Below are 144,179 nucleotides of genomic sequence, written 5' to 3' on the forward strand. Positions count from 1 at the left end.
TCGACTGTACCTTTCATTTTCTGCCTCCGTGTAACATCGGTTGAACTGAGATGCATTCATTCTGTCAAACTGTTTCTATCACCTATAGGTTGTCTTTCTGTCGCCTCTACTCTCAGAATGAAACTTTCAACGCTGTTCTTTTATATGAATTGTCTAATACCTTGATCTTACCTGATCAATATCCGTAAACCAAAGTATACCACAAACCAATAAACATTTGAGTAGCTAAGTAGATGAGCAAGCGAATATCAAATAATTTGTTTTGGGAAACTAATAGCTTTTTCCTATCATGTTTGTATTGCTTAAAATCAGTAGATTTTTTTAGTAAGATTGACATGCTTTGAAATCCTACTTTACTCAAGAATAAACGGTCATTGAGCACAGCTTGACTCTAGAAACTGAAAGAGAACTAAATGCATATTTACTGATTCATTAGACTGCAACTATTAAAGAAACCTCAAAAAGAAACCACTATACGTTTTGAACTTTTCTACATACTTCTTCGTGTGCCGAAAGAAATATTTATGTTTATGTATCTATATATTTCTCAAAGTTTGTGTCTGGATATGTGTGTAGTTCCAGGAATGGCTATTAAATACTTGCGTTCGGATGAATATAAACTCGGAACGAATCCATCAGCCAGTTTAATATCTAAGCGCTCTACCACTGAGCTACATCAGGCATCTTGATCTATGAAGTTATCATATTCCCTATACTGTATGCACACATTAATCATTTTAGCAGTGCGTCCACGCGTCACAATACCTTGCTGAGAAATGTTTTTTTTTTGTAATGGTCTATTACTATATTTGGACTCGAGGCCAATTTTTGTCTCTCTGTGTTAATGTTATCTCTGTAGAAAAAGCCACGACATTCTCTTTCTGTTCGGTCAGACAAAGACAGTACGATCTCATTTTTACATTTGTATTGGTTTTGAAAGGTACCAGTATCGTCGTATTCAAAGTTTTGATGGATAGCTTTTGGTGGACAGTAACCTTTTTTTTTATACACAAACGCTTCTATGCAAGAATTGTTATTATTAGTTCAACATATTCAGGATTTATATTTTGTTTTCTCAATTCATATTAAATGTATCATTACCAAATCATCTTTTATTGTAAGCGTAGCAAAACCGACTTAATTTAGCTAATTATTTGATATTTACATCTAATCTCTTTTATAGCTATTTTCATTTTTTTTAAATTTATTTGGCCTCTACAAAACATTTTCTTCATGATAAAAATTTGAAAGTTGCACTTGTTAGACAAATTTTGAAAACCTTTACAGTTGTTTTTATTTTCTCTTAAATAATTTCAACTACAACAAACACTTTTCTCAGGATATGTAGTATATGAAAGTTAGAATGGCAAATGTTGATATATGTTACATGAAAATCAATTTTCTGACCAAAGATTTTTTTATTACCCGGGCAATGCTGTGTAGCACAGCTAGTATTGCACTAATGAATAAAATACTAAGGTGATTTTACCACATTTCGTTATGAAGCATGCATAGAATACAGCTTACAGTTTTTTTGATGACCACCTTTTTTTAAATATTAGAAATTGCTAGAGCTATCAGCTTGTTTCACTTATGAATCCTTATTTATCAATTGTTGCAGGTAGACTATCAGTTTACCAACCAATCAAAAATTGTTCTCTAATGCACACAGGCAGCCGGTAAACTACTGCTGCAATCCTATGATGGTTCCACCTTATCTGATGAGACTTTAGAACAAACAACTCCTGACCATGACATAGTAGAGTGACAGAGTGCTTTACAAAGGTTTGAGACTCACCTAAACACCAACCAACCTATTCTCGCTTAAGAACCATTTTTAAATGGCACTACAGCAGTATCTTGCCAGTTATTCACCTGACATGATATCATGGTCACGGTAACCAAAAACTCATTGAATGCATAGTTATTATATGTACTATTATAGAGCAATGTTTAGAGTTACAAATAATTTACTAAAACATTCAATCTCGTGCATACTTCTCAATGAAAATATATTTCAATAGATAATGTTTTTTTATTGAAAAAAAATTGAAATGCTAATAAACCACACAATATAGCATTACTTGTAGTACCATCAAAAGCTCCTTTGGTTGTCTGTATGCTGTAGACATATCCGGCTATCTTTGTCTCTGTGAAGCTGCTGACCTCACTTTGGTAGCCAATGCTCTGCTGCTTTCACTTCACTCTCACCGGTGTGCTCTTTATGTCTTTTTTATGCTTTGTGTTGCTTTTTATAGTTTTCTTGAGTTTAATCTGATCAGTTACTGGACGCTTATGTTTGTACGTGGCTGATTTCAAAACCTCCCTAGATTACTTGTAAAATGTGTGACTTGAAGTGTCATATAAGATGTTGGATTAAATGGCTTGTTATGTCAGAAAACCATAGTCAGTAACTAGTTCAATTGTTATAGTCAACTTGACTGAGTGCATTGACTGACTACAATCTGTCAAGCGCTAGTCAAGTGGATTTATGTCACTGAGTGATATTGTCGTAGCTTGTTTAGAAATGGTAGATAAGGGCGTCAAAATTTGTCATAAAAATTGTCAAGGATGACACGCTTTTTGTTAGTGATGATAATATGCCTTTATCTAGCTTTATCTTGACCTGTAGCTAGATTCATTTACTATTTCTCTCGTTCCCTGTTTCTTTCACTCTCAAACTTTAACTCTATAAATGTTGCTTGTCAATTGACTTGCTTTTTGAACTTACATTCGTAACCTACCAGTATTTTAAGACTTGTGAGCTCATCCTGTAAGCCTTGGTTTAGGCTATGACAGCGTAGTGATGGTATGGAGTCTTGGTTACATGACAATGCTTTTTCCTAATCTGTTTCTTTAACAGTTTCTATTTCAGCCTGTCTTCTATAAAGTGAGCTAACAAGATGGTGATTGGGTCTTTTTTCTGCTTGTCTTTGGTGAACTCAGAGTCTTAAAGCTTGGTGGTTGGCTGCTTTGTGAGCAACACCTTTTTATATTGCATATAATATATTAGCAAGGCTTCTACACAACAGCACTATGATTAAAGTAGGATAGTTACCAAAAGAAATTACTAGGACTTGTGTTATAATAAACACAGGTTGATAAAGAGAACTTACTAGGACATGTGTTATAATAAACACAGGTTAATAAAGAAAACTTACTAGGACTTGTGTTATAATAAACACAGGTTAATAAAGAGAACTTACTAGGACTTGTGTTATAATAAACACAGGTTAATAAAGAAAATTATTATTTGATGAAGCAGAATAGTAAAACCTAGTAAAAGAGGTCAAAATTCCTAATACATTTATTTGAATGTATTTTAGTTTCCAAAACACCAATAACTTATCTAAGAATTTAATGGCTTCACTAATTTTTAATGAGCAAGATGTAAATATAAGTTTGCCATCATACCCATTTAACATGATTTGCTGATATAGCATTCTGCCAGCAAAGTTTGTCAGTGATAATCGAAATTGAAACAAGGATTTGAATGAGAATGTTTAAATTTCAGAGGATCCTAAAGAGGAATATTATGTGGAGTTAGCAATAAAGGTAAACTACTGTGTTTTTCATTATCACTGATTTTTATGTTTCAACAGTCTTTTAATGTTTCTGTTGAAATTATAATGTGGATAAAATACTAGGTAATCTTTGCTGTTGACTTGCTTTAGTTAGAACATGTTATTTTGGAAAATATTGCAACATTTATACATTAAAACGTTTAATAGATATTTGTAATAACTATCATATAAGAGGTAGGATGTTAAAAATATTTTAAAATGGTCGATAATAATCTGAACTGCAAGAAAGGTTGCAGTCTTCTATGATGTGGCTTTGCTGTCATAAGATTCTTATTGCGTAATAACTATATACTTGTACTCTGATGTTTTATTAGCTTCTGGTCAGTAGACTCTGAATGATTCTTCAAATATGGATTAGAAACCTCAATTATTGTTCATAGACTGACTGATCAGCCCTTAATCAATATATTTTTGGTGAGCTATTAAGTTTTAAGACAAGACTTTCAACAAAGCAACTCTTTCAAGTTGTTTCATCTGAAGTTCAAAGAATAGATGAAAATTGTTGCTACTATTTCTGCATAAGAGTCCCATCACTAAAAAACAATATTTTCATCATAGCAATATATGCTAGAAACAAAATAACTGCGTTGTGGATTCTTTTTTATTACCTAACCAAATAATGTGCATGTTATTTTATTAACTATATACTTTCCCATATTAACTTGGAATAACCTTTCTGTGCTATACTTCAGTCTTGTTTGGGGTTTAAATTAATTCTGGTTAGTAGTCTTCTCAGCATCTACAAGGTGCCTTTTTTTAAAGTAGATTTTCTACCTATGTTTATATAGAGACATTTAAACTGACATGCTTCGTACCATTTTTGTTTATACAAATAAAGACTTTGCTCTTTAGTCACTTGGTCGTTCAATTTAATGATAAATTTCACAAAATAAATGTTAGATATTCTTCTTTTGATTAGACCACTGACTTGTTTTGACACACATTCTGCTTTTCTTTTCGAAACTATGCATATCATGAGAAGGAAATTGTTAAATGAGAACGATAGCCTAGAACATCTACCTGTTTACAGAAATTTCTAAAATCAAAATCAAACAGTTTATAAAATCTTTTTAATAACTTCTAGTTTTTTGCAAAAGATCTAAACACAGTATGAACCACAATTTACTCAGTGCCCCTCATTGGTCAATTCACTGTAAAAACTTTCAATGTGGGAATATAAATGTTTCATTTTTTGTAATATTTTAATACTATGTTTAAATGCTCATAGACGCTTTCTATTAGAATTCTATCCAACGATTGTCATTTATTAGAATATCTTTCGACTTATGTTTAAAACATTAAAACCAGTAATGCAAGTCCAGTATACAGCTTCATCGTACAAAATGGTAATGTTTTCTGCGGAGTAGCAATAAGAAAGATCACGCTAGTATATTTAATACAAATACAATTTTTCTTTCAGCGAAGCCTAATTCAAATAGATGCATTGCTAGGCCTTTGTAGTTAGTTAACATTAATAATAAAAAAGGGAAGGTTTCGAATGGTGCCAAAGACCAAAGTGAGCAATGCCAGAAGTGAACAGGTAACGACTCAGATATGTTTATATTGTAAACTAATGTTAAAACACCAAATCATGAAAAGTGCTAAAACAGACTATTACTGTTTGGATTGTGATGTCTTAAGAATCACATGTTATATACTATTGTGGTAAGAATACCAACTAGGGTATTCTAGAAACTAGGAAGGCACGAAGCTACAACAAAGGTTATGCTAATATTTCTCCAGCATACAGCAACTCATCAGATATCTCAATAGAACTTAGTCAAATGAGTTGTGGCTTGTGAGCTTCTTTCTTATTCACCAGGATGAACTGTGTTGGTGCAGAGTCTTCGGAAAGTACTCCATGCTCTCTGAGCATAACCTCTGTTTACGTATGCGTACAAAAACACATTTAAAATGCCGTACACTGACTGAAGGATATCTCTGAGAAGGTCTATTATGTAGGAATACAAAGCAAGCTTCTTCTTGTCTTTTGTAGTTAGAAGAACAACTACTGAGACTAGCCCGGTAGAGATTGTCGAATAAAACAGTAAACTTGTTACTTTAACATATCGAGAAGCATTTATTACCAATTGATCATCTTCTTTTAAGTTGCTTCTTGCTTTCATCCGCTGCAGTTCTTTCGATAATTTGATCAGCAACACACTGGTGCAAAGTACAGTTGAAATGATAATACCAAAGACGATGAACATAGAACCTCTGCTTGAATAGGAGCGCGTATTACCTTGGAAACTGACCAGGCAGTTTTTTACAATTGCAGTAGCTACTCCAAAAGCTAAGCTTGAAATCAGAGCAGCCAACGATATTTTAGAAACATTTTTTATGATGATGGAAGTTGAGTACTGGAATGGCTTGCATACTGCATAGAATCTGTCTACGCAAGCCAGCAATATTTGTAAATACCGAAACATAACAGCTCCTTGGCTCAGACTTTCAACTACGCTAGCAAGTATTGTTTCTCCTGTCTCAAGAGCGAGCACAGTGAACATAACATACGAAAAGCTGTAGATAATGTCAGCCACTCCGAAGTAAACAAGAATCCAGAAAAAAATTATATCTACACACTTCCGACCGCCCAATCAGAAAGAAGATGTGTGCCGCATTTACAACAATGGATATGACGTTCAGAGAGATTAAACCGACAGATATCCCTAAATGTCGACTGTACCTTTCATTTTCTGCCTCCGTGTAACATCGGTTGAACTGAGATGCATTCATTCTGTCAAACTGTTTCTATCACCCATAGGTTGTCTCTCTGTCGCCTCTACTCTCAGAATGAAACTTTCAACGCTGTTCCTTTATATGAATTGTCTAATACCTTATCTTACCTGATCAATATCCGTAAACCCAAGTATACCACAAACCAATAAACACTTGAGTAGTTAAGTAGTTGAACAAGCAATGATCAAATAGTTTGTTTCAGGAAACTAATAGTTTTTTTAGTATCATGTTTGGTATTGCTTAACATCAGATAGATTTTACCCAGTAAAAGACTGCTATCGAAACGCTTTGAAATCCTACTTTACTCAAGAATAAACAGTCATTGGGCAGAACTTGTCTCTAGAAACTGAAAAAGAACTAAATGCATATATATTAATTTATACAACTGCAATTATTAGAGAAACCTCAGACACCATACGTTTTGAACTTGTGTATGTATTCCTTCATATGCCGAGAGGCATATCTATGTTTATGTATCTATATATTTCTCAAAGTTTGTGTGTGGATATGTGTTTAGTTCCAGCAATGGCTATTAAAATCCTGCGTTGTGATGAATTTAAAATCACAAAGAATCCATCTGCGAGTTTAATATCCAAGCGCTCTACCACTGAGCTACATAAAGCATTCTGATTTATGAAGTTACTATATTCCTTATACCGTATGCACACGTTAATTACTTTAACATTGCATCCACGCGCCACGATAACGGCCTATTACCATATTTGGAATCAAGGCCAATTTTTCTATCGTGGACAATTATATTTTCTCCGTAGAAAAAGCCACGACATTCTCTTTCTGTTTGGTCAGACAAAGACAGTACGATCTGATTTTACCATGACCAAACACGAGCAAAGCGAGTGTGTTTGAGAGATTTATGATAAATGCATATGAGCACACAACTCCTGAAAAGTATCCACCAACAGCCATACCCAAACCCTTGTAAAGGGTAATCCCATCAAAAAATTTAACCATTTGGTTCATGATCTCAGAAACCATGGTTAAGTCGAGTGCATGAGATTTGGAGTTATCTATATTAGCAGAAGGCAAAAACTCTCACAGTTATTTTGCAAAAAAAAATCGATTCTAGCTTAATTACAGCAGATTTTATGGTCAATTAACTGAATGAAACTTTACCATTATTGCGAAAACATAGTTCTGAGAAAACTGGTGTTGAAGTTTGAGAAACGAAAACCAATGCACAATTTTGTTTCCATTTCAAAACGTCATAGCAAACAATATCAAGAAGTTGTGATATTTAACTAGATTTTGGCATTTATATCCAAAAGATTATGCTGAATTTAAAAATCTATACAGATTTTAGCTGGTTGTCATAGAAATAGCTGTATATCTATAACAAAATGTATTTCTTAACTTTGCAGATATTAAAATTGGCTTGGCAGTACCGCGATATTGGGCACAGCCATAGTATCATCAACAAAATCTTTAGAAAATAATAACAGTAGCATATTGCACACCATCGGTCACTATATACTTCGATCTTGTAAATTCAAATAATTATTCTTATAATTAAATCTTATAATAATCTTATAAGATTCGTTAGGAAAATATCATCGTCATTCAATTTACTTTCACTGCTTTTGACATCAGTTGGAATACCAAATTACTCATTATAAGTGTCCAAAATGTCAGAAATACCTTTAAAATCGGCAATAAAGAAACGATTACTTTTATCGGACACCACTTTTCAGTATTTCCTGTTCAGCAAAGCAACGGCTTTAAAGGGTTTTTCCGAAGGTTAAAGACTTCTATTGGCTAAACTGACTTTAGATTCAGAAAGATTACTCTTTGGTCCAGTTGCACGTGTTACAAAAGTCATTGCCAATATTATAAATTCAGTTAGTGCAGCTTCTAAGTCGGATAACTCAACTTCGTGGTTTGCGACTCAACCATGGTATCTGTGACCGCGACTCATTTTTCTTTAGAGTCGTTTAAGTATAATAACGATACGAAACACCTATCCACCTATTTAAATATGTTACCAAGTCATTGCAAATTGTTGACAATATCCTAAAACTTACCCATCTGATCAGATGATACCTAACCAGAAAGATTTATTTGACCTAAAGTTGCCATTAAAACCTGACAAGCCTTTTTGATCAAAATTAAGACCGGCCAACAAAACGCCCATAAAGCCGTGCGACAGATAGTAGAAAAAACGTGCACATTTTACCAGTCTATGGCATTGTCCAATTGCCGAAGGTTTCTGTAATAAACGTAGACCGTTTGTTTTACCTTCAGTAAATCGTAACAATATGACATTGCAATATTGATTTACAGGTACGAAAATGTGGTACACAGTTTATCAGCCTATGTTTTTTTGTCCAATTACCAAAGGTTTCATTAAACTATCTAGAACATTAGCCCAAATTCTGCACCTCTTATGTACATGTACAAGCTAGGGCCGAACTACAGTGCCCCTTTATAACAAGAACCTTTCTTCATTTTGCTCAAGTGTGCAGAAAACTTCCAGACACACGTGAATGCTAATGCTTGCTTTCTGTTACAGATCGCTGTCAAAACCATTCTAAGATCAGCATAACCAGCTTTCAAATTGTGTATATTACACAGCAGCTTGCCATTTTACTTCTGATATTGCATTTCTCCTATTTTAGGGGAGAGATATAAACATATAATCTTTTCCTTTCATTATTGCTGTTTGTTGGACATAATAACACCCAGTACATTACAGCTACCATTGCAGCTACCATTGCAGTTCTCATATTGCACTGCAGTGCCATTTGACTGTTAATATTGCATTTCTCAACCAGCAGTACCATTTCTTTTTTCCAATATCACTTTGGTCGTGGGCTGTATGACCTGGGAATTTCTAGTTTACATTAATGGTTATAAAGCATTCATAGGCAGAGCCCTTAAATGTTTGGCCAGACTGAAGCACCAAAGATCATTGTTAGCATGTCTAGTCTCTTAGCATAAGCTTAGAAGACATAGCACTGTTAATTTCAGAATATTTTACTTTACCTTCTAGATTTGATGTCATATTGTAAAGACTCATTCAGTTAGAGTTGAGTTTTAAAGGTTGACTTGCAACAAAATTCACATTACAGTTATTTGATATCAAAAGATTCACCATGTCTTACTCTGTTGTGTTGCAGGTGAAAAATATGTGGGAATGTGATTACAAGCTCTTAAAAGCTCAAAAACGAACACAAAATCGCAGCCACATGAGACCGCCATAGTTTGGATTCTCTTTCTAAAACGGCTAAAATGTGACGTAGTTGTGGTAAATAGTTTCTGTTTACACTTTCTTGCAACCTTATTCGTCGAAATATTTTCACAAATATACTTCACGCATTCAATAAAACTATGTCTATTGTTCTTACGCGTCTATTTATATCGTATTGTAATGCTGTCACTTTTAGCAGTGATATCCTATAACTTACCGTAAAAATTCGTTCAATTTTTTAACCTTAGCTCGAAGGAGTACATATCATTGTCTGATAATCATGACAAGCCTGTTGGTCACCTGTGATAATCAAAAAGGGCTGCAAAAACTATTTGTGAAGTATTGGGTCACATGATTAGATTACGACTTGCCGATTAGATCAAGCCGAAACAAAACTGTAAAGTAGCGAGCATCTATATTTGATACGGGGTCTTCGGTAAAACCCGAAGTGTTTGTCATAAACTAGTACTACGATTAGCTTTATATTGAGCCTTTTATTGGTCATTCAATTCATGTGAGAACATCACATGACAAGACAATAACCAAACTGTAATGACTACGTCAGAGAAATAAACATCTTCCAATCTACGGTGGCTTTTCGTTTTTGAGCTTTTAAGAGTTTGTAATCACATTTCCACATACTTGGCACCTACAACACAACCGAGTAAGACATGGTGAATCTTTTGATACCAAATAACTGTAATGTGAATTTTGTTGCAAATCAACCTCTAACTTAAAGGATTAATCTAAATATTTTGCTTTGGAAAACTTGATAGCATAATATAAAGCACTTTTTTACGCGGAGTGAAATAAGTTTTATTATCGTTTTTTGTTTTAAAACAATTGAACAAAATACAATTTCGGTTTGAATTTAATGTTATTTTAAACCAGGTGGAAAGAAAATAATGATGTGGAATTTGATAGTTTTTATAGTATATAATGCAATTTTATACAAATATATACTCACACATGTGACAGCTTCGATTGACAAATCCAATATCAGAAGTTATTAACCTCATAGGCCAAAGTTTTACAGAGTTTAATTATTGTGAATCTTTACCACCCTCAATGACTTGACAAGCACTAGAGAATCATGAGAAAGTTGAGAAAAGAAAAAACTTGCAACTAATTAAATGTTTATTAGAAATTGTAACAAGTTTGATCAGAGCTGTGGCTGTTTCCATCTTTAAGCAACTGCTGTTACTGATTGATGTTTGAGATCAACCCGCTATCTTAGAGTCAAGCCTCAAGGCGTGATTTATGATACAGCGAGATGTATTTGTGTTAAAGATAAGAATAGCAAACGAGGCAGTCAATAGTTAACCCGTTTTTTATACAAAAATGTATGAGTAAATATAATAACAGAGTGAGAAATAAAAGCTTTAGATTCTTTAAAAAAAAATTAGGATAAATGGCGTGTAATGTTTGGTATGGCTCAAGTTCGAGACAAATGTTTTCTTATTCATCTATTGATATAGCCTTTATATTAGCTGAGTCATGGTAAGTGCAACTAAAGAGATTGGTGAGGGTAAGTTTGATATCACTAATGATTCTAAAAAGAGTTAATGTAGTTGATATAATAATATCTGACCTGATAAAGAGGTCAGGGATTTCAAACTGTTCAGATCCCTGAAGTTTTTTTAGGTACGTTGACCATATATAGCCTATGCACAGTTCTTCTACACTTCATGATCAGTATGTACGGTTAATGTAAGCCAATGTTTAATTGAACGTTTAAGTAAAATATGACCACCTGACATAGCTAATAAGAATAGCCGGAAACCTGAAAACAATCAAGATACGTGAAGACTTGTAAAAGATAAAGCAAAAATTATGGAATGTCGGATCTAAATTGTGAAACATAATCTCCTTCCGAATCGATCTCATTAAACCTCTTGTTTGTTTCATTTAACTTTTAGTGTCAGCATAGTTAACCATATTAAATATTCAAAAACTCGTTAAATTTTATTGTACTCGAGTGCAGAAATGACTTTTATAGTTTGCTCGAGAAAATTATAGTCTGTATTTTAAACACATTTTTTAAGCAGCATTTAATTAAGAACTGCTGGCTTGTTTATTGTCAAATCTTGAGAACATTGAATGACAGTAATATATAAAAAAGTAATCCTTTTGTAACAGCCTACGTTTACATAGACAATAAGCCAACAGGTATGAAATTTTATCTAGCTACAGATGACTTGGAAGTTGATGGTTTTTGTTATTTAAAAAAGAAGCAGTATAAGCAGTACCATACTCAGTGCTAGCCAGTCAGCCTTAGATAAATCTATGCTTTTAATTGCTGATAAGAATCGCATTCTACTCAATACAATAATGGTGTTTTAGTAAATAACAAAGGAGTTAGCTTCCCTATTACAGAAACCAAGTGTTGACGAGTAGTTATTGAAAATAATTTAGGTTTGGGGTTTGAGACATTTGGACTAAATAATACCTAAATGTAATAGCAGACACTTTTTAATGAGACAGCAGAAGGTTTTAGGTCTCAGGGCTGATGGTTTGAAAACATTATATTATCTAGTATCTTGTTTTTACTGTTGCTTGGTGCACATGCTTGGCACACATTTTATCATCTACATGCAATGAAAACTAGAGCAGATTCAACATAGTGCATCAAAAATAGGCACCAGGAATAAAAGACTAGCTTCGCTTTTACTCCCACTGTTGAACGATTTTATTTTTGGTGCTTGTGCAAATCACCGTGGATGTATTACGGTAGTATAGTACTCCAAATAGCTGCTTAATCAGGAAATTGTTTTAATAATCTCAGAAGGCTTTATTGCGGAGCAGGCATATGCTCTGTTTACCACCTTGAGATAATTCCCACTCAAAAAAGATCAATTTGAGTTTTCCAGTTTTTTAGGAGATTTTTAACGATGGCAACATCTATACATAATTAAGTGAGTGAGCACAATCCATTCAATACTGTTAACCATATAGATGCTCTGTGATACGTTTGAATAAGAAAATAACATAAATTCTACCTTTGCTTATACTTTAACAACAACCTAGTTACCGTTAATTTAAATTTTATTACAAATTTTATATTTTAGGATAAAAAAGTTCCAAGCTACGATACAGGCTTGATCAACTGACTTCAGGAGAGAAAGAAAGCAACGCTAAAATATTTTTGTAACGACGCTTGTACCTGAGCTTTTAGCCATATAGGTTGGTAGCTGTGGTATTTAAGTGTAATTCTGTTCTAGTAGACTTTGATTAAGCTAACCTTTGTCTAGTTTTAACTATTAAGACGTGTAAACAGTCAAACTGTGTCTTGCATTTATTATAAATAGTTCACTAATAAGACTCTTATCATTTTCTCTAGTTTAGCCTTAATTATTACATAGGCCTGTGTGTAGACAAAGCAGCCTCTTATTCAAAATTATTATTTTGAAGTTTACTACAAAACTGTGTATTACATTTATACTGCAAGTTTATGGTATACTGAGAAACCCTTATGAAAACATGTATAATATATTTCTATTTTTCTATGTAAATAAAATGCATTTATTTACATAACTTTGGTTGAAACATTGGTATGTATGCATTGTGATGTTATAACTGATCATTAAATTGTCACCCATTTTAGTACAGATGTGAATTGAAAAGCTATATTACTCTGTGAAACTGATGCGTAGAAACAAGCTAGGCAAGAATATGACATAAGCTGATGTTGTTCCATAAAATATTCTATTGAGTACTCATGAAACTGATGAGTTGGGTTTAGGCCCATTGTTAAAATTGTTCAATTTATTGATTAGAACTGAGAGTGCTTTTAGCAGTATCGAAAGCCTCTAAAGTGAGCACACTTTCTATTGTTTTGGCTAGTGTTAAACATATGTTACCAAAGCTGGCCGCAGGGAGTCCTGTATAATTCAAAAAGCGTGCTCTCGGAAGTTCATTGAGTAGTTATGCATAGGTTTGTTAGGCAGTTATGTATATACTCTGTTGAGATCAGGTGTGTTACAATCCTTTCTTCTGGCATGTTGGTGCTACTAAAACAGCAACAAACTCAGAAAAGCAAATTCTGGATGAGTCTGTGCCTATGTATTGAAGATGAATGAGAAAAAAATTATGCCAGAGAGAGCCTCATAAATTTGCAGTCAACTTCTTGAGTATCTATTTTAGAATATGGGCATCAATTTGTTTAATGTTGAAAGTACAAATTTGTTGGGTGGTGGTTAATAACCTATCCAAGTTGCCAGTTGGGAAGCAATTGAGCTGTTGCATGTCAGCATCAGCATCGACTAAAGGTTGTAAAGAAATATTTTCAGATTTTTGTATGTCAGCAAAATTGTGCCACAGACAATGTGAGCAACTTTGTTTTGGCGAAATTTGTAAAATTTTGTTTATAGCGGGACATTAACCATGAGAACAACTCACTGGTTCTTTTACCTAATAATATAGTCAAGTAATGTGAATCAATGGTACTGTGAAGTTGATGGTTGAAAAGTGCATTTTTCAGGAGGGCTACTGAAAATAAGTTTATCTGGCTGTGGATAACACTCCAGTTTTGTGGGCTCGCTACCCCATCACAGTATTTACATAGTATAATTCTGTTCCCTTTGTTGCATTTAGTAGTGAGTAATTTTCTGCATAAGCAGTACAATGTATAATATGCTGGGTTATAGAGTTCATTTGGGAATTTAGTTTCATATTAAACACTACCATGACAGTAAGGCTAATTCAGAGAAGGTAAAGATGAGACGGCAAAAGTTTTTGCTTAGAACAGCTTAGAAAACATGTTACTAGGTAATGAGGTGAGGTAATTGAGTGTTAGCTTTTATGGGGTCAGAAGGTCAAACAATTTTTAGAGAATCAGGGTTGATACCGGGATACTGAACTTTCCTGAGAGTGTAATAAACAGGGAATTTAGTACCACTCCACCCCTTCCTCTCTTAGTAGAAGGTCCTAGTCCTATTTGATAGTAACGCAGGTGATGCCTTATGATGTTTGCAAGGTGTCATACTAGAGTTCCCAGAGACAAGAAAGGATCTTCAGACTAATCTGCAGTTTTTTGCTAAACTTGGTTTTTATAAAGAGTAGCAAGGTTGTTGGCTAGAACTTTTGTTTATCTGTTCAATTTTTATCAGATTATGTAGTGGCATCAAATATGGCATTTGAAGGTTTTATGTGCATTTGTTGTGTTTCATTGTGATGCTTTTTGCTTTTTGTTTGTTAGCGGCCTTTAAATCTAGTCAGACCAATAGTAGTCAATCGTTAATACATTTATTGTAACTAGTCAGCTTTTAATTATTAGTTTTGGTAAGCCAGTTTTGCCCAATCTCAATGTTTGATAAACAGAGCATGACCACTGGCTGTCAGATCATACATTATAATGAATAAGGAAATGTCATATTCACTATTTTTCCATGACAAACATGATGTGCGAGTTTACGGCAATCCATAAGCCATGAGCAAAATGTGAACCGCAAAAATCCACAAATGCAAGAAATTTTAATACTTGCCAGTTTTCATCAAATGCTTCATGCTTGTTAATGATGAAAACAACTTTTTTGGATAATATGCAAAAAAATTCTCCGCAAAATTTTCCAATTTAACCCTTCCACTGCCAACCAAATACGAATTTGGCTATCAGCCTGTGCCAGCCATTTTACCGAAAATTGCTGATACTGCTTCATGATATGTATACAATATTTTTCAATTTCGAACTCTATCTAGAACATTTTTGTTACATATTCTATTTTGCCAACATTTTAACCAATATTGCTATGCAAAAAATTAAATGTATCTATACTTTGTGAGATGATAAAGCTATGTGAAGCTATGATCGTTGCGAAGCTAAAACGATCCTCCACAATGTTCCTTACTCTTTCAAAACTAGCACTTTCACCACTATCAGAGACAGTGCTGTTATTTTAATTATCTGTAGAATCACAATAATCTGAATTTGAATTGGCTATAATGTCATCAACATAACTAATTACCTTATTTTAGACTCGCACGCGGTACTTAACAAAACATACACAAAAAGTGTTCGTTTTTAGGTTGGAAATTCTCAAACAAAAATTTTAAATTGCTTCGTTTTAGGTTAATTTTATAGAGAAAGCTTTGGACAACACTGTCAATTTCATAAAAGTCCTAAAGACTGTCGGTTATGCTGTAAACGAATAATAAAATTAAGTTACAATGCAATTGCTGGGAAAGTCTCAAAAATGCGTCTACAGCACTCGACCCTAGAAAACGCATAAATGCCTCTTTGGCAGCAAAAGGGTTAAAGCTGCTTAATTTAGTAATTTTATTTTAATTTGAGCATTTACAGTAGTTTAGAATGCTCTAATGTTCCTAATGCTACTAAGACACAGACAGCTACTAAGACTGTGTGGCAAGACACAGTTTTGCCACTTACTGACCTTGTTAACAATGCGCATCCCCATTGAAACACCGCTCGCATTAGCTCAGCATTCACAAACTTACAAATTATGCATGTCATGGAGACATAGATGAGAAATATGAATAAAGCTGTTGTTATGTAGTAGTAATTATCCTTCACTGAAACTAATGAAGGTAGTTGCTGCTTAGCTGCTGTTGACTATGCATTTATAATCAACTTACTTTGTGTGACAGTTATTTGTCTTTATTTTAATAGCATAGCACTCACACTTTATTATCATCACTCATATTAATGTCCTTTGATCAATATAATAATAGAGTCTTTGCTATAACCTCCCAGCATTGTGTTGAGATATCAACCGTTTATCTTGAACAGGTGCACAGAGTTGTCTTCCCATGTAGGGACTGCCAGCTCATATCTCCCTCTAATACTTATTTGCCCTGTTGAGCCTGTTAGATTATCATTGCTAATCTCTTTCAGCATCTCACCTGTAAACAAATAGTCAGCTGATAATAATATAGTGTAGACAGGACACCTCAGAGTTATAAGTTATGCACATAGGTTACCTAATAATGGTCTACCATTAATGTGTATTATAGTATTATTGCTCATAATTTGTTAGTTTGGCAAAGTATGAGCAATAATAAGTCAATGTGTTACCGACTCTATTTATCAATATTTCTTATGCGGTTTCCTACCCGGCTCTATGTTACGAGGGAAAATTATATATATGTATATAGGGAGTACTTTTGCTAGGAAAGCAGAATAGTTGCAGTTTTACGACTAATGGATTTTTCTTCGGAGTAAAACAAACGAAAAGCCATACTTAATTTCATTACAATTTATGCAGCATTTTTTGCAATCTTTTGCAATACATGTATAGATCGCGGCTGAGTAAAGGCCAGCAAAAATCCTTGACAGTATGATGCTACATTATTGGTCAGCTCTCTTTAGTACTTTTATATCTGTTCTTTTAGTTTTTCACGTTTCTCTTTGACCATAAATCAAAATAATAACTCACTCCTTTCTGCATTTAGTGAAAGCCAGGTAGAGCGTATCATTAAAATTGTAAAGTGTATTGTGAAAAAGTGTATTTGTCAGGGAGGCCACTGAGAAGAAGTTTTGTTGGCTGTGCATTACACTCAAGTTAGGGTTGGTCTGCTAGAGCTAGAGCAGTATTTGCAAGGTATGTTTCTGCACGTGACAATACATTTACCTGTGAGTTGTTACGGTGTATGGTTAAATGGTATGATTCGCTGGTTTACAGGGTTCATTTGATAATTTAGTCTGATGAGGAGTACTACCACGATAATAAGGCTAGGTCAGAAAAATTAGCGCTGAGGCAAGGAAAAAAGAGGTTTTATACAAGCTTAGAGCATTTCTATACCAGGTCAAGTGTTAAAGATGTTGAGTGATTGCTTTTATGTCAAGAAATCCAATTTTGATAGTTTCAGAAGAATAGGTTTGACATCAAGCTACTGAGCAGTCCTTAGAGTGGGGTAAGTCATGATTTTTATACTACACCCTCTTTTCCATTCTTAGTAGAAGATGAAGTTAGTAATGCAAGTGCCCCATTTGATAGCAATGCATGTAATCTGTTAGGAAACTTCCAAAGTGTCATACAGAAGTTGCTAGCGACAAGAAGGAACCTTCAGAAAAGCTGCAAAGTTTCTGCTAGATCAGGTTTTTTCATAAAAGTAGAAAAGTTGCTTGTTAGAATACTTTTATGTGCAATAATTTTTATACTCGGTGTACTGGCAGAGCTAATTGCAACATCTGAAGGCTTAAACTGCACTTTTAGCCTTTAATTATAATCTTCCTTGCTTCGTTATATTTTAACTGTTTTAAAATCTACACTATTCACACCAATTATAGTTGTGATTATTAGTAGTAAATCACTGCATCACTTTTATTGTAATTAGCCTTAAACTATAAGTTTTGACACACTGTTCTGGCTAAATTTCCAAATTTTTAGTCAGTACAGCATGACCATTGGCATTCAGACCATGCACCATGGTAAAGAAGATATCACATTAGGAAAATAAACCAAGGTAGCTGTTATGTAATAGTTATGTATCATTAGTCATCATTTACTGAAGCTAGTGAATTTAGTTGCTGCTTAGCTGTTGTTGACTATACATCGACAATCCACTTACTTTTTATTTGAATAATAACATAACATTCACACTTTATAATCATCACTCATAATAATATCCTTAGATTAACATACAATGTAGTCTTGTTATAACCTTCAATCATTGTGATGAGTTATCAATGATTAATCTTGAAAAGGCGCACGGAGTTGCCTCCCCATGTAGATATGGCCAGCTCATCTCTTCCTCTAATACTTATTTGCCCTGTTGAGTCTGGTAGATTATCATTACTAATCTCTCTCAGTATCTCACCTGTAAACAGATACTCAGCTGATAATAATATGGTGTAGACAAGATACCTTACAGTTATAGTAATTGTTATACACATAAGAAACCTAATCATGGTCTACAATGATGTGTACCAGTATGTAAACATTGTATGTATTCTGTATATTCTATAACAAGCTAACCTTGAGGAGAAATGATGTAGATGACTTTTCTATTAATAGTAGTGACATAAATAAATCCATCAGCATCAGAGGTGACGCTATAGGCTTCGTTCAGTCCTCCACGAGTCCAGATGGTAACCATGGTTACCATGCTGGTGACCAGCTGCAGCTGGTCTTTCTCTATTTTACATCTAATAAGTGCGGATTGGCATCTGCTCACTACTAGAAGCTGCCCATCTGGTAGAAAGTGCAAATCAGTTGGCGACACGGCAGGAGTCAGAAGTGTTGTATTGCTGGTGGAGAGGTTGTAGAGTACTAACTTATCTTTAACTGGTTCAAAGGCAGCAATGTAGTCTTTACTAACAGCAATGAAAAAAGCAATATTTCCTAAATAGTTGAAAGAAAACAACTTCTCTCTCAGGCTCATATCAGACAGGCACTGGTAAACTGTTCTTTCATCTCCTTTGCGACTCAAGACATAAGTACTATTATTACAGACTTGAACAGATGTAACGTGAAAAGTAATTGAAGACTCAATAATTTCTGTAGATTTTTTATTCAGAACTCTGATTCCATCAATGCATGCTAAATACAGCTCATCACTCTCTTTATAAGCAGCTGAGTAACAACCTGCACTAGTGCTGTGTTCAGACAGGAATGTTAGTGACGTGGGAGTTACAGCTAACTTTGGTAGCTGGAATGGTTGTTCAACTGTAAAAGGCAACATCAGTATGTAGCGCAATATGTCATTGCTATGAACAAATTTAAAAAAAACAAGATTTTTTAGAAACAAGGTACAAATGCACAAACAATGGCAATAAAGATACATCTATTAAGCTACTACATACAGAATACACTCCTGCAATGTAAATAATCCGTTCCAGGATTGTTTACGCTATAGGGATTTTGAGTTATGCAAACAATATAGTACATGTCAATAGCCTAATCAAACCCAGCTCACTCCCTTGGCCCCTTCCAACACGAGAAACCAAAATTTTTAATTTAATGACTGTACAGTAAATTATTGGCTGTACAGTAACCGCAGTATAATGGGTTTGCATCGGCAATTTTTTGTTGTTAATTTTCACTTGATTTGGGGTTCACGATTGCAACAATTTTACGACAAGTTAAGGGGAGTGCACAACTTTAGTGTCAATTTAAATTGACGTTTGGCTAGGCAGCAAGGACAATAATAGAATAATAAAAAAATCTAGGTTTAAAATAAAATAAAACAAAATAAACATTCACTATCATAAGACCCGTGTCTGTCTGTTCTCCCATTTTCCCAAACAAAGGGTCGGAGATAAGGATAGAAAATTGATTTCAATGAGACAATGTGACATTCAGAATTGTAGTCCAAAACCCTAACACTTGTATCAAATGACCACCAATTAGACAAAAATGATGTTTTAAAGGTTGACTTGCAACAAAATTCCCATTACAGTTATTTGATATTTGATAGTCATCTGGATTACTAGGTTTATTTTTTCCTGCGCTAAAGTGCAGTAATCTCTTGCCACTTCTCTGTTCAGCTTACATGGATTTAGTACTTTGTGTTTTAAAAAATATTCACTAAAAATTAATATGAATAAAAACTAAAATACCTAAATCTCTCTCATACTCTTGCCCCATGAGATATTTTTGTAAGCATCATAGTGATAGCAGTCGGCTGTTTTTTATGTTCCGTTATGTTTTGTAAAGCGCGGAGTACAAAGGACTTGTTGCACTCTTCATCAGGACTTGTCAGTGTCTAAGACTTTCAAACTTGCTTAACGAAATTTTTGCTCAAGTTTCTCTTGTAATAACAAGGGAAGATGCTATTAATAGAAAGTGACAATTAGATATGAGTTTATTGGTTTCTATTCTACAGATTTTCGCTTTTGAGTGAGGCCGCTTTTTACAACCAAAATTATTTTGGTTGTAAAAATGAAATATTTGATAAAAAATTGCATCACATGTTGGACAATTCCTGCTGCTGTCATTATAAATAGTGTAGAGACTCTACTAATGATGCAGTCTAGTCAGAAACTGCTGCTTGAGTTTAACTATCTATGGAAGTCATTTAGTCAAGAACTCTTATTGGTTGACATTTCTTAAAAAGAACTTTTATTGGTTGTCATTTCTTAAGGGAAAATCACTAGATGCTTTGTCTTCGCTGTCGTGCCCATAGAATGAAGGGAAATTTTGTAAAAAAAAACCTAAGCAAATCATGTCTGTTATACCTAAAGTATCAGCCAATCGTTTTTGCTTTTGTAGAATGTCTGAGCTTTGCAAGTCTCTCAACAAAGTCAAACCGTCTGAGCAATATCTGACAAAATGTGTCTCAATTATTCGTCAAGCTATAGGATGACGACTTTCTTGCCCACTTTTCCTTATAGAGTTATGTATGAGAACTATATTTTTGGAATAAATTTGATTTTTAGACTAAACTCGGTCTACATTGCTCACTAATAATGTTACCCTCAAACTCATACACACATGCCGATAGTTATATTCTAAATCGGTCTAGTTACAGCAATTTATTTGACATATTTACTGCTGAAATGTATTTTTTAGTTTGAAGAATGCATATTGTTTAAGTATCAGTTTGTTACATTCCTGGCTCATCTTGTACCTTTACTACACTGTGAGGACACCTGTGAAAACAGAAGTTTTGGTCAGAGAATGCACCAATTCACTGATATTCATTCACCAATTCGGCTACTCAACTCCAGCATCAATAAATGATTAGAATCAGTTAAGACGGACAGAGTAGTGTTTCACATGACACTCATCTATTCATCACAAGTGAGTGCCGTAAGTCCTCATGCTCAAGCCGCGCGGTTTGTGCTCAAAAACAGATGACTCACGAAGGAAAAAATAATCCTCCAACAAGCCACCTGTGGTATCTAGCCGCCCTTACCAACAAGCCGCATATGCCCACAGACCACGGCTAACGACTGATGTTTTGTCGTCCTTGACCCCTTTGGGAGCGAGAGTGTTGAGACGGGTTTCGCTATACCCCGTCCTCTTGAATAAAAACAGGCTACATCAGTACATGTAAAAAGAATTTTTTTTTATTTCCAAGTTCGAATTAAAATCCCTGAACCCTTGCATCAAGAACTTACTTGCCATGTCTCAGCTAGATTTTTATTGCGCTGTTAGAGGGCTTATATGCTACACTGTAGGTTTTTCCTGAAGGTTTAGCATTAGTGGACATGGTTGTATCAAGTTAATGAGTTCAGGCTTGCTGCTGCTAACGATGTGAAATAACTGAACATAACTGAACGCCTGTGGCTTGCTGCAATTTGTTAGTTGTGGTGAGTTTTGCACTCAGTTTGGTCCATAGTTTCTGCTTCGATGTCAGCACGCTCCCAACTACTTGTCTCTCACTCATGTGTCATGAATTCATCTCAACATAGAGCGATAAATTCTTTTTTAGTCTAAAGTATTCCATAAACATAACCTTGAAAATAGACGAGTGGTCGCTGAAAACCCCATACATAAAAGTGTATCATGAATGCGATTCTATGCTTATAGCGTGGAAGCTGAGCAGAGATCGCATTTATCGAGAAGCCGCCTTGAGCCCCACGTAAGTTTTAAAAGTTTGGCCTTTAGCCATGGTCTATGACCTTGAACCAGAAGCCGAAGTCGCTTGAGCATGAGGACTTACGGTAATTATAGTGGTTAGAAACACCATTTATTGATATTCACTACCCAGGAAGTATTTTAACTTATGGTGGCTGTGAGCTGATTTTCGTTATGTAAATAATGTTAAGGAAACTGCCTGTTTTCTTTACCATCCACAAACAGTCAAATAATAACACTGCATTTTAAATGGCAAGTATATTTATATTTAATAAATTAAATATATATACACATGCATGACAATCAAGTATCATATATGCGGAGAGCATGTGCGTTTCGACTCTGTCTTTCGAACGCTATCTTCTATATTTTATATGTTTAGTCGTAGCTCGAGCTCCACCTCTTTCCTTTGTGCTTTCATACAGGCGTCCCCTCGGTCTCGTCTCTCGGTAGCAAGAGCTTCCGAGCTCTTGGCCGGGTCTGTCTCTGTCCCTCGCCGCCTCAGTCCTGCAACCGTGGTGGCCAAAAAGTTTATTGCTACGGCCCTGATCACTACACTCTGCCATTGCAATAAGTAATCAGTTAACAATGGCTCCAGTTTAACAGAAATATCAGTGCAGATATTAAGGTCTGTACTGTTTCTGATTGGACAGTTTTGATCAGCTGACTTCAAAAGATGCTACTAAAATGTTTTTGAATAATTGAGTGATGAGAATAGGCGAAGTGGATGTCTGCTGGTAAACTAAACTTTGAAGCTTAGGATCTAGTTTTTATCAATCTTCAGTTACCATAAAACCTGTATTTGAAAGTAATGGCACTCTATTTTCAACCCTTTTTGTATAGTGGCATTTTATTAGAGGTGGCGTTCAAATACAGGGTGGCACTGTATTTTTTTACTAGTTCGGCAGAATTTTGAGAAGATAATTTTTACTCTCGTGTAGGCAAAGTGATACTGATGTCACCTATACTTTTCACTTTTTCAACAGAGCAAAGTCTAGCTGGTCTAAGATACAAGGATCCCTGCGCAGACAGAGGTCACAATCCATTGCAGAGTGAACGTCCAGAACTTGTGCCCAATGGGACTTATAGAAGCACAACCAGATAGACCTCAATTAGCTACTAGCTTTCAACAGCCTGATCCGCTGCCTGAACCCCACAACCCAAGTCCTGGCCCTAAAGTCTGAGAGCGATTTAAGTCTTTACACCTGTATGGAGGAACCTCCGACAGAGATCCAGCCACCTGAACGAAAGGGCCTGGCTGCAGTGCTGGTGACTCGGATAAAGACAGTGACAGGAGCGCCGGAGCACATGCTAGAGCTGTACCAGGCAGCTCAAGAGAACTGCTCCAACCCCACGCAGACTAGGAAGCTGGCAGGTCTGCTGTTGCTATACCGTTCCGCGTTCAGCACCGGCGAAAGTGAAGTAGGACGGACCATGGTCACAGAGCATTCCATGTGCGCCAGGACCCAGTCAATACGACAACCCCTCATCGTCTGGGACCGAAGAAGGAGGCAGAGGCGGAGCCGCAAGTGAAGGAGCTGCTGGAGAAATGATTGATAGAGCTGGCTGGAGGGGCCTGTTTTTCACTGTCATGCTGGCCCGGAAGAAAGCTGGGGAGGGTCGGTTCTGCGTCAATTACCGCCAACTCAAGGCGATCACCAAGCAGGACGCGTACCCCCTTTATTGGACCGACGACACCCTGGATGCGCTTTCAGGCAGCATGCTCAGCTTGTTGACACTCTCTCTATGCTCATCACTGAGTTCCCTAATGTGTGCACTCGCCGTAGCATACTCACACACCACTTTTACAGTTGTCCCAAGCGTAAGGGGGCCTTCATACGCTTTCACCAGCAGTTTATCTCTCAAGCGTTTGTCATTTACCCCTTCCACTAAGGCATTGCATGTGAGGTTATCCGTCAGATCAACTAGGTTACACAGTCTAGCCTGCATGCAAAGCTTTGTTTCAAATTCCTCAGTTGGAATTCCATCTTGTTTCATACACAACAATCTGTGTCGAGCTATGAGGGTTTCATCTTGTGGTTTGCAAGGATTGTCAAATTCCTCAATCACTTGCGCATAATCAACCTTATCAGTTCTCTCCGAGTTAAAAATTTCTTAAATGTCATTACCTCTAGGGCCAATTACCTTAAAACAAAATTGCTGTCTTTCGGAATTTGGCTGCACCAGTTTTACCGATCGCAATCAAAAACTGTTCAAACTCCCTCTTGAGCCTCTTCTAACCCTCTCCCAAGCTGCCGTCCCTTAAGGGCTGTGGAGCCAAAAACTGCTCTTATCACTTCAGTCCTATCCCCGGAGCTCGCTAAAACCTGTATTCTGACACTATGTATGATGGTACGCCAAACCCACCTATGATATCGGATTAGATGTGAATATAGATAGTGTTCAACGACTAGGAAAATGCCATGGACGAACAGGCAGGCATCCGGGTAAGTTTTGATTGGATGTGCTGTCAGAAGGCACCTATTGTTATTGCTCTCTTAACACTACTTACCTGTATTGTGTTTAAATACGCAGCAAAGATTCTAAAGAAGCTGAGCCGAAGACAGTCAAGAAGATGCTCCGTGACAAAGCATTTCTATCCATTTTTGGCATTACTAAGGAAAGAGTAGAAACTATTAGAAAAGCTTTAGCAGAAACAGGCGAGTCTAAACTTTGCATTAGGCTTCAGTGAGTCAGACATAACTCACATCCAATTTTCTAGTGACTGTAGTGAGTTATTTAGTCTCAAGCAGTGCTCGGCTGTGCAACGCTTGCCTTCAGACATTGCAGTTACCACTTTATTACACACATTTTATAAAAAGAAATTAAATAAATCTAGTATTAAATCGTCTTTCAAATTATCTGGTAAAATATAGTGTGCACTTCATATAAAGAAATTATACAGTGAAACTCATAACCCAAACTTCACGGGACCGAGAGAAAGTGTTCGAGTTATCAGAGCGTTCATGTTATGAGAACACTGTCACAAGGGCATGTATTTATTATACAAACAGACGAACATATACAAACTATATATAAATCAAAAGCATAGATTGTTTGTTGCAAGTTAAGGGGCTTCTTATGTAATGTTTGAACAATTTTTATCAGAAAGTATAAATATTTTCCTATTACTTGAAATTTGTTTGTTTGTTTTAGGTGATGTGACTGCCAGGTGGTTTTCAGATTAAAATGGGCAAAACTTGATCGCGGTTGAAACGCTCACAAAAAATACATCTTTTTCTTTTGAGCGTTTTAACAAAAACCAATTTTGCCAATTTTTCTTTAAGTTTATCCGAAGGTTACCTCGCTTCTCTTTGCTTACGAAGGGATATTCCAAAGCGGATGTTTGGTAAAATTTGATTTTTTGCAAACCTTTAGAAAAGCCATTAACGAAAATATTTTGCCGATAGTTGTAATAATGACACCTAAGAACTACTAAAAGTTGATGTTCATCTCTATGGCTTGGAATGAAATGATATTCTAAAACGATAACAACCGTCTTGGTAGCCGTTGGGCACAAAACTGTTCGAGTTAACGAATTTAAGGTCGAGTTATCTAAAGCAACTTATCATTGTGTGGGAACGGACCAAACAAATCCCTTCGAGTTAACCATGTGTTCGAGCTAGCCGAGGGCGAGTTATCCGAGTTTCACTGTATTAGTATTTGCTATTGTTTCATGCTTTGGATGTCAGATGAAACAGTTTTGAAAGTGTTGCATCATGTTGATTCACATATTTTGAAGGACATCCTTTACAAGATGGAAGAGGAAAACAGGAATATACCTCATAAGATCACAGAAAAAGAAAGAAGTTCTGTCATTGCTCATCTACGCTCCTTCAAAGGCCGCACATCGCACTACTCTTGAGAAGCATCTCGTCGACTTTATGTTTTTCAAGAACTCAACGTATTCAAAATGAATGATCTGTTCAAGACAGCTAATCCAAGCATCACCCTTGGCTATGAAACGTATCATAATATCTTTAATTATAATTTTAACATCTCATTTGTACACCCTCAAAAAGATACTTGCTCTCAGTGTGATGAACTAGTTCTTATAATACAGCATGCTGAACTACAAGCAGCAAGTTCTATATGAGATTGAGCATACAAAGTATATGAAATAACATGACAAAATGAAGCTGCAGCATGACTTAAACGAGTGACGTGCAGAAATGTTTGATACCAAAAAGAAAAAGTTAGCAATAAGCCATATATATATTTACATACACACATATATATATTTAAATCTATATACAATGTATATACATAAATATTTACACTAGCCAAATTCAATGCATTGGACGGGTGTTGAAAACAGGCAATGTGCCATTAGCTTGGCACATTGCCAATGGCTAAGTTGAGTTGGCTAGTATCTATATATATATCTATAGTATATATATATAGGATCTATATTATAGTTGAGTTTTAAGTTGAGTTGGCTAGTATCTATATTGCTAAACTTACTAATAAGAGTCGTGAGAGCAAGTTTTAGTGATGTTGTGCACAATGCAGAATTGCTATGTGTATTTCAACTCAGATAATAATTCATATTGTCCTATGAATCCATTGCATCTTACGTGGCTCGATGGGTTAGCGTATTGCCTAGTGAATGAGAAGTTGCGAGATCCAATCTTCTGCAATACAGAGTTTACACCGCTAAATACCAATCGCTATAACTAGACAGACCAAACTGCAGAATATTTGAGATTTCTAAATATACTGGGTGAGCTTCCCGACGTTGCCTGGGTATTACAAATCAGCTTGCAAACAATGAAAATGAATGAGAGCTGCCTGCCACTTGCTACTAGCCTAGCACATTGTCAATGGAAAATTTGAGTAAACTTACTAATGAAAGGTATTTGTCTCCAAAACGTGACTTTAAGCAATCACCCTGCGTAGTACGCAAAGCCGTTGGGTATTTACTTCCATATAGCAACATATATCAGCTAGCGAGTAAATCAACCTCTGCGGCCTAATTTGGACTGGTGAAAAGGAGGGTCTGAGATCAAATCTTCATCGGTACGGATTTTTTATTCCAAGATTTTAATAGCTATAGCTGGAGGGACACACATACCAACACTGAAAAATATGTATATACATATTTACACATGTTTTTACATATATGTACTTGGTTATATACGTAAGTATATATAATGTATTTACATAATTATGTATATATATATACTTAGATATATGCATTTTATACATACATATAAGTGTGTATACATAATACATATATTTACATATATACTATAAGATGTATATACATGGTATGTTTATGATATGTAATATATATATAATATACTGACATGTATATATTATATATAAATATATATATATATATAGGCAGTATGTACACAGACTGTGTGGTATATATAAAGTAGTTACTCAGTATGCACCTGTATATACACAGTTTACAAGCAATATAGAAATGCTGTATATACATGGTATGTTTTCGGTATATACGCGGTATCTACGTGGTATATACATGACACATACACAGTGTTTAAGCAGTGCATACGCTGTATACATGCGGTATATACGAGGTATACAAAGGGAATATACCCAGTATGTATAAGGTAAATTGTACAATATACATACAGCATATATACAATAAAATTTAGATAACTCAAACATCACGGGACCGAGTGAAAGTGTTCGAGTTATCGCAGGACTGTCACAAGTGCAAATATGTATCAGTAGATACATGTACATATATAGACTATATATGAATCAAAAGCATAGATTGCTTGTTGCAAGTTAAAAGGCCTCTCATGTAATGTTTTAAAATATCTTATCAGAAAGTATAGATATTTTTTTATCACTTGAGATGTGTTTGCTGTTTTAGGTGATGTGACTGCCAGGACGTTCTCAGGTTAAAATTGGCAGAGCTTGATCGCGGTTAAAACACTCAGAAAAACATCTTTTTCTCCTGACCGTTTTAACCAAGATCTATATTGCCGATTTTACTTCAAGTTTATCCTAAGGTTATTACGGTTTTCCTTGCTTTCGAAGGGCCATCGCAAAGCGGATGTTTGGGAAAATTTGAGTTTTTGCAAACCTTTAGAAAAGTCGTTAACGAAAAGATTTTGCCGATGATGGTAATAACAACGCCTAAGAACTACTATAAGTTGATGTTTCTCTCTATGGCTTGGAATAAAGTGATATTCAAAAGGGATAACATCTGTCTTGGTAGCCGTTGGGCAAAGAAAAGGTTTGAGTTAATGATGTTAAGTTCGAGTTTTCCAAAGCACTAACCAAACAAATCCGTTCGAATTAACTATGTGTTCGAGCTATGCGAGGGCGAGTAATCCGAATTTGACTGCATTTTGGTTTTTAAAAACACCAATGACTTATCTAATAGTGTAATATATACATACCATGCGTACATGGCATACAGTACATACGCTGTATATATGCGCCATATACAAGGTATTCAAACGGTATCTACTCAATATAATACGATATAATTATGTACGATGTACATACAGTATATATTTTTTTTAAAACACCAACAACTTATCTAAGAATTTAATGGCTTCACTAACTTTTGATGAGCAAGATGTAAATATAAGTTTGCCATCATACCTATTTAACATGATTTGCTGATATAGCAATCTGCCAGCAAAGTTTGTCAGTGATAATCGAAATTGAAACAAGGATTTGAATGAGAATGCTTTAATTTCAGTGGGACCCAAAGAGGTATATTATCTGAGGTAAGGGAGGATAGCGGTAAAAGCAAGCTACTGTGTTTTTATTATCGCTGATTTTTATCTTTCAACACTCTCCTAATGTTTCTGTTGAAATTATAATGTGTATATAACATTAGGTAATCTTTGATGTTGACCCGCTTTAGTTAGAACATGTTGCTTTGTAAAATATTGCAACATTTAAACAGCAAAAAGTTTAATAGATATTTTTATTAACCATCAATCATATAAGAGGTAGGATATCACATGAATTGTACAGAGTGAAGGAACTTGCATCTTTCACACATTTTGCTACATAAGAAGTCTTCCACTTGAATGCAAAACAAATGTGTTTTCCATGACTGATAATAAACTTAATATTTTTAGCAAATATTTGAAGATGGTCGATAATAATCTGAACTGCAAGAAAGGTTGCAGCCTTTTATGACGTGGCTTTGCTGTCATAAGATTCTTATTGCGTAATAACTACAGTCAAACATGGATAACTCGCCCACGGATAGCTCGAACACATGGTTAATTCGAACGGTTTCTTTGGTCCGTTCCCACGTAATGATAAATTGCTATATATAACTCGAACTTAACACTGTTAATTCGAACTGTTTTTTTCCCAATGGCTACCGAAACGGTTGTTATCGCTTTAGAAAATCACTTTATTCAAAGCCATAGAGGTAAACCTCATCTTTTCGTAATTCATAAGCGTCGTTATTACCACAATCGGCAAAATATTTTTGTCAACGACTTTTCTAAAGGTTTGGTGAAATTTGATTTATACTGCCATACGATGAATAGCACGGACTAGCCGGGTCACGCGCGCAAGGATTTTCGCCACGCACATACAAAACAAAAACAGCATGTTGTTTTTGTTTTGTATGTGCGTGGCGAAAATCCTTGAGTGCGTGACCCGGCTAGCCCGCGATGAATAGTTTTCCGACGTTGATTCCGTGTTGAATCAACGTCGGAATGTTGAATGTTTAAAACGTGTTAAAAATTGTTGTAATTAAACGTATACGTTGTCTTAGCTAAAAAAACTATTCATCGTTTGACCTAAACACAGAATACATGTGTACATTTAATAAGTATCTATTAAAAAAGCGTGAGTGATATACAATGTACCGTTAAACCTCGTAAAACTTTTAATTGAACTGCCTTGGAGTGTTGCTCTTAACGAATCTCAGGTAAAGTAAGGTAATCTTTGCATAAACTTCAAGAAAATTTGGCAAAATTGATCGTGTGTAAAACGCTCAAAAGAAAAAGATGTCTTTTCTTTTGAGCATTTCAACAGCGATCAAGTTTTGCCAATGTCAATCTAAAAAACGTCCTGGCAATAACATCACCTCAAACAACAAACCAATCTCAAGTGATAGAAAAATCTCTATACTTTTTGATAAAAACGTTTTAAACTTTACATTAGAAGCATTTAATTTGAAATAAGCCATTTGTGCTTTTGATTTATATTATAGTTTGTATATGTACATGTATCTACTAATAAATAAGTAAATACATGGACTTGTGACAGTGCTCTGATAACTTGAACGCTCTGATAATTCGAACACTTTTGCTCGGTCCCTTGAAGTTCGAGTTATCCATGTTTGACTGTATATACTTGTACTTGGATGTTTTATTAGCTTTTGGTCAGTAGACTCTGAATGATTCTTCAAATATGGATTTGAAACTTCACTTATTACTCATAGACTGGCTAATTAGAACTGAATCAATAGTTTTTTTGTAACCTATTAAGTTTTAAGACAAGACTTTCAACAGATCAACTCTTTCAAGTTGTTTCATCTGAAGTTCAAAGAATAGATGAAAAGTTTTGAAACTATTTCTGCATAAGAGTCCAATCGTTAAAATGTTTCCATTATAGCAATATATGCTAAAAAATGAAATAACTGCTTTGTGGCTTCTTTTTTATTACCTAACCAAATAATGTACACGTTCATGTTATTGTATTTACTATATGTACTTTCCCATTTTACTTTGGAATAACCTTTCTATGCCATACTTCAGTCTTGTTTATGGTTTAAATTAAATCTGGTTGGTAGTCTTCTCAGCATCTACAAGGTGCCTTTTTTAAAAGTAGATTTTCTACCTATGTTTATATACAGACATTTAAACTGACATGCTTCGTACTATTTTTGTTTATACAAATAAAGACTTTGCTCTTTAGTCACTTGGTCGTTCAATTTAATGATAAATTTCACAAAATAAATGTTATATATTCTTCTTTTGATTAGACCACTGATTTGTTTTGACACACATTCTGCTTTTCTTTTTGAAACTATGCATATCATGAGAAGGAAATTGTTACATGAGAATGATAGCCTAGAACGTCTACCTGTTTACAGAAATTTCTAAAATCAAAACCAAACAGTTGATAAAATATTTTTAATAAATTCTAGTGTTTTGCAAAAGATTTAAACACAGTATGAACCACAATTTACTCAGTGCCACTCATTGGTCAATTCACTGTGAAAACTTTCAATGTGGGAATATAAATGTTTCATTTTTTGTAATATTTTAATACTATGTTTAAATGCTCATAGAGGCTTTTTATTAGAATTCTATCCAACGATTGTCATTTATTAGAATATCTTTAGACTTAGATTTGAAACATTAAAATCAGTAATGCAAGTTAAGTATACAGCTTTATCGTACAAAATGGTAATGTTTTCTGCGGAGTAGCAATGAGAAAGATCACACTAGTATATTTAATACAACTACATATTTGCTTTCAGCGAAGCCTAATTCAAATACATGTAGATGCATTGCTAGGCCTTTGTAGTTAGTTAACATTAATAATAAAAAAGGGAAGGTTTCGAATGGTGCCAAAGACCAAAGTGAGCAATGCCAGAAGTGAACAGGTAATGACTCAGATATGTTTATATTGTAAACTAATGTTAAAACACCAAATCATGAAAAGTGCTAAAACAGACTATTACTTTTTGCATTGTGATGTCTTAAGAATCATATGTTGTATACTATTGTGGTAAGAATACCAACTAGAGTATTCCAGAAACTAGGGAGGCACGAAGCTACAACAAAGGTTATGCTAATATTTCTCCAGCATACAGCAACTCATCAGATATCTCGATAGAACTTAGTCAAATGAGTTGTGGCTTGTGAGCTTCTTTCTTATTCACCAGGATGAACTGTGTTGGTGCAGAGTCTTCGGAAAGTACTCCATGCTCTCTGAGCATAACCTCTGTTTACGTATGCGTACAAAAACACATTTAAAATGCCGTACACTGACTGAAGGATATCTCTGAGAAGGTCTATTATGTAGGAATACAAAACAAGCTTCTTCTTGTCTTTTGTACTTGGAAAAACAATTACTGAGACTAGCGCGGTAGAGATTGTCGAATAGAACAGTAAACTTGTTTCTCTAACATATCGAGAAGCATTTATTACTAATTGATCATCTTCTTTTAAGTTGCTTCTCGCTTTCATCCGCTGCAGTTCTTTCGAGACTTTGATCAGCAACACACTGGTGCAAAGTACAGTTGAAATGATAATACCAAAGACGATGAACATAGAACCTTTGCTTGAATCGGAGCGCGTATTACCTTGGAAACTGACCAGGCAGTTTTTTACAATTGCAGTAGCTACTCCAAAAGCTAAGCTTGAAATCAGAGCAACCAACGATATTTTAGAAACATTTGTTACGATGATGGAAGTTGAGTACTGGAATGGCTTGCATACTGCATAGAATCTGTCTACACAAGCCAGCAATATTTGTAAATACCAAAACATAACAGCTCCTTGGCTCAGACTTTCAACTACGCTAGCAAGTATTGTTTCTCCTGTCTCAAGAGCGAGCACAGTGAACATAACATACGAAAAGCTGTAGATAATGTCAGCCACTCCGAAGTAAACAAGAATCCAGAAAAAGTTATATCTACGCACTTCCGGCAGCCCGATCAGAAAGAAGATGTGTGCCGCATTTACAACAATGGATATGACGTTCAGAGAGATTAAACCGACAGATATTCCTATATGTCGACTGTACCTTTCATTTTCTGCCTCCGTGTAACATCGGTTGAACTGAGATGCATTCATTCTGTCAAACTGTTTCTATCACCTATAGGCTGTCTCTCTGTCGCCTCTACTCTCAGAATGAAACTTTCAATGCTGTTCTTTTATATGAATTGTCTAATACCTTATCTTACCTGATCAATATCCGTAAACCCAAGTATACCAAAAACCAATAAACATTTGAGTAGCTAAGTAGATGAGCAGGCGAATATCAAATAATTTGTTTTGGGAAACTAATAGCTTTTTCCTATCATGTTTGTATTGCTTAAAATCAGTAGATTTTTCCAGTAAGATTGACATGCTTTGAAATCCTACTTTACTCAAGAATAAACGGTCATTGAGCACAGCTTGACTCTAGAAACTGAAAGAGAACTAAATGCATATATATTGATTTATACGACTGCAACTGGTAAAGAAACCTCAAAAAGAAACCACTATACGTTTTGAACTTTTCTACGTACTTTTTCGTGTGCCGAGAGAAATATTTATGTTTATGTATCTATATATTTCTCAAATTTTGTGTCTGGATATGTGTGTAGTTCCAAGAATGGCTATTAAATACTTGCGTTCTGATGAATATAAACTCGGAATGAATCCATTGGTCAGTTTAATATCTAAGCGCTCTACCACTGAGCTACATCAGGCATCTTGATCTATGAAGTTATCATATTCCCTATACCGTATGCAAACGTTAATCATTTTAGCAGTGCGTCCACGCGTCACAATACCTTGCTGAGAAATGTTCTTTTGTAATGGTCTATTACTATATTTGGAATCAAGGCCAATTTTTGTCTCTCTGTGTTATATTAATGTTATCTCTGTAGAAAAAGCCACGACATTCTCTTTCTGTTCGGTCAGACAAAGACAGTACGATCTCATTTTTACATTTGTACCGGTCTTGAAAGGTACCAATATCGTCGTATTCAAAGTTTTGATGGATAGCTTTTGGTGGACAGTAACCTTTTTTTATACACAGACGCTTCTATGCAAGAATTGTTATTATTAGTTCAACATATTCAGGATTTATATTTTGTTTTCTCAATTCATTTTAAATGTATCACTACCAAATCATCTTTTATTGTAAGCGTAGCAAAACCGACTTAATTTAGCTATTACTTGCTTATTATTTGATATTTACATCTAATCTCTTTTATAGCTATTTTCATTTTTTTAAATTTATTTGGCCTCTACAAAACATTTTCTTCCTGGTAAAAATTTGAAAGTTGCACTTGTTAGACAAATTTTGAAAGCCTTTACAGTTGTTTTTATTTTCTCTTAAATAATTTCAACTACACCAAACACTTTTCTCTGGATATGTAGTATATGAAAGTTAGAATGGCAAATGTTGATATATGTTACATGAAAATCAATTTTCTGACCAAAGATTTTTTATTACCCGGGCAATGCTGTGTAGCACAGCTAGTATTGCACTAATGAATAAAATACTAAGGTGATTTTACCACATTTCCTTATGAAGCATGCATAAAATACAGCTTACAGTTTTTTTGATGGCCACCTTTTTTTAAATATTAGAAATTGCTAGAGCTATCAGCTTGTTTCATTTATGATTCCTTATTTATCAATTGTTGCAGGTAGACTATCAGTTTACCAACCAATTAAAAATTCTCTGATGCACACAGGCAGTGGGTAAACTACTGCTGTATTCCTATCATGGTTCCACCTTATCTGATGAGACTTGTGTTTGTACGCAGCTGATTTCAAAACCTCCCCAGATTACTTGTAAAATGTGTGCTTCCAGAAATCTTAATCTTATGACCTGATGTTTGGATCTTTGTAAATGCGCTTGCAAAATAGTTAGTCTAACAAGTAGCTTTAGTAATATAGCCATAACTCAAAATCTATGAGTACTAGCATCAATTAAATGTTTTGCTAAAACTCTTCAGCTTTTGGTGTTGATCACTATATAAATATAGCTCATGCTTTTAGGAAAAAACTTTTTCATGTATTTTTCATTGCACTATTTTACAAGTTTTCTTTACAAATACACTGTCTATGTGTGAGAATGATCCGGTATCATACAGTTTTTTGGTTTACACAATATCATTTACTTTAAACCCATGTTCAAGGTAACAGTCAAAATATTGAGTAAATTGCATTAAATATTTTTCTATTATTGGGGTGAATGATAGTTCTAAGTAGAACAACTGCTGCAACATTTAATAAGCTCTGAATTTATGTGTGATATCCAAAAGTGTTGTTCCCTTTTGTACTTAGTTTCCAAAAGATGCGTTTTTAGAGCTTTTTAGTCTACTCAGTCGACAGCGTTTACAAGGGTGTTCATCACCTTATATCTCCAACCTGCATGCTACGTGGTCCTTTGATTCTTGAGCTAAATATTATGACCTGGTTATATGTCAATAGACTTGAAGTGTCATATAAGATGTTGGATTAAATGGCTTGTTATGTCAGAAAACCATAGTCAGTAACTAGTTTAATTGTTATAGTCAACTTGACTGAGTGCATTGACTGACTACAATCTGTCAAGAGCTAGTCAAGTGGATTTATGTCACTGAGTGATATTGTCGTAGCTTGTTTAGAGATGGTAGATAGGGGCGTCAAAATTCGTCATAAAAATTGTTAAGAACGACACGCTTTTTGTTAGTGATGATAATATGCCTTTATCTAGCTTTATCTTGACCTGTAGCTAGATTCATTTACTATTTCTCTCGTTCCCTGTTTCTTTCACTCTCAAACTCTAACTCTACAAATGTTGCTTGTCAATTGACTTGCTTTTTGAACTTACATTCGTAACCTACCAGTATTTTAAGACTTGTGAGCTCATCTCGTAAGCCTTGGTAGGCTATGACAGTGTAATGATGGTATGGAGTCTTAATTATATGACAATGCTCTTTCCTAAACTGTTTCTTGAACAGTTTCTATTTCAGCCTGTCTTCTATATAGTGAGCTAACAAAATGGTGATTGGGTCTCTTTTCTGTTTGTCTTTGGTGCACTCAGTGTCTTATAGCTTGGTGGTTAGCTGCTTTGTGAACAACACTTTCTTATATTGCATATAATATATTAACAAGGCTTCTACACAACAGCACTATGATCACAGTAGGATAGTTGTCAGGAAAACTTACTAGGACTTGTGTTATACTAAACACAGGTTAATAAAGAAAACTTACTAGGACTTGTGTTATAATAAACACAGGTTAATAAGGAAAACTTACTAGGACTTGTGTTATAATAAACACAGGTTAATAAAGAAAACTTACTAGGACTTGTGTTATCATAAACACAGGTTAATAAATAAAACTTACTAGGACTTGTGTTATAATAAACACAAGTTAATAAATAAAACTTACTAGGACTTATGTTATACTAAACGCAGGTTAATAAATAAAACTTACTAGGATTTGTGTTATAATAAACACAGGTTAATAAATAAAACTTACTAGGACTTGTGTTATAATAAACACAGGTTAATAAATAAAACTTACTAGGACTTGTGTTATACTAAACGCAGGTTAATACATAAAACTTACTAGGACTTGTGTTATACTAAACACAGGTTAATAAAGAAAACTTACTAGGACTTGTGTTATACTAAACACAGGTTAATAAAGAAAACTTACTAGGACTTGTGTTATAATAATCACAGGTTAATAAAGAAAATTATTATTTGATGAAGCAGAATAGTAAAACCTAGTGAAAGAGGTCGAAATTCCTAATACATGTATTTGACTGTATTTTAGTTTTCAAAAACACCAATAACTTATCTAAGAATTTAATGGCTTCACTAGTTTTTGATGAGCAAGATGTAAATATAAGTTTGCCATCATACCCATTTAACATGATTTGCTGATATAGCACTCCGCCAGCAAAGTTTGTCAGTGATAATCGAAATTGAAACAATGATTTGAATGAGAATGTTTTAATTTTAGAGGAACCTAAAGAGGAATATTATGTGGAGTTAGTAATAAAGGTAAACTACTGTGTTTTTCATTATAACTGATTTTTATGTTTCAACAGTCTCTTAATGTTTCTTTTGAAATTATAATGTGGATAAAATATTAGGTAATCTTTGATGTTGACTTGCTATAGTTAGAACATGTTATTTTTGTAAAATATTGCAACATTTAAACTGTAAAGCGTTTAATAGATATTTGTAATAACTATCATATAAGAGGTAGGATGTTGAAAATATTTGAAGATGGTCGATAATAATCTGAACTGCAAGAAAGGTTGCAGTCTTCTATGATGTGGCTTTGCTGTCATAAGATTCTTATTGCGTAATAACTATATACTTGTACTTTGATGTTTTATTAGCTTCTGGTCAGTAGACTCTGAGTGACTTTTCAAATATGGATTTGAAACTTCACTTATTACTCATAGACTGACTGATCAGAACTTAATCAATATATTTTTGGTGAGCTATTAAGTTTTAAGACAAGACTTTCAACAGAGCAACTCTTTCAAGTTGTTTCATCTGAAGTTCAAAGAATAGATGAAAATTTTTGCTACTATTTCTGCATAAAAGTCCAATCACTAAAAACAATATTTTCATCATAGCAATATATGCTAAAAACAAAATAACTGCGTTGTGGATTCTTTTTTATTACCTAACCAAATAATGTACATGTTATTCTATTTACTATACCTTCCTATATTAACTTGGAATAACCTTTCTATGCCATACTTCAGTCTTGTTTGTGGTTTATATTAAATCTGGTTGGTAGTCTTCTCAGCATCTACAAGGTGCCTTTTTTAAAAGTAGATTTTCTACCTATGTTTATATAGAGACATTTAAACTGACATGCTTCGTACTCTTTTTGTTTATACAAATAATAACTTTGCTCTTTAGTCACTTGGTCGTTCAATTTAATGATAAATTTCACAAAATAAATGTTATATATTCTTCTTTTGATTAGACCACTGATTTGTTTTGACACACATTCTGCTTTTCTTTTTGAAACTATGCATATCATGAGAAGGAAATTGTTACATGAGAATGATAGCCTAGAACATCTACCTATTTACAGAAATTTTTAAAATCAAAACCAAACAGTTTATAAAAATCTTTTTAATAAATTCTAGATTTTGCAAAAGATTTAAACACAGTATGAACCACAATTTACTCAGTGCCACTCATTGGTCAATTCACTGTGAAAACTTTCAATGTGGGAATATAAATGTTTCATTTTTTGTAATATTTTAATACTATATTTAAATGCTCATAGACGCTTTCTATTAGAATTCTATTCAATTATTGTCATTTATTAGAATATCTTTAGACTTATGTTTAAAACATTAAAATCAGTAATGCAAGTTCAGTATACAGCTTTATCGTACAAAATGGTAATGTTTTCCGCGGAGTAGCAATAAAAAAGATCACACTAGTTTATTTAATACAAATACACCTTTGCTTTCAGTGAAGCCTAATTCAAATAGATGCATTACTAGGCCTTTGTAGTTAGTTAACATTAATGATAAAAAAGGGAAAGTTTCGAATGGTGCCAAAGACCAAAGTGAGCAATGCCAGAAGTGAACAGGTAACGACTCAGATATGATTATATTGTAAACTAATGTTAAAACACCAAATGATGAAAAGTGCTAAAACAGATTATTACTGTTTGCGTTGTGATGTCTTAAAAATCTCATGTTATATACTATTGTGGTAAAAATACCATTTAAAGTATTCCAGAAACTAGGAAAGCGTGAAGCTACAACAAAGGTTATGCTAATGTTTCTCCAGCATACAGCAACTCATCAGATATTTCGGTAGAACTTAGTCAAATGAGATGTGGCTTGTGAGCTTCTTTCTTATTCACCAGGATGAACTGTGTTGGTGCAGAGTCTTTGGAACGTACTCCACACTCTCTGAGCATAACCTCTGTTTACGTATGCGTACAAAAATACATTTAAAATGCCATATACTGACTGAAGGATATCTCTGAGAAGGTCAATTATGTAGGAATACAAAGCGAGCTTCTTCTTGTCTTTTGTACTTGGAAGAACAATTACTGAGACTAGTGCGGTAGAGATTGTTGAATAGAACAGTAAACTTGTTATTTTAACATATCGAGAAGCATTTATTACCAATTGATCATCTTCTTTTAAGTTGCTTCTCGCTTTCATCTGCTGCAGTTCTTTCGATACTTTGACCAGCAACACACTGGTGCAAAGTACAGTTGAAATGATAATACCAAAGACGATGAACATAGAACCTTTGCTTGAATCGTCGGAGCGCGTATTACCTTGGAAACTGACCAGGCAGTTTTTTACCATTGCAGTAGCTACTCCAAAAGCTAAGCTTGAAATCAGAGCAACCAACGATATTTTAGAAACATTTGTTACGATGATTGAAGTTGAGTACTAGAATGGCTTGCATACTGCATAGAATCTGCCTACGCAAGCCAGCAGTATTTGTAAATACCGAAACATAACAGCTCCTTGGCTCAGACTTTCAACCACGCTAGCAAGTATTGTTTCTCCTGTCTCAAGAGCGAGCACAGTGAACATAACATACGAAAAGCTGTAGATAATGTCAGCCCCTCCGAAGTAAACAAGAATCCGGAAAAAATTATATCTACGCACTTCGGGCAGCCCGATCAGAAAGAAGATGTGTGCCGCATTTACAACAATGGATATGATGTTCAGAGAGATTAAACCGACAGATATCCCTATATATCGACTGTACCTTTCATTTTCTGCCTCCGTGTAACATCGGTTGAACTGAGATGCATTCATTCTGTCAAACTGTTTCTATCACCTATAGGTTGTCTCTCTGTCATCTCTACTCTCAGAATGAAACTTTCAACGCTGTTCTTTTATATGAATTGTCTAATACCTTGATCTTACCTGATCAGTATCCGTAAACCAAAGTATACCACAAACCAATAAACATTTGAGTAGCTAAGTAGATGAGCAAGCGAATATCAAATAATTTGTTTTGGGAAACTAATAGATTTTTCCTATCATGTTTGTATTGCTTAAAATCAGTAGATTTTTCCAGTAAGATTAACATGCTTTGAAATCCTACTTTACTCAAGAATAAACGGTCATTGGGCACAACTTGACTCTATAAACTGAAAGAGAACTAAATGCATGTATATTGATTTATACGACTGCAACTATTAAAGAAATCTCAGAAACCACTATATGTTTGGAACTTTTCTACGTACTCCTTCGTGTGCTGAGAGAAATATTTATGTTTATGTATATATATATTTATCAAAGTTTGTGTCGGGATATGTGTGTAGTTGCAGCAATGGCTATTAAATACTTGCGTTCTGATGAATATAAACTCGGAACGAATTCATTGGCCAGTTTAATATCTAAGCGCTCTACCACTGAGCTACATCAGGCATCTTGATCTATGAAGTTATCATATTCCCCATACCGTATCCACAAGTTAATCATTTTAGCATTGCGTCCACGTGTCCCAATGCCTTGTTGAGAAATGTCTTCTTTGTTATGGTCTATTACTATATTTGGATACAAGGCCAATTTTTGTCCCGCGGACAATTATGTTATCTCTGTAGAAAAAGCCATGACATTCTCTTTCTGTTCGGTCGGACAAAGACAGTACGATCTCAATTTTACATTTATATCAATTTTGAAAGGTACCAGTACCGTCGTATTCAAAGTTTTGATAAATAGCTTCTGTTGGACAGTAACCTTTTTTTGAATACAGACACTTCTATGCAAGAATTGTTATTAGTTCAAAGTAGTATGTAGAGAGCAGATCTACACAAAAAAGTGACAGATCCAGCGGGGGGATAGAAAAAGGGTGTTGCGAATTAAATTGGCTAGGGGTGTAGATTGAATTGCGTGGAGTTGAATGAGATGTTGGGGTTTGGGGGGAAATTGTGGTGTAGAGTAGGGGGTTGAATTCGAGGGGGTATGGATCCGCTCCTGGCGTAATCGGCGGATTATCTGTGGATGAGTCATCCGATTAGTGGGGGATGAGTCATCCGATTAAACGTGGATTATCGCGGGATTAGTCGGGGGAATCGTTGCGGATTAGTCGGCCGAATCGTCGCGGATTATCGGTGAATTAGTGGGGGTTGAATATCTGGGACATCGAGGGCTGGTTGGTTTTCCGGAGTGGATCTCGCGGATTATCGAGGAGAGCGAGAGATTACCGGATGAGTGAGGGGGTTAATATCTGGGACACCGAGGGGTTGATTTTCTGGAGATTGTTATATATTTGAAACATTGAATATATATGAGAAAGTGTTTATGTACAAAGTTATTTTTTGAAGATTTGATGTTTTTGTAATGTTGAAGCTCTTGAATGGTTAAGAATTTTAAGGAATTTATTTTCGGTTTTTTTTGTATATATGTAAGATTGAAATTTGTTGGAGAAATTAATATGTTGAATGAAAGATCAGTTTTATTACAAAATTATTCACTTTAAAAGATATATTTATATGTATTATTCATTATTTCCATCATCATTTTGTTTCAATAAAAATAAAATGGTTTATGTTTAACTTGAAATATATGAAAATGTTCAAGTAGATAGGTCACAATAAAGATAATATAGTATAAATGAAACATTGAATATATATATAAGAAAATGTTCATGTACAATCTTTAAAACGAAGTTTGTATCGAGTTGTTCATCAATCACTCATCGTCATCGGAAATATTTATGATAGCAGGATCCTTTTTGCATTGTGCCGAACTCTCGTAAAATCTGCTTGCTTCTTCATGTCCCATGACTACTACATCGTAGTATTCGCGAGTATTGTGAGATGTTACTAGTCCCTTGTATATAATGATACCCGGATAATTTTCTTTCAACGAAAGGGCATATCTCGAAGGCATCGTTAAAGTTCCTTGAACTTCCTCTCCATCAACTTTGGTTGAAAATGTTACAGTTGGTACCACATTCACCTTGCCTTCAGCATCTTTGTATTCACTTGTTCCAACATTGTGATAGTAGAAAATAGATGGTGCTTTGAACTCCTTGAGATGACGAGTCTCGAAAAGTTGTATAAGTTTTTCAAGTCTCTTCGTTCTCAGATTGGCTAGAGTGCGTTTCATGTCCAAGGGAGTTGAGGTTCCTTCTGTTACTCGTCTTAAGTCATGGTAACTTCCCTGTCCATTACTCTTAGGTTTTAATCCAAGATATACCATAATACTTGGATAAGACAGCGATTCATCTAGAAATCGTTTTGGAGCAAATACAGCAGTAGATTTACTAATCCCATTTTCCACATAGTTGAAGTGAATGATACAGCACGCTCCATGGATCGAATGAGCTTCTTCCGTTTTTGTCACCTCCATAATCAATCCTACTGAAAGGTCTGTCATTTTCTGCAGTGATTTTGCTTCCATTAAAGTATCCTTACTTAATGTTCTTAACTTGTCTGCCACATCTTTTGCCCTTTGCTCCAAATTCGTTTCGATTTGGTTGGATTTCTTCTTCTTCGTTGGAGGAGTCGTGTTAGAAAGAGTTACAGGTGAAATTTTCTTTTTCGACATCTTCACTGAACTATTCGATCCAGGTTTTATCACTCCAGATTGAGTATTATCCTCGATAGTTGTGTAGTGTGTTAATTCTCTGAGATTGAATGAAGAACTGATATCGTTTTAGTAAAATTCTGCTGGTTATATACAATTCTCCTCATCAAATGATTAATGAGTTTTGATAAATTTAGCTGCATCATCCATAATATCAGAAGACTTTTCGCGAAATTGAAAAACGCGAAATTCAATTTCACGAAAAGTTGACTATATAATATATATAATGTGTAATTTCGCGAAATCCAATTTCGCGAAATTCACTTTCGCGAAATTCAATTTCGCGAAAGTTGACTATATAATATATATGTGTAATTTCGCGAAATTGGATTTCGCGAAATTCACTTTCGCGAAAGTTGACTATATAATATATATAATGTGTAATTTCGTGAAATCCAATTTCGCGAAATTCACTTTCGCGAAATTCAATTTCGCGAAAGTTGACTATATAATATATAATGTGTAATTTCGCGAAATCCACTTTCGTAAAATTCAATTTCGCGAAAGTTGACTATATAATATATATAATGTGTAATTTCGCGAAATCCAATTTCGCGAAATTCACTTTCGCGAAATTCAATTTCGCGAAATTTGACTATATAATATATATATAATGTGTAATTTCGCGAAATCCAATTTCGCGAAATTCACTTTCGCGAAATTCAATTTTCGCGAAAGTTGAGTGAGACAAGATGGATTAGAAGTGATTTATAGCTTTTGTCCGGGTTCCACCTCCTTGAACTTGACTAGTATAAATACAGCCAAGTTTGATGGGCTCACCATTATCGAGACTTTTTTTTCCTGGAGTTATTATACATGAAATTCTCAGAACTTCGAACTATTTCTATACCTAACTGGATTATATATCTCACAAAAGTTTGGATTAATTCTACAATTTGGATATCTACGTATAATCTTCTCTCAGAACTTTGGATTATATTTCTCCGAACTAACTGGATTATATATCTCACAAAAGTTTGGATTAATTCTACAATTTGGATATCTACGTATAATCTTCTCTCAGAACTTTGGATTATCTCTGTTTCACTGGATTATATTTCTCCGAACTAACTGGATTATATATCTCACAAAAGTTTGGATTAATTCTACAATTTGGATATCTATGTATAATCTTCTCTCAGAACTTTGGATTATCTCTGTTTCACCGGATTATATATCTCCGAAATTTGAATACAACAAGGAAATGTATCCGGCATCTTCCCATTCAGAAGGAGACTGGAGCAAATCTGATGAGGTAAGTTGATTTACAATAATTGGTGGAAAAATTTTTTTAATGAATGAATAAATGTAGAGAGAATAGTAAAATGAGATTTTTAATTTTTGGCAGCTGGAAATCTTCCTCAAAGATGTTCAAGCTTTCACGAGAGCATAATTTAATTTCATCGGAAAATTCTACTCCTTCCACTTCAATTGATAATAGAGAAAGAAGCAGAAGTAGGGAAAGAAGTGCATCATCCGTTTCAGCTAATAAATATATCTGCTTAGAATGTTCGACTTCATTTAACAAAAAATCAATCCTCAAAAGACATGTTAAACACATTCATCTCCAATCGAATGAAAGTTCAGAATCATTTACAACATCAACTAATGATTCTTCGGAACAATATCACAAATATGATGATGATGATGATGCCTCGATTATTATACAAGTTTCCAATCCCCCTTTCATTTTCGAAAAAGTAAAGAATGTTTCTCATCATTCTTCATTTCGTTCTGCTTCAACTCAAATTGGAAGAGGAGATCCTAGTCGATCTAAGATAACAGTAACTCCTATTACTCGAAATCTTGCTGATGATGAATCCGATGAATCAGATGTATCAGAAGAAGAAAATACAAATGAAATCGAAGAAAATAGATATTTATCTGATCAACCTACAAAACAAATCGAAAGAAACGAAAATGAAGTAGACACTGATGATGACAATTTAGTTGGTATTAATGATAGAGTCGAGCCCATCGTTCCTATCGAAAATGAAAGAGAACAAGTTAATCAGGATATCATTCCTGTTAATGATGATGAGGCATGGGATGAGTTAATAAGAAGATATTGGAATGCTATGAAAACAAAAAGACGACGAGGAAGAGTTGTTGAAACGTTAAACGTAAATTTATGGAATAGAAATATTCCTCAAGCAGAACTTCCAACTCCAAACCATTCGGAAAGAATATGGAACGAGATGTTGACAACTTGGAATGGGTTACAAACAAGAGCTAAGTTAAATTGTAGTGTGGGATGCATTCTTGAACATAAAGCTTCAGGAGAATTAAGATATTTTCATGCTTCATCGAATAATGCTACAATTTTCAAAAAAGCAAAACTGATTACAACAAGACAGGAACTACAGAATTTCTTTGAAGAATTGACAAGACAAGATCTTGCTGCTATAGCGATTCGAGAACGCCCGAATACAGCTTGGAAATTGAATGTAATTACCAATATTTCATTCTATTTCTATAAATTGATTGGAATGGGGCAAATAGGAGTGGCTTCAGATCTTCCGACTCACATTCTTAACAATCGACATGTAATCACTATGAGCTGCACTCCTTACACAGACAATCTCTGTTTCTTCAGATGTTTAGCATTGAAGGAGATGTGTGAGTGTTCAAAGCGATGTAGTTACACCAGACAAAGACCAAAACAGCAACTTGTGAAGATGCTATTTCAAAAGTACTCGAAACACATTTCTTCTTCTTCCTCATCCTCCAAAGATCTGATGAAGAATTTTCCTGGAATTGAGTTAGGAGACTTAATTTCTCTTGAGAAATGTTTTGACATCCGTATAACCGTATTATCTCTGAATGCTGATGAAACCTCAACAGTCATCTGGACATCGACCCAAAAAGAGGGAAAGGAAACCTTCCTCGATTTGCAGAACTCTCATTTCAGTTTCATCAAGGATGTTAATGCTTATACTAAAGGGTTTAGTTGTCCTTCCTGTGAAGTGAGCTTTACAAAACGAGGAAATTTCAAGAGACATAAATGTAGTCAAGAAACAGTAACAAACTTCATCTTCGAAGGAGGAAAGTTTAAGGCAACACCTACAATTTTCGAACAACTGAAACGAGAGATAGGAATATCCGTGGCTGAGGAAGATACTTATTATCCTTTTTTAATCACCTATGATATCGAGTGTTATCTTCCAAAATCCGACCTTCCACCAAATTCCAATTCGGTTACATTCACATCGAGACACGAATTGATGAGTATATCAGTTTGTTCAAATGTACCCGGATTTAAGGATCCAAAGTGTTTTGTAAGTGAGGGAGATACTGATTCTTGTATATCTTTTTTTGTTCAGTATATTTCCCAAATTGCTGATGAAGCCCAGGATATCCTTGAAGAAAAACTTTACTACATTAGACAGTTGATGAAGGCAAAAGCTGAAAAGCAAGGAAAAGTTGAAGAAAGATTTAAATCCTGCAAATTTTCCAATCCTCGAGTATACCATTCAAGAGAGGGATTTCGTCATTTATTTGAACGTTTTGACAAATTCATCTCATTTATTCCGATTCTAGGATTTAATTCACAAAACTACGACCTGAATGTGATGAAAGGACCTCTACTTCAATGTCTTCAAGACACAGAAGATGAAGATTTTGATTTTGTAGTGAAAAGAACAAACAAGATGAGCTGTATTCAATCAAGAAGATTCAAATTCTTGGATATTTCCAACTTCATTGCTCCAGGATTTTCCTATGCAAAGTATCTCAAAGCTTTCAAATGCTCTCAACAAAAAGGATTCTATCCTTATGAATATATGGATGATCTTGAGAAGTTGAAACAACCGTTTCTACCACCTAAAGAATGCTTTTACAGTTCTTTGAGAGATGAACATATTTCGGATGCTGATTATGAAATCTGTTTAAACATTTGGAAACAAGAGAAGATGAAAACGTTAAAAGATTTTCTAGTATGGTACAACAATCTCGATGTAGTACCATTTGTTGAAGCTGTAGAAAAACAAAAAGAAGTTTACAGAACCATGGGAATCGATATGTTGAAAGACGCCATTTCACTTCCTGGATTGGCAGTAAAATGGATGTTGAAACTTTCAGATTCACCTCCTCATCCTATGAGTTCTCATCATCAGACAATCTCATCACATCATTTCAAAACTTGTCAACCTGTCTGTCTGATCAAGGAAAACGATAAAGATATTTACTTTACCATCAAGGACAATATCGTAGGTGGACTTAGCATTATTTTTCACAGACTTCATGAGTCGAAGAAAACACTGATTCGAGAAAGAAAGTTTGGAAAGGAATCCAAACTTTGTGAACTTATTCTAGGAGTTGATGCAAATGCATTATATTTGTGGAGTATGATGCAAGAAATGCCTACTGGAAACCCTAGAATAAGGCGATTCGAAAATGGATTTGCATACACTCATCCTCGAAAAAATAGCTAGGCTGCTCATGGATGGTTACAATTTTTGACTTGGAAGGACAATATTCAAATCTTACATGAAAACAATGATAAAGAATTTAGAATTGGACAACATAATCTTCCTGTTGATGGATATTGTGAAGAATCGAATACAGTGTTTCAATTTCATGGATGTTTCTGGCATGGACATAACTGTAACAAGACCAAAGGAATAAGTATACATCCATATAAGAATCGACCCATGAGTGAAGTTCTGGAGGAAACGATAAAGAAGGAAGAATATGTTAAAGAACTTGGATATCGTTTAGTAAGAATCTGGGAGTGTGAATGGGACAAGATGATTGAGGATAACACCGAGATTAAGAACTTTATTAGTATCTTCAACGAAGAGTTTTATCCTTCCAATTCCTTTGCCACCGAGGATGAGATTATTCAGCAGATTATAAAAGGGGAGATATATGGATTCATTGAATGCGATATATCTGTTCCTGAAAACTTATACGAAAAGTTTTCAGAAATGAGTCCCATTTTCAAGAATACATCTTTGAATAGAAATCATCTTAGTGAAAGTATGAAAGAATTTGCTGAAAAGGAAGGAATGCTACCTCAAGAACAACGAACTTTGGTGGGGAGTATGTTTGGACAAAAAATTTTACTACTCACCACTTTAGCAAAATGGTATCTTAATCATGGGTTGATTATAACCAAAATATATCAACTCATAGAATACACCCCTAGAAGAGTTTTCCAGTCATTTGGAGAATCTGTCTCAAATGCTAGAAGAGCTGGTGATAAAGATCCTGACCAAGAGTTGATAGCCACAACCAATAAACTCATTGGAAATTCATCGTATGGGAAAACAATCACTGAGAAATTAAATCATCGAAATGTCAAGTATATTCAAGGAGATTATGAAGCATCCTTGAGAATACGATCACACAGATTTGAATCTTTGGAGGAAATCGATGATAGCTTCTATGAGTTGACTCAACACAAGTCTTCGGTTAGTAGTATATATTTATTATCTTATTGATATAATTGAATCATAATGAAAAATTTACTTGGACTAATATATGTAAAGGAATCTAATAAGACTGTATATATATTTATTCAGATGAAGATGGATATACCTGTACATATCGGATTCTCCATATTACAACTGGCTAAACTTCGGATGTTGGAGTTCTACTATGACTTCATGGATAGGTAAGTAATCTCATTTGTATCTTCTAGAAAAAATATGTATAATGGTAAACATTTGAATGATAAATTTTTGAAATGAGAGTATTATAATACTAAGATAACAAGAATTAAGGATTGAAATTTTTTTATTTTAGATACTTCGACAGAAAGGACTTCCAGTATGTGGCGATGGATACAGATAGTGCCTACATGGCTCTTTCAGCACCTATGGATAATATTGTTAGAAAAGAGATCGCTGATATATACTACAAAGAATATGGAAAATGGTTTCCTAGGATGTATTGCGATCGACACTCGGATGAATTCCAACTCTGTAAATCTGATCCTACAAAGTTGTGGAAATTACAAAATTGTTGCAAAGAAGTATATCAATATGATATAAGGACTCCTGGTTTATTCAAAGTAGAATTTTCAGGTCATGGAATAGTAGCCTTAAATTCTAAGACTTACTTTTGCTGGAATGATGAAACTCATTCTACAAAGCATAGCAGTAAAGGATTAAGTAAAACTACAAATAGTTTTACAAAAGACACTTTTTTAAAAGTAATACAATCAAGATTTTCTAAGGAAGGGATAAACAAAGGCTTTGTAAAAAAAGACAATAGAGTGTTCTCATACACTCAACTTAGAACCGGATTAACATATTTTTATTCAAAAAGAAGAGTATGTAACGATGGAGTGAGCACAGAATATATTTTAGCATAATTTTTAGAAGTGATTTTGTTGCTAAGTATATATGATAGTAGAGTTTTGCTCCTCGATGTATTATTACTGATAAAATTTTATTTTCTTCATTGACTCTTCTTTTCGTATATACAATATCAATAATATATAACTAAGCTCATATAAATTCAATATACTATCCAATGTAAAATCATTTCGAATGTAGACTTTCTCATAGTAACATGGCTCAAAACATTCTGATTAAAGATTTTGTTCCATTCGAGGTTGCAGAAATAATCCCGGATAACATCTTGGTTCAACTTGACGAAAATGAACAAATTCGTACACATCTCACCGAGGAATGTTTATACTACATTCTAGGAACAGCTGCTTTTAGAAAAGTTGTGTCATTGAAAAGATTAAAGTCCAACTGTGTCTGCAGTGCGTTGGAATGCAGGGAATGTTTGGAATCAACAATATGTGTAAAAGAAATATCGATAACACCCTCAGATTTGAAGATGATCTTTGAATGGGTTGATCTTGAAGCTACCATTCGAGAAGGTAAAATTGGAAAAGAGGTTGATTTAGAATGGATTAACAGATTTATCGCGATCGACTTTAAAACGATGGAAGAAAAGATTTTTGAAACCGTGCTTTGGAATAGAATTCAGCACTACATGACTCATCCTACACAACGTGATGAAACGAAACAACTGCTCTTCAGAAGACTCCTTCATATAGCACAATTTCCATTAATCGGAGAAAGACTGGAAGAGGAAATCGAGCATGAAATTGATGATGTAATTATAGATGAAAAAACTGTTGGATGAAAATAAAAAAAAGATTCGGAATGTTATTAAGTCTACTCCTCTAGAATTCTCTACCATTCTTCAATTTAGCTCTGACGGTGAAGGAACCAAAAACGAAGAAAACAGAAACAATGTCGGTTATATTTCTAGAGGAGTTTATTCCAGCTCATCTTAAGGATGGACAATTATCAAGAGTGGTTGTAAAGAAAAACACAAAAAAATTCATCAGAAGAGTTACTGAAGAAACTTTTTACTATGTTATCGGATTCTATATCTATAAACGCTTCGTAACATATTTAGAAAGTCAGTGTAGATGCTTCGAGGGAGCTCGAGGATGTCAACATTGTATTAGAATAATGCAAGTACGATATGGAAATGAAGGATTGACTCGACAAGAACTTCATGAGACTTTTGCCGAACTCGATATTGGAACGTGTTTGGAATCTGCTCAAATCGGACCAAGGAGTGACAAAGTCCAACTATCATTATTATCCTCACTTGATTGGAACACACCTTCAAACATAATATTAACCGAATCAAGACTTTATCCATATTTGAGAGGAGAAGCCAATGATCAACAAGTTACAAATCATTACTTCAGTGAACTCCTACATATCAATGGGAAGAATTGATAAACATCACAGTTAGACTTTGCATAATTCTTTATATTTATTCACTTCATATCCAAGAAGGATTGAGTCATCAAACAGAATTGAATAACTTTTTTGTATAGTATTTCAAGATAATTTTGAAGAATGAACTATATATATTATATCGACATACTTTTTATTCATTTTCTTTGCCTACTTCAGTTAAGAGAGTAGTATTTTAAAAAGACACTATGACTATAATGAATTTGCACATTATAATATTTCTCATTTTACGGTTTACGGGAATAATAAATGGAAATCAAAGAATTCAATATGTTACCGATGCGAATAACTGCTTAAGCAGAACACTCAATGAATTTGAAGTTTCATTACTACTTCCATTCGAAGAAACTACTTTATATCACAAGAATAATGAAACATGCGGAAGAATATTTCCATCAGACTACTTTCATTGTGGTTATCCATTACCAGGCAATCACAGATTTGCGTGTAAAGAACTACTAAATGAAGATGAAACAGATGGAGAAAACCTATACCTTAATCCTATAGTGTCAGCTTCATCGGAGCAAGTTCTAACATATTCTGAATGTGAATATTCAGTTCAAAATTCCACAATCGATATTCTAATTGATTTCAAATTATTCTACAGAGGAGAATTATGTGGATATAACTCTACTCTTTCAATGTTGCAATGTCCTCCAGGATCGAATTTTCAAGATATTGACTTTATCTGTAATCTTCAGCCTATTTCAAATTCTACTACACCTAAAGATACCTTCATTTATGATAATATTGGAAATAATGAAGGGTTAGATTTGTTACTTCCTGTTCAGTTTCTCAATTCTTTGGGAAAATCAACTCTTATTTTAGTTCTTCGATGTGACACAGAAATTGATGAAAGATGTATTCCAAAACTTTCCTTTTTAAAACGAATGACAGAATGATTTTGAATTTTTTGTAACATTTATAGTTTATATTTTATAATAAAAACTTATCTCTCATTCAACCAAATATATAACATTCTCCGGAAAATCAACCCCTCGGTGTCCCAGATATTAACCCCCTCACTCATCCGGTAATCTCTCGCTCTCCTCGATAATCCGCGAGATCCACTCCGGAAAACCCACCAGCCCTCGATGTCCCAGATATTCACCCCCACTAATCCACCGATAATCCGCGACGATTCGGCCGACTAATCCGCAACGATTCCCCCGACTAATCCCGCGATAATCCACGTTTAATCGGATGACTCATCCCCCACTAATCGGATGACTCATCCACAGATAATCCGCCGATTACGCCAGGAGCGGATCCATACCCCCTCGAATTCAACCCCCTACTCTACACCACAATTTTCCCCCAAACCCCAACATCTCATTCAACTCCACGCAATTCAATCTACACCCCTAGCCAATTTAATTCGCAACCCCCTTTTTCTATCCCCCCGCTGGATCCGTCACTTTTTTGTGTAGATCTGCTCTCTACATACTACTAATAGCACTGCCTGTCTTTACTAACAAGGATAGACCAGCACTGCCTGTCTTTACTGACAAGGATAGACCAGCACTGTCTCTCTTTACTAACAAGGATAATAGACTAGCACTGCCTGTCTTTACTAACAAGGATAGACCAGCACTGCCTGTGTTTACCAACAACGATAGACCAGTACTGCTTGTCTTTACTAACAAAGATAGACCAGTACTGTCTCTCTTTACTAACAAGGATAGACTAGCACTGCCTGTCTTTGCTAACAAGGATAGACAAGCACTGCCTGTCTTTACAAACAAGGATAGACTAGCACTGCCTGTCTTTGCTAACAAAGATAGACCAGTACTGCCTGTCTTTACTAACAAGGAAAGACCAGCACTGCCTCTCTTTACTAACAAGGATAAACCAGTACTGCCTGTCTTTACTAACAAGGATAGACCAGCACTGTATCTCTTTACTTACAAGGATAGACTAGCACTGCCTGTCTTTGCTAACAAGGATAGACTAGCACTTCCTGTCTTAACTAACAAGGATAGACTAGCACTGCGTGTCTTTACTAACAAGGATGGACCAGCACTGCCTGTCTTTACTAACAAGGATAGACCAACACTGTCTCTCTTTACTAACAAGGATAGACTAGCACTGCCTGTCTTTGCTAACAAAGATAGACCAGTACTGCCTGTCTTTACTAACAAGGAAAGACCAGCACTGCCTCTCTTTACTAACAAGGATAAACCAGTACTGCCTGTCTTTACTAACAAGGATAGACCAGCACTGTATCTCTTTACTTACAAGGATAGACTAGCACTGCCTGTCTTTGCTAACAAGGATAGACTAGCACTGCCTGTCTTTACTAACAAAGATAGACCAGCACTGCCTGTCTTTACTAACAAGGATAGACTAGCACCGCCTCTCTTTACTAACAAGGATAGACCAGCACTGTCTCTCTTCACTAACAAGGATAGACCAACACTGTCTCTCTTTACTAACAAGGATAGACTAGCACTGCCTGTCTTTGCTAACAAGGATAGACTAGCACTGCCTGTCTTTACTAACAAGGATAGACTAGCACTGCCTGTCTTTGCTAACAAAGATAGACTAGCACTGCCTGTCTTTGCTAACAAGGATAGACTAGCACTGCCTGTCTTTACTAACAAGGATAGACTAGCACTGCCTGTCTTTACCAACAAGGATAGACCAGTACTGCCTGTCTTTACTAACAAGGATAGACTAGCACCGCCTCTCTTTACTAACAAGGATAGACCAGCACTGTCTCTCTTTACTAACAAGGATAGACCAGCACTGCTTGTCTTTACTAACAAGGATAGACTAGCACTGTCTTTCTTTACTAACAAGGATAGACCAGTACTGCATGTCTTTACTAACAAGGATAGACCAGCACTGCCTGTCTTTACTAACAAGGATAGACCAGCACTGCCTGTCTTTACTAACAAGGATAGACCAGCACTGTCTCCTTTTACTAACAAGGATAGACCAGCATTTGTTTGTCTCTAGCGTCAAGTACTCATCACCGTTCACCTTGCTTTAACATCAATGATACACCATGGTTCACCTGTCTCTAATGTCATGGTAAAATACCAAGCAAGACTTTATACCGTTATTAACTGAATGCCCAGCATTGCCAAAGTGTTGAAAAGTCTGCGCAGAAAGTTTATTGTCATTTAGCATAAAAATAAATTTATTTTAATTTTATGTTAAATAAAAACAAATTTTTAATGCATATATTTAACTACCTCATCAATAAAATATTTACCATTTTAACTTGTAAACTTTATATCATGAAAAAAGTGTTTTGTGCAATTCAAGTAAATAAGGAAAAATGAAAACAGGTGTAAAGGTTTTCAAACTTTTTCAAACAACTGCAACTTTTGAATTTTCCATCGTAAACGCAGTATTTTTTTAAATAACTTATGAAAAAAATTAAGTAGCTGTAATTTGAAAAGTGTTTAAATTTAAATGTGACATAATTAGCAAGTAATGGCGAAAAAGTTAGGTTTGCTATGATTACAATGAAAAATTATTTGGTATACCACTAAATGATTTTAATTTGTTTTAGTGTTGGCATCGTAAAGCAAAAAATTCTCTGTAGAGTAGTATAGAAACCTACAACAATCATCTAATCCAAACAGACCTTGGTAAAAATTATCAAAAGCTTTTATACATTCTGGACATATTTAAAATTAGTATCAAAGCAATATGTTAATCTTAGTAGCTATGATTTCCTACAGTAAATTCAGTGTTCTTAGTGGCTATGACCCGCAAGAAAATGTACTATTACAATGTACTATCAGCAGTACGGGCCATAGGGTGTCTGTACCTTCAAGGCAGAAGTATTACTTAAAAGCTGAATTTAACTTAAAGGATTTTAGCTTACTGAAAGCATAATTAAAGCTAAGTTTTAGTATGTATTTTATTGAACTAAAATTCAAGTTATCTGTTTTCGAATTCACTTTTACTATAACATACAATGATTAACGCTGGACTGAGAGAGAGCATCGTATTTTTTTCAGGTGTTGTAAGAGAGGTTTACACAAATAGCATATTTACATCACTGTTATTCAAACCAAATCAGCACACTGACTACTGAATTTGAATTTTGGAAAGTTTTTTGTTGATGTCATAAGGCGTAAAAGTGTTGGAATGCATAGAGGAAAAACATTGTGTGTGACACCGTGAGGTGAATAAATTGTGCAACAGGGGAGCCGTAACGCAAGACTCTTTTAGTTATTTCCGATTATCCTCACCTTACTCCCCCATAAACCAGACATGAACGTCATGACAAAAATTTCATCAATTGAACCTAAAAAACTAAATTCTGAGTTAAACATACAATTCTAAGGAACTTACCAAAATACATAGTGTTATTGAGGATATTATAATAAATATACATATAAGGTCAGATCACATTTAAATTGTTTGGCTGTGTAAGTTCAGCATGATTTTATTTGTGAGTAGCAATTTTGGAGTTCACTGAAATCTTCTTGGTGATTTACACTAAAATGAGATTTTTAACAAAAATGCTATGATGAATTTGTACGCAACTCTGAAAATAATGAAAGCGAGTTTTTCTCCGCTTCTGTAGATATTAGTGGATACGACGCAATAAAGAGGCAGCTTGTTTTAATACATTGTGAAAGAAAGTTTCGTTTTTCTTGCGAACAAATACCATTTTTGAAACGACATCATAAACCTGATGCCGCATTTAGAAACTTACTAAATACAAAATGATAATAAGGCGATTGTAACAAATATTCAGATAAATATTCAGATGAAATAGAGTCTAAACTCGTTTCATTTGCAAGTTAAGCAAAGTTTTATTTCGCTACTAGTCATTGTTGATTTGACCAACATCTCATAGTTGAATTCTATGGATATTAGAATTTAAAACAAAGTGTGACGAGCTTGTACATATCGCAAGAAAATATTGAACGAGAGTTGTCCCCCTTAGGGTTATTAATTAATATGGGACAATGAAGAAGCAGCGGGTTCACATTGCAAAAAAACAACTGTTTTGCTTCTCTTACAGACAAATACAATTTTTGAAACAGTATCATAAGCCAGGTTCTACATTTTTTAATATGATTAGCAGTTGTAAAATAGAGCTTGGACAATTTATCCCCATTTGCTTTACTATATTTTTTTATTTCATGTCATGATTTACCCAACCATTTACCACTCACTTCACCACTGATACCATTTGTTTAAAACAAAGAACCATCATACCTCTCAGCTCTTTGACACTAGTGTGTATCTGCAACATAATTTTGGCAATTACAATGTTAAACAGAACTGCCATGTCATTTTGTAACGTTTTCAGAAAGATGTTAGCAACAGTATCGATGTTCGTCCAATTGAGACCATTACTGGGATTATCTGGAAATGAATCGCTTGCAAGTGGTATCATTCATTTTCATTTAGCAACTTTCTGGCTTGCAGCCTATAAAAATAAATTTTTTGAATGAGGTAACCTATTTCTGAAGATCTACTTGCTATATAAAATAGTATATGAAACATTTCGTTCCTCAAGTAAAGAACATTAAAGAGAAAACAATTACAAAATACTCATACTTTTCTGAATCAACTAGAATAGGAATAGAAGCCTTGATCAAAATCAATTATTAAAACTGCTTCAGTGGCAGAAATCTCTGACCCACACAAACACCAAGCAGCCACTACATTGAAAAAGATAGAGGTAGAGTAGTTTGTAAGAGTAAGTAATATTTGAATGCCCATAAACCAGTTGCATCCCAATGTATCCTCACTAACAATCCAACCATGCATTACAGTGTGGATATTACTCAGCTTTATAGAAGTTACCAAAGTCTTCCTACAGCAAGTGAATCCGCCATAAAGTAGGCGCTCGTAAAACATAAACAACCGTTTCAGGAACGTTTACGTTATAGGGAATTTACGTTAAAAGAACAGGAAAACAAATGTACATTGCTTAAATGGTTCTAAGATCTTCCAAACTCACCTTTTGCTAATACAAAAAAAACTTGAAGTGACTATTTTAAATTGTGAGCTGCATCGTAACTGTAGGATTATTGGTTTGCATTGACATCTTTTTTTTATGATCAATCTCAATGGTTTTATAGACCGTGATTGCAGGAATTTTACAACAAGTTGATCAGACTGCACATTTTCAATGTTCAATTACAACAAAAATTTGTTTATTTTTTCTAAACAGCAAAGTTTATTCCACCAAGTAAATTTAATAACAAAATTTTGTATGTCTACAATAGGGCGAAGCAACAAAATCTTTTTACAATAAAAAGCGGTTCTATATGTTCATCATCTATCTGCATCTTTGGGGGGTCAAGCTTAAGATAAACTATAACTTTTATCTTATATATAATAGATATAACGCTACAATCTCGTCGTTTTATCTTCCACAAGTGCACTTGACACTTTACGCTGTATGGAATTTTTTTATGTAGTAAAAGCTTCACATAAATTTTTCAAGTCATTTGGAATTTGCATTATTTTGTCAGAGTTAGTTGAAGGTTTTTTGTGAATGCAGTATTCCACTGTAGTTACTATGGTCACAAGAGATGGGTTAAGGAATCAGTACTTCAAAAACGGTTTGGCCAAAATGGATAAAAAAGAAAGTGTGTGAGCTGCAAGTAAAGTATAAGCAAACACTGTCTCAGTTTTATGTTGTGTTGAGTTGAGTGTTTCTTTATGTCATTATGAAAATATGTGTAGAAGTACCTGCCAAGAGTTTCATGGTCAAGCACATGTCTAGGTATATCAGTTGGAAGAGAGCTGAAGCTGATTCTATCGAGCGTGCAGATAGTTAAAGTAACAGTTCATAGTTTGACGATATTATCGCTGAAGGGTAAACCTATATTTGCAAGCCTTCGTATAAGGAAAATATAATTACAAATACCTCAAACTTTTTGGATCAAATAGGATATGAATAAAAGCCTTGCTTAAAATTTAATATGAAATTTGGCTGAGTGCAAAAATTTTCTCACCTATAGCAACACCGAGCAGCCATTACGTCAAAATGGATAGAGGTTGAGTACTTGGTAGGGGCCTGTAGTATTTGAATACCAAATAACCAGTTGCATTACAAAGCATTCTTACTAGCAATCAAACCATGGATTACAGTGTACATATTACTCAGTTTCCTTGAAGTTACCAAAGTCTATCTACAGCTAGTGAACCAGCCATGTCTTGTTTTACTGCAAGGTCTTGGTTGGTTGAAGATTGTTGTGAATGCATTATCCAACTGTATTCACTATGGCCCCAAGGAGTGGGTTAAGGAATCAGTGCTTCCAAAATAACTTGACTAAAATATGAACTTGGAAAAATTAAAAACTGCAAGTAAACTATATGTAAAAACTGTCACAGTTTTTGGTCGTGTTTAACTGAGTATCTCTGTATGTCATGATGGAATTAGTAGATCAGAAATAATGGACTATTTTAGGTGGAACATAGGTTGTGACACTTGAAGGTTTAGCATGTATTTGTAGCGTTTCATTATGATACCATTTGCTTTGTTATACACTAGCTGTTTTCACATCTAATTAAATCAATAGTTGTAGTTAGTGGTAGCCAATCGTTGTATAGCTTTTATTGTAATTTGTGAACCTTCAATTATACATCATTTTGGTTTTATCTACAAATTTTTGATCAGTCTAGGATACCTACTGGCTTTCAGACTATGCACCATGGTACAGAATATGTCATATTAAAAGTATTAACCAAGGTACATGTTATGTAATAGTTATGTAATAGTAACCACTCTTTACTGAAACTAGTCAAGGTTGTTGCTGCTTAGCTGCTGTTGACTATACATTTATAATCAACTTACTCTTTATTTGAATAATAACATAACATTCACACTTGTTAATAATACATCATATTAAAATCATTTGATCAATATAATAATATAGTTCTGTTATAGCATCCCAACATTGTGCTGAGTTATCAATGGTTGATCTTAAACAAGCGCACCGAGTTGTCTTTCCATGTAGGTACTACCAGCTCATCTTTTATTCTAATACTTATTTGCCCTGTTGAGTCTAGTAGATTATCATTATTAATCTCCTTCAGTCTCTCACCTGTAAACAGATACTCAGCTGATAAGAACATGATAAAAGCTAAACACCTTAAAGTTATGGTAAGTTATACATATAAGAGACCTAATCATAATCTACCAATTATATGTACTAGTATGTAGACATTTTACGTATTCTGTATATTCTGTAAGAAGCTAACCTTGAGGAGAGAAGATGTAGATGACTTTTATTTTATAAGTAGTGACATAAATCAATCCATCAAAATCAGAGGTAGAACTATAGGCTTCCTCCAGTCCTCCACAAGTCCAAATGGTGATCAGCTGGTCATTTTATATTTTACATCTAATAAGAGTCGCTTGGCTTTTCCTCACTACTAGTAGCTGTCCATCTGGTAGAAAGTGCATATTAATTGGTGACATGGCGGGAGTCAGAGATGTTGAACTCTTGGTGCAGAATTTGTAGAGTAAAAACTTATGTTTAACTGGTTCAGAGACAGCAATGTAGTCTTTACTAATTTTTCTAGACTGAGATTTTTTCCTCCAGTCAGCTTGGAAGACTTTACAACCTGAGTTCTATATATTTGAAGTTATGATTTTTTGCGGTCAGACTTTTATGCATTTCTTAAAAATATAGACTTGCGTAACAATAAATATGATACAAATGCACAAATAAAATGTCAAATGTACAAATACGTATGATACAAATGAATATTTTGAGAGAAATGACCTATTTAGTCAGGGAGACTGTGGTTCAATATGATTATCCCGTGAGATCCGAAGGATTAAAGCATGCCACCTATTTAGATACCTTCTGTAGGTCCCAAAGAGCAAGAAAAGTTTTGGTGGCAAATTCTGAGGGGTGTAAGAGGCGGCCATCTTGGTTTTTCAAAATGGCCGTCATTTGAATATGTTTTTTGCCTTTAACTCAAGTACGGGACAAATTATGTCATTTCTAAAATAGTAATCATGATAAATGAGAGAATTGATTCTTTAAAAAAATGATGATGATTATGATGATTATGATGATGATGGTGGTGGTAATGATAATGACTGCATATATTGTTTTATTTTTCAGAACTGATTGGTCTACCACAGTATAACATGGCTAACTTCGAACCCCCTTCTGCAAAAGTGCCGAGGCAAGATACTGATTTTCACCTCTGCTTCATATGCCAAAAAGACACATCGGAACGCCTAGTTGAGAAACCTTCTACCCATGGCAAAGTTTTGGAATGCATCAGAGAGCTGGCAACCTACGGCGATGGAAATTTTCCTAAAATCAACAGGAGAGTAGGTGACGCTTCTGTAGAATCCATAGCCTCACAAGGTGCAACTTGGCATAGAAGCTGCCAACAGGACACTTGTCATTCATCAAGGCGTAAAAGGGCAAAAATACGATATGAACAGTTATTAGCACAGAGACAACAATCTCACTCTGCACCAATTCCTTTGCCTGCTGCCACCAATTTTACACGGTCTCAGTCGAAACCATATGACAGTGATGTCTGCTTCTTTTGTGAGAAAGAAGGTTCTTATCGCCATCCACTATCTAAAGTACAGACTGATGCTGCTGGATGGCATCTTCATTCAGCCATTGAAATGAGTAACAATGACAACTTCCGTGTGAAGCTCAGCACTGCTATAAACCCCAAAGATGCACATGCTATTGATATTCGATATCACAACAAGTGTTGGACCACTCATGTAATCAATGTTCTCCGCTGTAAATCATCTAAAACACCAACAGACAATGTAGCAAATGAAATTGCAGCTGACATTGAATTTATAAGTCTGGTGGAAGAGACTCTACTTGATGGCGAAATTCTCACAATGTCTAATCTACACCAAGCGTATGTGGATATTCGGTAGGCGAATTACGTCAAGAAGCCAGAATGTGTCCGGAAAAAGGTCAAAGATCTTATTGAAAATGAGATTCCCGGTGTAGAGTTTCATACACCAAAGAGAAAGAATGAATCTGCCCTTGTAAGTTTGAAAGATACCAGAGATGTAGCAGTACAGATTGTGTCTGAATCACAGAAGGCCAATATTGCAGCTGACATGAAGACACTCTTTGAAGCTTCCATTATCCTGAGAAAAGCTGTTACAAAAGCAAAACCGTGGAACTTCAGTGGATCACTGACTGATACAACTGACGAGAATGTGCCACCAGAGTTGTGTACATTCTTACGATGGATTCTGCAGGGACACAAGTCAAATCTCAAGACTGACATACCCGAGGGGAAAAGAGCAGTTGTGAATAGACATGCCAAGAGCCTTGCGCAGGGTATAGTATCTTTCCATCTCTCAGATCGTCAAGTAAAGCGTACATCTGATAGAGCACGACATTACTATGAAATGCCAGTTGAGTTGGGTATTGGTGTATCCATACGACAAGCAATAAGAGGTAAAAAGGTGATCAACCTGCTACATAGTTTTGGTGTTTCAGTGGCTTATGAGCGGCTCCAGAAGCTAGAAACTCAAATAGCTAATGCTGCTCTTCAGAGAATGCAAGACAATGATGGGGTCTACCATTGAACTTAAAACCCCTGGAATGGCAAGAGGTCATTCGAGAGTACGGAAATCCGGTCGACGCCATTATCAGTTAATGTTCAAGTTAATTTCATTGTGTTCAATGTGAGAAAGAAATCTAATTTCAGATTTAACAGCTATAGAAGGTCACGAATACACCGCTCAATCAAAGGAACAGACTACTGAGATTGCTACTAATAATTTATGTATGAGAGATAAGGGTGTAGGTGCACAGTGCTATTGCTATTCCATGAACTGCAAAAACCGCAAGAATGGACTTTTAAAGGAAAAGGCATGACATTTCACAAGTGAGTCACTTCTACTACTAGTTCTGTTACTATTGCTCAAGTTTTTTGACTACTAATAGTTGTGCTACTACTAGTTAGTACTGCCACTAGTTAGCTCTACTACACTAGTCACTGGGTGAGTGAAAGTCGATCAGTGTCACTACTGAGTGTACGAGTTTGACTGTATTTTGTCGGTGATTAGATAAATTTATAAGCTAGTAAGCGAAATGTTCTTCCTTCAGAACGAAGGTTTTTATTATTTAAATTTTGAATTTTTTTTATATTAATATTTTGGAACTACAACCCATTAGGTTATTTCTAAATATTTATATTTGAAGGAAGTGTTTGTCGTGCTTATAATATTATTTATTGTTGTACCTGGATCTAGCTAGCAGTAAGGAGATAAGAGTAACAATACTATTGTTATTACTACTGTTGCTAACTAGCTACTACAGTTTCATTTTAATTTTTAGATTTCCAAACAAAGCAACTGAGAACTCTCGTTATTTACAATGGTATCGCAACCGCAGAAGAGTGATTAAGCCTGATCCTTGAGCACTTATCTACAACGAACATTTCAATGATTCATGTTTTAACAGCAGGTTAAAACGTTCGACTGAAGCCATTTAAAAGTAATATTTTTCAATGTTGAATGATACTTTTCAATGATTAAATTTACAACCATATTGTCAAGCACAGTGCTGCAAGGTTGCTCAACTTAAAGTAGCTATTATCTAAAAAAAATTTAGAAACCTCAAACAGCACCCAAAACAGTGACAGCTGCCACAGCAAGTGCCTATGAATATGTCTGCAGCTTAGCAGTTGTGTGATCTGTTCTCTGTGATTCTTCATCTTCGTTTCTGGGATTTAATGTCCAACGCATAAGTTATGCTGTCCTTTTTATCAAATGTTAACTGTGTAAATGTTTTTTTTCATTTCCTAGTTGTTGTAATAAAACTACATAATACTCCTGCAAATCAAAAATTCCAAATTGATAGCAATAACTTGCAATTTAGAACACAAAACATCTTTTTGGAACAAAAAAAAAGTCAAAAAAATCGATTTAAATAAAAAAAAATCAAATAAAACAATAGAAATCAATTTTTTTGATTTAAAAAAAATCATCGATTTTTAACAACCCTGCCTACAACACAACAGGGTAAGACATGGTGTATCTTTTCATATCAAATAACGGTAATGTGAATTTTGTTGCAAGTCAACTATTAAGCTTTATGCCTAAGATGGGTGTGAATGACTTCCAGTGAAAATTGCTACATTTTCATTTTACATAGCGATATGGTAGCATTTTGAGCTGTTTTATTTTCATTTATTTTATTACTTGTATGGTTGTTTATTAAGGGTACTATGTTTATGTGAATAAGACATTCATTTTTGTTGATTTTATGTAATTGTTATAATTGATGCTTTTGTTTAGGGGGTTGGAATAATAATCCTACTGTTACTCAGTTTAAGGCTACCCTCGCAAACTTATCATCAAATGTGGTGCAGAATCAGATGCTAGTAAGACAGGTAATGTTACTGCTCAAAACGAGATTCTCATCACACAGGCTACTCCAGAAGTTGATCAGTTTGTGGAACTCAATGATTTCAGATGTCAAATTTCTGTTATAGGTAACAGTATGGTCTATATAGCTGGCTACATTGTGCAAAAGCTAACTTAAGGGCTGTCCTGACATTGGCCGTCAGTGGCTGGTTACCACTAAGTCAACTATCCAGTACCGACATCTCTATACTCTACTCAAGCTACAAAACAATGGAAGATTGGTGTGTCCATCAGACGATGTCATCAGGATCCTGCTAGTTGCAGATCAATACTTTCGTATTCATACAAAGCCAGATCCACTCCATTGTGTGGTGTATTTTATCAGTAGTGTAAGGTCTAGTGATGTGTTATGCTTTGGGAAACACCTTGTGGATACGGCAGATGGCATATCCAACCACTGCGTCATTGATGAAAAACTTTATTTAGTCGTTTTATGATCTCCGACAGCATCATTATGCTAAAATCCTGCACTCAAACTGCAAGGTGCATCTTTGTGGCATACAATACTAAAGTAGTACTTTTTAAAGGCCAGTAACAATGTAATCACTGTAATATTCATCTGCAGCTGTTGTTGTGCTGTTATTCCTAATCTAATTTAGTTCTAAGAAACTGATGCGCCTTTGCTCAATATCCACTTCTATACAAATCTCCTTTTACACAGTTTCTGTAACGTGTATGTATAAGTTTAATCATCTGATTACACTAATTCCTGCATTTCCTTGTTTGCATTATTTTGATTATTCTCTATTACAACGGTTTTTAATTTCCGTTTAGTTGTTGCAGTAGTTCATTCCATCTTTTACAGATACTGTATTATACATATCATACATTCATAAGCTATTATCACTTAAATCTTGAAAACAGTTTCTGTTTTGGCAGCATACCAATGTGTTGTTTTTATCGAAATACTTCATGTGTTAAGTTTTTCCATATGCATTTATGCATATGTAATATAAATTTTAATATAATGGAACAGTTGTTATTTGCCTGAATATATCATTTGCTGGGTTTATGCATTTGTAATACAACAGTTTGTATGAGTAACATGGTCCGCGAAAACCTATTATACATCTACTTATCATTTGATATATCCTACTCCATATGTTATAAATAGGTTTTCTTCTATCAGGGCACTCTAAACGTTGTGTAGGAGTAGCTTTCATTAACACCCAGCTGGAAAATAACTATTCAACATGTACATTTCTGTCATTTTTCACCGTTTGTTTACAAACGGAACTAGCATTCGATTAGCTCTCCAATATGGCGCATACGTTTACGTATTATTATCAACGTAAAAGTCACGTGATTGCCATTCCAGGGGTTTTAAGTTCAATGGGGTCTACATTCCTGCAAATGTTGTTCCTGGTCGGCAAATATTCTTTGCAGTAGATAATGTTGATTTTGCAGAGGATACACCAAATGGAAAGCGTACTCTTTATGGCACAGTTATGGCAATTTATCAGAGGCGTTTTTCAGATGACATAATACCAACGCTAGAACTTGCAGGGAAAGCCCAAATGAAGACAATCAAAGAAATTCCTCCCACTAGCTCTGAGCTTCTTCCATGTCAGATGCCAAAATCTTCCAAACCGAAGAGCCCAGTTTACCCCACATTTGCTCTAAACCAACAGAAACCATTCGGTTGCAACAAGCATGATCTGGCGTGGCTGCTGGGAGAAACTCTTTCAAACCAAGGACAATCTACAGAACAGGAAGTGCAATCTGATGCTGAACATGCTGAACAAGTTAACTCAGAATCCAATGATCAAATTCTCACTTGGGCAGCATACAACTCTCTCATAGGCAGGCCAAGGCCACTCACATGTGTGAATACACCACCAATAATAGCTGCACCAGCTCATGAATGGCCAACACTGCTTACGATACTGAAACAAGCCCAGGGAATCTCTGCCAAAGTCGTTGGACCACAACGTAAAACAGTGGTTACACTTGAAATGGGTTTGTACAAACCTGCTAAGCAGCTTCAAATGGCTCGGAATGACTGCAGTCACTTAATTCTCCGTCCTGGATAACTTCATACTGTAATGGCACAGCTCCGAACTATCGGATCATACATGGACAACAGTGGCCTAGATTTATGTTGGATTGAAGCAGAGTTGTATGGTTCAGCCACTGTGAAGCAGATTCTTGAGGGCAGACATGTGAAAAGAGGTATTACGTAACATTTAACAACCCTTCAAGCTTTGTTCACACTATACGTAGAGGTATTCTTCAAAGACAAACCTGGTCTGATTGACAAATACGCTGAAATGGTGCGCCTCCTCAACTAGGCATGTGCAGATGATGATTCCAAAGAGATTCAGAGAGCAAATGCAAATATGGTGCAAGTAATTGAGTCCCTGGGCATCTTGGAAGAGATGAGTGACTTTGATGATGATTTCTGCAAGAGACCACTAGCACAAGCATTCCGTAGATACATGCAGATGGTATTAGGTATGATGGTTTATATCAGGGCAGTACGTACTGGCAACTGGATACTTTACCTTGAGGCAACAGAAGCCTTTGTGAAATATTACTTTGCGCTTGATAAGCTAAACTATGCCTGTCTTATTCCTTTGCATCTAGCAGATATGAAGTCGGTAGCTCAGTCAGACCTTAAAATATACGCGGGAGTTCATGGATGGCAATTGGGTGGTCAACAAGAATGCCGTACCCTTCTGTGCGATTGGCCCGGATCACGCACTGGAACAGGTAAACAGGTCAATGAAAGTGTCTGGAGGTCTCATTGGAATCACCTTGAATGAATATGCCCAAACAAAATTCTTCCTAGTTGCACCCGAACTCGCTCGAATAGCAGAGGAAGCAGAGACAATCGCCGGCATATCCCCATTCAAGGCCGAGAAGCAAAAGCTGAGCATCAAGAGCAGAATTTTGATGACCTCACGGAAAGCATCAAAAATTTCACAAATCCGTTTGCAGATGACTGTGATCAAGTGATCAACTTGGTTGCAAAAGCAGTTATGTCTGACAAAATACAAGAAGACATCAACAGAAGCACGCAGGTTGGAGCAGAACAATTCGCCCCATTTGTTCAAGAGAGGATCACAACAGGACAGGTAAATCTGTGGGCTCCAATGAAGAAGCAGAAAATGCAAATGTGGTCATTAGCTGGAATGAAAGTGAAACTGAGAAATGGTGATCAGGTTGTAGAATTGAAAGAAGACAGGGCACTCTTTGCTCGCTTGTTGATTGTCTCGAAATCAAGAGATATCAACCTTAAAGATGCAGTTGGAACCTATGAATTTTCAGTTGTGCCAAAGGCCTTGTTTGCCGCGGATGGTTCCCTGTTTTACACCACGTCCAAGAGCGATTTGATGTCCATCCTTGAAGGATTGCCAGGAGACAATTCAATGCCTGATGAAATGGATGACAGGCCTGCTGCCAATACCGCTTCTAAATGTGTTGCAATCGTCGGCGGAATGGCTGATGTCCAATCACTAGATAAACCAGAATGGGTAAAAACATGCCAAGATTTAGCTACTCATTTCATTGAACGTCACTTGGAAAAATACAGCAGCTATGACGTAGTTCATCTTGTGTTTGATCATTATGATATTGGTCAATCACTGAAGACAGCAACACGTGAAAAGCGACAAGTCAGTGCCAAGACTACCAAATCCATACCATATCACATCACAGACACAACATCAGTTGCTAAGACAAGCATGCAGAGTCTGCTAGCCCATGTGAAAACCAAAAAATGAATTAACTGCATATCTAGCCAACAAGATACTTCAACATGCTGAAACAAATGGCAAGTGCCTTGTAGTTGCTTGGCGTGAGCAAGCAAAAGCCACGCACAGAGAAGTTGAAGGTCTCTCAAGCTTACAAGAAGAAGCAGACACTAAGCTAATTCTGCATTGTGTTAGTGCTACAGAAAATGGTGCCACATCAATCAGGGTTCATTCGCCAGATACAGACGTTCTCGTTCTAGCCATCAGATGCTATCCAAAATTCTGTAAAGACACATGTTTGCTAACAGGAGTCAAAGAAAAGCGTAGAGTAATACCCCTTGCCCCTATCTACAATACCTTGGGTGAAAAGAAGGCTGCATGTCTCCCTGGCTTTCATGCACTGTCAGGGGCAGACGTCACTGGACAATTTGCTGGTAAGGGAAAGCGAACATTTTGGAAAATCCTGAAAGAACTTGACTCGGATGATGTCAAAGTGGATGCACTTGCACAGCTTGGTGTTGCAGAAAGACCATCTGAGGCAATCATTGATGCCATTGAATCATTTATTTGCCAGCTGTATTTGCCCCACACAGAATTGACCAATCTAGCAGATGTACGGTGGTGGCTTTTCAAGAAGAAGCAGGCGCGATCTGAGGGTCTGCCTCCAACTAAAGCTGCACTTTTGCCAGCTATCATGCAAGCCCACTACCAGGCTATGATTCGGTACAATGACATCATCCCAAACCCAGAGTTACCACGCCCTGAGCATTATGGCTGGGATTTAGTTGACAACAAATTCAAGCCAGTGACGACATCTTTCCCTCCTGCTCCAGATGCCATAATCCATTTAGTAAAATGTGAGTGTAACCAGTCCTACTGTGCCAACAACATGTGCAAATGCAGAAAGAATGGACTAAGCTGTACAGGACTTTGTGGGTGTTCCATTGATTCAGACGAATGCGAGAATGCAGAAAGTATGACCTTAACAGATGATGAAGACAGTGATAATGAACTATAATGCATTATGCTTGTAAGAAACTGTTGTGTCAGGTGCCATTGAGCATTCCACTTTAGCAGAAATTATGTCTAAATACCCCATAATGTTCAGCATTTTAAAGGTTTATGGTATCAAAGTACTTGGCTGTATGGTGCATAAGTTACGTCGAGAGAAGTTGAATAATTTTCACAGTTAACGCATGCTCATGCCATTGGCGGCTATTTTGAAAAAAAAAAACTACACTATTAACTCCTATTTGGAGGTTTTTTGAAAATATACCAATTGCATGATAGATGGTGACACCTCTGAAAAACAGGATGGCTGCTAGCCTTGTTTACCTTAGCAATGTCATACCATGTTTTTTGGACTGCTTGGTGTTGTAAAAATTGGTATTGCCACCAAAATTGCCTTCATAACATGTTCACAATTCGAGTTACACATGAAAATGTATTCAAATGGCGACCATTTTGAAAAACAAGATGTCTGCCAGCCTTCCCTTTTACCCTAGCAATGTCAATCCATGTTTTTTGGACTCCTTGGTGTTGCAAACATTGGCATTGCCACTATTATTAGCCTCATAGCATGTTCACAACCTGAGTTATATGTGAAAAATCGTATTCAAATGGCGGCCATTTTGAAAAACCAAGATGGCCGCCCTCTTACACCCCTCAGAATTTGCCACCAAAACTTTTCTTGCTCTTTGGGACCAACTGGAGGTATCTAAATAGGTGGCATGCTTTAATCATTCGGATCTCACGGGATAATCATATTGAACCACAGTCCCCCTGACTAATTATTCAGATTTTATTTGCTGTATAAAACAGTTCTTTCCTTAAGTAAAGAGCATTGAAGAGAAGATAGTTCTCTTGTATTCCTCATGTCTTCTTCTACCAACAGGTCAGTGCTGGATGACTATTTTTGTGAATGTGCTATTCCATTGAGTCACTATGGCCATAAGACTGGGATAAGGAATCAATGCTTCCAAAACAATTATCAAAAAAATGAAAAAAAAGAAAGTGTGAAAACTGTAAACAAAACAAAAAAAAGCTATTTTTAATTTGGATTGTGTTTAACTGATTATTTTTGTACGACATGATGGAGTTAGTAGAACAGAAATCATGCACTATTTTAGGTGTAGCATATGTTGTGACATTTGATGGTTTAAAAATGCATTTGTAGTGTTTCATTGTGAGGCCCTTTGCTTGTTATAGATTAGCTATTTTTACATCTATTCAGGCCAGTAGTTTTGGCTACTACTGGTCAATCATCATATTGGTTTTATTGCAATTAGCGAGCATTGAGTTATACATTTTTATACACGTTAATGGCTTACTCTACTAAGTTTTAATAGCACGGCATGACCACTGGCTTTCAGACCATGCAATACTGTAAAGGTGATGTCATATTAAGAATATGGATCAATGTAGATGTTATGTAATAGTTATGTATTAGTAATCACCCTTTACTGAAGCTAGCGAAAGTAGTTGCTGCTCAGCTGCTGTTGACTATACATTTATAATCAACTCACTTTTTGTTTAAGTAATAACATAAGATTCACACTTTAGAATAATCACTCATATTAATATCCTTTGATTAATATACTAATATAGTTCTACTATACCCTCCCAATATTGTGTTAAGTTATCAATGGTTAATCTTGAACAGGCGCACAGATTTGTCTTCCCATGTAGGTACTGCCAGTTCATCTCTTCCTCTTATACTTATTTGTCCACAGAAGTCTGGTAGATTATCATTCCTAATCTCCTTCAGTCTCTCACCTGTAAACAGATACTCAGCTGATGATAATATTGCATAGGCAAGACACCTTAGAGTTATAGTAAGTTATACATGTTAGAGACCTAGTCATGGTCTATAATGATGTGTACTAGTATGTAGACATTATATGGATCTGTATATTTTATAGAAGCTAACCTTGAGGAGAGATGATGTAGATGACTTTTCTTTCATAAGTAGTGACATAAATAAATCCATCAACATCTGATGTGATTCTACGGGCTCCTTCCAGTCCTCCACAAGTCCAGATGGTGATCAGCTGGTCATTCTCTATTTTACATCTAATAAGAGTAGCTTGCCTTTTGCTCACTACCAGTAGCTGTCCATCTGGTAGAAAGTACACATTCGTTGGTAGCACGTCAGGAGTCAGAAGTGTTGTACTCCTGGTGGTGAAATTGTAGAGTACTAACTTCTCTTCAACTGGTTCAGAGGCAACAATATAGTCTTTGCTAACAGAAATGTAAGAAGCAGTATTACCTAAATAGTTAAAAGAAAACAACTTCTCTCTCTGGCTCACATCAGACAGGCATTGGTAAACCGTTTTCTCATCTCCATTCCAGCCCAAAACATAAGGACTGTTATTACAGACCTGAACAGATGTAACACTAAAAGAGATTGAAGACTTAATAATTTCTGTAGATTTTTTATTCAGAACTCTGATCCCATCTTCGCATCCTAAATAAAGTACACCGTTTCCTTTATAAGCAGCAGAGTAACACTCATCACTAGTGCTGTGTTCAGACAGGAAAGTTAGTGATGTTGGGGCTGAAGCTAACTTTGGTTGCTGGAATGGGTGTTTACCTATAAAAGTCAACACTAGTATTTAATGTAACATATGTCATTGCTATGAACAAAAGATGTATCAAACTCACACAGTAACATATCTAAAAATGTGTTTTGTTCACATAGGTTAAAGGCGAAGGCTAAACTTTCAATATAACCTTTTTATTTTGCCAATATTTTCTTTACAAAAAGTCTAAAGATAGCGCAAGATTTAACAGCCTTTTGTTAATCTTTTTATTTTTATATTACACTTATTGATATGAAAACTAAAGTTTTAAAGTTACAAATGCACAAATATTGGCTGCAAAGATACATTTATAACCCTGAACAGCTACTCATAGAATATTCTAGTTATAGTAGACTCTCCTGCAATGTAAATAATCTGTTCCAGAAATGTTTACGCTATACAAATTTTGAGTTATACGAACAATATAATACACACAAATAGCCTAATCCATTTGAAGATCATTTCCAACTCACTCCTTTGGCTCTTCTAACTTACCTAATCTAACTTTTAAATTCAATGACTGTACAGTAATGAGACTACGTAACATTCAGAATTGCAGGCCAACGTTCTAACAGATGTATCAAAAAGCCACGTATTAGACCAAAACGATATTTTAAGGTTACCTATGGGACTTTTCTTATTCAAATCCAATTTGTTAACTTGCAGCTATATAAAAATATTTTTTTACGAAGCAAAAAACTGTACATTAATATTTTATGTTAAGTAAAATTTACATTGTAGGTAGTTTATATTATAGGATTGTCTACTGAATACTTCAAGTATTGTATATGCCAGGTTTAATTATTACCCTTGAGTAGTTGCATGGATTGACAGTGAATGTACAGTAAGTAATACTGTTAAATTTTATTAATCATTGCAGTATATAAAACTTACTTTAAAAGTTTTGATGGTTTTTATATCTGTACAAGTCCAATATTAACCCTTTGAACCTTGGCAGTTTTTATCAATGCGTCTCAGTAACCCTGGGCAATCTGTCCAACCATCTGAAGTTGTTAAACTTTTATTAAATATATTTAAATGTGCTCATAATACAATGATATTTGATAAAGCACTAGTAAAAAAAAGTTGGGCACACAACAGCAAATGCCATCAAACAGAAAAAACAGTAGTTCACCATTATTCGGCCTAAAACTATAAAAGTTCGCGCGATTTTACGAAACTTGTAGAAACATTTACAGCAGCATAATGTTCCTTGAGCACATGTTTATCATCATTTAATGACTCAAAATATACTGGAGAATTATAATTAGTATCATAAAATTCATTATTTGCATCAAAATCATTTATGACCTACCAACAAACGACTGGCATCGATTTTTTTTCGCAATATTGTACTAATAAAATTTGCTAATAAACTGAAGGAAGTAGGTAAAGATATTTGAAAACTATTACAAATAGAAGATAAACTTCTGGTATAACATCTTATGCAAAAACAATCTGATTGGTTTACGCTGTTACATAGAAACAGCTTTTGTAAACGAAGCCATGTGAATGCTGGAAAACTGGCCATTAGGGACTCTGACACACCATACGCAAAGCCGGAAAATTGGCCGTCAAGGTTCAAAGGATTAAATGTGAGCACATCTGCCATATTATATTACACTGTCTATTAAAATACTACTCTATTTATGTGCAATTTACTTTCTACATATTTTTTCAACGGTCAAGGTCACTATAAAACAGTCTTTTATAATGAGTTAACCTAGGTGGAATATTGAAAGCTTTGAAAGGGCGCTATTTATACTTGTAGCTGAATCTTCCTAAGACATCATCACTCACTCCTTAGTTGTCTATAAGTAGTTATTATTATTTACTTGGTGATAATATTTACAATGTTATGACTTAATAAATACTATATCACACCATAACCAAACTTGTTAAGGTTCAATGGCTATTCTGGCTCGATAACCAATCAGAGGCAACTCCAACACTCAGCAAATCTGGTTATTCTTTCCCACAAACAATCGTGTATTCCACTTGTCGTTACACCTGACCATGTTTACTGTGTAGGTTTAAGATAGTGACTAATAGTGACATCTCATTGGTTAATCTATGACAAAACCTTCAACATCACTGTAATTTTTTATAAGTTGTCAATGATGATTCAAGTTCAGATTTTCCATCAAAAAGTAACTAATTACAGTCAAACATGAATAACTCGTCCACGGATAGCTCGAACACATGGTTAATTCGAACGGTTTCTTTGGTCCGTTCCCATGTAATGATAAATTGCTATAGATAACTCGAACTCAACACTGTTAATTCGAACTGTTTTTTTGCCCAACGGCTACCGAAACGGTTGTTATCGCTTTAGAAAATCACTTTATTCAAAGCCATAGAGGTAAACCTCATCTTTTCGTAATTCATAAGCGTTGTTATTACCACCATCGGCAAAATAATTTTGTCAACGACTTTTCTAAAGGTTTGGTCAAATTTGATTTATACTGCTATACGATGAATAGCACAGGCTTGCCGGGTCACGCGCGCAAGGATTTTCGCTACGCACATACAAAACAAAAACAGCATGTTGTTTTGTGTGTGCGTGGCAAAAATCCTTGAGTGCGTGACCCGGCTAGCCCGTGACGAATAGTTTTCCGACATTGATTCCGTGTTGAATCAACGTCGGAATGTTGAATGTTTAAAACGTCTTAAAAATTGTTGTAATTAAACGTATACGTTGTCTTAGCTAAAAAACTATTCATCGTTTGACCTAAACACAGAATACGTGTGTACATTCAATAAGTATCCATTCAAAAAGCGTGAGTGATATACAATGTACCGTAAAACCTCGTAAAACTTTTAATTGAACTGCCTCGGAGCCCCCTCGGAGTGTTGCTCTTAACGAATCCCAGGTGAAGTAAGGTAATCTTGGCATAAACTTCAAGAAAAATCGGCAAAATTGATCGTGGGTAAAACGCCCAAAAGAAAAAGATGTCTTTTCTTTTGAGCATTTCAACAATGATCAAGTTTTGCGAATGTCAATCTAAAAAACGTCCTGGCAATAACATCACCTCAAACAACAAACCAATCTCAAGTGATAGAAATATCTCTATACTTTTTGATAAAAACGTTTTAAACTTTACATTAGAAGCATTTAATTTGAAACAAGCCATTTGTGCTTTTGATTTATATTATAGTTTGCATATGTACATGTATCTACTAATAAATAAGTAAATACATGGACTTGTGACAGTGCTCTGATAACTTGAACGCTCTGATAATTCGAACACTTTTGCTCGATCCCGTGAAGTTCGAGTTATCCATGTTTGACTGTACATGTATTATACTCACCAGTGTGTATAAGGGCTGGAGTTCTTGTAAGTGAATCATGATAGTCAATCATTACACCTGTGTTATTCACCAGCTCATCTGTCATCTGCTGCCTCTGCTCCACCTTCTCAATCACATGACTCTCTCTCAACCACTTTCTCACTTCTGTACATGACTCCTCCAATTTCTCCTTCTTAGCCATCAACGCTGTGTTGTATGACTCTACTTGATCTGTCAGCTCTCTCTGGTACTCATAGATCTGCTCTTTTAGTTTCTCACATTCCTCTTTAATCATTTCAATCTGAAATCAAAGCATAATCTAAAAGATTTAGGACTATGTTGTACTTGTGATACATTTTAATGAATGCTGTTTATCAGAGCTAACAGATTTGGATTGATAAACTCATATATTTAATCCGGATCTTTCGCCATATACTAGATTACTGGAAAACACCAGTTCAAATCACTCTGCAACAAATTGGTATAAGCGTAAATGCCAAGAGCTGATGATGTTTCGCTTGTATGATAAAAATTAACTCTGTACAATTAGTTGAAATTACACCATATTAAACTACCTGCTCATCACGGACTCTTTCTATCATATGTATTCTCTTAGCACACTCAACCTCTTCTTCATCTAGAACATTCCATATATGTTTGTCAGCTTTACAAATCTCTGTTAACTTTGCACTAGCTGACTCGAGTAGGTTGTTGAAGTGAGTAGTTATCTCCTCTTTCAAGCTGTTCAAAGAACTGAAAGCGTGATTTTTCACTGCATCTGTAAACGGAAGACATAGTAACTAACGTATTTTATACTAAATCACTGGTAATTCATAAACAAAAATATTGTGCATAGCAACATTGGTTAGTTAAAGTATTATACTAGGAGTTGCAAAAAGAGCCAAAAATCTGTTTTTGTGTGATACTTTATCGAAGACCACAAAACTTTGGTTTCTTTACACACCAATTAATAGGACAAATCTCTTAATGCCGGATTTGCATGTTCAAATGCTTCCACACATTTCTCCCAGATTAGTGCAGAGTAGGTAATGCCATGCTCTATTTAATCCTACTCTTCTGAGTCAAAGTGTCTGACCTGATTGTCTATTTAATTTAGAGCTGCACAACGGTTATAAAACTTAATCACGATTAATAACTGGTCTGAACCAATTATTCTTCGATTAATCTTAGAATTGATCTAGCAAAAACCTGCATATTTAAAAACAAAAAGTATACAGCTACATATAAAGTAAATATTTAAGACATTAATTGTTAACATGAGCACCTTTCAAGTACAATGTACATATGTTACAATGTAATATAAATATGAGTATGCAAATAGTCTATGAAAGTCTTGGTGGTTCATATTTGGATTAGCCACAGCTGTCGGCAGTAACTAGATAAATTCATTATCTTCAACAATGTTCATGGGCCTGGCATTCATAGCAATCACATCTTGCAATACCATTAATGATCTCATTTGCCTGTGTTGGGTAGCAGGTCTAGTAAATCAATTTTAAGGGTTAGTTGCTGTGGCTTGTCTGCAACAGCTGATGATGATTTTTGAGTGGTAGGATGAGAATTATTTAAATGATACTTTAATGATAATGTGCAGTACTGGTAGTCAAATTATTTCTGGCATATATTGCACTTAAGTTTCTTGTTGATGCTTCAACAACATATCAAAATGCGCTACCTAGTATGGAAGACATTTTTTTTTTGTATTTATGTTCGAACAAAGTGTCAAACATATAATGGTAACATTCTAAAACTAAAATATGATTGCGTTTTTTCGAAAAATGAAAATATATGTATAATTGACCTAAAAAAGTTTTCAACTATGAACAGAAAATAGACTGTAAGATATTTAGTAATACCGAAATCGCTTTTGTTGCTATTACCTGGAAACAGGCCCAACAAGTAACCACATGGCCGCTTGCAACTAGATGGGCGATGCGTGTGTCATTGTATTCTATAAACAACTTTTATGTTAATTACTCACTTAGTGTCTTCAAAGTTAAGTGCAACATAATTGTGGTTGTATGTAATTGGTACGAAAGTGTTGCTTGCCATTATATTTATTTGCTAGTAATTTAAATGGTAGTAACCTGCTATGTTAAAGGTTGACTTGCAACAAAATTCACATTACAGTTATTTGGTATCATAAGATTCACCATGTTTTACTCTGTTGTGTTGTAGGTGCAAAATATATGGGAATGTGATTACAAGCTCTTAAAAGCTCAAAAACGAACAGTTAATCGCAGCCACACGAGACCGCCGTAGTTTGGATTCGCTTTCCAAAACGGCTCAAATGGGACGTAGTGGTTACAGGATGGTTTCTGTTTACACTTTCATGCAACCTCATTCCTCGAAATATTTTCACAAATATACTTCACGCATTCAATAAAACCATGTCTATTTTTCTTACGCGTCTGTTTATCGTCATTGTAATGCTGTCACTTTTAGCACTGATATTTTATAACTTATCGTAAAAAAATCGTTAAACTTTCTAACCTTAGCTCGAAGGAGTACATATCATTGTCTGATAATCATGATGAGCCTGTTGGTTACCTGGGATAATCGAAAAGTGCTGCAAAAATTATTTTTCATTTTTATTTAAATCAGATTACGACTTGACAATTGAATAATGCCGAAACAAAACTGTAAAGTAGCAAGCATCTATATTTGATACAGGGTCTTTGGTAAAACCCAAAGTGTTTGTCATAAACTAGTGCTACGATAAGTTTTACATTGAGCTTTTTTGGCCTTTCAATTCCTGTGAGAACATCACGTGACAAGACGATAACCAAACAGAAATGACTATGTCAGAGAAATAAACAGATTCTAATCTACAGCGGCTTTTCGTTTTTGAGCTTTTAAGAGCTTGTAATCACATTTCCACATACTTGGCACCTACAACACAACAGAGTAAAACATGATGAATCTTTTGATACCAAATAACTGTAACGCGAATTTTGTTGCAAGTCAACCTGTAAGGTTATATACTAAGCAATACAAAGGAACCGCATCATGATCATCACCTCGGTAGCATTTTGTTTGAAGATTAATCGGCTCAACTCGGTTAATCGTGTATTTGTATTTATTGCGTTATTCGTTTAATTAACACGATCATTGTGCAGGTCTAATTTAATTTCCCAGAGCCTGTCTGGAGAATTCTTACTCTCATTCTTTGTGTCTTATGACTAGTAATAATAAAGGTACAGAGTTACTTTGACTACATAATAACAACTGTAACAACATTGACACTGTTAATGCTGTTGTCTGATCCTGTCACCAGCAGGAAAGGTAACAACTTGGGAGAGGTACATGCACATTTGTATAGATAATAATGTCGATAAGAGAAAAAATGCCTGCCCAAAATACCTACAAATCTGTTTCTCGCAATCATGATCTTTAGGTTAGTAGTGAATTTGCGGCTCATCGTCAGAAGAGTGTCGTTGTGCAAAACCGATTGGAAGGGAATTTAAGAAATGTATTTTCGTCCTACCCATTTTACTATTATTTTAATAAAATTCTATTTTCTGTGTAGTTAGAACTTTAGTAATACTTGCTGTGCATTCGTAAATATCTACATATATACATGTACATACGTTCCCGAAAGATGCCTACCCTGAAAACTCTGTTCATTTCTGTCACAGTTTATACAGGCCATGTGGTTGCATTTGTCACAAACCTCAAGCACCTCTCTGCCATGTTGTTGACACAGGACCTTCTTATATGTCCCAGGATGCAACTGATATACAGAGATTGGTATGGTTTGATGCTGATTGCCAACAAGAGACTTGTGAGTCTAAAATCAAAAATATATAAAGTAAAGTAACGTGTTGCATTGTGAGGCACATAATCAGTTGTATTTATAATATAGATCTTTAATAACGTATTTTCTATATTATTGTTGGTCAATTTACAACAGGTTAAAAATAACAGTTTAAGTATTAACAATAATGCAGTTGTCTTAAATATATCACCTAACAACCAAAAACATCATCGAACTATGTATATACTACATATAACCCTGAAAGTTAACCTAGAATATGCAAATCAATGAGAATTTCAAACAAAAGCATTAGAGTCATTGAAAAGCATGAAAAGTTACCAATGTGGCCACCAATACAAACCTACCTGTGCAAACCAATACAAACCTACCTGCTCATGAGTGTCACACATCATCAGTGAACATTCAGTACAATAAAAAACAGCAAGTTTCCCATCACAGTTGTGACAGCCACAGTTCAGTGGTGCAGATGATGCAACATCTTGAGTAGTCAGTTTTGCCGAGGGTAACTCATCAATTGTATCCATATCATACTCAGTTCTAAATCATAAAATGAAAACAAAAGTTCTCTTTACTACATTACCTCACTATACTAATAACAGAAATATTACTGCCGTAATAACATAAATATGTCACTGCCGTAGGAAGAGAGAGAGTAGGAAAGAGAGGTGGAGAGAAAGAGAGGGAGAGAGAAAGGGAAAAAAGAGGGAGAATAGTAGGGGAGAGAAAGGAGAAGAGAGAGGGCATGAGAGAGAAAGAGAGAGAGAGAGAGAGAGAAAAAAGAGAGAGAGGAGAGAGAAAGAGGGAGAAAGAAAAAGTAAGAGAGGGAAAGAGAGAGAAAGGAGAAGAGAAAGAGAAAAGGAGAAAGAGGGGCGGGTGGGGGGAAAGAGGGAGACAGAAAAAAGGAGAGAGACGTTCAGGACTTTAGTCTTAACTCATGCGTATTTGATAGCAGCATGCATTTTCTTTTAGATGCAAGTATTATATGGATTAAAAATTCTGTTCAACTTTCCTATTAGATGTCATTTCCAAAACTCTGTTTTTGTATGACATAAACCCTATGTAAATATTTGACTATCACCAAACTGATTAGTGAACATTGTGTAAAGAATTCATTAGAGTATTCTAAAACCGACTAAACTTGCTGATGCATGAGACAATAGCCTCATGGTACTTCAATTATGGTTGACTAACTCAATCAGACAGAAGTAATACCAAATGCTTTATAAGGGAATATTCAAGGTTGCAACAACTTGTGATAGCTAGATATCAGTTACAGTGCACCCTCGAGATACGATGTTGATCCGTTCCAAGGCTGGCATCGTATGGCGAAAAATCGTATGTCCGGGTATAGAAACCATTGTAATTATACAATGAAAAAAATGGTAAAATCGTCCAAAATTTTATAAAAATGCTGTACATATAGAAAATTAGTAACAAAATAGTATGTTAACTTTAGTAACTATAATTACCTATGGTAGCTGCATTGTATTCAGTGCACCTAGTGATTATAATCTGCAATACTGTAAAATTGTAATCTGTGTACCAAATTCAGATTGTACGGTAAGAAGTTCATACCTTCAAAAGGTACGCATAACATAAACTTTGAATTCATTTCAAATAAAATTAGCTTGCCAAACTCACCCTTAAAAAATTAAGTTTTAGTATGTATCTTGAGCTATTTTAATGAATTTCAACTATTTATCGCAAAATTTTATCCTTCATAAGTTTCTGTCTTCACTTTCATTATAAAATTTAGCGTGTCTGGTTTAAACCTTTTTCAACCAGAATTCAATGAGAAAGGCCGAGCGATGCAGTTATCAAAAGCGGCCTCTCACACACCTGACCATTTAATGGTTACCGAAAAGAAAAATTTTATTTACTATTATTCAGGACGTACATACCTTTGGAGTAACATGACTTTAGCTAGTACATGGAGTGAATATAGCAGAGAGGAAGCAAAAACATATCAATGCTATTATGTTGCTGTACACTTGAAAATTAATTTAATAAGTGATGAAATGGATTTTTTAGCAGACTAAAGAAAGTTGTCTAGTCCTGTCCAATTTTTCTTCTCGTTTAAAAGAAAAAAATGCTGGTGCAATGCAGAAAACTGCTAGCTAGCTAATGCTTGTAAAAGGATCCGGAGAAGGGGCTACAGGAGTTTTTCTTGTATAAAATGTGCACAAGAATCAATGTAACCATAAGTTTGTACGTATTTATACCCTAGAGGACTTTAACAAGTTTCAGAAAGTAATGCGAATGCGTCAACTGTCTTGAGTAGCTAGTTATAGGAGTTACATACATACGATGAATTGTATTCACGTAGGAGATAACAAGCCCACCTGCAAAGTCATGGTTAAACAAGAAAAGAAAACATACAATCAAAAGGAAACAAATAAAATATGAAAAAAATAACACACAAGAGATAAATAATATATATTGTACATGCATTGTTTTAATGTACCAGTCCACATTAGTAAATTGAACACTTGAAATATTTCTGCCAATGTGGGGTTTTCTGTATCTTCTACTTTCACGCCTTTACTAAATAGTTGCTCTTTTTGAATGCTGATCGCGTGCATGGCCTTCAAATCTTCAGTCGTAAGCTCCTTCTTGTGCTTGCTTTAATGGAGTTCTTGTTTTAATAATAATAATTGCAAATGCTGATTGTCAAAGAATATGATTCCTTGACAATGTGAATATTACGAGTGCCTTCTTCTTACGACATCCAACTTTGTTGACATAGAAATCATTTTTCCTTCGTTTTGTAACGTTTGTATCGGTCCCAGATTACATAAGTAACGAATTAAATGTAGATACTTGTAGTTATATACGTATGCTGACTTAAAAGTTCATAGTAAAATATATTATAACGCTACAAATGAATATTTGCTCTCGCTTGTGTATTTTACACAAATTTTTCCATGCTGAATGCTGACATGAGAAAAGTCGATAATCGTGTCTCTTCTAAACGTTCTGAAAATGTTTTCGCCAAACTATATTTCGGTGTCTTTTTTTATTTCGACGTGCGTTATGAGCACACCGACCGCCAAATTTTAACTCGGGCAAAACTTTTCTCAAAATCGTATGGTGAAATAAAATTTGCATAGCGAGGTGAAGATCTCACAATGTTAGACTTTGTAAAGTGAAAAAATCGTATATCAGGGTAATCGTATCTCGAGGGTGCACTGTATAAATAAAAAGGGTGAAGCGATAAATAGTTTGTTTGTAATTGTAAACACAAGCGTGTCATTGTCATTTTTGTCTCCTGTATAATTATTTATTTTCTTAGACGGTAAAACTTGATAACATTGTTACGTAAGCATGTGTTTCTATTCTTCTACATTCAGTGTAGAAGAATAGAAACACATGCTATAAAAATAAGAAAAATAATTCTCTTTCCATTTTTCTCCATCTCAAAGCTAGTCGGCTCGACTAAGATTGCACCATGGTTTTGATATTATTGCAGCTCACCATAATGCTGTTAGCTGTCATCTGCCAAGAGCTGAAGTTGATGTTATTATATGTTCGTTTGACTATGATTTAACATCTCAGTCTAGGCCGCTTTGCTTCTGTTTTCCATTATGGTGCTGTGAGTATAGCAAATGTCTGTAAGTTAATGTTGCTTCATCTTATGCACATGGCCTAGCTATCTGTGACTTTCTTTAATTAGCATGTCAGTCATTGCAGGCAAATTTGTGCATCAAATAATTAATTCATATTTGATCTTTTCATAGCGCTTGATTCCCATAATGTCCCTCAGCTGTCTCATCATGTATTTATGCATTCGATATCTTGTGCATATTTAACTTGTGTTTGCTAATGTACTAGTTTATTGCAGTATTATATAATGTGAAGTAGTTAGTGGTGCAGTAAATGGTTACCTATCGCAAAACTTGTGGAGATAAAACACCACTCCCATTTACTAGAAATGTTTTTAGGACTTTGAACATAACTCAATTTAAATCAATTCTTAACACAAAATGTTAACAACAATTCAATCCCAACTCTTTTGCATCATAGGTTATGTAAAATCGAATCAATTCGCAATTTACTGCAAAACACCGCAATTGAAGTTTTGGTTAAAACTTTCCCCCTTCTCTCTTTTTCTGTTCTCACTTCTTCTTTGGAGAAGGGGAAAAAAGAGAATGGGGATAGGAGAGGGTGGCAAATAAAGCCCTGATGGCTCATGATTTGTGTGCAACAATTCATAGCTTTTATAGTTTTAATCTATGGTGGTTATCAGATATTATCACAGAATTGCTTTAGTTTACTGGATTATGTATCCAAGAAGGTTTTTATGTGAAAATAAATGTGATTTTGTCACCTTCTCATTAGCTCCATTGTTAATAACAGTGCAGTCAAGCATGAGATACAATACAATGACGTTACGTCATGCTATTTAAGTCTGACAAGGCAACTGATGGGAATAGCTATTATTGGCCAATCTAGGTTTATATATCTATGGCATGCACATATACATGTCAATGTTGGGGAGAACAATGGAAATCTGCAATGTGTCTTACAGCTACATGTAAAATCTAGTAAAATCAAAAATCAAGTGTAAAATCTAGTAAATATTCAAGATTCATGTGTCTAGATTCATGCATTCGTTCATACCCGTCTATTTTTGCAGTTTACGATCGCGCACTTCTGCCGCTGAGCCCCGCCTCGGCTGACCAGTCTTTACCCGCCGAGCAGTTGACAATCGCGCTCTTGCAATTGCCTCGCAATCAATCGCTTCACACTCGCAATCAATCACATTGCAATCAATCGGCTTGCACCCGCCTCGCAATCGCCTTGATCCCGCGCGATCGCCTTGCACTCTCCTCAAAATCAATCGCCTCGCAATCGCACTCGCCTTGCAATCACCTCCCACTCTCCTCGCAATCAATCGCCTCGCACTCAATTGCCTCGCACTCGCCTCGCAATCAATCGCTTCGCACTTGCCTTGCAATCAATCACCTCGCACTCGCCTTGCAATCAATCACCTCGCACTCGCCTTGCAGTCAATCACCTTGCACTCGCAACCAATCGTCTTGCACTCGCAATCAATCGCCTAGCACTCAATCGCTTTGCAATAAATCGCCTCGCACTCGCCAACTCATTCATCCCGAAAACCACGCCTGGAGACTCACGCTGTACTCGGGGCGAAAAAGGTCTCCCACGCATCCCCGAGTGACGCCACGGCCCCAAGCCTAGCTGAGGTAAAAGCCTAGCCAGTAAAAAAGTCTTCGCACAGAAAATTGATTTGTATTTAACATATAACAACATTTGCCATTCTAACTTTCAAACTACCTGCTACTAACTAGCTTTCAAAAATCTTGATATTTAAATTTTGCATTCTGATGGATTGAACTCATGACGAATGCATCGACAAGTTTTTTATCCGAATGCTCTACCACTGAGCTAGAACGGAATAGTGATCAGCTATGTTTTTATGTACCGCATACACCATGCGAATGCTAATTATTTTAGCCTTGCGTCCACGAGTTACGATGCTCCTGTTCTGAAACATTTTGGGACCTAAGTATATGCGAGGCAATGCTTCTTCGTCTTTTTTCGTTAAAACTAATAATTCACCTCGAACTTGAAATTTGGCGATTTCTGGACTGATTATATACAGTGGAGCCTCCATTATCAAATGCTTCGGTTCTGGAACGCTTCAGTTTTTGACAAAAAATTTTGAGATTTGTTCGTCTCAGATCTCGAACATAATTTCGGTTCTCGTTCCAAACATGCGCATTGGAATCGGAACAGCTCCGGAAACAGCATGGAAACATTTGTGAACAAACGAAGAAGCAATTTACGCATCATAAATTCTTTACAAAAAGGGAGAAACCATTTGGGATGAGGTCTCTCCTACCGAAGAGACTTGCTAAGGAGATAACCCCTCCAGTCGAATTACCATAAATTGTTTTGAAGGAGGATTCTCCTTCAAAGTTGTGAAGTAATTGTGCCATTGCTGTTTATATTTTCTTTTTCCTACAATTTTTGATGTAACTGATCTGTTGTGTTTGTTTGCTGTTTCATTATCAACCTCTGCAATTTTTGTTATTGTATCTTAACCTTTAATGTTTTTGATGTCTTAGGATCAGAACATATGAAATGTTTACTTTTGTTTTCTTTTTCCAGCATCATAAACAGAAAACATTTTATTAAAATTAAACACGATCTGTATCTACCCACTTCTATTTATGGTATGCCGTACACAGAACAGCTTATGGTGTAAGATGTAAAATACTTTACCGAAGTTGTTTTTCGCCTTGGAACAGATTAAAATTTATCTCCCTTTATTCTAATGGGAAAAGTTGTTTCGCATCTCGAACAACTCGGTTTTCTAACAACCCTCTGGAACGGATTATGTTCGAGAACCAAGGTTTCACTGCACGTTATTAAAAGATATACGTCGCTGAAAGTTATGAAATTTTAAATTTACAGTGGTTTGAAGAGCATCACTGTAGTTTTATTTATTTTTAATTTAGTTGTCCTGCACAAAACATTTTCCTCATGATATGAAGTTTGAAAGTTACAGTTGTTTGTTTAGTGCAGCAATTGATGTTAGTATGATATAATTGTAGAGAATATAGTGAGACCACAGTATATAGCACAAAGTCTCACCAGCAGAAGTCAATACATATACTGCATACAGTGCGTTTAATCCTCACTGCTGTACATCAGGATTACTATGTATAAGAATATTATCATAATAATCCTTTACCATGTTTTTTATTTGTAAAATAAATATATAATAACCAGGTCTATTAGCCATGTAGCTTTAATAATTTAAAATAATGTTTTACTTACAGACATGATCTGCATATGATATTGCTATGTTCTGAGTAGTCTCCTTCTAAACATGTTTTACAAAAGACATGATGACACGGGAGTTCTTTAGGATCAGTCATAGAATTGAACTGTTGGTAACAATATCCACATCTGTAGTCCTCACTCAGTTGAAAATCAACCATCTTGTTGATACTCTGCACCTAATGATGTACTCACAGGTTAATGGTGTACTAGCAGCACAACAGTTAAGCAGTGCGTGCTGTTGGTACTTTACTTTCGTTAGACTAGCGTAATTGTTTGCTAAATATATAGCAATCAGAAACCAAGACTGTTAATTAATAATAAATCAATCATTAATCAATAATTTGCAACATAGAACCTTCAAAATATTAAGCATGTCTGGTCTTTGACTGAAAAATCGTCTTATCAAATAAATTTTTGCTTTAGGGCATCTACAGAGCCTGTTATTCAAGAGAAACTGACGGGTAGGCATGGTTTAAAATTTAAATGCTTGCATTTAAAATTTGTATCTAAGCCTTAATTCTTAGAGGTTTACTTGCAACAAAATTCACATTACAGTTATTTGGTATCAAAAGATTCACCATGCCTTACTCTGCTGTGTTGTAGATGCAAAATATGTGGAAATGGGATTACAAGCTCTTAAAAGCTGAATAACGAACAGTTACTCGCCGCCATCACAAAACCGCCGTAAATTAGAATCTCTTTCCAAAACAGCTCAAATGAGACGTAGATGAACGAGATGACTTATGTTTGCACTTTCATGCAACTTCATTCGTCGAAATATTTTCACAAGTATACTTCACGCATTCAATAAAACCATGTCTATTGTTCTTACGCATCTGTTTCATCGTCATTGTAATGCTGTCACTTTCAGCACTGATATTTAAACTATCTATAACTGCTAAAGAAAGAGATTGAGAGAAAGGCTTCGTTAGACACATTCTTAAGACGCGAAAACATCATCACACTGCCAAAGTTTACAAAGTAAAATCTCAAAACACTGCAGGTTTGATATTTACGCTAATGAAATTATTAACATGTTACAAAAGCTCAATATAAGCTCAAAACCAAGTCAAGGGGCAGGTAACTATTATCCGACCAGACTTTGAGGACAAAAAAAAATGAGAACTAGTACATAAAGCTAGCCAAAAGGCAAAGATAAAAAGACAAAAGAGAACTAGATAGAGGCAAACTATCATCACTAAAAACAAGCAAGTCATATTTAACAATTTTCACAAACAATTTCAACATCCCTATTTTTTATCAACAAATGAACTGCAACAATAAACATTAAGGCAATCAGTTAAGTGAACTATAACAATCAGACAAGCTAGTTACTCCGGGTATGTGACACAACCCAGTCAACATCTTGTATGACCATTTAAACCATAACTGCCACGAACAACTTTTATCGTATTTACTAGGTAAATCAGACATGCTGATTCCGATTTTGTAATCAAAATAAAGATTAGGCCACTAACTTTCAGAGTAATAAAGGATTTTTTATAGCGTTTTAATATCGGTCTCGAAAACAACACGATCGGCATAACAAGCTCCGCCCATAAATACTTGACGTAACCTAGCTTTTTAGGAACAGAAGTTACGTAGAGATGTTTAGACCGATTTAGAATAATAGAGAGGGGTGTTTTAAAATCTATTAATATCTAAATCCAGCTTTAAAAATAATATCAGTCTTTTCTGAAAGGTAGATAAGCTATTTAGCATTGCATATTTAAAAAGCGCGATAACAACGCTAGCTCGTGATAAAACCACGTTTTTTGAGCTCATTTTTCTCGGCGTCCAGCCCATTTAAACGTCATGTAACAAGCTGCGAGCAATTTTAAATAGTTTATATCCCTTTCATAAAAAACTGAAATTATTTTACAGGCTGGATTTAGATAATAATGGGTTTTAAGACACCCATCGCTATTATTCTAAATCAGACTAAACTTTCCTAACTTCCGTTTCTGAAAAAGCTAGGTTTCGTCACATATTTATGGGCGGAGCTTGTAATGCCGATTGTGTTGTTTTCGAAACGGATATTGAAACGCTTTAAAAAAGCCTAAATGACTTTGAAGGTTAGTGGACTAATCTTTAATTGGAGTACAAAATCGGAATCAGCGTGTCTGATTTACCTAGTAAATACAATAAAAGTTGTTCGTGACAGTTATGGTTTAAGTTTATTGAAACATCACTAGACTGTGTTATTCAGCTCAAGAGCCAGATGACAATGTAGGATAAAGGTTGGAGATTTGTTTTCTATAGCAGTTGATTCATTATAAACTTTTTTAAAGACTTTCCATCAAGGTCTTTGACTGCTAGTGTTAACAACATTATGTAAACATGCTAAAACTGTACAAAATCAATCTTTTGGCATTTAAAGCAATGTAAAACTACCCACTCCTCAATCCATTAGCTCAATCAAATTTATCAGTGTGAGTAGATCTCACTTGTATCAATGATATACAGCCCCCCAAGGATAGCCGAAGGCTCTCATATGGGCGGGGTTTAATGATGGAGCTCTGTTGGGATGAACCCGAACACACAAATATGCTGAATAAAGTCTCTTGTAAATTTACAAATATTATGAACTGTAGTGGTTATTTTACTTATCTGTTGAATCCATTTTGTTGTCAAATAATTATAGTATTCCAATATTGTCACCATTATGATCAGTCAGTTGATATTCGCAAGCATTCATGATATTAATAGTCACAATCGTAAAATAGCCCAAATTAGGTTTTGTATTTAGATTTTGAGTATAAAAACTACACTCCACAGCTTTGCCTGCTGTCCCATCTTATTGGCCAGGTAACATAATGTGAAAACGATAAAAGACTTTGTCATGTTCTATTAGGGGTGGCTACATATTAATCAAAAACTAGGAAAAAAAGGCCGTTGTTCGGGTAATTTCGGGTAAATTATATTCAACTTTAAGCATATATTACGACCTGTACCAATTTTAAATTTACTAAAAGTAGGTAATTTGAAATGTTTCATTTTGCATGGATCCATTATTTTTGTTAGGTATCACCCCTACATTGTAGAAATTCAAGGTTTGCTATTATGAACCGCGGGTCTACTGACTGAATGATCTTATGCAACGATAACAGCGAGTCGTGTTTTCCAAAACCTAACAAGGCAACGCAACCGCCCCGCGAGAGTTGTGTTTGCTCCGAAACCCAGGCTAGCACAATCCTAACTGAGCTCCATCATTAAACCCCCCCATATGATAGCCATCGGCTATCCTTGGGGGCTGCATATCATTGCTTGTATCTTCCTAACGCAAATTCGAACATGGTGCTAATAAAATACAGGTAGTAAATTGTAATCATGATCTACCAGTCAATGCATAACAATTTTTATTTGAATTCTGAGGAATTAAATCTTTCAAAATTGTTTCTCTCCTAATAACACAAATGACCGGTGATACTACATGACATATGATGTGATAGTTACAGAATTCTTTCTCATGTTATTACTATTACTACTTGTTTCTAAAAACTGTTGTATTATGGGATTTGTTAGGCTCAGGCTATATTGGTGTCTGAGCTCAAGGCAGTACAGGTGGTCTTGGTAATTACGGTGAGTGCATAAAGCTGGATAAAGCTAGTGGGTAAAGCTAGTAGATTAGCAAGTGTAAGGCAGTATGGGGAGGATATAAGGAAGTGTAACGAAAGACGGAGGCTCTTCTTCATCTTCACATCAGTACATGTGAGTACATTGATTTATACAACATGGCGCAGTTGACAAAACTCTGATTTTTTTTCTTTGTGCGTTATCGTTAGCAATAATTTTTCTGGTTACGGGGTCAAGTTTAAACGGTTGATTAGACCCTTTCACGGGCGTGCAGGTGAGGTGACGTGAGGTAAGGTGGTGTTGTGAGGTGTTGTAGCGGTTAAGCATCGGTGTTGGTGAGGTGTAAATATTTATTACGTGTGCGGAGGTGAGAATTACATTAAAGTTATACGAGTGAGGTAGAGTAAATTTGTGGGGAGAGATATATTGTGTTGTGTAGGGATGGAGAGTGGTTTTCCGAAGCTGGTGTTCGGTGAGCACGGTGATGGGTTGTGGGAGAGATTTATAGAGGAAATGAATTTGTGTATTGAGAGTGCTGTCGAGAGGAGAGGTTATGTAAATGATGAAGATGGCAATAGAGTACATATTATGAAAAGTAGATCTAGGTTAGTGCCACTCTTGAGAGCTATTGGGCACAGTGGTAGAGAAGTATTGAGGGGTGCAGGATTTAATGTAGATGGTGTAAATTCTACTTATGAAGGGGCAGTGGAGGTTTTGCAGGATTATTATGGTAGACAAGAGAGTATGTTCGTAAAGGGGCATAAGTTTCTGACGGCTAAGCAGGCACTTGGAGAAAGTGATAGAGAATATTTACAATGAGTAAAGAGTTTGAGCAGATATGCAGAGGTGGCTAACAATAATGATAGGGTAAGGTTTGCCCTTATAGTGGCCGTTAACGGGTTGAGAGATAGAGAAGTAAGCAGAGATTTGTTGAAAAACGCCAATCTGACTTGGGAGTTGTTACATGAGGCATTGAGGGCTCGTGAGATGGCAAATCATTTTGACAGGTTCATGAGAGCAGGTAGTAGATGTAGCGATTTAAAAAGTGAGATAAAAAAAGAGGTAGCAAGGGTATCAGAGTGCGACAGTAGTGCACAGTACTGGAGTAATGGTAGAGATAGAAGCTACGATTCACTGAGTAGATCTTCCCCTAGAGGTAGTCGTAGTACAAGGTATTATGGTAATGAGGAGCATGATACTAGCAGGTATGGGACAAGAGGCTGGGAGTATAACAAGGACAGTTACAGTAGGAAGTATAGAGATAATAGCAGGGAGAGGCATGTCTCTAGATATAGAGCAAGCAGTAGAGAAGGCAGTGAAGATAGAGTATGCTACAATTGCAAGCATAGGGGCCATGAGATGAGGAGTTGTCCCTCCATTAAATGTTTTTCTTGTGGACGGCGAGGACATGTATCCCGTTATTGTAGGGATAAGGGAGGAGATGCAGGTTATGACAGACGAGGTAGCAGCAGGAGGTCAGGAGGTGGTCGGGATAATAGCTATGAGCGATATGGTAGCAGGGAAAGTAGTAGGGAGAGGTACAAGGGCCGAGAAAGTCCTCGCGAGATGAGAGACAAGTCTAGTAGGTATAGGGACAAAAGTATGGATAGGTTTGAGGGGAGGAGTATAAGGAGAGGGGCGAGACGAGCCGGTATGATGAAGGGTACCGGGATAATAGTAAGGGCAGAAGTGTTAGATTCTCTGGTTATAGAGATAAATATGGTGAAGATCAATGACTAGGCCAGGGAATTGTGCAGTATTTAGAAGTTAATGGAGTAAATGTAGAGTTTACATTTGATACTGGGGCTGAGGTGTCTATGGTAACCGAGGCAACAGCCAATAAGTTGAACCTACGGTTAAAGAAACCGTCGACAGTTTTAGAAACTGCTGATGGTAGTGAGTTAAAAGTGGTTGGAAGTGTAATAGTTCATTTGGAAAGTAAAGACAGGCATATGGATGCTGAAGTTCATGTGGTGAAAGGATTGAGAACGAACTTCTTGAGCATAACTGAGTTGAGGCAGCTTAAATTATTTGCTGTTGTAAATGTGTTATGCGAAAGTAAGTTTGAGGCTGTTAAGGAATGTAGAAGTATTAAGCCAGTTAAACCGTTTTCGTCGAGAACCATTATTGCTGGGTCAAGTTATGTTTCAGATGATGTCGAGTTGCAAAACCTAACAAATAAGTCTGAAAGAGAGAGCGAAGTTAAGAAAGGTCACACAGGTCAAGATTGGTGGACTTGTAAAACCAAGGGAGTGAAGAGTAGCGAATACGTAGGAATTGGTAGTCAACGGGGACAGCCCAAGGCATCAGAGATGTGCAAGTGTCTATGGGGTGTGATAGAGGACACAGTTACAATGAGGTAAGGGACGGTGCTGAGAAATTAGCTGAACCAGTGTCTGTAATGAAAAAAGGTTTGCTCTTTTTTAGCCGAGGTATCTAGCAATGGAATGTTAGACAGAGAAGGTCATGAGAAAAAGGTAGCAGAGATTGAAAGAAAGGAAAGGGAGGTGCGGAGGAAGTCGAAGGAGAAATTGGCTATGCTGAAAGCCAAACGGGAGACAGCAGTCATGGAGTTGGAAAATTTCAAGGCATTCAGGGTAGTGGTGCAGAAGTTAGCCAAGGTTCAGAGGAGAATTGCTGGTAGCAGACCTGCACTGGTTGCAGGTGAGGTCGAGCTAGATAGGTCTGGGCCTATGCCAACTCCCAGCTCTGTGGTGCCATCCCCTGTGCAGCCGGTTACGGCCCAGGTGAAGACCTCCCACAGGAAGCCTATCGAGCCTGTCTCTTACTGGGGAGAGCGAGGTAAAGACGGAAGAGATGGAGATGAGGTTGAGGAGTCATTACTGACCCAACCAAAAGACTCAGGGCTAGTCAGGGTTGGTGGAAGTAGTGTTGGAGATGTTGGTGGAAGTAGTGTTGGTAGTGAAAGTGGTCACGGTAAAAGTATTGGTAGCGGCGGAGGTCAGGGTGATGGAAAAGCCAGTGCAGACTGGCAATGGAGCTGGCAGTAGCGAGAAGAGTACCTAAGACGGTGGCACAGGGTCAGACAAGCCAGAGGCATAGCCTATGGAGACTGCCCTAACGGAGCCAGGTAACGAGAAACACAAATGAGGTAAGTTACTATGTCTGCTTGTTGGTAGTGATGGAGTGGCCCAAAACAAAAAGAAAAAAAGAAAGGGCATGTTGTATTATGGGATTTGTTAGGCTCAGGCTATATTGGTGTCTGAGCTCAAGGCAGTACAGGTGGTCTTGGTAATTACGGCGAGTGCATAAAGCTGGATAAAGCTAGTGGGTAAAGCAAGTGGATTAGCTAGTGTAAGGCAGTATGGGAGAGGATATAAGGAAGTGTAACGAAAGACAGAGGCTCTCCTTCATTTTCACATCAGTACATGTGAGTACATTGATTTATACAACAAAAACTTATTAGCAAACAGTCTATAAGCGTACATAAAAAATCTTTAAATACAATTTTATTGGTCAAAGCTCGAAAATGCAACCTGTAATATGCGGTCGGTTTGCTTCGTTCGAGAATGTTGAAAGCTTCTTGATTTCCGAGCTCGCGATAAAATAAGTTTTTATTCAACCTATATAGAAGCTGTTGAAAATTTCCAGCGTGTCAAGTCTGAAGTCCTCAGTCTCGACACGTTTTTTCGTGTCAGTCTTCGGAGAGCAATAACACTTACCGAAAACTTAGGCTGATAAGTTATTATCTACTAGACAGTCATTCCGAAATATTCTGAATGACAATGCATAAGCTGTAACGAGGAAGAAGATAGTCCGAGATTGGGTTTATATTTTGATAACACCGAGACTTTCTAGACTATTCTTCCGTAATAATCCGAACAATCAGGGAAACGACACGCTAGATTGTAAGTCGCGGAGCCGTTTAGTGCGAGGCTGCACAACCAGCGGAAGTCTTAAAGGGAGCGCGTAAATTTCCAAACAAACAAACCACGCTTACTATTTTATATAAAATATAACGGTGGACACAAATTACAAAAAAAACTTAATTTTAGCGTTTACTGTTTGTAATCTTTCAATTGGTCATTATATGAATTGGCTCGTTTGTTCTCATACTAACACAAACGTTTCCGGTTTTGGTCGCAAGACCTTTTTCTACACGGAACTAGAACTTTGCAAACGTGCGTACTTTTATGGCTGACAGTTTTACTGATTGCCAAACTGAAAATAATATGTATATTTGTTAGTTGAAATAAGACACGCCAATATCACAAAAAACTAAGATATGTGCATGCTGTAAATACTACACCTATAATACACGAGCAACTAAGGTAAATATCTGGGACAATTGCAGTCAGACAAAACAAATGCAAGAGTTGTCCAATCACTACTACTAAATTGTGACAATCTGGCCACATCAAATTAACAAAGAAGTAGTCGTATTAAAGTATTCAAATGTATTTTTAGGAAATAAAGAATGAAATGACAAACAAATTGTCAGTTACTAGATCTCATTAACATCATGCAGAAATGGAACACCATACTTCAAAAGTTATCGATAGATATTTTGTGAAGCAAACATACCTGCTTACAAAGAAACATGTACAATGAGGGAACAACTCTAGAGGCTATCACAAATAGTTATACAACTTTACATTGGATTATCAACTATTCACAATGAAAAATAACATTTAAGTATTTTACTCCACATAATTCAGAGTTATCTAAATTATGGCTTATAAAGAAAAAAAATAGAAAATAGACCTGCATGATATCTTTTGTATTTATGACAAAAACGTCTAAAATAGCGCATGGAAAGACGCATGAAACAGAAGTCTCCCATAAAACACAAGTTGTATTCATATAATAGCTAACATGGTAGGCTGGGTAGTCTTTAGCAAAATATTCTTACAATGCTGCTAGTTTGTGTTATAATCAGAATAGTAAGATTATTTGCAGGATTATTTTGCAAGCCTTTCTAAAAACATTCCAACATCAGGTCCTAAGCTTACAATTTGTGAAAAGTACTGTTGTGGAAGTCAGGTTCTGCATACAAGTTGTCTTATACCAAAAGAGTAATAGCTCTCATGCACAACTGTAATAGTTGCAAGCAAAGCGACTGGTGAATAATGGCTCTTTATTTACACAAGCTCTATAAGCATAAAAAGATAGAACAATTAGATACAATTCAATACAATCAAGTGTAATGCTGAAATGAGTTTACAAATAATAAATACTCCCAACAGTTACATATGTAAATGTAAGAATGTTAAAATAATATATATGCATACACAAAGCTGCCCAGAAATAAGTTAATGCTACCACGCTGTTCTTAATGATTCGTAGTTCTTCTTCGTAATTTTCAGTCCTTCATTTTGTCATCCGTAGTCTGTATCACTTGCTCTGTGCTCTTTGTTCTCCTCACCAGGGTATCTTCTCTTGTTGCATATCCTTACCCATTCTGCTTAACACTAGAGCACCTTTGCTTATATAGCAAGGACTGGGGGTTAATCCATAGGCTTTCTGTGCAAGCTGACCTTTTGGCTAATCCGAGAATAGTTCAACACTTATGATAAGTAGAAAAAGCTTAGCTCAGTGAATCCATCGCAATACGCAATTTAAAAAGTTTTTGGTAAGAATGTTAAAATCAGTCACATACAAGCCTGAGCACCTAATAGCAGATGAGATTAGCCTCAAGAAAACTATAAAAGAAACATACAATTGTGGAGAAGAGAACAATGGAGCAAGTTTGTGAGAGTAAAACTCAGGCAGCAGAGCAGCAGGTACCAGGAGAGCAACAAGACAGATTCAAACACAGAGAAGTCTACATCACACAGACAACCAAATCAGTTGTTGATGGGACTACAAGCTAATGCTAATGTTTGTTATACAGTGCACCTTCAGGATACGATGTTGATCTGTTCCAGACTTGGCATCATATGGTGAAAAATTTGTATGTAGGGATATAGAGACCATTGTAATTATACAATGCAAACAACCCCTGGTAAAAATTGTCAAAAATTTATAAAAAGTGTACATATCAAAAATTAGTAACAAAATAGTGTGTTAACTTTAGTAATTATAGTTACCTACAATAACTGTGTTGTGTTTAGTGTATTTTAATGGTTATGATCTCCAGTAGAATGCAACATTATAATGTGTGCACCAAATGCAGTGCGTACGGCAAAGAGTTCTTACCTTGGAAACTTACCTTCAAAGTTTATGTACAACATAAAGTTTATGTACAACATAAACTTTGAGGAGCAAAGCTCCTCCTTGTGCTTGCTTTAATGGAGTTCTTATTTTTGACAATAATTGTAATTGTTGATTGGTTGCGAGTATATTCCTTGGCAATATTTACAATACGGGCGCCTTTTCCCTATTTATTTATGACCTCCAACTTTGTTGAAGACAAAATCATTTTTCCTTCGTTTTTAAACGTTTGTATTGGTCTTAGATTCCATAGCTAACGAATTAAATATAAATACTTGTAGTTATATACGTATGCTGAATAAAAGTTTATAGTAAAACAGAGTATAACGCTAAAAATGAATATTTGCTCTTGCTTATGTACTTTTCACAAAAGTTCCCCGTAGAATGCTGATTTGATAAAAGTCAGTCATCGTGTCTCTTCTAAATTTTGTGAAAATGTTTTCGGCGAACGGCATTTCGGCGTCTCGGTTATTTCAACATACGTAATAAGCACACCGACTGTCAAATTTGAACTCGGCCGAAAATTTTCTTGAATTCGTATGGTGAAATAAAAGTCGCATGATGAGGTGAAAACCTCACTCCATGTTCAACCTCATTAAGGTCAAAAATTTGTACATCAGTATCCTAGGTAATCCTAAGAGTGCACTGTATTAGGGTTTCACGTTCCCTTCAATAAAAACCTCGATATCAATTAGAAAAAATGTCTTCATTCATAAGTACACAAAAATATAAAATGTTATTAAACTATTTGTGATTCTAAATGCAGTTCAAAATTGGTCCATATAAATCCTTAACTAAATGAATTATTTGTTATAGTGTCTACGATGTCAAGTGAATAACTGACAAGATACTGCAGTAGTTTTAGTTGAAATGATTATTGAAAGAAATGGCTGGTGTTTGGGTGCATCGGAAACCTCAGTAAATAGCTTTCACTTACACTATGTTATGGTGAGGAGTTGTTGTTCTAAATTCTTATCAGATAAGTTGGAACTAAGATGGGATTACATTGGTTGTCTATCCGCTGCCTTTATGCATCAGATACAAATCCCTTTATTGGTAGGTAAACTACAGTAGTTAAACTAGTAAACAGTAGGTAAACTAGTAGTCCCCCCACTGCCTGCAGGTATTGATAAAATCTCTTCATTCATTGGTAAACCAGTAGTTCACCTGCTGTCTGTATGTCTTTAATCTAAATCTTTTTATTGTTTGGTAAACTAGTAGTCCTCGTGTAGCAGTGCATGAATAACGATTATTAGCTAGAGAAAGCTGATAAGCATAAATGAATTAATGAATTTAAATTTTAGTAAATTTTATCACATTTAGAAAAAATGGCTGCCGATTTAAAAAAACACAGTGAGCTGCTTTTTATTTAAACCTTTCGTATTGAAAGGTGGTGAATTCACTTCAATAAAATAATTATTTGTTTAATATTCATTATGAAAGTTACATAAGTATTTATCTTGACATGTGAAGGAGTATCTAAATTTCTAACATATGGTGCCTGAAGTTTCGTTAATCAGTTCTCCTTTACATAGTTTAGTTTTATTGTGTATTACTATTATTAAACAGTCCTTTTTTGCTTTTTTTTATTTTTTTAAAATCACTGATCTACAAAAATATAAGGAACTGGTAATAGCAGTAGTTAAAAGCAATGCTTTTTCTAAAGCTAAACCAAGAAGTCGTTGTAATGCACCAGCAAACATATTTATTTATATTTATTTACATTTATTTATATTAAAATATTGATTTATTATTAATAATATTGTTAATTTTGTTTCCCAATTTAGCAAATAAATCCTAGCATCTAGCACTACTTAGAATCAATTAAGACAGAGGGAGTGGTATTTCACAAGCAACTCATCTATTCATCACAGGTGAGTAATTAGGGGAGAGAAACAGCATTTATTGATATTCCTGGCCCAGAAAGTTTTTTGACCTAAAGTGGCTGCGAGCTAATTCTTTGTTAAGTGAATAAGTAATCATTTGACAAGTGGCAGCTGGGCTCAAAATAACAGGTCAGGTGCTGCATTCTGCACCGTTTCTGATTAGACCAAGTTTTAATTAAAATCTATGTATGAAATTTGTCATAGGTAAAAATGGCAACTTATAGACAACACAGTAACTATTCGCTAACATTCCTGGTTGACCAGATTGTTGAAATGACTCGGTTAAACCTTAAAAATATTAATAATATTGTTGAGACAAATATATAAGATTAGATATACAGATATAAATGTATGTTCCAAAGTAAATTAATCGTGTATTGTGTTAACGTAAATACAGTGTTGTAATTAACAGTTGATCGCTAAAAAATCATTTCTATTGGTTCTGTAAATTCACAGACTCAATGAATTATGATTTGATGGATTTTGAATAAAATTTTGAGCTTTGATTATATGACTAAAATAAATTCAACAAATATTTTTTGTGGGAACCTACTACTAAAAAATTGCTGAGTGAATAATAATGATGGCTAAAAATAAAAGGGAATGTCTTAAACCTAACATTTAAACCTTTATTTGTCAGCTTTCATAGCTTTTAATATACAGTGAATCCTCGACATACAACATTGATTTGTTACAGATTTGGCTTCAAAAGGTGAAAATGCTGTATAAAGAGGTATAGAAACCAATAGTAATGGTCTAATCCAGACACACTTGGTAGAACAACAAAATTTTATATACATACTGTACATATTACAAATTAGTAACATAATAGTATATTAACCTTAGTAACTATAGTTACCTACAGTAACTCTAGAGTATTTAGTGTATTTAGTTGTTCTGATCTGCAATAAAATGTAATATATCGGTGTACTATGTGCAGTACATATTGTAATATTTCTTACTTTCGAAACAGATATACATGTATAATTTAATTGTTGAATTTAACTTAAATAACATGGACATAAAACTAAGTTTTATTATTAATTTTATTGAACAAAATTTTAATCATGCCATCGTCTAAATGTTACCGCCTATTTGTTTCTGATTTAATTTTCATTATAAGTTACAAAAAATAACGCTGAACTGAAAGGAAGAGCAAGCATCACATCTCTTTCAGGCATTGTTTAAGAGGTTTAGGCAAATACCATATTGGCATTTTTGTTGTTCCAATGTAATCAGCCCACTGACTGCTAATATTGAATTTCAAAATATTTTTGTTGATATCTGTATATGGTGTTGATGAAAAAATGTGTGTGAAATCGTAACATGAAAATACTGTATAACAGGGAAATTATAGCCCTGGAGTCTTTTAATAGTCTCTAATTAGCCTTACTCAGCCTCAACCAGTGATGAGTGTCATGACAGAAATTGTAAAAATTGCACTTAAAACTAAACTCTGAGTTAAGTATACAATTCTAAGGGACCTACCAAGTACATAGTATTAATAAGGATACTGTAATGAATATACAGATATGGCCAGATAATGTCCAAATTCTTTGTCTTTGCAAGTTCCTTATGATTTATTTTTGAGTAGCCATTTTTGATTTCAGTGACACCTTCTGAGTGACTTCTAAGAAAATAAGAATTTAAATGGAAATTCTTTGATCAACTCGTACACAACCATGAATATAATGAGTGTGAGTATTCTTCCTCCTTCGTAGCTGTTGGTGGATATGACTCACTAAAGAGGCAGCTTGTTCTATTAGAACTATTGTTCTAAAAATGAACAGCTTTGTTTCTCTTGCAAGCAAATAACATTTTTAAAATGGTGTTATAAACCTAATCCTGCATTTAGAGACTTACTAAATACATGATATTAATATAGATCTTATACAAAATAATTAGATGAGTTTTGATAGTGTCTAAGCTTGTTCCCTTCGCAAGTTAAGCGTCATTTTATTTTGCTGGAAACCATTGTTGATTTGACCGACATCACTTGGCTGACTCCCATGGATATGAAAATTTAAAAAAAAGTGTGATATACTTGTGCACATAACAAACAAATATTGAAAGAGTGTTGTTCCCCTTAGGGTTATTAATCAATACAGTACAATGGGGAGTCAGCTGACCCTGTTAGCATTGTAAAAGACAATCCATTTTGCTTCTCTTACAAGCAACTACAATTTTTGAAACGTCATCATAAACCAGGTTTTACATTTGTTAAAGGTTGACTTGCAACAAAATTCACATTACAGTTATTTGGTATCAAAAGATTCACCATGTCTTGCTCTGTTGTGTTATAGGTGCAAAATATGTGGAAATGTGATTTCGAGCTCTTAAAAGCTAAAAAGCAAACAGTTAATCGCCGCCATCACGAAAACGCCCTAAGTTGGAATCAATTTATTTCTCTGACGTACTCAAACAATTTGGTTATTGTTTCACATGTGATGTTATCACGTGAATTGAATAACCAATTAAAAGCTCAATATAAAACTTCTCATAGCACTAGTTTATGACAAACACTTCGAGTTTTACCTAGCCTGTCTTGATAAACTGTTGTTTTTGCGGAGTTGTCCCCCCATCGAGCAGGCGAGCAACACAACAGCTTGTCACAAGACGTACTGCACCTGATGCATCAGCTGCACTGAAAGGGAATTGTTCTCTTCCGTCTATGCGGCTTGGCTGCAATGTTATGGCGATTGCTCCACTGGTAATCGTAACGGATTTCACGCCAAAATTTATTTAATAAAAAAAAATTACAACGTTTAACTAAAGATCAGTTTCTGTTGTAAATGTTAGTAAAATTTAAAAATAAAATAAATTGAAAATAAAATCCATAAGAACAAATAAAACTGACTGATACAAGAATAGAAATAAAACTGACTGAGCGCACAAATAATGAAATGTTTAGTCGCTGTTGTTGCCTAAGTTCTCAAGTTCTACTAAAGTTTACCGCAGAGACTGGTCACTAGTTAAACGTTGAAATCTTATTTTTTCTACATAGATTTTTGTGCCAAATTCGTTATGATTACCAAAGGAGCGACCGCCATAACATCGCAGCCACGCCGCATAGACGGAAGAGAACAACTCCCTTTCAGTGCAGCTGATGCATCAGGTGCAGAACGTCTTGTGACAAGCTGTTGTGTTGCTCGCCCGCGCTACGGGGGGACAACTCTGCAAAAACAACAGTTTGTCAATATAGGCTAGGTTTGGCGGCTAAAGAACACGGGTTAACCAGGTCACGCACTCAAGGAATTTCGCCATGTACATACAAAACAAAAACAACGTTGTTTAACTTGTTTTTGTTTTGTATGTGCGTGGCGAAAATCCTTGAGTGCGTGACCCGGCTAGCCCGTGCTAAAGAACTTAAGAGCGTTTTCAATAAGTACTCTAAAGGCTACCGGTAGTTCCCATCAGAAAAGTCGCATGAGCAAGCAAAACAATTTGCTCGCTCAAGGGGGAGGAACAACTCCGAAAAACAACAGTTTGCCAAGACAGGCTGACTAAAGCGGTAAAAGAGACATTTATGATGGCAGAGAAAAACTACCATATCGTATATACTGCATGCCTAGAGCGTCCGACATTTCTGATGGGAACTACCGCTCGATGGGGGAAACACTGTGATATGTGCTTTGCAAGGCAAATGAGTCTTGTTTTATTATTGCTAGAACACAGTAAAGATGCAAAAAGATGCACATCCAGGTGCTATGCGTGAGGGAGCACAACTGTTTTATTGACATACATGTAAGCAAGCGACTCCAATGTACTATTGAAACAAGAGTAGACAACTATATTGTACAAACACTGCAAAAACTACAGTTTGTCAAGACAGGCTACGCTTTAGTCAGTTTAGTGTGTTCCCTAGGACACTTATATTTCGCTAGTATTTAGTTTCGTGAGTAGCATACAGAGCAAAATTTTACTGCAACATAATTTCGCAGCTCTGATGAGTGCGAAAATATAGTGATGTGAAAATAAATGCAGGTGGAACAAACATAATTAGATTCCTCAGGTTCAGTTCACTGCAGGCCTGTATTCACTGGTTGCAAGATGGGGTGACTAATGTTAGGTGACAATTTATGAACACCTGGGGTGTTGAGGGGCTGGTGTAAGCCCCCATAAGGTTTTTTATGTAGGGCCTCAGCCATGCCTATCGTGTGAAGTTTTAAAAAATTTTATCGGAAAGTATCAACATTTTTCTATTTTTGAGATTTGTTTTGTTTTAGGTGATGTGACTGACGAGACGTTTTTAAATTAAAATAGGTAACACTTGACCGCAGTTAAAACGCTCAGAAAAAATACATCTTTTTCTTTTGAGCGTTCTAACAAAGATCAATTTTGCCGATTTTATTTTAAGTTCATACGGAGGTTTCTACGCTTTCGATGGGACATGGCCAAGAGGATGTTTGGTAAAACTTTATATTTTGCAAACTTTTATAAAGGTCGTTAACAAGAGTATTTTGCCACTGATGATGATAATAATGACGCTTGAAGGTTGATTTGCAACAAAGTTCACATTACAGTTATTTGGTATCAAAATATTCACCATGTCTTACTCTGTTGTGTTGTAAATGCCAAATATGTGGAAATGTGATTACAAGCTCTTAAAAACTCAAAAACGAAAAGCCGCCATAGATTGGAATCTCTTTGTTTCGATGACGCAACCACGAAATTTGGTTATCGTCTTGTCACGTATGTTCTCACGTGAATTGAAAAGCCAATACAGAGCTCAATATAAAACTTATCGTAGTACTAGTTTATGGCAAACACTTCGGGTTTCACCGAAGACCCCGTATCAAACATAGATGCTCGCTACTTTACAGTTTTGTTTCGGCATTATTCAATTGTCAAGTCGTAATCTGATCATGTGACCCAATACTTCGCAAATACTTTTTTCCAGCACTTTTTGATTATCACAGGTGACCAACAGGCTCGTCATAATTATCAGACAATGATATGTACTCCTTCGAGCTAAGGTTAAAAAGTTTAACGATTTTTTATGGTAAGTTATAAGATATCAGTGATAAAAGTGACAGCATTACAATGACAATAAAATAGACGCGTAAGAACAATAGACATAGTTCTATTGAGTGCGTGAAGTATAATTGTGAAAATATTTCGACGAATAAGGTTGTAAGAAAGTGTAAACAGAAACCATCTCTCACAACTACATCACATTTGAGCTGTTTTGGAAAGGAAATCCAAACTACGGCGGTCTCGTGTGGCTGCAATTTTCTGTTCGTTTTTGAGCTTTTAAGAGCTTGTAATCACCTTTTCACATATTTAGCACCTACAACACAACAGAGTAAGACATGGTGAATCTTTTCATATCAAATAACGGTAATATGAATTTTGTTGCAAGTCAACCTTTAAGAACTACTAAAAGTTGATGTTTGTCTCTGTGGCTTTGAATAAAGTGATATTGTACAGCGATAAAAACCGTCTCCATTGCCGTTGGGCAAATAACTTTTTGAATAAATGATGTTGAGGTTGAGTTATCTGAAGCAATTTTTTATTTCGTTGGAACGGAGCAAACAAATCCGTTCGAGTTAACCTTGTGTTTGAGATGAAATGTTACATTTTATCCGAGGGCGAGTTATCCGAGTTTGACTGTACTTAGCCGCGGAAGGTTCCTAAAAAGTTGGGACGGCTCAGCTGGCCAGCCGCCCCAAGGAATACGGGCCTGGTTCACCGATAAGAAAAAAATTGCAATTTGGGACTAGTTTGTAATTGTGAACTGCAGGTACATGTAGAATGGTGTAAGCGAGGTCGATAATGCAATTTGATCACTTGCTGCCATTTGTTTCTTGGACTATCAATGAACAAAGCTATTTAATTTCGCTTTTTCGTTCATTCATTATGATAGTTTAGTTTCGCACATTAAATTTTCGCAAGAGGATGAAAACGCGAAAGTTAGATGAGGCAAATACGTAAGTGTCCTAGGGTATGTCGAACTAGATCAACCCACGAACACATTATATTCCTTGCTCATCTCCACGCGACGGCCTACGAGTACGCGGTTGAGAAAAAAATAAAAAACCAATCGTTTATTGAGAATACATAATGCTGTTATGCGTGGTTGTGGAGAAATTATTTTATGCATAACTAATCCGGGTCCACACACAACATCAGTCCTGAATTTGCTTGTCATATCATTTTATTTTGACTATGTTTAGTTTGTTCACTTTTGCTTAGCATGTGGAAACTAATTTGATTATTACTGGTTCAGGTACCAGTGAAGGTGTTAAGCTATTGTAAGCAATACTGATATTTACCAGTAAAAGTTAGTTGTTTATTCTATAAGTCAATATTAAAATACCCAATGAACAAAATTCTAATTCAATAATATTAATGACAAAAGGTTGAAAGAGCTAATAAAAGTTACATCCTTACTCGTGTGTTTGCTTGGCTCGGTCCATGCGGTTGCGAGTTTCGATAGTTAGATGAGTCATGGCAGTCTTCATATGTAGAGGTTTTGTAGTTGATATAGCGGTATAGAAGAGGCTCAGCTGATGAAGGAGAATGAGTGTCCAAGAAGGCTCTCGGGAAGAGAGAGGGATGGAGATAAAGATGCCGAGTCATTGGAGCTGGTCTCTTTTATAGATGTCTGGCATGGCTAGCCTGCAGGTGTAGGTTCTTGTTTTGTCAGGAGTGTAAAGATATCTTGATTGTGTAAGTCTTCAGCTGATGAATGTGATGTTCACATGTAGGGTGGATCTCGTGACTTACTCTTGGTATCTAGGTCATGTTTGACAGGAGTGACAGATCTGTATGTGACTTATTTGTTTCGTTTAATGTACTCTGGTGGTTTCTTGGCGATTAGTAGGTTTAATTGCTTTTGGCACGTTGCTTTTGACGTTAATTGCTTTTGACTTCCCTTTGGCACATTCTCTATCTGGTGTTGACACACTTTCTAGGATTGATTCCTCCAATTTTTAAGTTTCTAATTACTTTTGACAATTTCTAATTATTGAATTTTTTGATGTCTTTAGGCGTCTTGCTACTTGTACGTATTATATGTTTATCCTGTGGTCTGGCTGCATTCCCTATCGGTATGTCGTCTTCACAGTATTTCAATACAACAGTGCATCACCCTCATTAATGTGTTAATTTTAACCTTTTTAATTTTAACTTTAACTTTCTTTCTGACAGATATAATAGAAGATATCGGCCTACAGGTCGTGACATTGCCAATCACATGCATTATGCGTTCTCTTTCAATTATGTATATTCCATTGTGAGTAGGCCTGGGACAGACAGTTGAAAAGAAAAAAAACAAAACTGGAGAGCATACTCGCATCACTAAGGAAAATTGCAGAGTCTAGGTTTGTCTCCTTAAGTCCTACATACTGTTGTGGAAGTCAGCGCTAACTAGCCACTTGCAAGTGGGTTCTGCGTACGAGTTGTCTTGCACCAAATGAGTAATACATGTAGCTTTCATGCACAACTGTAATTGTTGCAAGCAAGGTGGCTAGTGAATGAGTGTGGTTCTTTATTACACAAGCTCCATAAGCATAAAAAGACAGAACAATTAAAATTCAATACAATCAAGAGTAATGCCGATTTGAGTTCACAAATAATAAATACTCAAAACAGTTACTCTTGTAAATGTAAGAATGTCAAGATATAAATGTATATAGGTATACACAAAGCTGCACAGAACTAAGTTGATATTACCACGCTGTTCTTAAGGATTCATGACGCTTCGCAATTTTTAGTCCTTCGTTTTGTCGTTCGTAGTCTGTATCACTTGCTCTGTGCTCTTTGTTCTCCCACCTTAACACTGGAGCACCTTTGCTTATATAGCAAGGGCTGAGTGTTAATTTACGGACTTTCCGTGAAAGCTCGATTTTACATTCCAGGGCTAGTCTGAGAATAGCTGAACACCTATGGTGATTAAAGCAGCTCAGCTTAGTAAATCCATCGCAGTACACAATAAATCTACATCTAGTAAAATCATAGTAGTGTATTAAGTTCAGGTTCATGTCGCATGTACTTTTTTGTAAAAGTATTTTCAAGAGTTTATTCTAGTGCATCTAGTTGTTTGTTTTTCATATTTCAGAATGGAGGAGAAGTATGTGCCATTAAAGGCAGCTTTAGAAGGGCCTGACTGGTGGGCAACTCTGATGGGCAAAAACTAACAGTTAATCACAGCCATCACGAAACTGCCGTAGATTGGAATAAATTTATTTCTCTGGCGTAGTCAAATGATTTGGTTATTGTTTTGACACGTGATGTTCTCACATGAATTGAAAGGTCAATAAAAGGCTCAATATAAAACTTTTCGTAGCATTAGTTTATGACAAACACTTCTGGTTTTACCGAAGAGCCCTTACCAAATATAAATGCTCGCTACTTTACAGTTTTGTTTCGGCTTGGTCTAATCGTTTAGTCGTAATCTGATCATGTGACTCATGCTTCCTGCCAGACAGTGCGAACAATTTTTGCAGCATTTTTCGACTATCACAGGTGACCAACAGGCTCGTCATGTTTATCAGAGGATGATATGCACTCCTTACAGCTAAGGTTAAAAAATTAAACAAATTTTTACAAGGGGTTTTGAGATATCAGTGCTCAAAATGGCAGCATTACAATGATGATTAAATAGACGCGTAAGGACGATAGACATGGTTTTATTGAATGCGTGAAGTATATTTGTGAAAATATTTCAACGATTGAGCTTGCGTGAAAATGTAAACAGAAGCCATCTTGTTCAGTTACGTCCAATTTGCGCCGTTTTGAAAAGGGATGCTAATCTATGGCAGCTTCAAAGATGGCGGCGATTAACTGTTTGTTTTTGAGCTTTTAAATGGAAAGTAAACACAATTTACTGATGAAGGCCAACTTTTACCCTATTTGTTTTGTGTAATTTACTGCATTTAGCAAAATATAAATTATTTCTTACAACAGATAAATACTCAGATTAATATTTTAAAAATAAAAAATGCCCGTGCATTCACATATAACTGAGTACAGAGGAGAGTTGGCTTGGTTTAAACCAGCCCGAAAAAAAACCGGTTTTTATGTTTTTATCATTGTTTTTTTTGTGAAAAACATAACATTTTAAGCTCCTAGTGGTTCATGTGCGGTAGAAATGCAATTATATGTAATTATCAGCTGTGGAAGTTTATTTAGGACACAGTAGTAAATTGACGGCAGAGCTCAAGTTGAACCTACATGAAGTCCTGACACAACAATGAATTAGTGAATTTCATTTTCAATTGGTTTTATCAAGTGATATGATGATCTCTTTACTGATAAAATATAAAAACTATATGAAATACACTAATTCAATCATCGTCTCAAATAATGAATGAATACTTTCTCAAGTCTGGCCAGTGAGAAAGGATTACTTATAATTAGAAATTAAAACAATAAGATCCTTTCGGACAAAAGATTTAAGTTTGCAAACTAATATTTTATTTATTTGGCACAAGCCAAAGTCGTTGGATTGTTAGAATTCAGTTTATCAAGTTTATTGTGTTTTGAAAAGTTTTGAAAAGGAAAAGGTTTTAAGGCAAAACGTAATAGGTGTGCTGTCGTAATGCGAGGTCACGCGGATAGGCTTAAAGCTCACGCAGCAAAATGTTAAGCTGAAAACACCAATTTAGGCAGTCATGCTAATATTCAGGTGATAGAAGTTGAGCCATCTGTCACTGCTGCAAACACTAGCAATGCATCTGCATTATCGCTCTGCTCTACACTACCACACGATCAATCACTGGGATTAAAGTAATTACTAATACATAGAGCGGTATGTAAAATATTCACTTTATGTGATAAGATTTCTTCTCTGTATTTCATCAATCATGTTTGATTTAAGACTCATTCTGAAATTTCCATATGCTTTCTCTTTTTTTTCCCTAACAACTTCCACAGTACCATCTTTAATAGATGATTCCACATATGTATGTTCAATACTCAATCATGCAGCAATAATAAATGATGTTAATTAGACTTAAAATTGCAAAAACCTTGGTAAAATTATAAAAACCATAAAAACCGGTTTAAACCATAAAAACCGGTGTAATCCATAAAAACCGGTTTAAACCGAATCAACCTGGTTTTTTCCCATTTTTTCATAAAAACCATGGTTTTTTCAACCCTGGTACAGAGTCATTTTTCAACTGCATATTTTTCAAAAATCGGATGGATAACGCCATTGCGACAATGATTAGGAAACGGACTCGCTACCGAGAACACTGATTCTTAAGCACTCATCCAATCACGAGACACATAGCGTTTGACTCGAATCGTGATCTGATGTGAGGGGACATCGCACGTCTCCCGCAATTGTGACAATCCGGAAACAAGTGCACATTTAGAACACGTCTTTGATCGTAGTTGCTAATACACATATTGCTAAAATATTTCAACTTAAATTTATTTCTGTCGTTGTTCTATTACGTTCACAATACAATGGCTAAAAGACTCACAGCTAAAACAACCATTTCTTATGGAAGCTACCCAATTGACGACGAAGTTGAAGATGGGCAAAGATATAAATATATCAGTGGTGAACTATTCGATGAGCGTAAGCAAAAAAGACAGTCAGATTCATCATTGCCATGTTCAACAACAATTAGTATAGCAACGACCCCGAGCACTTCTATTACTACCACTGCTTCAACTACAATTGCTTTGCCTACAACTACCTCCCCTGACGTCTTACCAACTCCAGATAAATTTTGCAAATGTGGCAATTGTTCTGACTTGCCGACAGTTATTGCGAAGGTATGTTGCTACACTGAAAATTTGGCTAATACAAACTTTCAGCATGATCAGTATATTCCCGGTATAAATAGCTGCATCCTGCAGTCTAATTTACTAATACATCAGATATTGGGGAAAGTTGCCATGCAAATCTCATGGTTCAAGCATCAAAGGTATCTTGGCTTCAGAGGGGATGCTCTTCTGTTTACTAACATGATTAATTTAAACTACAGACACCATGCTCATAGAAACTATATAGATTTCGTCTACGGGTACCTTGGAAGAAGAAACCGGAAAGTTATTCCTTCATGCGTTGTTGCCTACATACATACAATGTGGCCTGATCTAAATGAGAGTTATGTAGGCTTCAAAAATGTGGAATCGGAAGATGAAGATCAGAATGATGCAGATGAAGTGGAGTTTTTTATTATGGATGAAGGAAACTATTGTAAGTTCAACTGTGAGTTGAGCAAAATATGGTTTTTATAAAACTTTTAACTGAATCTGACAGCAACGTTACTTAGCTGATCTTCATGACTTGTACAATGAACAAATGAATAATGTATGGTTTGAGAAATAATTATATTTCAATCATTTGACTTGCGCCATGACATAAAAACACCACATTTAACAGCTTACGTTACATAAATCTAAATTGTGTTATACAACGAACTGCATAATATTTATAATTTGAATAGCCTGTTATATTAATTTTATCAAAAAATATCTCACATAAAACTAATCACACAATAATTTTATAATAATTAAAATTTAAAGCCACTTATCAATTGTGTAATTACAATCTGCATAAATTTATCTTTAATGTTGTACAAGCTGTAAAAGTTGTATCCTTGTTGAAGTGTAGTATAATCCATGTATAATTTTATTGTAGATACAGCTTACCAGTCAGAGCTTCTCTTTCCCATTCGCGTTGTGATCTATCACTGCTAGTTTAATTCTTGTAAAATATTCTGGGGGCTCAAAGTCTATTCGCTTTGGTGCCTAATTTAATATGAGGCTGTGGAGGTTTTCTAAAGAACCCGCGTGTTGACCATGGTCCAACAGACGCAATGCGTTTAGGAGTCTCGCATGCCCTAATGCATCACAAAGGACTTTGTGCCCTGCACCTCCTGGTATTAACCATTTCACCTTTCTTCCCATTTCTCTGTAAACATCAAATTATTTGTTGTTATTTTTCAAGATATTATAAATCTGCAAAGTTTTTGTTTATTAAAATGTCAACCAGTTGCCGAATATTTAACCATTTGTACAATTTCTGTTTACTATAATGCAACAAATGACTACATATTCTTATATCACAAACCAAAGGCATTCTAAGTGATATATAAAGTATTATATTCCAAATCTCCCTGTGCTTTGATATTTCTGAATATATTATTAGATTCAACATACAGCTTTCATGCCAACATTGGGTATAAATAATATATTTTTTCATCACTCACGGATCAATTGGTTCACGAGAGCACTGGATGAACTTGTTGTGTTCTGGAAAGCTCCTGTGAATGTTAGCGACATGGTTTGTATTCTTGCATGGGATGATTGCTAAAATTATAAAGAAAAAAATAAATGCCAACACAAACAATAACAAACTGAGGCCTAATTTAAATCTGCAATTTATCATTATATAATTAGATTGTAAAAATAAGGTTTTCTTTTGATGAAACAGCGTTACAAAACATTGCAAATACTACAAATATAATCATGTGGGCTAATCGCTTCAAGTGATTTGTAAAGCCTATATTAATAATGATAGCATGAGTATAACAATAATAATGCAATCCAAATTTTATGATAATATTAGTCATATATTTTATAAACAATTAAAACATTTCTGACAATTCAAACCGAACAGAAAATTCAAATTTCCTTACTAACTTTACTCAGTTAACCAAGTTAATTCAAGTGAATTAGGTTAACATCAAAAGTTGCCTACGCAACTCAGCCTGAGTTTCATTGTCACCCAGTCATATCAAATTATTTCTTTGTACTAATGTACAGTACTATATATTTTGACTTATTATATTTAAAAATTTATATTATAAAATAAATATATTTGTTATTAATATTTATTTAAAATTCTTCATAAATTACTTACGGTTGAGGGTTTCTTGTTTGGAGATGCTCTCTTGCTGTATGGTACAACACCATTAGAGAATGGAACCTCTCCCTCTTTTACTCTTAATCTTGTAGTTGTCCCAAATTGCTCCGAATAAAGCTGGCTCTCATGCAAGGGCCTAACGAACACGACTGTACTATCAGGTAGTCTGCGAAAAGTTAAGCCGGCACGCTTTGCCTTAGACAGTCATTGTTTTGCTAAATTTGGTGACTGAGAGACAGGTACTCTAAACAAGATTATGCTACGACTTCTAGTGTAAGATTCACAACTAGCAAAAAGACGTCTACCCATCATAATTAACTGACTGTGGTGAAAAGAAAATAAAATGCGTTGAATTACAAACGAGTACGTAAAGAAAGCGTTACTAAAAACGGCTTTACTACGAATCAGCGGTGGTCCGACGTAAATGCACCAAAATATATTTTCAACTTTGAACTTGCTAAACTAGTAGAAATATCTGCTAAAATTTTGTTTTTTTGTTCAATTAACATAGTATGATGCATTACCAATCATATGAAACAATGTTAAAATTATGTGTTTACTTTCACTTTAAGAGCTTGTAATCACATGTCCACATATTTTGCACCTACAATACAGCAGAGTAAGTCATGGTGAGTCTTTTGATACCAAATAACTTTAATGTGAATTTTGTTGCAAGTCAACCTTTAAATGTTTGGAGTGATCATTAATAGCGAGTTACGATTAGCTAGCCAGAGGAACATAGGTAGGAATACCCTGACACGAAAATTAAATGCGCTGTGGCCTATGGTCAATGTTTGCCTCAGCACGGAAACTGTCAGTATAATACTAGCAAGAAGCCTATTGCCTGTAGCACTTTATCTAAACTGCCTGTGAGAGACAGAGGCTGATGTCACCATATACAGAGTATATAAAGAGTTACTTCACGCTCTCTATACACAACCACACCAAACAGTTGAACTCCTATCAAATATTCCACCAACCGAAACCTCAGTTACATTACAGAGATTGTCTGTTTTAAAACAGCTCCTACGCTCAGAAGACATGGCTGTTATAAATTAGAACTGCAAGAGTAAATTATAAAAAATATTTCTCTCTGATTTAAAACAAATCACTGGCAGGAGAGCATAATTTAACTCTGCAACGATTCAAGATTTAACAAATTCAAAACTCAAATCTCTACGGTTGAATCGATGGAAAAGAAGGGTAAATCAGATTTTCAAAACTGCAAACGACGCTGACAGATTATTATACATACTACCGAGTGAGTTTATATGGAAACAAAAAGAACCACTTTCCGGAGATCTAACGCTTCTTGGCAAGGTTGTCTCAATAATACGGTAACTTGACAATGCAGTCTGCGGGCTGCGCAGCTATAGTTAGGGTCTTATCTATTCTTCAACATGCTGCCAACAGGAGAATGAATCCATTCTGCATTTTATATTGAAATGCTCAACATGTGCTCAAAACTTGTGTTAAAGTGCCTGTGCAACCAGCTAAGATCTGAACAAACTGTGAATGCTGTTATAGAATGAGCTGGTGCACAGTAGTGCAGAGAACTGATGTGAACACTGCTAGAACATTGCTAGTCGGTTGGTCAATCCTAAAAAGGCATACAGATTTGCAATGATTTAAATCGTCTTTTAGCAAAGCTGCTTGTAATAGTAGTTGTGAAAGATATGAGCTGGTAGTGGAGTTCTGCAAATATATTGTGATATAAGCTTAGCACGAAGTGATCTGTCGGGAGCCTGACAATAATATTGTCATATTAACACACAATAACAATTGTCAATGTATGTTAATATGACAATAACATTGTCATATTATCTTAGATAGTGGTGGGAAGAGCCAAACACCACCTATAAATGTAAGCGTTGTAGCTATTGATAAAACTGGAACATAGATGATAGTTGGAGATTTGAATAACTAGCAAAAAGAGTCCAGCCCACCCGCGTATATGAACAGAAACTAATAGATAAATTTAGTGACCATTTATAGGCATGATAAACATACACAGATGCTGAGTACATGCATAAAGTAGTAAATGAGCACACGTAGTAACTAATAAGATTATCGACAGCAGTAAATGTTTTCTGAGCGCTGAATAGAAATTGAAAAGTAAATTTTACTACTGGTAGAACAATGAGTTACTTTTTAGCAAGCCAAGCTCTATAGGTAAAAACTATAATGTCAAACTATGTAATTAGTCCGATTATTACCACAGCAAGTTCTTGTTCTTTTACGAATAAAAAATTGTAAAAGAATAAAAACTTTCTATTTCTAAAAGGTCGAGAGAAGCGTAAAAGGTTTTGTAGAGATAAACTAATAGTAAGATAAAACAATCATTAAGATTTGCGAAGTATCATCGTTTAGCACCCAATTTATCCAAATTTCTGAGTAAGTCAAGCAAAACAGATTGGAGTGAAGGTACTCGTGCAACAGAGTTTCTCCTAATAAAATGACAATTTGGTGCGACTTTATAAACCTTTTATTTGTTTTTGTAATGCGCTGTTTAAGATATACATTATTACCAACTGATGTCTGTTATATTTTCTGTGCTGGCGCAGTGTCAAAATGTATCGTAGTACATATATTGTCTCTAAAAATAATTATTTCACAATGATTTTTAGTAAATAATACTAAAATCAAAACTTGCTGGAATTACTCCTGCATATTCTGTGCCTTTTCAGTTTGACTAGCATCAGAGAGAGTTTTTTTCCCATTAAAAGACTTGTACAATATTTAATTTCTTCTAATTGGTTCCATTTGCTACAAAAGGATTTCATCAATTCAAATGCAGTCACCCACCGTTACGCTAACAATCAAAAACCTGAAGCAGCATTACGTAAACAATCAGATTTTACTTGCTGAACAAACTTGTAACAGTAAACATGTACATTCAGACTCTTCTCACTTCTTTTGTGATGATTTCATGTGATCACATGCTGATTCAAGTGATCATACCGATAGTTCGTGATTATATAGAGAGAAATGGTGGAGCTCTTATGATAGCTATTATCATCGTTCCACTGATTGAGAAGATACTGTAAGTCAGCTAATATCTATTATAATTACAATTAACAATTAAAATTCTACATTTTGTACCTGTACCCTGCGGGTAAATACATCTACTTGTGTTATTATAGTAAATAGTTTACTTTCTGTAAGAACACAGGCTTATGTATGATTGGATATAATTAAACTTATACAGAGCAGCAAACTTATCCTTGCGCACAACACAACTGCTTCACCTAAAGTTATTTTCTCTAATTGATAACACTAATAATAGTGTGTGTGTGCGCGTGTGTGTGTGCGCGCGCGCGCGTGCGTGTGTGTGTGTGAGTGTGTGTGTGTGTGAGATGTGGGAGTACAACTCCAGCATTGTCAATACAGTGTTACAGTAATCTTTACCATATCTTCTCTATCATAATTCAGTGCTGTATCTAATAATATACCTATTAATGATGGCAGCAGCAGTGATAGAGTCTGTTCTTATCTAAAGTAAAATGTACCATGACTAGTTTGTGCTGATTGACAGACAATCATTATTTACTCCACCATTATATTTATAGATTCTTTAACATCTCGGGTACAAAGGCTACAGCTTCTACAACTCCCACAAGTAAACCCAAACAGGAAAGAAAAAAGAAATACCTTATCAAAAAGAAAGGTCAGGTTAACTGGAAAGGCTTTGCAATAAAATTCAGACCTCAGATGAAGATGAAAAAGATAGGACAGTTAAAGTCAGGAGGAGGTAAGTAATAATAATTACACCAAGAACAACCATCATTTTTAATCTAGCAAAAACCTGCTTGTGAGCCCATCACCAGGTTATGTAGAATAAACACATATCTAAGGAGCAAAAGTTCTAAATTCTAATAATGATACGAATATCATTGAGTCAGTTATATTTGGATGAATAGCTTGTAAAATAATGAGTTTGAAACAAATGATTAATGTCATGCTCTGATGTTATTAAAATGCTCATGAAACAGGAAACATCAATTCATTATTAAAATGAGTCAAGCTAATGAAACAATACTGTAGTTGTCTGCTTACTAATAATGAACATATTTAATAATGGAGTTGCCTTCCTATGTAACTGTTCAGAATGTAATTCATGTCTGATATTTTGACAGCTGAATTGAAGGAAGATCAGGCTGACCAAAATCAAGCATTCACGGATAATAACACCGCATCAACCAGTCCAGAAACTAGTACCCAAGACCACATCAACCTTGATCCAGTTACTAACAAAAGCGACAACATGCCCTTTAGCAGTCAAGAAGCTGGTGACTCCCAAGCATACGTTACGTTGGACATGGACATCGGGGATATCGACGTTTTCCCACCAAACAAAAGTTTACAAATCAAAACATTGTTTTTTGGTTGTTTCAAACCTATTGCTCGTTGAAAAGTGCTGCTGTACATATATTTTATTTTCATTTGTTTGCAAATAGATTATATAATTAAACAAAACATATAATCACAGAATTAAGCTAACATAGGTTGGAGTTGTTGTGCCAATATGCCCATACACAAGTATCAATGCGCATGGTGTCTAGGCTGTGAACCGCTTGCTATATATATATGATATCTTTAAAGTCAAAGCAATGCAAATTATGTCAAGTTATATGGGATTCTCTATTTAACATTTCTGCTTGTTTCTGTGTTAACCTTTGAAAACATAATACCTTTTCACGCAGATGTATACATAAAAAGCCTGGTGACAGGAGATTATAAACAAATTTAATACTTGCACAGAGCTTGAACAGTTAAATACTTACAAATCCTTAAAATATGCAGAAAACTTAATCAGAATGATAGCCAATCACTTGTATTTGCTATGCTGGCTGATCCCTCATAAAACAACATTCATATACAATGGAATCTTTACATAAGATAGACTCTACATAAGAAGTTTCGCAGTTATGAAGCAACTTTTTATTAAAATATTGGCTCGACTGATGAAAGAGGTTTTTAGATGCAAACGTTTGAAAGAATTAGGGTATTTTGACCTATTTGGTTTGTTTTTATAAAAAGCAAAGCAAAAAACCGTAAAAAGAGAAAATGAAAAAGTTTCCATTTTATTAGGTATGTGTGTTCATTTTGAGTCGTGTGTGTGCGCATGCGCGCGTTCAGTTTCATACATTACAGTTTCTCTCAGCTGTCTACTGTTGGCTGGTTCAAGCTCTGTGTGTTTATATGGTTTTTACACACAGTTTTTCAGCTCATGCTGATGTAAATAAATCTCTTTGCTCATGTTTTTAAAATATTTATTCTGAGCAGAACCTCATCTGACTGCTAATCTCTCACTCCCCGTCGTTTTTACTTAGCCTCTTCTAAACGGCCAATGTCAGAGATAAAACAACAAACATCTTTCGTAGTTTTTACTCGTAGCTTCTCTGTCCTTTCTTCTTTCCATATACACTTGTTATTCATTATGTAGTAATATAATGAATAAAAACTGTAGTTATTCAAGGTTTAAACCATTACATGTATTTATAATTTACATGAATGTTACGTCTGAGTTTATTAGGGGTTTAGGACGAATTAGGGAAATTCTATGGTCAAATGTGTTTCTATTTATTTCCGGAAATGATTCATTTCGTAAGTAGAGATTTCACTGTATGCCAGTTTATAAAACCAAATACAAAAGTATCTCATAATGGTAGAATTGTATTTTCCAGTTTATTAAATATAAAACACAATACACCGGTTCAGGCCTATATTCCCTGGTCGCATGTTGGGGCTGCTAACGTTAGGTGACTAGTTATGAAAACCTGGAGGTTTGGAAAAGTGTGCGCCCTTCACAGAAGTTTGTGGCAGTGCCTCAAAGCTCTGGACTTTTTAAGCATCAACAACCCTCAAAGTATGCATAAAGGCAATCAATCGTAAGCATCAAAATCTACACAAGTATATGTTTTATGGTTCATGGTAGGCAAACCTTTTCTTTATTCAACGAATGATATGAAACTCATGACACTACAGATTTCTGTAAGGCACATTGACAGAACAAGAGCTATTACTTTTTTATTACAATAGCTCTTGCTCTGTTAATGTGTCCATGGCAGAAATATTTCACAACTGATTCTGTATCTATTTTAACATCTTTATATATGGGTAGTATTAGAAGATTATTTAGACAATCCTGCCCCGTAGCGCTCCTCTTCCATGTTTTGATTCGCTTCAATGCAGAAAAGGATTTTTCACCACAGAGACAATATAAAACGCTAATAAATTAGTTGTTAGAATCATGGAGTCATCTCCCCCTAGAGTGATAACTACACAAGCGTTTCCTGTGCCAACAAGGAGCGTTTAGGCCACGCCCCTTTTTTGCGCTTAGTCGTAGTGATTGACTAGATCAATAACATCAGCCATGAGAAGGGTTAAACAAGGATCATGAAGTTCCAGTTAAGATAGTAATTAATGCTCATATTAAAGAAATGATGATTATAGTTTATTACTCTAATATGTGCTTATTATTTAAAGCAATTCAATACCTACCAGGGATGGCTAAACATATTATGGAAATGTTTACTTTTCCATATCCATTTGCATAAACATAAATGTTTCCATAATTTTAGGGAAATGGATATGGAAATTTTATTTTAGAAATATGGAAATAATCTGGAAATGGAATTAATATGGAAATGAATTATGAAAATTTTATGGAAATGGAAGTAATATGGAAATGAATTATGGAAATGTTATGGAAATGGAAATAATATGGAAATGAATTATGGAAATGGAATTATATGGAAATGAATTATGGAAATTTTATGGAAATGGAAATAATATGAAAATGAATTATGGAAATGTTATGAAAATGGCAATACTATGGAAATGAAATAGGGAAATGTTATGGAAATGGAATTAATATGGAAATAAATTATGGAAATTTTATGGAATTGATATGGAAATGAATTATGGAAATGGAAATTGTGACATACACGTAATCCCTGATATCTATTTGACTTTCAAAGGCACTGAATTGATAGTGTTAAGTGAGTTAATGCAATCAGTTACTCATAGATAAGATACATGTAGATAGTCATACTGGGGTTGTATTACATTGATGTGATGGGAAGCTAATCGACTGCCATCAACTATGAGCTGTACTGCCCGAGTAATAAAAAAGTCTTTGGACAGAAAATTTATTTTTATATAACATTTACCATTCTAACTTTTAAACTTCATATCATGAGAAAATATTTTTAAGCAGTTAAAATGAATTAAAGAGGAAAAAGAAAACAACTGTAAAGGTTTTCAAGCTTTTTCAAACCACTACAACTTTTAAATTTCATATCATGAAATAAGTGTTTTGTTGAAATAAATTAGGAAAAAAAACAACTGTAAATGTGTTCAAATGTAGAATAATTAACAAGTAATGGCTAAATATAATCTGTTTAGCTATGATTACAATGAAAAATTATTTAATAAATAAGTAAATGCAAAAGTCTATTTTGTTTTTATATAATTATAATTTAGTATAATTATGTATAATTTATATTTATTTAACATATAACAACATTTGCCACTTTAACTTTCAAACTACATATTATGAGAAGTGTTTTGTGTAATTAAAATAAATGAAGAGAAGAGAGAAAATTAAAAAAACTGTAAATGTTTTCAAGCTTTTTCAAACAACTACAACTTTTAAATTTCATATCATGAAAGAAGTTTTTTGTTAAAATGATTTAGGAAAAAAAATAAAACTGTGAATGTGTTTAAATGTAAAATAATTAACAAGTAATGGCTAAATATAATCTGTTTAGCAATGATTACAATAAAAAATTATTTAATAAATAAAGTAATAAAAAAGTCTACGTTATTTTTAAATAGTTATAATTTAGTATAATTAAGTACAATTTATTTTTATCTAACATATAACAACATTTGCCACTCTAACTTTCAGACTTTTTGCTTGCTTACATCAAGCAAAGATGTCCACTAACTAGTGGACATCTTTGCTTCAAGCTAGTCTATGTATTTGATTGATATGTATTGAAATCTAATATTACATGCAAGGGCTGTTTGTGAACCGTGGTGTCAATGAATCACTCTATCACCATACAATGTCAATACTTTCAGTTGATGGCAGTTGATTAGCTTCCCATCACACCAATGTAATACAACCCCAGTATGACTATCTATCTTATCTATGAGTAACCAATGATATACAGCCCCCCATGTGTGAGGGCTGTATATTATCCTTGGAGTAACTGATTGCATTAACTCACTTACTTAACACTATCTATTCAGTGCTTTTGCAAAGCATGTAGGTATTGAATTGCTTTAAATAATAAGCATATATTAGAGTAATAAACTATAATCATCATTTCTTTAATATGAGCAATAATTACTATCTTAACTGTGAAAATTCATGATCATTCTCATTGCTGATGTTATTGTTCTGTCAATCACTACGATTGTATAGCACAAAAAAGGGGCATGGCCTAAACGCTCCTTGTTGGCACTGGAAACGCTCGTGTTGTTGAAGGCACAGTTATCACTCTAGGGGGAGATAACTCTATGCTTGTGACAAGCAAGAATTGCTATGCTTGTGACGAGCACGACAAGTTATACATGTACATAGTAAAGCAAGATTTCTGTATAACAACATTATGGAAAATTAAATTTTCTTTGTAATACTAATTTTACTTTACTATTCTTAATTTGATTTGTATTTTATTTGTTATCTCATAGTTTAATTTACTTTGAAAAACCTTGACTGGTGATAATAAAGTCAATATCCAAACTAGCAAAAGCTTTAAGACTTTCTTAAAAGATGATGTAGTTTATTGGAGATTCAAGTAATAATAATATGGTGCATTTTTATGAGTTAAAATGATTTATGGAAAGGCAGTTTATTTGTCCTTTAGAGCTATATCCGTCATTCATTTTTTATCGCTAAAAATAATTTCCGTGTGTTTTTATAGACAAGTTTTGATATTCTCTAGCATAATTGTACTGCTGTCCAATAGTAATTTTGTGGCAACTTTTAGCTTCATTGAGGGAGCACTTGAAGATGATACCAGTGAAGGGGTGTTAATTTCTGATACACTGTAGTTCTAATCTTGACATTGAATGTAGAGAGAGCAAGTTTAACAATCAGCTATATGAACATTGCTAGCCTGGTTATTGCTATTTGCCCAGCTTAACTGCTTACTAAGCCCAACAAGCCAAGGAGTTCTCAGCTTATCATGATAAGAGAGCGTAACTCCTAAAAGATTTTGCCAGATTACATAGTAGGAATTCCACGTAAACTAGTGATCTCACAGAGTTTGCTGAAACATCTGTTTGCAAGTCTTTGTTGTTGTTTATAATAAGATTTGAGTTAATACTCTTTTTCAACAGCTATATGTCTCTCTGACCGCTGCCTAACCTAAATGTAAGTATTACCAAGTTACTCATTTAAGGAAACTGTTTGAAATGTCTCGGGTAACAAACTCCTAACTTTATTAATATTACATCTTTGCTCAGACAACCATGTTTTCTTTATTGACAATCTCATCTGTTAACTCGGACTTGCGCTTTGAATAGCCATGCTATTGCGCATATGGGCTCTCATTGCACTTTCCTTTTTTATCATCTTGTTATGTTATGATTTAATATAAAATAAATATATATAAATATTATATATAATATTAATAATAAATATTTAATATATAATAAATATATTTAATATTATAAATAAATATAACAAACAAACAAAAAAGAAACAAACAATAGGACTCGTCTGATTTGTTTTAATTTTTCTATTTATATTATATAATATATATGTTTCATACACAATTTCATTTATATTGTCTTTACATTGCAGGGCACAATGTCAATACTATCAAATGGCCCAGAGTAAATGTTAAAAATAGATTTTGGGAAACCTGTAACTACAAACTTAAAAGAAAGTTCGAAGGCACCAATTGTGAGTGCTATTTACCTTTTTGGTGTTAGTTGTAGCTTGTTTACTAACTGGGTTACTGTGTATAATTTTGTATAATTACTGTTGTTGCTCGCCAAGCGGGCGAGCAACAACAGTCGTTGTTGTTGCTCGCCCGCTTGACAGGGGACAACTCCGCAAAAACAACAGTTTGACAAAACAGGCTAAGTTTTACCGAAAAGCCCGTATCAAACATAAATGCTCGCTACTTTACAGTTTTGTTTCGGCTTGGTCTAATCATCTGGTTGTAATCTGATCATGTGACCCATACTTCCTGCCAAACAGCGCGAATAAATTCTGCAGCATTTTTCGACTATCACAGGTGAACAACAGGCTCAACATGTTTATTAGAGGATGATATGCACTCCTTCGAGCTAAGGTTAAATAAACAAACTTTTAAGATTGGTTTTGAAATATCAGTGCTCAAAGTGACAGCCTTGTAATGACAACAAGGACAACATACATAGTTTGATTGAATGCGTGAAGTATATTTGTGAAAATATTTCAACGAATAAGTCTGCATAAAAATGTAAACAGAAGCAGATCATGAACAACCACAAACAATTTGAGCCGTTTTGGAGAGGGATCCTAATCTGTGGCGTGTTTGTGATGGCTGCGATTAACTGTTCGTTTTTGAGCTTTAAGTGCTTGTAATCACATTTCCTCATATTTTGCACCTACAACACAGCAGAGTAAAGCACCGTGAACCTTTTGATATTAAATACCTGTAATGTGAATTTTGTTGCAAGTCAACCTTTAATATGATAAGCAGTTGTAAAATATATGGTTTTATTACATTTTATATACAGTTCTATATTTTTAATACAATTAGGCATTGTAAAATAGAGCCTAAACTCTTTATGACCATTTACTCCTCTTTATTTTCCCATCTTATGTCACCATTTACCTTTCTATTTACCATTTTACATTCAACATAACCAACTTTCAAACTGTGTATATTACACAGCAGCTTACCATTTTACTTCTAATATTGCATTTCTCCTATTGCAGGGAGGGATATAAACCTACATACAAACATGAACAGCTCGCACTCGAATAGCTCAAACGCATGGTTAACTGGAACGGTTTTGTTTGGTCCGTTCCAGCGCAATGATAAATTGCTTCAGATAACTCGACCTCAACTTCGTCAAGTTGAACAGTTTTTTGCCCAACGGCTACTAAGACGGTTGTTATCGCTTTAGAATATCACTTTATTCCAAGCCAGAGATAAACCTCAACTTTTAGTAGTTTGCAGGCTTTGTTATTACCATCATCGACTAACTATTTTTTTCAACGAACTTTCTAAAGATTTGGTGAAATTTGATTTTTACCAAACATCCGCTTAGCGATGGTTCTTTGAAGGCAAGGAAAAGCGAGGTAACCTTTGCATAAACTTTTAAAAAAAATCGGCAAAACTGATCTTGGTTAAAACGCTCAAAAGAAAAAGAAGTTTTTTTCTTCTGAGCCTTTCAACAGCGATAAAGTTTTGCCAATTTTACTCTGAAAACGTCCTGGCAGTCACATCACATAAAACAACAAACAAATCTCAAGTCATAGAGAAATCTCTATACTTTCTGATCAAAAATTTTTAAAATTTATGTTAGAAGCATTTAATTGGAAACAAGCCATTCATGCTTTTGCTTTATATTACAGTTTGTATGTATAAATGTATCTGCTAATAAATACATGGACTTATGACAGTGCTCTGATAACTCGAACACTTTCACTCGGTCCCGTGAAGTTTGAGTTATCAATGTTTGACTTTATAATCTTTTCCTTTCATTATTATTGTTTGTTGTACATAATAACACTCAGTACATTACAGCTACCATTGCAGCTACCATTGCAGTTCTCCTATTGCACTGCAGTGCCATTTGACTGCTAATATTGCATTTCTCAACAAGCAGTACCCTTTCTTTTTTCCATTATCACTTTGGTCGTGGGCTGTATGACAAGGGAATTTTTAGTATATATATATATATATAAAACAGCTCTTTCTTTCAGTAAAGAACATTAAGATGATAATTATCAGGCAAGGTCAGTGCAGGTTGACCATTTTTTAATGTACTATGCTACTGCATTCACTATGGTCACAAAAGGTGGGGTAAAGACTCAATGCTTTCTAAAGAAGTTTTATCAAAATATACACAAACAGACTGTGTGAGTAACTGCAAGTAAAAACTATTTTTATTTTAAAGCTTTCTCAGTTTTTAATTGTGGTTAACTGAATATCTCTGTGTGCTATGAGGAATTAGTAAATTATAAATCATATGCTATTTCAGGCGTAGGATACGTTGTGCCACTTGATGGTTTAACATGCATTTGTAGGGTTCCAATTATGATGCTCTTGGCTTTGTTATATATTAGGTGATTTTACATTTATTCAGACCAACAGTAGCAGCTAATAGTTGCAAATCATTGTATTGCTTTTATTGTAATTAAAGAGTCTTAAATTATATATACGTTTTTAAACATCATTTCGGTTTACACTACTAACTTTCAATAGCACGGCATGGCCAATGGCTTTTAGACCATGCAATATGGTAAAAGAGATGTCATCACAGGAAGATGAATCAAGGTAGCGGTTATGTAATAGTTATGTATTAGTAATCATCCTTTACTAAAACTAGTGAAGGTAGTTGCTGCTTAGCTGCTGTTGACTATACATCTATCAAATTACTGTTTATTTGAATAATAACAAAACCTTCACACTTTATAATGATCATTCATATTAATATTCTTTGATTGATATAATAATAGTGTTGTTATAGCACCACAGCATTGTGTTGAATTATCAATGGTTAATCTTAAACAGGCAGATGGATATGCCTTCCCATGTAGGTACTGCCAGCTCATCTTTTCCTCTAATACTAAGTTGCCCCGTTGTGTATAGTAGACTATCATTACTAATCTCCTTCAGTCTCTCACCTGTAAACATATACTCAACAGATTAGAACTTGGTACAGACAAGCAAGTTGTTCATGTTGTACATGGTATCTAAAGAATATCCACACTCAGCAAGTGTGAATATTCTTATCCATCGACAATTATGGATTCCACTTGTAAAAACACCTGACCATGCTTACTGTATAGGATAAGTGAAAAACAGTGATACTGATTATTGAATAATCAGCATCTCATTGGTCAATCTAGGACACAACCTCCAACATCACTGTAATTCTTTAGAAGTTATCAATAATGATTTAAGTTCACATTTCTTGCCAGAAAGTAACTAAATATGCTCACCAGTGTGTATGAGGGCCGGAGTCCTTGCAAGTGGACAGTCAATCATTACATCTGTGTTATTCACCAGGTCATCTGTCATCTGGTGCTTCTACTCTACCTTCTCAGTCACATGACTCTATCTCAACCACTTCCGTACTTCGGTACATGTCTCCTCCAATCTCTCTTTCTTAGCCATCAACTCTGTGTTGTATGATTCTACTTGATCCGTCAGCTCTCTCTGGTACTCATACATGTATATCTGATCCTTTAGTTTCTCACTTTTCTCTCTGACCATTTCAATCTGAAATTAAAATATAATCTAAACTAGAAATTTCCCGTCATACAGCCCTTAACCAAAGTGATAATGGAAAAAGAAAGGCTACTGCCGGTTGAGAAATGCAATATTAGCTGTCAAATGGCACTGCAGTGCAATAGGAAAACTGCAATTGTAGCTGCAATGGTAGCTGTAATGGACTGGGTGTTATTATGTACAACAAACAGCAATAATGAAAGGAAAATATTATATGTTTATATCTCTTCCCTGCAATAGGAGAAATGCAATATTAGAAGTTAAATGGCAAGCTGCTGTGTAATATACACAGGCTGGGGGCTGTATACCATTGGTCATAGCAACCAATATTAAGAAGTTGTAATAATTATCTAGACTTCTGTATTTATATCTAAAAAGTTATGCTGAATTTAAAAATCTAAACGGATTTTAGCTGGTTGTCATAAAAATAGATGTATATCTTTAAGAAAATGTGGGCCTATTACTTAATTTTGCAGATTTTAAAAACAGCTTGGCAGTACCGCGATATTGGGCACAGCCGCAGTATCATCAACATAATCTTTAGAAAAATAATAACAGTAACATATTGCGCACCATCGGTCACTATATACTTCGATCTTGTAAATTTGAAGGACTATTCTTATAACTAAATTTTATAATAATCGTATAAAATCGAATAATTATTCTTACAATTAAATATTGTAATAATTTTATAAGAATCGTTAAAAAATATCATCGTTATTTCCTTTACTTTCACTGCTTTGGACATCAGTTGGAATACCAAAGTACTTATTATAAGCGTCAAAAATGTCAGAGTCCGGTAGAATCGGCAAAAAAGAATCGATTACTTTTCAGTACTTTTACGTTAATTACAGAAACCTTCGGCAATTGGACCCAACCATAGTGAAATGTGCACATTTTTCTCATGAAATGCACACAACTTAATGGTTCTACTCTCTGCCGCACAGCTTTATTGGCGTTTTATTGGCCGATCTTAATTTTGAATTAAAAAGGCTTGTCAAGTTTTTATAGCAATTTTAGGCCAAATTAATCTGTCTATTAATGAATAACCTGATCAGATGGGTTCGTTTTAGGATATTGCATCAACCTTTCAAATAATTGGTAAAATATTTAAATATGTTTATATGTGTTTTGTATCATTATTATACCTCAACGACTCTACACAAAAATGGTTAAATTTTTTGATTGGATTTCGGTACAAGGGTTTGGTAACGGCCGTTGGCGGATAACTTTTCGGGAGTTGTGTGCGCATACCCTACAGGATGAATTTATTCGCGGAGTTATTTTTCGAGAAAATTGCTATTTCATGCATATTCGCGGATTAATTTATTTGCGGCTGAAAGCTGTCACTCTCTATGAAGAGTTAACTTTATTACGTCTAGCAATAAACTTAACCCCTCGCATGCACACATTGCGTGTTTCGTTTTCTATTTAGCTTACAACTACACGTACGGGTCAATCGTGCTAAGCTATAAACTTTTTGCTGCGTTCAGAGGTTTTCACGAATATTCATAGATTTGGAGGCCTTTGATGAACAAACAATTTGTGGTAAGTAATGAGGTTTTCACATTTACTAAATTAGTTGAAATTTACTTTGGTTCTTTGGTAAAACGCAATATTTATTTTTTCTATCCCTACCGCTTCATTATTTGTTTTAGTGTGAGAGAGAAATTTTTCAACATACACGGAAGCACAATGATTGCAATGGTGGTAGATGTCATTTTTAGAAGATCACCAATCATTCAGGGAGGTCTTGAAATTGAGGTAGAAGTGACTGCAGCTGCTAACGAGGATAATATATCTGTTTTAAAAAAGGAACAAAAACTACACGAGCCTTTACGAGCACAAATCTTTGGCCAACCGGCAGAACTTTGCAATAGTAAGCCACGAGGAGAGTTCTGATGATAACTTCCTTACCAGTCATGTAGTAGCGAGAGAATCGCTTTTAACATCTACCCAAAACAGTGACAGCGACAGAGCTACCATTACAAAAATAACTAGTCAGAGAGCACCATTGTACGCTAGTATTCACTTATCAAGAGTACCAGTGTTACAGTAATCTTATTGCTAGACACCGCCATATGGACTAAACTGTTCATATTTACTCCATTCATCGTTTGTAAAATTTTATTTGTGTTTGAAATATTCTATTTGTACACTCAAGTTTGTAATAAATTATAATATATCTATACATGAAATAAAATATATAATTTAAACATGTTTGCTGCAGCGATATCAAGGGTTGTTGTCAATGAAGGGGTCTAGGTTGACTGGTTGCTTCTCTGCCAGTATTCCTGCCTTGATGAATATTACTACTTGTCTCTAGTTTTCATAATCGGAGTAGGTTGTTTCATTCTCAATCTGCAGTAAACACACAAAAAAATATTAATAAGTGTTACAGAAGTACAAAAACAATAGCTGAAGTATTTAATGAAAGCGACCAATTTTTAAACAAAAGAATTAACTAATGCAGTTAATTAAGGAAAAACGTATCTGCACTACAAATCAAATACATACCATAATGTCCAGATCAGAGTCATGATCGTCCTCAATTTTGGTATTAGAGATTGATGGAGTTGATTTCAATGTAAAAAGAATAAGAGAGATTTTTTGCGATGACGAAACCATGCCGAATAACTTGTGAAAACTTTGAATAATTTTGTAAAGTTTGATGCAATGGCAATAAAACTTGAAGCCCGGCGATGATTTTTAAGTTTTGGAACTCGGCTACGTTTAGTACTTCTGCCGAGTGGCTATTTTTGCGAGTACGCCATTCTGCATATCTTGTGACAACCTTGAATAATTTTGTAAAGAAATGTGATGCATTGGCAATGGTGTTAGCTCAGAGCCCAGGCAATGATTTTAAAAATGTTTTGGAAGTCAACTACGTTTAGTATTTATATTAAAAACTAGCCTAGCAACTAGTTTTCAATTTTATGCAGTAGTTATTCTCCCTTGTGATTAAAAATAGAACTAATCATTCACGGAATTTAATAATTCGTGGAATTGATTGTTCGTGAAATTGCGAATTTTTATAACCAACGAATATTTTCATCCTGTAGGGTATGCATTTATCAGAAAACTCCTAAACAATCGCTTTGCTTGTGTTTGGTCGTGGGAATATTTAGGGCTATGTTGTACTTGCGATTCATTTTAATGAACGCGGTTTGTCAAAGCCAACAGATTGGGAATGATGAACTCATGTTTTCAATATGAATCTTATGTCACATACCGGATTACTAGGAAAACCTATTCAAATTACTCTGCAACAAATCGGTTAAAAGAATGGGTGCAAAAACTAAGGATGTTTCACTTTGGTGAGGAAAATAAACTCTTTACAACTAGTTGAAATGTACCACACTGAACTACCTGCTCATCACAGACTGTTTCTATCATCTGTATTCTCTTAGCACACTCAACCTCTTCTTCATCTAGAACATTCCATATATGTTTATCAGCCTTACAAATATCTGTTAGCTTTTCACGAGCTGACTCAAGTAGGTTGTTGAAGTGAGTAGTTATCTGTTCTTTCAACCTATAAACAGAAGACATAGAAAGTAAATTATTTTATACTAAACACCGATAATCCATAAACACAAATAATCCACATAGCAACATTGCTTAGTTAAACTATGATATTAGAAGTTACTAAACTAGCTGAAACTTTGCTTTTGTGTAATACTTTTAAAGACAACCACATAATTTTGGTTTCTTTACACACCAACGAACATAAGATATCTTTTAGTACCCAGTTTCTATGTTTAACTGCTTCCACAGATTTCCCCTAAAATTTTCTTAAATCAGTGCTGACTAAGTGATACCTCGCTCTACTTGATACAACATTGATTTGTCTGACGTGGTTGTCTACTTAACTACCCAAAGAATTTTCACTTTTTCATCACTTGTATCTCTCATGACTATAGTGGTCATAAAAGTACATACCAACTTTGACAATAAAACAAACACTGTAATTACATTAATACTGTTACAATTGTTGTTCGAACTTGACACCAGTAAGAAAGATAACAACTTAAGAGTAGTAGATGCCTATATGTATAACTCATAATATTGATAAGAGAAAAAACACTTATCCAGAATCACTACAAATCGGTTTCACACAACCAGGCTCTTCAGGTGAATAGTGGATTTGCCACTCATTACTGAAAGAGTGCAATTGTGCAAAACAGATTTGAAGTGACTTTTAGATAAATATATCCTATTTCTTACCCTTTTTATTACAATTTTACTGAAATTCTATTTTCTGTATGGGGTCGTCTTTGGTTAGAATGTTAGCACTATTAGCTGTGCATGCGTAAATATCTATATGTACATATGTATCTGAAAAATGCTTACCCTGACATCCCATTTCATTTCTGTCACATCTTATACAGGCCATATAGTTACATTTTTCACACACTTCAAGCACCTCTCTATCGTGTTGTTGACACAAGGCCCTCTTGTATTTGCCAGGATGCAACTGATATACAGAAATTGGCATAGTTTGGTGCTGATCACCAAAAAAAGACTTGTGAGTCTCAAACCAAAAATATATAAAGTAAGGGCATGTGTTGTTGTATGAAGTACACATAGCAATAATCATATGTATTTATAAGATTATATATTTTAATACCATAGTTATTATATCACTGTTGGTAAATTTGCCACAGATCAGGTGTAACAGTTATAGTATTAATACAAGTGCAATTGTCCTAAATATATTACCTTATAACTGGAATCACGAGCTAACTATCTATATGCTATAGATACCCCTAAAAGATAATCTAGAATGTACAAATCAACGAGAAATCCTAACACACCATATCGAGGATTGGATGACATAAACATTAGGCAATGCGTTCACTATTATTTAGTGTCTTTTGTAAATGAGCAAACACACCTGCTAATGAGTGTCACACATCTTCAGTGAGCATTGAGTACAATAACAAACGGCAACTTGTCCATCACAGCTATGACAGTCACAAACCAGTGATGCAGGTGCTGCAACATCTTGAGTAGTCAGTTGTGCTGAGGGTAACTCATCAAACGTATCCATATCATACTTAGTTCGAAATCAGAATATGAAGATACAAGTTTTTCTTTAATATTATCTCAGCATAAAGATAACACAAATCTTGGTCATTGTCATAAGAAAAGCTCCAGACACAGATGTTCAAAGCTGTCGTCATAACCCGTGCTTATTTAATAGCATCATAAATTTTCCTTCAGATGCAAGGTTTCATATAAATTCAAAATTATGCTGAAACTCCCTATTAGATATCATTCCCAAAACTCTGTTTTGTATGGCATATACCCTACGTACATATTCTACTATAACCAAGGTAAACAGTGATGATTATAGAAATAAGTTATTAGATTATTGCAAAACAGTATATTAAATTTGTTGATTGGCGACACATAGTCTTCAAGATATTTCAATTCTGGTTGACAAACTCAATCAGACAGATGTACTACTCAATGCCTTTATAAGAGTGTATTTAATGTTGTAACAACTAGTACTAGCTAAATATCAGTTATAAATAAGGTGATGGATGAGACAATATACTCGATTAAATTTGTTGATAGATGATAAAACATTCTCAAGTTATATCAATTCTAGTTGATGAACTCAATCACTCAGAAGCAATACAGGGTGCCTTTACAAAATAATATTTAATGTTGCAACAACTTGTGATAGTTAGATATCAGTTACAAATAAGGTACAGAGGTAATTAGTTTGTTTGCAATAGTAAACACATCGTCATTGTCTTTTTATTTACTCTAAACTTATTCATTTTTTTAGACGGAAACACTCGATAGCAGTTTTTAACCAGCATGTGTTTCTATTCTTATACATTCAGTGTAGAAGAATAGAAACACATGCTAAAAAGAGAAGAAAAAAAATTATTCACTTTCTCTCTCCCTCCATCTCACAGCCGATTCCACTAACATTGTATCATGGTGCTGATATTATTACAGCCCTCCATAATGTTGTTAGCTGTCATCTGTTAGAAGCTAAATTCATTTATAGGTTGACTTACAACAAAATTCATATTACAGTTATTTGATATCAAAAGATTCACCATGTCTTACTCTGTTGTGTTGTAGGTGCAAAATATGTGGAAATGTGATTACAAGCTCGTAAAAGCTCAAAAGCGAACAGATAATCGCAGCCACACGAGACCGCCTTAGTTTGGATTCTCTTTCCAAAACGGCTCAAATGTGACGTAGCTGTGGTAGATGGTTTCTGTTTACACTTTCACGCAACCTTATTCGTCGAAATATTTTCACAAATATACTTCACGCATTCAATAAAACCATGTCTATTGTTCTTACGCATCTGTTTTATTGTCATTGTAATGCTGTCACTTTTAGCACTGATATCTATCTTATAATCTACTGTAAAAATTTGTTCAATTTTTTAGCCTTAGCTTGAAGGAGTACATATCATTGTCTGATAATCATGACGAGCCTGTTGGTCACCTGTAATAATCAAAAAGTGCTGCAGAAATTATTTGCGAAGTATTGGGTCACATGATCAGATTACGACTTGACGATTAGTTCAAGCCGAAATAAAACTGTAAAGTAGCGAGAATCTATATTTGATACGGGGTCTTCGGTAAAACCCGAAGTGTTTGTCATAAACTAGTGCTACGGTAAGTTTTATATTGAGCTTTTTATTGGCCTTTCAATTCGAGTGAGAACATCACGTGACAAGACAACTAAATTTCACGACTACTTCAGAGAAATAAAGACATTTCAATCTACGGCGGCTTTTCGTTTTTGAGCTTTTAAGAGGTTGTAAGCACATTTCCACATATTTGGCACTTATATGTACAACACAATAGAGTAAGACATGGCAAATATTTTGATACCAAATAACTGTAATGTGAATTTTGTTGCAAGTCAACCTTTAAGGAGTTTTTACCTTCAAACAGTCGTATAACATAAATGTGGAATTTAACCTAAATGAAATGAAAATGAAGGTAAGGAAATGTTAAATTGAATTGAGCTTAAACTAATTTAGCTTACTAAACCCACATTTGCTGGTAATTTTTAATCGGTATTTTCCAAAGACTAAACTTTAATTTTGTCATCGTCTAGAATTGGGTCATCAATCTATTTTTTGTTTCGTTTTTACTATTAGGCCGTGGGCTGAGGCAGTTTATTTTGCATTTCACTTGGCACCGCTTTTCATTGGCAATTTCTGCAGAGATTTAGACTAATTTTGGTATAAAGAATTCAAAACTGAAAAGTTGCCGCCGCTGCCATTCCCACTTCTATGAGAAATTTAATAAAAATGATATTGTAGGATTTATTTCCCCTAGAAATAATATTCCTTCCATAGAAGCATCAGATTTACAACTTTTAATCATAATTATTTTGCATTGATATAGGATGTCAGCGGTAAAATCAAAATTTATCTTCTATCTATTTTCAAACATTCCATATCATACGTTTGTTACTTGTTCATGTAAACTATATACATTTATACATAATTGTATGGTTTAATAGCTTTATTTTACAAAAAATTCAAAACACTGCAATTATGTTTTATAAGCTGACACTGATGAATCATAGAAAATAATAAGAACTCTGCACGCAGTGTGAACATGGTGATTATTATTAGCATTATTATTAGTAGTATTATTAGTAGCTAATATCAACAGTCTTACAATATGAGCTGAGGTATTTCAAAATAGCACATATCCTAACTATTTGTTCAATATGTGAGTTTTTAGTTATTTTACTCACCATCGGCATCCTCTGGTACTCCTGCTTCAGTTTTGTTTTAGTGCACGCATGTGCAAAACTCTGTGTAAGGCAGGTTCGCCATGATACTGGCACATCGGTTCCTTCGGCACCTGGATTTTTGACACTTCCATAGAACTGCTTGTAGAATATCAGGTAGGGCGATGATTCTGGTTTGACACTTTACTGCATACTCATCATTTTTCTTACCCAGTATCCACCGATGTAAAGAAGGAAATGGTGCATTGGCAAGTTGTGTTGTTGCCTCTTTCCATATACATGTAGGTAGCTGCTACATAATTTACACAATGTATATGTTTTTTCAGCGATTGAAGGAAGGGTGGGACTGACTGGCTTAGAACTAGACACAAAAAGCCTGTCCCTTAGTCAGTTGAAGTCTGTGCCATTTTCCTGGGTGCTATCTTCTTGGCCATAGAGTCTGCATGTGTAAGTCTAACAGAGAGAATAAAGTTGCTCCGAAACCTAAATGATTCTCAGAGTCCTTTTACTGCCTGATGAAGGTCGATTTCTGCATTGATGGGTCTCCTATGACTTTTTTTTGCCTGCAAAGGATGAAACTGCATCACAGCCAGAGAAACCAAGCAAACCTATGAAATTTTCACATTGGAAGTTTATCTACGAGCTTAGTAGCCTTAGTAGCTTTATTCCTGCAATAGCTTTTGATTTTTGATTACAAAACCACACAAGTAGACTTGTACTTCTTAGCATGAGCAATAAGCATATTAAGAATGATATCAGCGAGTTGACGAAACGTTGAAGGAATGACGATGGCAGGCAGGGCTTGGATAAGTGGCATGGCATCCACAAGGATGGTCCCACATTATCAATAGCTTAGAGTCGCTGCATTAATGGTAGGTTAATCATGTCTGCCATAGATAAGAACTAGTCCTCTGAGATGGTTTCTAACTCAGTTGCCCTCTGGGAATCTGGGCAGTAATTTCCTCAAACTGCAGTTAAGAGGCACAGCTCTCTGCTTGTCGCCTGTCATAAAAAGTTCCAAGATACCATAGGTAAGTAGTGAACAATCTTAATTGATTCTGTCGAGGCAAAATTGATCAACATTTTCACTATTTGTGCAGTTGTGTATCGAGCATTACGCAGATATACTCGTCATAACACTTGTTATGAGAGGCCATCTTTAAAGAAACCACATCTTGATCAAAGTTCTACAAAGTACACGTTCTTCCTGTTTGATGGTAGCACCACTCTTCAACCCATCTGCATATGTAGACAGGTGCACCGCTCGCAATATTTGCAAATTGTTTAAGTGAAACTGTGCTTAAAGATGTCAATAGGAGTTTAAATCCGTTGTGAGGGCAATAATTGCTTGTAGGGCGATATGATGCCAATCATTGGTGCCATACCAGTACAAGTTGAACTGCAAAACAATACAGGGTACTGCTTATCAATTATTTAATCATAGTCAAAGCAACTTAAGAAATCATATCTTAGGTTAATTTACAGGATAGATGGACATACTAGCAGACACAGTTTTGGCCACATGAAGGACAGCTTTGCAAGTAGTTGATTTGTGTGAGTAGTACCGCACCTTATTTTCATAAGTTATCCATACATGTTTAAATGTACGTTTTGATGCCTACTGAATCTTGTGATTGAATTGAATCACAACAGAATTGAATCTTGTGATTTTCTTTGGTGGCTCGTCTTCATTTTGACAAGGTGTATCATGAGTAGCAGGTTTCCGACTCTCTTCATGTAGCTAAATGAATGCCAGGACAACGTTGACTAGGGAAATCACTATCACTTAGCTTAAACCAATAAACTAGAGTGGATACATGCATGCTTTGTCCGTTTGATATACGAACAAAGCATGCATGTAATAACTCTAGTTTATTGGTCTAAGCTTTGATATACGAAGGCAAAACAAATGGCTAATGCCTTGCTGGATGAAGTTTAGTTGTTTTTCAAAGTGAATACAAGCATTTTGATCAGTAGCCACCACTACTGGTTTGTACAGATTACAATGACAGCATTCCTTCCATCTTAATAGTGATTATTAATTATATACTTAAACTACATAACAATTATTTTATAGAATAAGTATAAGTTCGGTTATATCACCATGAATGTTTGAGTGGTAAAGTATCACAAATCTAAAAAAATACTCACTCATCTCACCGTGTTTTTTCCTAGCAAGCTCAATTTTGCTGTTGTTAGTCAATCTCTGATAGCATGTTCTGTGAATCTGGAGCCCTTGTAGAAGAGTTGAAGGCATACACCATTAAAAACAGTCCTTTCAAGCTCTTTAAAAAGCGTTTTTCCAGCTTTCTAGACAGTGACTAAGTGTTTGACATGTGTGTTTAGTCAATTTTTAACAAATTAGCTTCTTGAGAGCCATGTATGTGGGCTACACAAGTCATGTCAAAGCCCAAACCATGCATGCACTTATCTTATATCTTATTATTTTCTATGATTCATTAGCTTCATGTTATGAAAATAATTATATAATTTGATTTTTTTGGGTAAAATAAAGCTATTTAACCACGCAATTACATACACATGTACATATATGCATATACACGTATATATAGTTTATACGTGAGTGTGACAATCATAGGATATGAAATGTTCGAAAATAGTTAAAAGATGAATTGTAACTTCACCACTAACATCCTAGATTACTGGAAAAATAATTAAGATGAAAAATTGCAAATCTGTTGCTTCTAAGAAAGAAATCTTATTTACAGGGGAGATAAATTCTAAAATATAATATTCATCAAATTTCTCATAGAAGTAGGAATGGCCGCTGTAGCAACTCTTCAGTTTTGAATTTTCCATTCCCATATTAGTATGAATCACTGAAAAATTGCCACTGAAAAGGGGTGCCAACGGAACATAATTTCTAGAACTCTTTCGCCAGCTCAGCCAACAGCTTATATAACTTATAACGAATAACCACGAGGTGAGAGAGCTAGCATCATGTGTTTTTCAGGTTTTGTGGGAAAATTTTAAATGAGCTTCATATTGCCTTCTTTGTTATTACGATGCAATCAGCACACCGACTTCCAATTTTGAATTTCAGAAGAAGTTTTTGTTTACGCCAAATGGCAAAAAGACGTTGAAGGCCATCGACGAAAAAAATTGTGTGTTTTATCAGAAAATAAAACAACCATGTAACAAAGTGATCATAGCCAGGAGTCTTTTTCTAATTTCCAATTATTCTCACTATACTCACCCTTAACTGGTGAAAAACAGAATGAAAGAATTTATAGAAATTGCACATAAAAACTGAAATCTGAGCTAAACGTACAATTCTAAGGAACTCACTAAATACATGGCATCAATAAAGAAAGTATTAAAAAGTTTTTGGCAAGGTCAGATGATGTCTAAATTCTTTTCCTTGGCAAGGTCAGAAAGATTTTATTTGTGTAAAGCTATTTTAAATCCAAGTAATATCTTCTTGGTGACTTTCATTAAATTGAGAATTCCAACAGAAATGCAATGATGAACTTGGAGACAGCCCTGAAAATAATGAAAGCAAGTTTTACCTTCTTCTTCGCTAGTTATTTCTGGTTGTTCGGTGGTTATTAGTAAATACAGCACACTAAAGAGGCAGCTGTCTCTCAGAGGGAGTTGTCTTTTCAATACATTGAGTTACCAGTAACTCCCGAATATTGGTGATGCTATAGAGCAGTCTTTCCTTTTTCGATTCGGTCGTGCGAAGCAAACTTAATTAATGTAAGTAGTAAAACTAAATTAGTAGTAAATATTAGTAGTGAGTTAAATAAAATTTACTACTCATTAAATAAATTATTGAGTAGTGAATTACATATAATTAATATTTACCGCCAACGTGTTCCGGGAAGGCCATGAACTGCGTAATTTAGGTAGAGCTAGAAAGCGGAGGTAGTCTAAAATCTTGATAATCTACCAAACGGCATCATCAGTCTAACTCATCATCTTTTCGACCTTTTCGTCTCAGGCTATAACTTCCAGGTTTAAGGAAATATCCAATAAGATTGTTACACGCTGGCAGAGCGTCTCTAACTAACCTGAGGTGGGAGATTCGGAGGACAAAAAGGTATTCTTTTGGAGTCCCGATTTCCAACGTGGTGGACGCACTGGGATCGAGATAAACTCAAGGACGCTATTTGAATTATAGGAAAATTGAACTCGAGGTACTTTGAATTATTACATTGCTTGCATTTATCAGTAATTGTGATTGATTGAGATAGCTACGCTAGGTTTAATATAATGTTGTTATAGCATTGCCTTAGTTATAAAAGCAGTAAAAAGAGCTATAACAATATCATAGATTTTGCCAACATGTTAACAAGCACTGCTATGCCAAAAGTTCGTTGTATCTATACTTTGTGCATTTTAATTATCTGTTTAATCACAAAAATGTGAATTGGCTATAATGTTATCAACATAAGTAGTTATTTGTTTTCTAACTCAGACGCATTTAATGAAAATGCACAAAAAATCTTCGTTTTCAAGTTGGAAATTCTCAAGCAAAGATTTAAACTTAAATTTTAGGCTAATTTTATAAAGAAATCTTAGGACAACACTATCACTACCATAAAATTCCTAAAGATCGTTGGTTATGTTATCAAAGAATAATAAAATTCAGTTACTAGCAATTGCTGGGAAAGTCGCAAATATGCGTCTACGGCGGTCGACCATTGAAAATGCATAAATGAGTCTACTTCAGTGAAAGGGTTGAAAACGTTGGACTTGCCACTGTTTTTGATAGTAAACATGTTCATTTCCTTCCCCACTTTTACTTAGTTACTTTTACTTTATTTCCAGCTACGAGTACCACAGAACTACAGAACGTGCACGGGTACTGCTACTGCGTTTTACCTACTAAATGTCTACTTCAAAAAGGTAAACACTTCTCATTCAATGTTGTATTGTCTATGAACTGCCACACACCCACTACTTAAAAACGTTGGATTCGCCACTGTTCGTGATAGTGAACATGCTCATTACCTTCCGCAGCTGACTTACTTTTACTTTATTTTCAGGTACGAGTACTACAGAACTACAGCTACTACGAAACTTGCATGGGCACTCCAAGCATTGCGATAGGCGACGGTGATAAGAAAGTGAGCAACATATATTACAAAAAAGCACACCATCTTATTCACTTTTAGAAACGCTTGAAGCAGTACAATGCCTCCCAAAAAGCCTACTGCCCAAACACAAGAACAGGTTGATTCCCGTAGAGAAAGAGACCGAATTCGCAAAGCAGCAGCTAGACAAGCAGAAACTGCAGAGCAAACACAGCTACGTCTACAACGAAGCAGAACTGCTACTGCAGCTGCTAGAAATGCAGAAACTGCAGAGCAAACACAGCTACGCCTACAACGAAACAGAATAGCAGCTGCTAGAAAAGCAGAAACCGCTGAACAAACACAGGTACATCGAGAGCAGGCCAGAATAGATGCTGCAGCTGCGAGAAGTGCAGAGACTGCTGAGCCGACCCAGCAGTGACTCCCACGGCAAGATACACTAACTACAACAGCTTCTTGGCCGCCACAACCTACCAGGCGCCGTGCATGGGCAGAAAACTTTGCACTTGACTACAATCCTGCAACAATGTATAGGGCCCATCAGAAATTTTTTAAGAGACGAATGTCTAAAACATGTTTCAGATGTAATGCCTTATGTTGGAAAGACGAGAGGCCAGGCATTTGTTGCAACAATGGGAAAGTTCGCCTACAACCACTCTCTGAGGATATTCCACCTATATTGACTCACATATTCCAAGGCGCAAATCCTGATTCTGAACATTTTTTGGAGAATATACGAAAATATAACAGCTGTTTTCAAATGACATCAGTTGGAGCTAAAACCATTGATGAGCGTGGATTTAACCCAAATTTCAAGGTTCAGGGTCAAGTCTACCATTTGATTGGATCCTTGCTTCCGATACCGGGTGAGCAACCACAGTTCCTGCAAATCTATTTCATGGGTGACCAGCAGGCAGAGGTAGAACGTCGGCGTGGCATTGTTGAAGGAGTGCGATTAAACGTAATCCGTGAGCTGCAGGATGTTTTACACGAGCAAAATAAATATGTGCGTGATTTCAAAACGGCTCGGGAGAGGCTGCCTGAAAACACGGATGACTTGCGAATTGTCATTCATGCTGACAAACACCCTGTTGGAGAGCATGAAAGGAGATTCAATGCTCCTGTCATAAATGAAGTTGCCATTCAAATAGTTGGACAGCAGCTTGGACGGCGGGATATTGTTCTGCAATTACGTAGCAATGAACTGCAGAGGATATCTGAGACGCACAGAGCATATGACGCCCTACAGTATCCACTCATTTTTTGGCGAGGTGACGATGGCTACAACCTTCAGCTGCGACAGACTGACATTCACATGAGAGAGCCTAATACACGAAAGGTTTCTACTATGGATTTTTATGCTAGCAGACTGATGGTTCGTGATGATAGCTTCAACTACATTCACAGGTGCTGAAAGCTGTTTTTGCAGTTTGCTGTTGATATGTACGCTAAAATTGAAACTGAAAGACTTAGCTTTATCCGCCACCATCAGACACGGCTAAAAGCTGATGACTACATCCACCTGCGTGATGCAGTGGCTGATGATCGCAATGCAAACCAACTAGGCAACATGTTGATTTTACCTTCATCTTTTACTGGTGGCCCGCGCTACATGCATGAGCGTACACAGGATGCCATGAGATATGTGCGACATTACGGCAGATCAGACCTCTTCATCACATTTACTTGCAAGAGCAAATAGGATGAGATTTTCAATGAATTGCTGCCTGGTCAGCAAAGCTATGACAGACACGATGTGGTTGCAAAAGTGTTTCACCTAAAACTAAAGCAACTAATGGATTACATCACCACCGGTGCAATATTTGGCGCTGTGCGATGCCATATGTACACCATTGAATGGCAAAAATGTGGACTACCTCATGCACACATTCTAACTTGGTTATGCGATCGCGTCAGGCCAGAACAGGTTGATTGTGTCATTTCTGCAGAAATACCAAAACGAGTGGAAGACCTGAGCTGATCGAAATTGTCACCAAGCACATGGTACATGGTCCATGTGGCCAGCTAAACCGCGGTTAACCCTGCATGAAAGATTGCACATGTACCAAAAAGTACCCTAAGGCTCTCATTAAAGACACAGTTACTGGCATAGATGAGTATCCATTGTATCGTCGTCGTTCCGCTGGTGATAGAGGTTTCACCAAACAACACACATTGCGAGCTGTTGGAGAGGCCAAAGTATTCAATGCTCACATCAATGTCGAATTTTGCAACTCGGTGAAGTCCATCAAATACATTTGCAAATATGTCAATAAGGGTAGTGATCAAGCAGCGTTCGGCTTGGAAAGAGATGGAGCACAGGTTGATGAAGTAGCTCGCTATGAGAGTGGAAGGTACATCTGTGCAAATGAAGCAATGTAGCGGATCTTCAGTCTCCCCATTCATGCACGACACCCGACTGTCCAGCATCTGAGTGTCCATCTTGAGAATGGCCAGAGAGTGTATTTCACTGAAGAAAATCTTCAGCAACAACTTCAAGAACCACGTGACACTACCCTTAAAGCCTTTTTCAAGCTTTGTACACTTGATGATATTGTCAGGACGCTTCTCTACTGCCAATTGCCAGCCTATTACACCTTTGACGCATCCACAAAATGCTGGAAGAGACGAGTTCATGGAGCTGCAGTGCCTGATCATCCTGGCATATATCAAACTGATGCCCTAGCACGGGTAGGCTATACACTGTTCACCCCAACAATCGTGAATGTTTCTTTTTTCGAATCATGCTGCATCACGTGGTTGGCCCAATGTTCTTTCAGCATTTAAGAACTGTTGAGGGTCATGTCTGTGCCATTTTCCATGAAGCATGCAGGCGTTTGGGGCTATTGGAAGATGATGCACAGTGGAGGGAGGCCTTGGAAGAAGCTGCAACTGTATGGTCACCTGCCCAACTGCGCAAGTTGTTTGCCATTATGTTGAGCACCTGCCAGCTTTCTCACCCTCTTCAACTGTGGCAAGAGTTTAAGGAACATTTGGCTGAAGACATCCTGTTTCATGAGCAACAACTGCTTCAGGATCAACAACTGCAGTTCACAGATAGAATGTTCAATATTGCTCTTATAATCATCAAGGACCAAGTGCTCGAGGTCTCAAACAACAACCTTTCAGTTTATAGACTTCCCAGGCCTGTTAGAGTGAAGCAACCTGTTGTTTGCAGGGAAACATTACGCGAAACAGCATATGACCGTGAAGAGCTTCATCGCCATGTTGAAACCAATGAACTGCTGCTGCTGAAAGAGCAAAGAGCTGCACATAACACAGTTTTGGAGAAAATTGAACAAAGCAGTGGCGGTATGGTGTTTCTCCACGCACCAGGTGGGACCGGTAAAACCTTCGTCACCAATCTTACATTGGCGAAGGTACGAGAGTCTGGAAAAATTGCTTTGGCTGTAGCTTCATCTGGCATTGCAGCTACCTTACTCCCTGGTGGCCGCACTGCGCATTCAGCACTGAAACTGCTTCTTAATTTGGCCAGAACTGAGAATCCTGTGTGCAATATCAAAAAGAACAGCGGAACTGCCCAACTTCTGCAACGATGCGTTCTTATTGTCTGGGATGAGTGCACAATGTTGCACAAGCTTGCATTTGAAGCTCTAAACCTTACACTAAAGGACTTGCGTGAAAATAATAGACTTTTTGGTGGGGTAGCTCTTTTACTTTCTGGAGATTTCCGCCAAACATTGCCTGTCAAAGAGGCACGCCCACTGATGAGATAAATTCATGTATCAAATCATCATTTTTGTGGCCGTCTGTTGTGCAGCTGCATTTGACACGAAACATGTGTGCCGCTATTCTTGGCGACGAAACATGTGCACATTTCGCTGATGGACTGCTGCGTATTGGTGAAGGGCATTTGCTGAGGATGGTTTGGTGTCACTTGGTGGCTACGGCACTTTTGTGGATTCAACTGAGAAACTTCAGGAGAACGTTTACCCTAATCTGCGACAGAGGTTCCAAGACGTTGATTGCTTATCTGAGCGAGCTATTCTTTGCCCCAGGAATGATGTAGCTGCTGCCATAAACTCACAGCTTTTAGCCCAGCTACCTGGCAATTCAAAAACCTTCACTTCTGTTGATACGTCGTTCATTGATGACGCTGCTGTAGAATATCCTTAGGAATTCTTAAATTTACTGGACTTGCCCGGACTTCCTGCTCATAAATTGCAGCTAAAGATAGGAACACTGATCATGCTTCTTTGCAATCTTAATCCTCCAAAGTTATGTGGTGGCACTCGGCTAATTGTTACGCAAACTGGTAGAGGAGAATATGTTTTTATTTCAACTGATCTACCATTTGAATTTAAAAGGATTCAGTTCACCATCAGAGTCTGCTTCGCTATGACCATCAACAAGTCGCCAGGTCAGTCCCTCAAAGTAGCTGGTATCGACTTACTGTCCCCCTGTTTTAGCCATGGCCAGCTGTACGTTGCCTGCTCAAGAGTAGGCACAAGCCAAAAACTGTATGTTCATACACCCGACAGAAAAACAAAAAATGTTGTCTATCCACAAGTGTTGCGTTGATTACCATTGTCTTATTGTTATGTCATGCCTGCATTAAATTAAAATTATGTTATTATTGTGTCATGCTATATTCTTCATGTACTGCTATACCTACCTATTATCCACATGCAGCATTTTCTAGCATATTTTTTAGTATATATATATTTTCATGCATTTGTTTTATTGTGTCTCATAAAAAGGCTCTCATGTTGGCTTTATGTTTTATTATTGTAAGGTGCTAATGCTGTATTTGCCTTGAGCTCTTACTGCCTGTCCTGTTATACGTGTAAATTTTACTGACAAATTTTATTAACACAGCCACATTACTGCAACACTGTTTGTATATACCATGTCAAACACAGGCTATAGATGAAGAACTGGTGAGCCATGATTAGTGTTAGAAGTCTCCATTCGATGTAGAACTGTAGAAGTCATGTATAGTGCATGTAGATGTCTCTATTCAATAAATGCTGGTGATAGCTCAGCAGTGCAATAGCAAAATATTTTGTAGAATTTCCTAAAACATGCACAATTTTTCAATACTGCCAGTTTGAACAACTTCAGTTTGCCTAGCAATGTCAATTTCATTATCAGTTGTCTGTACAAACTTAGGACAACTCCGATTTTAGTGGTTTGAGGCTGATGCATTGTAGACTGGCTGTAAAATGCATTGCAGATTTCCATTGTTCTCCCTAAAATGATTGACATGTATGACTGCGTATGCTGTCTGATCAGCCCAACAATTTCAGTAGACTGCATACTTGGAGTTGTTTTACAGTATGAAAGACAACTCTCAATAAACCTCTTGCTGTACGTGAATCTGTTCCCGTTGACGGGTATACTGCAGCTAGTTAGCATTATAAAAGACAAGCTGTTTTGTTTTTCTTACAAGCAAGTACAACTTTTGAAAATTCTTCATAAGCCAGGTTCTGCATTTGTCAATATGATTTGAGCTAAAATGTAAGTATATGTAAAATAGAGCTCAAAAATTGTATTACCTTTACTTTATTCATCTATTTCATGTCCACACTTACTATTTACAACTTACTTTTCTACCGATGCCATTTATTAAAACAAAGAATCATCATGACTCTCTGCTCTTTGACACTGATGTGTATCTACAGCAGAATTTTGGATACTGTAATGTTAAGCTGAACTGCCATTTTTGCTTATGTAATGTTTTTAGATAGATTTTCGCAACAGGATCAATATTCTTCCAAACAGGATTGTTACAGTAGTCATCTAGGCACGTTTTACTCTGTCTTGCAAGTGGTTTTATCCATTTCTATTTAGCACATTTCTGGCTTACAGCCAATACAAATAAATGTTTGAACAAGGTAACCTATTCTTTAAGTTCTAATTGCTATTTAAATAGTATATATAACAGTTATTTTCTATAAATAGAGCATAAAGGAGAAGATAATTCTCCTGTCTTCTTCATGTCTTCTTTTACCACAATGTAAGTGCTGGCTGTTAATTTTTTGTGGATGTACTGTACTATTCCACTGTATTCACTATAGTAGTAAGGGCTGAGGTGATGAATCAATGCTTGTGGATGTACTGTACTATTCCACTGTATTCACTATAGTAGTAAGGGCTGAGGTGATGAATCAATGCTTGTGGATGTACTGTACTATTCCACTGTATTCACTATAGTAGTAAGGGCTGAGGTGATGAATCAATGCTTGTGGATGTACTGTACTATTCCACTGTATTCACTATAGTAGTAAGGGCTGAGGTGATGAATCAATGCTTGTGGATGTACTGTACTATTCCACTGTATTCACTATAGTAGTAAGGGCTGAGGTGATGAATCAATGCTTGTGGATGTACTGTACTATTCCACTGTATTCACTATAGTAGTAAGGGCTGAGGTGATGAATCAATGCTTGTGGATGTACTGTACTATTCCACTGTATTCACTATAGTAGTAAGGGCTGAGGTGATGAATCAATGCTTGTGGATGTACTGTACTATTCCACTGTATTCACTATAGTAGTAAGGGCTGAGGTGATGAATCAATGCTTGTGGATGTACTGTACTATTCTACTGTATTCACTATAGTAGTAAGGGCTGAGGTGATGAATCAATGCTTGTGGATGTACTGTACTATTCCACTGTATTCACTATAGTAGTAAGGGCTGAGGTGATGAATCAATGCTTGTGGATGTACTGTACTATTCTACTGTATTCACTATAGTAGTAAGGGCTGAGGTGATGAATCAATGCTTGTGGATGTACTGTACTATTCTACAGTATTCACTATAGTAGTAAGGGCTGAGGTGATGAATCAATGCTTCCAAAAAAAAATTCATCAAGATATACTTAATAAGAAGGTGGGAAAACTACAGAGTATGCTATGATTGAAAATAAATAAAAGAATTTTTATTTTTGGTTCTGTTGAACTGAGTATGACTATATGACTTGATGAAATTAGCAAAGCAGATATAGGACACTTTTTCAGGTGTAGCATATGTTTTAATATTTTAAGATTTCTCATGCATCTGTAGTGTTTCATTATGATGTTCTTTGCTTTGTTATGTAACTAGCAGAATGCCTGGCAATACACAGGTATTAAAATCGGCTTATAAGCCGTGAGTGGTAATGTAGTTGCCTGCAACTTTCCATTAGCCTTACACATTGCCAATGGCTATTTTGAGTAAGCTTACTAATAAAAGCTGGGAGAGCAAGCATATAATTAAAGTAAGCCGTAACGAAGAACAGTAGCGTATTTTCACTTACTTAAGCTACATATATCGCCCGATGAATCCATCAATCTCTCGTAGCTCTGTGATTTAGCATATAATTGTCTGGCAATCAAATCCAGTATAAAGCAAATATTTTTTGCTAAGTTTTAATAACTATATAGCTGGACAAGCAAACTACACAAAGAGAAAATTTGAGATTTATATATACATATTGTTACCTGCTTCCACATCTATCCAGACCTATAGTTTTAGCTAGTAGTGGTCAATTATTGTATAGCTTATATTATAGTTAGCCAGCCTTGAATTGTACACTTTTATACACAGTTGTGGCTTATCCTACTAATTTTTGATAAGCACAGCATGGCCACTGACTTTCAGACCATGCATACACTATGTTTCCTTGCCACGCATGATGCACAAATTTGAGACAATCTACAGGTTACCGTAAAACCTCTATTTTAACGCCACCTCTATTTGAACGCCACCTCTATTTGACTGCCACTACAAGAGCAGGGTTGAATAATAAAGCGCCACCCTCTATTTGAACACCACCTCTATTTGACCGCCACTTTGACTATATTTGATCGTTATTAACCCATAATGTCAAGTGATCAGTAAAAAGGTGTCTATAAAATTGTATTAATAATGAATCGTTTAGATTAATAACAATCAATTCTCTCGTTGTTCAACTCTATAGATTTTTGCTTTTTTTGTGAAAACTTTGAAAATGTAACCATAAAAATAATCAATAGCTGTCTCAGACTAATAGTAGTTCTTTGTTTCACGCGGTCTTTCGACTTCGAAGTACATGTACCTATATAAAAAATAGTTTAAATTTACCTTAGTAGAACTTTGAAAGCCACCGACTAGAAATAATTACTGACTGTCTCAGGCTAATATTAGTTTCTTGTGTAACGCGGTTTTAACACTTCGAAGAAGATGGATATAAAAATGGTTTGCAAGCTTTGGGTCAAAGGTTACGTTTAGCAAGCAAACAGTAAACCTAATGCAAACTTAATGCAGCGTGTAAAAGCTTTGTCACAATATTGTTTGGACGCTAATATCGACTAGTTCAGCAGTGCAGAAGAAGAGTTGAGGCTAGACGGTATTGTGGAAGGTATTAGACAATTAGAAGACGTTCGCAAGCAACAATCAAAACGCAGCTATCCGAGCAAATGATGGAAATATTTTTTGTTTTAAAAATGTCATTGTTTGTTTCTGCATGTAAAATAAGTATGGTTTGTTTGTCACTTGTTCATGAATAGATATATGTATCATTTGATAGATTATCATTATATAACTTATAAATATGCAGATTTATAGCATGTTATTTAATAGCACCTTTGCGGCTATCACCAGCTAACAATGGATCAACGCTCATAACTCCACTTCTATTGCTCATAAAGCTAGTTTTGGCTGCAAACTGTAGCAAACATATAAATAAGTACAATGAGCTCTCATGGCACATTGTTAAATATAGATATAAAATAAAAAATATGTTTTAAAATTTAGAACGAAATAAAAATTCAAAATGCTAACAAATTGCAAAGGACACTGGCTATCATATCATCGCATGTTAATTGCAAGCAATAGATATCCACTGGTAAAGAGATTTTCCAGTTTTTCGATGCATATATATTAATAGATCTTTGACAAATTGGAGGTAAGTTAACAGATTTAATGGACCCACAAAGTTTAAAATTGCTCCACCGGAAAAAAAACGCAAAATATCGGCGACATTTGCTTCGCTTGTAATAGGGCTAAATTTAGGTATTTTCCGCAAATTTTGAAGAGCCATTTTGAAAATACACCACCAGCCTCAATTTGATTGCCACCTCCAATTGACCACCACTAAAGAAAGGGTTGAAAAATAGAGCACCATGGCGTTCAATTAGAGGTTTTTCGGTAACTGCATCATAGAAACGACATAAATCCGCAAGCTAAGTGAGTCTTGTGATTCATAAATCTTTATCGAATCCATCCCGTTTGCGAATGATGGAAACGGCACTTGCGAATGATAAGCATTAAAATATTGAGCAGGTTATCCAGTTTAAATTCACTTCAGTTCAGTCCGACTCATGAGCAAGTTGAGCAGTCTCCATGTGCTGATGTTCCGAATGATGGCTGCTTAGCTTAGCCAGAGAAGCCTGCATTGCTATTTATAGAGTTATTAGGCAGCTTAATACTTGACTTATGGGGTCAAGCGCTGGCATTAATTGCACGATGTTCATTGAAGCACTCAATTACAAAGTAACTCGAATTGCGAACAGCCCCAAATGTGCATCATTCTCGTCATGAAAACATAGTGATTGTGGTAAAAGGATGTCATATTAGAAATATGAATCAAGGTAACTGATATGTAACAGCTATGTATAAGTAGTCATCGTTTACTAAAGCTAGTGAAATTAGTTGCCCCATAGCTGTTGTTGACTTTACATCTATAATCAACTTACTCTTTATTTGAATAGCATAACATTCACGCTTTATTATCATCAATCATATTAATATTGTTTTATTAATATAATAATATACTTATGTTATAACCTCCCAGCATTGTGTTGAGTTATCAATGGTTAATCTTAAACAAGCGCACGGAGTTGCCTTCCCATGTAGGTACTGCCAGCTCATCGCTTCCTCTAATACGTATTAGCCCTGTTGTGTC

At 35.4% G+C, this 144,179-nt stretch overlaps 3 protein-coding genes across 3 annotated transcripts; 1 reads left to right on the forward strand and 2 right to left on the reverse strand.

The window, feature by feature from the left end:
• Positions 1-16,127: 16,127 nt before the first annotated feature.
• LOC137400856 (uncharacterized) lies at positions 16,128-121,270 on the reverse strand. The gene is made up of 4 exons (XM_068087198.1): positions 121,191-121,270; positions 68,982-69,644; positions 18,148-18,303; positions 16,128-16,386 (listed from the first exon to the last, which is right to left on the reverse strand). Exons 1-3 carry the CDS (start codon positions 121,267-121,269, stop codon positions 18,170-18,172), a joined length of 876 nt encoding a protein of 291 aa, XP_067943299.1. The 5' UTR covers position 121,270; the 3' UTR covers positions 16,128-16,386; positions 18,148-18,169.
• On the reverse strand, positions 69,958-83,707 carry LOC137399631 (transcription intermediary factor 1-beta-like). Its single transcript, XM_068085812.1, has 6 exons — positions 83,531-83,707; positions 77,092-77,260; positions 76,555-76,735; positions 73,500-73,561; positions 72,946-73,225; positions 69,958-69,992 (listed from the first exon to the last, which is right to left on the reverse strand). The coding sequence occupies exons 1-6, from the start codon at positions 83,692-83,694 to the stop codon at positions 69,958-69,960; spliced, it is 891 nt and encodes a 296-aa protein (XP_067941913.1). The 5' UTR covers positions 83,695-83,707.
• A 15,762-nt stretch (positions 121,271-137,032) lies between the features above and the next one.
• Positions 137,033-138,025, forward strand: LOC137400857 (uncharacterized). Its single transcript, XM_068087200.1, has one exon. The coding sequence runs from the start codon at positions 137,033-137,035 to the stop codon at positions 138,023-138,025; it is 993 nt and encodes a 330-aa protein (XP_067943301.1).
• Positions 138,026-144,179: the final 6,154 nt, after the last annotated feature.

The sequence above is a fragment of the Watersipora subatra genome, chromosome 7 (assembly GCF_963576615.1).
Source record: "Watersipora subatra chromosome 7, tzWatSuba1.1, whole genome shotgun sequence".
Taxonomy (NCBI): Eukaryota; Metazoa; Bryozoa; class Gymnolaemata; order Cheilostomatida; family Watersiporidae; genus Watersipora; species Watersipora subatra.

Coding starts and splice junctions, on each gene's coding strand:
- LOC137399631 (XM_068085812.1), bottom strand. CDS start 83,694: ATGGTTGATTTTCAACTGAGTGAGGACTACAGATGTGGATATTGTTAC. Junction 73,226..73,499: donor AAAGAGTCCGTGATGAGCAG/GTAGTTTAATAT, acceptor CTTTGATTTCAG/ATTGAAATGATTAAAGAGGA. Junction 69,993..72,945: donor TCCAGCCCTTATACACACTG/GTGAGTATAATA, acceptor TTTACATTGCAG/GAGAGTCTACTATAACTAGA.
- LOC137400856 (XM_068087198.1), bottom strand. CDS start 121,269: ATGACAGATGACCTGGTGAATAACACAGATGTAATGATTGACTGTCCA. Junction 69,645..121,190: donor TCCGGCCCTCATACACACTG/GTGAGCATATTT, acceptor TGACTTTTATAG/GTAAACACCCATTCCAGCAA. Junction 18,304..68,981: donor CTACATCATCTCTCCTCAAG/GTTAGCTTCTAT, acceptor ATCTGTTTACAG/GTGAGATACTGAGAGAGATT.
- LOC137400857 (XM_068087200.1), top strand. CDS start 137,033: ATGCTGCATCACGTGGTTGGCCCAATGTTCTTTCAGCATTTAAGAACT.